Source organism: Watersipora subatra, chromosome 9 (assembly GCF_963576615.1).
Source record: "Watersipora subatra chromosome 9, tzWatSuba1.1, whole genome shotgun sequence".
NCBI lineage: Eukaryota > Metazoa > Bryozoa > Gymnolaemata > Cheilostomatida > Watersiporidae > Watersipora > Watersipora subatra.
In genome coordinates, this window is record NC_088716.1 from 44,090,861 (window position 1) to 44,235,039 (window position 144,179).

Here is a 144,179-nt window from a genome sequence, read left to right on the forward strand (position 1 = left end):
CAGTTCCTTTTCATTTTGAGGTTCTTTCATTTCCGCCACACTCTTGATTTTCATGGGATCAGTCAGTAACCCTTTGTCTGTTACTATGTGGCCTAGAAACTTAATTGATTTCTGACATAACTGTACTTTGTCTGGGTTTAACTTAATTCCTAGATACCCACAGCACTCAAGAAGCAATCTCATTCTTGCATCATGATTTATGCGCGCTTCTACATCGTTTGAGCTGCAGCCTATCTCCACGATGTCATCAGCTACACAGACTACACCATCTACACCTTGCAGTACACGATGAAGTTGTTTCTGAAATATCTCAGAAGAGACTTTCAGACCAAACGGCAGACGTAGCCATTTATAACGACCAAAAGGTTTGTTCATGCATGTCAGTAGAGATGATTCTTTGTCAAGATTCACATGCCAGTATCCAGCCTTCAAGTCTACTACAGAGAACAATCGAGCATTTTTGAACTGTGGAAGTACATCCTCCAATGTGGGCATAAGGTAAGATTTCCTCTGCAACACTTCATTTAATCTCTGTGGGTCTATGCATATCCTCAGCTTGCCATTAGGCTTCTTTGCCACTACAATGTTGCTTTCCCAAGGAGTGGGTGTATCCACAACCTCAATTACCCTTTTCTTCACCATAGCATTTAGCTCAGCTTTAACCTCTGTGTGTATAGCATGTGGCACGCGGCACACTGGTGAGGCATGTGGTCTGACTTCTTCTGCCACTTTCAAGTGCTGAACACCAGGTACAGAATCTAACTTGTCGTCGAAAGCACCTGGAAATTCTTTGAAGATGTCAATCTGATCGCGCGTATTCATAGCATTGATATTTCCTTGGTTAATGGTTATCATGCCCATTGCCACAGAAGCTCTTAAGCCTAAAATGAGTGATCGTTCTTTGTCTACAATATGAAACGTCACTTTGTACTTTTTGTTGTTTTTAGGATTACGAACCATTATCCTAGCGGTACCCAAGACTGTCTGCATATCGTTGGTCCATGAAGTTAGTATTGTTTTGTCTGCTGTGATTGGTACCCCCTGTGGTAACATATCCCGTCTCAAGATATTGACAGTCGAGCCACTGTCTACCTGAAACTTGGCCTCTGCGCCTGAGTCTATCATAACCAAGCGTGCAAAAACCTTTTGAGAGCTGTTTTTTGTTGTGATCTGGTCTATTGATTCATGATCACTAGTCTCCCCTGTTATTGCATGTGTCGATGCATGCGCACCAGCTTTATTTTTAAGACAGACAGCTTCAAAATGATTTTCTGCCTTGCAAAAATTGCAAATCTTGCCAAAAGCTTTGCAAAATTCCTTCCTGGCAGCATGCCGTCTGCCACAGTATTTGCAGTCCACCGACCTAGTTGCCGATTTTGTGTCCTTAAAGGAACGGTGACTTCTCTTTGAGATTTCATTCACATTAACTGCTGCCTCTGCTTGTATCTTTCGAAGATTAGTAGTAGCACGTTCCTCACTCTTACATAGCTTAATTACAGACTCAAGTGTTTGCTCAGTAGAAGCCAACAGTTTTCTTCTTGTGTCATTGTTTTGAATGCCTAACACAAGTCTGTTGCGTAGCATTCTATCCTTCAACTCTTCAAAGTTGCACACTTTTTCCAGACTGCGCAGTCTTGCTAAGAAAGTGTCGAAATCCTCTCCCTCCTTCTGGTCAGCAGTACCAAACACAAAGTCATGGTACAGTTCATTCTTTGTTCCAACACAATGTGACTCAAGAATATCTAGTATTTGTGTAACAGTTGTGTGTTCTTTTCCACTAGATTCTACTAGCTTTACTGCGGTTCACCAACCGTGTATAGTAACAATGCAGAACGGTAGTCCTCGTCTTCCTTGCTTAATTTACTTACTATAGCATATCTCTCCCATTGTTTCTTGAACAACCGAAATGCTTCTTCACGATGTTCATCTAACAACAGTGCATTAGGAGGGTCAAACCTGCGAGCCATAGCTTAGTATAAGTCTTCTAGATCTTCTGTGACTAGATTTTTTATTTATTTTCATTAGCTTAAATTAGCACCGTACTCGTTTGCATCAGGATGGTGGTAGTATATTCAGTGGGCTATTACCAATTCACTTCAGACACCAGGTTGCGTCTTACCTGTTTGAGTTATGTAGAATGTGTATGCAGTAAATGTGTGACTATGAAAATCTTAATGATAAAACCTGGCTAGGCTAAATCCCTAAATAAATACTCTAACTGTCAAGTTGCCATTCTTATCGAGCATGGACTTTTTACGCATGTGCGAAGCAGTCTATATTGGCGTCGGTAGTAGTTCGGCACAACAGTATTTAGCGAGCGCATTATAATTGACGGTTCAACTTTGAATAAACAGCGATAAATTCAGATAACTCTATTACACACGTTAGCAGTCTATAAATACGAGTACCGACTGATAGTGATTTCATTAGTTCCACTCTCCCATCTCAGCTCTCCTCGGGGCCACCATTCCATCAAAAAAGTTCTGTCCTGTAGCGACGATGGTGGGAATTCCGTGTCATAATTACCGCCAACCTTTTTTATTACAATAGATTAAACACTACCTATATACATGATATATGAACAACTAAAGGTTTGACTTGACAATTGCACTGGAATTCGAATCAATTGATTTTACTAATAGATATATGTAGAAAAAATAAATTTATAGTGGAAAGTTACCTACTCTACTATTCAAGAGCCAGCTATGGCCTAAAAATGTTATATTAATAAAAAAAAGAGGATATATACACACACAAACACATTCACACCTACATATACGCTCACATGTATACATACACTCACAGACACACATATATACGCAACAAATTACAAATAGTACACAATAAACACTATACAGGCTCAAAAAACTAGTTTCGGTCTGTTTTAAGGATAATAAACTCATAAAAAAGCAGATCTCCTTTTTCATGGTGTTAATTGAGTTATATTTCAAGGAGTTTCTGTTATATTATTTGTTAATGAAGGGAATAATATAATTTATGTACAGTTAGACCTCACGCTTCTGTGAAAGTTTTGTTGTTCAGTCTTATTGATAATATGGTCATAAAAATAGTGGTGCTGAGTCCGGCTGATATCTTTCCTATCAACTCTATATTAAAGTTAGAATAGGAATTTTACTTTTTGTGTAATTGACATCCGTGACCTGCAAAGCCACTTATGAAACATAAAATCCACATCTGTGACAAATACTAACAAGTTAGCATTTTTGTATGACCATGAATCTATTATGAATTGTGTGGAAAAAGAGGCTATCAGATTGTTCATTAACTACCTGAAATATAAACCTAGTTGTTGACAATAATAAATGGAACTGTAGGTAACAATTTAAGAAATTCTACAAAATAAAATGCATTCGCACAGTTGTTGTATTGTGAAAGATTTTCACTCTTTATTGTGTTGCAGTCTGTTAAAACTTTCATTGTTTTGTGTGTGGTATTTGACCACCCTATGTATGATTCTGTAAAAAACAAAAGGAGATAAGGGACACCAGTCTCCTCACTGAGCCTCATAAAACTGACATACTTGATTTGGATTGAAGACTAGCCAAACTGGGCAAACTAACAAAAACTGGCTAAGCTCACTTAGTCGAAAGGCTGGCCCAGCTGAGTTGAACCAAAGGCTGGCCCAGATGAGTTGAACCAAGGCTGGACTGGTTGATTCAAACTGAAAGCTGACTTGTACTGAAAATTAGCCTGACTGACTATTACAGTGAGCAAGTAACAATGCTTAACAAGTTAAGGTAACAAGCTCTATTTGGCTCCAAACTACAAAGGTGTTCGCATCCTACTAAGAGGCCATGTTTCTACTTTTTTATCGCCATGTTTCTACTTTTTAAGCTAATTTTGTGTGGTTAAGCACTTGTGTGGTTGCGTCTATGGTTATCGCCATGTTTCTACTTTTTAAGCTAATTTTGTGTGGTTAAGCACTTGTGTGGTTAAGCACTTGTGTGGTTACGACTATGGTTTTGCTGCATGATAATATGTATATGTTGCTCATCTTTACAGACTTCTTAATTTTATTTGTCAATCCTTGAAAGCTCATGTGGCTTTTGCTATGAGGCGCTGCCTTATGCCCTGGTTTATAGAGAGTAAACAAAGGAGATACATGTATAAATAATATTTTATACCAATAGCCTACTTTGGTAAATTAGTAGACAATCATGGAATTTTTTTGTCGGACCTAATGCAAAACAATCGCAGTCTGTTCAAAATATCAAATTTGTATAGGCCTCATACACACAAACAGATCCATATTAGAAATTTAAATGATTGGTTAAAACAAATATGTCTAATCCACCGCTATGACTGGTTAAATAGGCTTTACAAAGTTAACACAATAAGGACAAGATGCATAGATTCATCAATCCTGTTTCACCTCAAATATGATACCCACAAATATTTGCCTTTTCTACTTACACAAATAACAACACTAGTGCAATTGTGTCGTTATGACCTATAAACACCACACACCTTTCTTCTCTGCTCTTCACTGACAACCATGGTGCTCTACTGTGTGGATTATTCGCATTAGACGAGCAGTCTCCACGACTTGAACAAGCATGAGCATGTCCACTGCCGACGAGTGTGCTATTCTCAGTACAGAGCCCAGTTTTCTTCACAAAAGGCGCTGAAGGAGCAAAAGCGGGACCACGGAAAAGCTGTAGCATGTCAAACTGAGGCCCTTTGTAGTTGTGACCATCTCCACTAAAAGATGCACAGATGCTGCTCCAACATGACAGCAGAAAGAGCGGTGTTTGCCCCTTTCCCAGATAAAATTCCCAAAGTTTTTATATATCAAGCTTGGTAATATTTAAACACTTGTAATCTCAGGCTAAACTTTAAAGGTATATGAAAAACAACTAATACTCAAGTACGTTATGAAAATTCTTTATGTAATATCAATAATTAGCATTTAATAATTTTAATATAACCGTAGTGGGCATTTATTAAACAAAATAATTTTTTTTTCTAATACTGCTGCAACTATTGTTATATTACCGAAGCATTCAAATTTAATGCATTATAATGCTAAACAGTTTTCACTGTTTTAAAACTATTTGATCACATTATTTTTTCATAGCTTTAAGCGTAGTTCCCATATACGTCGCAAAGCACGGGCGACAGCACCGCAGGCTATTAGCGGTGAAATGGGAACCTACGTGCCGAGGACCGCCGGTAGTTGCCGGCGGCATCGCAATAGTTTCGCACTGCTCAAATTTCGCAAAAGACCGCAGGCAAAACCTTCCCGAAATGCACTGTACGGGTAAAGGTCACCATTATAGGAACAGCATGGCGAGCGAACATTTTATTTGATTACGCAATTATGTTTACGATATTATTAACGATGTGGCTTTATGTGAACAGATGCCGCCGAGCCTAGTGTCGCAAGCGTTTTGCTGCGCATGTTACCGCCGGAGTCTCGCAATCGATATGGGAACCAGGCTTTAGATGACTGATTCTACTTTTTGTTTGGAATTTTTTGTTTCCGATATTAGTGAGACAGATAGGTTAATGATTATGCAACATTTCTTTCTGGTTTTTGGATTTTTTGATCAATTGTAGCAAATATTCGTAAAATGTGATATGTTTAAAGTGTAGCCATTATGATTGTTACTCAGGCAGATAGTTTCATATTACCAGTTTAGTTTTTTTATGATACGGCTAAATTAAATAGAGCATTGTTTTAAAGAAATGTAAACTTTTGCACACGGATGTAACAATAGCTAAATAGCAGTTACACACATTCATAAGCCGAATTTCATCATATTGGACTTGATAATTATATTTGCATTGCGTTATGTGTAACCATTAATTTTCAATATGCCAACTTATGATTTAATGATCTACTAGGTTGTATCCTACTCATACAAGTACTCGACAAGTACAAGTTTCACTATTATTTCTCAGCTCTATATCAAACACGCATATTTGCTTATGAATATATCTTTGCTTGGTGAACCATGTATGGTCAGTAAATATGGATATGATCATAATGAACAAAGAAGTTATATTTTATGGGCTACTGACTACCGGTATTTTTCACACATGAATTTACTTTGTCCAGCTTCGTTTTCCTACAGGCTAAGATTGTAGGTCATTGTCTATTCTCGCAATCAAATTGAAGTCTATTGATAATGACATCAAGCGCTACATACATTTTCGAAGAATTCCTTTCAGTTTATTTCCTTCATCTTGTGTCTTAGGAGACGTCATGCAGAGGCAACTCCCATTAAGAGTTTTTTCACTACGGCGGGCATTCTGCTATCGACAACTATTCACTTACCCCAAACACTCTTCAGTGTTTTGTGAAAGTTTTAATAAAGCTTCTGCGTCTCAGAGTCTGCTAGTATTCCCACCTCACTGCTCCAGTAGTGGATTTTCCACATCTTCAACGCAATTTAGACGCTCAAGTAAAGGTTAGTATCCATGTTTAGATCTTTCATACACCTCTATCGAATACATCCATGAAATCATTAAAAAGTTTTGCAGTTGTCTTGTTTCAGCTTGCTAAATCCCTCTTTAGCAATTGTATTTTCATGTTAGATCACTTGCTGTAGATTAAGAAGGCCTTGCTCGAAAATTGATGTTTTTTTTATTAAGATACAAAAGTAGTTGGACGATAATATTTAATTCAAGAATATCATGTATTCCTACTTTAATAAAGCTGACTAATTTCTCCATTATATTAACTTGTCAAATTGGAAAGCACTTTATTGGGGCGTCATAAATATACAGTCATAGAACCTTTGAAAAATCGGCAAACAAAATGATTGTACAACCCATCCTTGAACATAGTTATGGGATTTTCTTGACGGTTAAATATTCGCATGTTAAAATATTCGCATGTCCAACCAAATATTTGTGTACGTATACACCGTATTATATTTAATGTTTCCCAGCTCAGAAACTTGATGATAAATATATAAATCAGGTAAATATATATAACATTAAATAAAATGCATTATATAAATGCACTGCACTAATTGTGGAAATTAAATGTAAAAAACTAGGTCATTTGTAAGAAACTAAACTAATACAGTAATAACTACTAAAAATTGATTATTAATTTCACTTTGTTATTAAGCTGAAGACTGTATCCATTGATTCATGATAATAATACACCTAGAATCTCAGAAGCAATGGTCCTTTGCTTCTAGCAAAGTAAATTTTGCTAAAAGTGGAATATTTCATGTAAAATCTTTTTGTAATCTAATTGGCCATTTTCAAGTCTTTTAGCTAACCTTTTTAATTGATTTTATTTTGTAAGAATGCTTTCTACATGTCTGAACTCAATATATTAATAGATAGGATTATGCACTGTTTTGCTGGAACATTATGGGCTCTCTTTTAATCAAACGCTTTATAACTGTTTACCCTTTTGTGAGTTGTATTACGTTTATCTAGTCGTTTTCATATGTCTATCAATTTGTAAAGGAAGGGGAATATGCCAAAAATACAAAGCCAGTCTCTATTTGAACGCCGCCTTTAATTAACCGCCACTATAGAGGAAGGGTTGAAAAATAGAGCGCCATGGCATTCAGTTAGAGGTTTTACAGTATATAGATTCACTCATATTACGTAGAAGTAGAAGGATTAGGAAAATAAGAATGTAAAACAATAATACTAGGATAATGTAGAAACCACGTTTATTTCCAGGCCTGAAGTATATATCAATCTGTTGTTTCAGTTCTTATAAAGTTATTGTGTTATTATGACCATACTGATGTTTAAACTTGCATCATCCTGTTCTTCATTGGGGGTTAAGCTTCTGGTTTTTATTGTTTGCCAACAGGAAATGAAAGAGTCACAGGTCAAGATGGTGGGGATGAACACGAATCTGATGATCCTCCTGATGGGGAAGATGATGACAACGATGGGGAGGTGGTAGAAGAATCCAATCAGAATGTAGCCACTGGACCTTCTTTCACTGTCGCCCTTTCTCCTATGACTGTACCTGATAATCTCCCCGTTCTACCTCTTATAGCGATAAGGAGGAACCCAGTTTTTCCTAAGTTTATAAAGATGTTGGAGGTAGGCGCTAAAATAGCTAAACACATACTGTTGATCGTATTTTTATTATCCTGAGAATGTGAAGGAGATATTATCCTAATAATGTGAGGGACATATTATCCTGACAATTGGAGTATTGCTGAAAGTTATCTTTTATCCTAACCTTGACTTTTGGGTACAGAAAGACGACGAGCAGACAGTACCGCTCTTTTTATAGTAAAAAACATTTTTTTGCTTCATTGTAGACGTACAAAATATTTGTTATTAGTTTTACTTTGCAGAATAGACCGCTGTTTAAAAAAAATAAGCAAATCGTTGTAAATGACCGTCAAAAATATGCACTCCAATAACTTATTGTAAAAATATCGCAATCATGAACCATACAGCGAGTGAAAGTTATTAGAATAAGGAAAAAGGTGTTGATGCAAACCAATAATACTGCAGTTACGGTACATCCAGAAAAATTGAAGTCAAGTGAATTCAAGTCAGTGAGTTTGGAAAGATCTTGGTATGGATTAGGCAGTTTACATGTATTTTACTGTTCTTATAACGTAAACTCCCTATAATGTAAACGTTTTTGGAACGGATTATTTACGTTGTAGGAGCGCCTACTGTATTATCCTGATAATGTTAAGGACATATTATCCTGATAAATTGATGGACATATTACCCTGATAATATGAAGTACATTATTTTGATAATGTCAAGGGCATATTATTCTGATAATGTTAAGAACATATCTTGATAATGTTAAGGACATATTATCTTGATAATGCTAAGGACATATTATCGTGATAATGTGAGGAACATATTATCGTGATAATGTGAGTAACATATTATCCTGATTATGTTCAGGGCATATCATGACAATGTGAGGGAAACGCATGCCGCACATCGAGAAGTTGACCGTTATTTATCCGAATGAAATTTTAGATTCTTTTCAAGTCCCTCAGTTTACTAAAGAGGTTATATACTACAGGGTTGTTAGCCAATCTTACTGTGGTTGTATGATGTCACTAGCTCCACAAACGACAATTTGTCGCCTTGACGATGATGGTCGTGTAATTTTGGTGTCTTCTATCTAGTGCTAAATAACTTACATGTGCGGTTAAATCTTCATTTTAGTTAATAATATGTCCTTAACATTATCAGTATATTATGTCCTTTATATTATCAGGGTAAAATGACTTTCAAATTATCAGGATAATATGTCCTTAACATTATCAGAATGATACAGTAGGCGCTCCTACAACGTAAGTAATCCGTCCCAGGAATGTTTACGTTATAGGGATTTTACCTTATAAGAACAGTAAAATACATGTAAATTGTCTAATCCATACCAAGATCTTTTCAAACTCACCCTTTTAGCCATATAAGAAAGAAAAGCTGGACTTGGCTTTTCAATTTTTTTGGCTGTACCGTAACTACAATATTATTGGTTTGCATTGACACGTTTCTCCTTTTTTTTAATAACTTGCACCCGTTTTATGGTTTATGATTGCGGTACTTTTACAATAAGTTGATTGGGGTGCATATCTCCAACGTATATAGGATGGGGAGGTTATCGTGATAATTTGAGAAACATTATCCTGATAATGCGAAGGATATATTATTCTGATAATGTGAAGGACAAGTTATCTTGATGTGAAGGACATCCTGACAATGTGAGGGAAACGCATGCCACACATTGAGATGTTGACCATTATTTATCTGAGTGAAATTTTAGATTCTTTTGAAGTTGCTCATTTCACTAAAGAGGTTATATACTGCAGTGTTGATGTCACTGGCTTGACAACCCAGAATTTGTTGCCTCGACGATGGTGGTCGTGTAATTTTGGTGTCTTTTATCTAGTGCTAAATAACTTACATGTGCCGATAAATCTTCATTTTAGTTAATAACTTTGATCGGATGTTGAAAAATTGTTTTTGGCAATTGAGTATGCATTAAGTAAAGATTTGAAAGACAGCGTTGGGAGTGTTTTATAATCTTATTGTTCTTTTCAGATTCATGACACGGGACTTCAGCAGTTATTAAAGAAACGGGTTGATTTGGGATTGGGTTATGCCGCTGTGTTCATGAAGAAAGATGACAAGTAAGTGTTCACTGCAAAGAGGTAGTTCTCACCAGAGTCGATCTTATTTTTTATATACAATTTTGTTTTGCTTTAAAGGTTAACACACTAGCATTGCACTTGCATGGATAGTGACCTTAGAATTTTGAATGGAATTGAGTGAATATTTGTTTTCATCATATGTCGTATCAATTTATGTAGTCTATGTGAAGGGTAAGTCTACAGTGGATTTGAAGAGTTCATGCCAATAAGGTTGAGTAGGCAAAAAGACAGCAATACAGTAGATCAGTAAGTCTTGTTAGACTTGACCGGCTTAGTGTACTTACCTTTTTCACTTTTCCTAGTTCGTATCATCAACTTCCTCATAGTACATAATGACTTGAAATGTTCAGTACTTCTTAATTCTTGATGTACACACGATTATTATAAAATATTTTGCACAGATTTCTTTACATTTCCAGACTTCTATTTATATGTTAATCTTTCTTTAAGTGAGAATGAAAAATTAATGAAAGATAACTGTAAAAATCTCATCATAGCGTATGCACGTGTTGATTGGTGTTTGTTTGCTGCCAGTTTCCTTGAATGTTTCCAAGTTATACGATGCCTCCATAGTTGTAATGGGTGAGAATGTTGTTTTACTTAGAGGTATTAACTGGGGAATTATCTTCCCTGATTTTACTACAAATTGACATAAGTTTGAACTGTTATGTTTGTTGTTAGAAAAAACGTACTATTGTACTAGTTCTAACTAGGACTACTTATTATAAGCCTTTGACTCATAAGAGACATGAAGAAATCAAGGAGACACTGTTAATGCTATCTGGCATTTTGACAAGCACTTTTATCGCTTCCTGCGTTAGAATGTCTGGAAAGATTTCAGCCTCAGATATGTCATCTAGCAGAAAAATAAAACAGTCACGATTTTCCTAGCATTTTGGCTAAGGGTTTTTGTTCAATTGACATGTTTGCAAGTATACATCGTATTCTAGATTAACCATATTAAATTCATCGATTATTGTAGTAGTTAGCAAAGTTGTATTTTAGTCGAAAACGACATTGAAATTTGCCAGCATAAAAAGAATTGCATAATTACATCACAGTGTGGGAACTGATAAAAGTCGGCATGAGTAGTCTTTATATTCAACACTTTCTCTTTGCTTGCGTGGCTCCTGTACCTACCAAGATAGGTAAAAATAGTTTTGAAATTTTATATTACTACATTTTCGCAAACCTTCTTCAATATCTTTACCTTCCTATTAAAAGGGCCAAATGTAAAATTAAAGCAGTGCAAAGCATTTGAATTAATGATAGTAAAAGGCACATCCACAGCAGTTTGTGAAATAAACTGGACCACATTGTTAGAAAACTAAAATTATCTTTTACAGTATTGTTACTCATTGCAAAAACTATTACATAGTATTACTATTACACTGTTACCTATTACAATAATCATGAATTATATTCTAAATTAATCCTCATTTTGTCATCAACATTGCTACTAATTGTGAATTTAGTTAATAGCTGTATATTATATATTAAATTAACCATCGTTTTGTCCTGATTTCAAATACTTAAACCAAACATGTGTAAACTAATGTTTTTGAATGCTTACGTAGGCTAAACTCTGATATTTCCTTTTTTTAATGGTTCAAGATAACATTCCGTACAGATATGATCACAGCATATACACTTTTATTTGCTTATTCTAAGTCATGTACAGGTATATGACTTGAAATAACAATGTAGTTATTATTAATGTAAAATGTTAACACATTCGCTTCGGTTACATGCCAGTCCACCCATTTTATTGTTCAATGTCTGACTCGTAGTTAGTTGGTGGTATCTGTTGGTGAACCAATGAATCATAGGTCAGCTACAAATATAGTAAAGACTGTGTAAAATGGCTAGGATAGAAAGTTTGATAAACAGACAACAAAAGCCTTTCGTACTGGTTGATATTCTGGTACCCTAGTCAGTCTACCTATCCAGTGTTACTTACATATGACTAGTCAGTAAATTTGGCATTTTCCAATATCTCTTTCAATCAGATAGCCCGCAGGTAGGTGTTTAAGCGGTTGTTTTTTCAGGGACCAGACAGAATTTTGAAACCAAATATTTTAGTGACCTGTCGGAAGGTACCGAAACATACGTGTTTGAAGTTTGAATTAAATCGATCAAAAAATGTGAAACGCATTGCATTTATGCGGACTAACAGACAGACATCCACACAAAGACTTGGGATTTATCAAAATAGATAGTATCAATATTAATGTCTGTGTTTGTTATTAATCTTCATTGAAAGCCAAATGCTGCAAGGAACTTAGGATGTCACAATGTGCCTGTAGATGCTGTCATAAACCAAGGTTTTCAAATGTCATGACATTTTAGTCACTTGTATGATAGTCACTTGTGATCGAAAGGTCAATCTTATTTAAGCTCATCAATGATGGTTAGGCCTCTTGGGGAGTTCAACTTCAAAGTTTCCAGTGTTCCGCAGTAATTTATGTATAAATAGCAGGTTTTATTGTGGAGTTAATAATAGTTTGATGAATCCTTAAGAGGAGTTCATACTGTTGCCACTCGCTTGTTAAAGATGTATAATATTGAGGGAAATACATGGCGTATGCAAACCTTTCAGGTTGTACCGTATTTCTTTTATATGTTATCGTAGACCAATATGAGCCAGACTGCAGTGAAGTCTAGGTTAGGGAACTTAATTGCTGTCATTTAATAAAGCCTGGTTCTCATATCGATTGCAAGACCCCGACATTGATCTTGCGCAGCAAAACACTTGCGACGGTAGGCTCGGCGGCTTCTGTTCACATAAAGCTGCATCGCTGATAATCGCATAAAAATGTTTGCTCACCATGCCGTTTCGATAATGCTGACCTTCACCCGTACAGTGCATTTCAGGAAGGTTTTACCTGTGGCTCTTCACGAAATTTGAACAGTGCTAAACTCTTGTGTTGACTGCCGGACACTCGGCGCGTAGGTTCACATTTCACTGCTGATAGCCTGTGGTGCTATCGCCAGTGCTTGCGGGGCATATGGAAACCAGGCTTAAGCCGCAGATCTTGGACAAAACTGTTTTCATGGATATACATGTAGATCATATCGTTTTTTAGTTATTTAGTCATGCATAATGACTATTGTGAGCCAGGCTTACAAGATTATAATGCATGTTGCAGGATAACTCGCAAACCTTTTCTTGCAGCAATCAAGATGAGGTGGTTAACTCTATGGATGATATTTACTCTGTTGGAACATTTGTAAAGATACACGAGCTGCAGATGATTGAAAATAACAAGATGATGATGATAGTTATGGGGCATCGCAGGTCAGTCCGTGAGTCTAGGTGTGCGCATCTAGGTGTGCGTGTTTAGGTGTGCGTGTTTAGGTGTGTATGTCTAGGTGTGAGTGTCTAGGTGCGCGTGTCTAGACTTCCGTGTCTAGGTGTGCGTGTCTAGGTGTGCGTGTCTAGGTGTGCGTGTCTAGGTGTGCGTGGCTAGGGGTGTGTGTGTTTAGGTGTGCGTGTCTAGGTGTGTGTGTCTAGGTGTGTGCGTGTTTAGGTGTGCTTTTCTAGCTGTGCGTGTCTCAGTGTGCGTGTCTCAGTGTGCTTGTCTAGGTGTGTGCTTGTCTAGGTGTGTGTGTCTAGGCGAGTGTCTAGGTGGTTGCAGGTGAGTACAGGTGAATGCAGGTGGGTGTAGGAGTGTGCAAGTTTAGGTGATCGAATGTAGGTGAAATAACATAGGTGCAGGGAAGTGTGCAAGTGAGTGTGTAGATGTAGGAGAGTCTGTAAGTTTATGTGTGAGTTTAGGTACGTGCATGAATGTAGGTAAGTATATGATGCAAGGCTTGTCTTACTTGGCAAGGAGCCCATATTACAAAACATTTCTATGAGCAGGTTTTCCATTTGCCTTCACATTGGAATGTTAAACTTGGATTGCGAGAGATTTTGCAGTGCTGTTTAGACATTATTGATTACGATTTCCTACATTTTAGTTGTTGTGGTGAATTGTAGATGTAAAAAAAACTTTCCTTCTTTGACAGACATTCATTTTATTACTTGTAACTCTCTTGGAAGACAGCCTTAAGTGTTCCTATAGAGTTTTCATTAGCATTACTTGGTCGGTATTTCAGGGTAGAAATAACAGATCTGGTAACAGAAGCAGAAGGGAAAGCTTATGAAGAGCTGACCAAGATACAGGCATTGGAGGAAACAGAAGGAGGCACAGAGTCATCCTCTTCAAGTGTTCAACCAGGTAGAGCGTCTGCCAACAACCTCTTCGCTGTAGCAGAATGCATGTCTATATAATGGAATTTTGTATCCTTTCAATTGATAAAGGTTTTATTTACAAATAAGTGATTACAATATGTCTAATGCTTTGGGAGTTGTTTACTGGTTGCCATAGTGATGCTAGTTCTAGACCTCGGCACATTTCAACCATGTTTCAGTCCTGTCTGCAATTAGCGGTGGTTTTACCTGTAGTCTGTGTATTCAAGTCTTCTTGCAGGTATAGAAGTTTGGTGAAATTTTTAGTATGTTCTAATTCTCATGAAAAAGCTCAGCAACATTAAACCTGCACTGCGTTTACTCTCTACTGGTCTCCTTGAGAAGATTCCCACAATGGGAAGATTCATAGTTAAAATAACTATTGTCAAAATTGTTATCATTTAACTAGTAAATATAATAAATCAATGTGTGCTCTAGGCATTGCTTGGTTAAGTGAATTCCTAATGTAAAGTTTTGTGGGGCTTATAGAATTGTGAGTTCAACTGCAAGTTATTTTAAGGCTCCTTTGCTGACAATTTGTCTACAGAAAAATTTCCACTGAATCGTGCGTTCTAGATTCTGATGCCAATGGCTTTAATTACTTTTGCAAAACTTCATTACAAAACAGACGCTCTGTTATTTTGCGGAAAGCATTTGTACTTGGCACTTTGGCATGATTAGGCAGGGATTTGTGAGCGTCAGCAAATGGTTGCAAGTGACTGCAGGTGTCATTAAGTACATGTGCGTACCAGCACGTCGTCGTCCGCGCCAACATAACTAATGTGTTAAAAATGCGTTGTTTGACGACGTCACACCAACTGTCACTCTACTGTCAAAAACCAAATATTTTTCCCAGCTAAGCCCTTAGACTCATCGCAAAATCTCCTATGTAGCTCACTACTTGTGATAGGCTTATTAGGTTGAGGAAAGATTCAAACCTGAGTTGTTGCTAGTGATGTGTGAAATAAACTCGATCTCTTCATCGAAAAACTAAAATTCTGTAAATCAATTGTTATTTCTAGTTTCTTGATAACAAGAAGTTTCGGTGTAAGTTAATAACTTTATTTAAACCATAACTGCCACGAACAACTTTTATCGTGTTTACTAGGTAAATCAGACACGGTAATTCCGATTTTGTACTCAAAATAAAGATTAGTCCACTAACCTTCAAAGTCATTTAGGCTTTTTTAAAGCGTTTCAATATCCCTTTCGAAAACAACACAATCGGCATTACAAGCTCCGTCCATAAATATGTGACGAAACCTAGCTTTTTCAGGAACGGAAGTTAAGGAATGTTTAGTCCGATTTAGAATAATAGAGATGGGTGTCTTAAAACCCATTATTATCTAAATCCAGCCTGTAAAATAATTTCAGTTTTTTATGAAAGGTACATAAACTATTTAAAATTGCTCGTAGCTTGTTACATGACATTTAAATGGGCTGGACGTCGAGAAAAATTAGCCCAAAAAGCGCGGTTTTATCACAAGCTAGCGTTGTTATCGCGCTTTTTTAAATATGCAATGTTAAATAGCTCATCTACCTTTCAGAAAAGACTGATATTATTTTTAAGGCTGAATTTAGATATTAATGGATTTTAAAACACCCATCTCTATTATTCTAAATCGGTCTAAACATCCCTACGTAACTTCTGTTCCTAAAAAACTAGGTTACGCCACGTATTTATGGGCGGAGCTTGTTATGCCGATCGTGTTGTTTTCGAGACCGATATTAAAACGCTGTAAAAAAGCCTTCATTACTCTGAAAGTTAGTGGACTAATCTTTATTTTGAGTACAAAATTGGAATCAGCGTGTCTGATTTACGTAGTAAATACGATAAAAGTTGTTCGTGACAGTTATGGTTTAAATTAGAATAGGCCCAGTATGTTTAACAGAAATGAGGAAATGCTTTCTAATAGTTTATTTTCTGTGAATCCAGACTCTGAAACGGCTCTACAGGAAGACGCTGCTACAGATATAAAAGAGATACTACTCGCTGACTCTGTTGAAGCCTCTGACCCTAAACTTATTGCCATTACAAGAAATATAAAACACCTTCCTTTTAAGCACACTTCAGAGGTCAAGGTAAAAATCATACTGCTTCATGCTGTAATAGTCACAAACCTCCAAAGGTTTTTCCATCACAGAACACCAAAATAGAGATTCTAAAACCATGATTTTGGTGTCCATGTAGATGTCAAACACCCCATGCAGTTGACAAGTATTACAGGTGGCAGTCTAAAATGAAGGCTGTAGGCTAAAAAGTGAGACCTTAGTAATGAAACAAACATATAGTATATAGTAGTTATTCTTACATCGTATTAGACTCACTAGCTTCAATTTAATAATAAGGTTTTCAACATTGATGAACTTATGTGCATGTAGTAAATAATAAGAACCCATATGATGTGTGTGGTTCCATAAGTTGCTCGGACAGTTGAGTGAGAACTGTGTCTCTGCTATCAACATAACACCACACTTTTATAATGCTAGGACAGTTGAGTGAGAACTGTGTCTCTACTATCAACATAACATCACACTTTTATAATGCTAGGACAGTTGAGTGAGAACTGTGTCTCTACTATCAACATAACATCACACTTTTATAATGCTAGGACAATTGAGTGAGAACTGTGTCTCTGCTATCAACATAACATCACACTTTTATAATGCTAGGACAGTTGAGTGAGAACTGTGTCTCTACTATCAACATAACATCACACTTTTATAATGCTAGGACAGTTGAGTGAGAACTGTGTCTCTACTATCAACATAACATCACACTTTATTGCTGATTCCAGGCTTTGACTGCTGAGCTAGTCAAAACTATAAGGGACATCATAACACTTAATCCGCTATACAAGGAGTCAGTTGCACAGCTCATGCAGAGTGGACAGAGGGCCATAGACAACCCTGCTTACCTCTCTGACTTGGGTATGCTCTATTATTATTCTCCCTTGTCTTTGCTTGCTGTTCTATGTTATATACTGTTGTGTTACAGCTCTACGTTTATGCATATGAATGTACTATAGCTATTTAAGTTTAATCTATGTTGAAACTGTATCTGTGTTTTAAGTTGTCTTGATGATATATTATTCTTGTTAGTATGCAAACTATTCTTTCCAATGCCATGTAGCCTTCGAGCCAACACTTTGATGTGTTCCAAGATAACTTGCTATCCATTTGTAATGGTTTAAATTTAGCTTAAGACTATGTGTCTATGGTTAGGAATGGAAATAAGAGAGGTATGTCACAAACCCTTGTAGCACTTCCTCTGGTCCTTAGTTGCCTCTCCCTGTATCAGTATATGTAGACTGTGTATCATTGGTTTGAATATTGAGTAAATGTGTTTGGAGTGTTTAAGTTACAGCATTTCATTTGTTAATTCTTTCTCATGAAGAATTCTATATTGATCATGAGACTCAAGATGGTCTTGGGCCCTCAATGACTTTCAGCAATTTACAGAAATCTGCTTTAGAATTGACCAGCGTGTAATTTGTTTTTTCTCAGTTTACTTGTATCTTTATCCAATGGAGCAAGCATTTAGTCCTGTGTGATAGTTTTTAGTTAATCTTCAATAGTTTCTCAGCTGAAAGTTTATTAAAACTAGTTTTGGCGTAAGAGCTGCTATCGAATATCTATATATAAAAATCTCAGTGTCTGTCCACCTACGATTTGGTCTGTGCAGCTATAGCTATTAAAATCTTGCAATGAAGACGTCGTATCGCAGAAGATTTGATCTTAGAACCTCCCCTTCTCCAGACGACTAGCTAACCAATTATGCTACGTGAGATGCATGGATCCATTGGGCGAAATAAGTCGCTATAAAGGTTAAAATCTGCATAGCGACTGCGTTACGGCACAATGTCTCTAAAGCTTGCTCTCACTGCTCTTATTAGTAAGTTTAGCAATACGGATACTAGCTTGCTCAAATTAGCCATTAGCAATGTGCCAGACTAATGGCAAGTGGCATGCAACTGCATTGCACGCCACTGTTTATAAGCTGTTTTTAATACCCGTGCAACGCCAGATATTCCGCTAGTATAGATATAATAACGAATAATGCAAATAACGAGATGTGAATCCAGATTCTTTAAACAGCAAATAAATTGAATTTAGGTGTTGTTTTCTCAAGCACATGTAGAAATCACTTCACAATGCTCTTTTAATTGCTTCACATCCAAGCAGCTGCCAATGAGCAGTATGTAGCTATGTAGACATAGAGACATGATGTCTCATGCTATAAATTTTTAGGACTCCCTTTCCGACCTTCTAGTCCAACTACTGCTAGAAAACATGAATTAGTTTCAGCACGAGCCCATTAGATGTTATACCATGGAACGATTGGTCTGTTCTAAGCTTTCTCTCACATTCATTTGCAGGTGCGGCATTAAGCTCAGGCGACAGCCCCGAGTTGCAGGAAGTCCTTGAGGAACGAGACATTCCAAACCGTCTCATGTTGAGTCTCTCTCTTCTCAAAAAAGAATACGAGTTGAGCAAGCTGCAGCAGAAGATTGGCAAGGAGGTAGAACAGAAGGTGCAAAAGCAGCACAGGAAGTACATGCTGCAGGAGCAGCTCAAGGTTATTAAAAAGGAGCTCGGAATCGAAAAGGATGATAAGCAAACTATCGAAGAGAAGCTAAAAAAGCGACTTGTGGTATGATTGATGTCTTTTTAGAGTTTAAGCTTAATATATTAAGCTTAAATCAGTAGGTGGATGATGAGCACTAAAATCATGGATTTTGGCTTGAGAAGGGAACTGTATGATACACTGTATCATAATGTATACAGATTTGATGATAGAGTGTGAGATACTGTACCAGAAGGTATACAGATGTGATGATAGAGTGTGAGATACTTTACCATAAGGTATACAGATATGTGGATAGAGTGTGAGGTACTGTACCATAAGGTACACAGATATGTGGGTAGAGTGTGAGGTACTGTACCATAAGGTACACAGATATGTGGATATAGAGTGAGGTACTGTACCATAAGGTATACAGATATGTGGATAGAGTGTGAGATACTGTACCATAGGTATACAGATATGTGGGGAGAGTGTGAGGTACTGTACCATAGGTATACATATATAAAGTAAATGATGGAAAGTTGTAGATTAATGGTTTAGTTGCTAGTAGAGATCTGATGAGTGCCCTGACTGGTGAGTGTAGTAGACTAGGAAGATAAAATATCTAAACTCTGATGTGTTGTCGACAGACTACGCTCTTCTTTCAGGACAAAACCTTGCCTCCTCACGCACAGGAAGTGATTGATGAAGAGTTTAATAAATTGAGTTTCCTTGATCCTCAGTCATCTGAATTTAAGTAAGTTGAAGTGTTGTACAAGCTCTGTGTTCTTATTTCAAGTATAACACAAGCTCTGTGTTCTTAGTTCAATTGTGACACAAGCTCTGTGTTTGTATTCCAATTATATATATACCACTCAAGCAATTAGAGAGCAAAGTACAACTACATTGTACATGTATGCAAAACTAAATGGGAAAATCTAAAATATACGTCTATATATATATATATATATTTATATAAATCTTAAACTCTGTCATTCGGTGTGTCCAGCTACAGCTATTAAAATCTAGGAATGGAATATACGCTTTGTGCTGGATTTGATCTCAGAACCTCCCATTCACCAGGCGATAACCTAACCAATTAAGCTACGCAAGACACCATGAATTCATTAGGCGATATGAATCGTTACGTCTCTTGAAATACGCATAGCACTCTACGTTACGCAACATCACTAAAGCTTGCTCTCATGGCTCTTATTAGTAAGTTTAGCAATAGGGAACTAGCTTACTCAAGTTAGCCATTGGCAACTACATTACCTGCCGCTGTTTATAAGCTGTTTTTGATACCTGAGCAACGCCGGGCATACAGCTAGTAATAAACCAAATTATCAATGCAATAATTGATAAGGCTTTGTTGTTACTGGTCTATCAAAGACAAGCGAATGGAGGTGTAACCTTAGGCTACATAAACTTTAAATTAGCACCACTTGTTTCTATTTTTTTATTTCCATATTCAATGTTTTTTAAACTTTGTTTTCAGTAATCCTGTCCATTGTCACCCATTTCAGCGTTTGTGTTTTCACAGAACATTTACTTCTTTCCTCGAGATCACTGCAAGGAAGATTTCGATACACGTATTTTATAAAGAATCTATCTAAATGTGTTCGCTCATGTTTTTTATGACTTGTTCTAATTCTAAGGAAAGCATTGCTTTTTTTCATCACTACTTTTACTTGCTCTAGTTTTCATGGAATCTATGATGTAAAAATGATAAAAGGAAGGTTAAAAGAACTGCATTACCAAATTATGTGAAGAAAACCTGTAGTAATGTGTACATATGTTAATACGTACATATTGTACATATTAACCGACTTACAAAGCTGTAACGTTTTAAGAATATTTAACTGTCATAGATTGGAACTTACTATGTATGTCACAAAATATATGCTGCAGTTTTCATCGTACACTAAAAAATTTGTACGTCAAGATGTGACTGTAGTGAAATAACAAGATTACCTAAAGGTCCATTTACACTAGGAAAACTTATCGGAGTTGCCTCCACGCCGACAAAGTGGGTTAGATGTAAAACAAAAAAACCGTTGTGAATTGGCTTTATCCCAGTCTCTGACACAAGATCAGTGAAATTCTGCAATGGGAAATGTTTGCGATTTTGATGGCCGTCATTGACGGAGTACAACATGGATTTAATCATGTTATCTCAAAATAGCGTCGGAAATACAACGGCGGTTTATTCTGTTTTCTCATAGGATCAGCTGAAAATAGCATTAGGTGCTTTTACACCAGAAATATTTAAAATCAATACTAATTAGATATTACTATAATTATTATGCATACATCTATACGGCATGTAACAACTGATTGACTCTCTTTTGTGTTTGTGCTGATAAGCGTATTTCATTGGTGAAAAAGGGTGACACACTTTGTATAGTCGCATTTTAAGTTGGTTTAGTGTAAAGTTTTTGTAAAACCCCATTTTAAATCATAAACTGACTAGAAGCCTTTTTAACTCCTACTCTGTCGGAGGAAACACAACTACAACTCTCTCGGTGGAAACACAACTCCTTCAAGTTGTCCTGGTATAAACGCACCATTAGTGTGGTGGGAAACAGCCCAGGATAGACGGATATGAGATGTCTAGCTTTTGTCATAAGAATAGCTCAGTTGCTCATATGGCTTCCTTGAAATTTAATAGTGGTTCGCTTCTCACAAGATTTACTTAATTAGTGGATCGGCCAGAGATCTAGTCGTGCACCCAATAGTTTTTCATGTAACCACAATACCTGTTACATTTCGTCACATTTTGTTCAAGTGAATAAGTTGTCATATATGCACCTGTATTACAGCGTCACACGTAATTACCTTGACTGGTTGACCATTTTGCCCTGGGGAGTCTACAGTGAGGACAGCTTCGACCTCTCATCTGCCAAGGCCATACTAGACGAAGACCACTACGGCATGTTGGATGTGAAAAAAAGGGTGCTGGTAAGGTTTATTTTCATTTTGAAAACATGTCTGCTTACGGACAAGAAACAAAGAACAAATTTGACTCGATGATGTTTCAAAGTTGTCAATGGCAACAATGAGGTCTAGAGAATAATTGTTAGGTGGTGTCATGAGTGGTAGTTAGTATGAGCATAAGCCTGTGCGTTGGGTGAGACAACTCCAGAGTAGTAGGGTGTATCCTGTTGCATGCCTGCAACACAGTGCCATTCGTCATACAAGAGTAGGAATTGTGATAACTTATGGTATATATATTATGTAGAGATATATACAGTAGACGCTCCTGTAACGTATACCTCCTATAACGTAAATTCCAGATAACGTAAAAAATTTATTTGAAGTTTTTGCTTCCTACTACGTAAAAAATTCCATATAATGTAAAGTGTCAAGTCGTCAAGTTTTCAAAATCGATTTGAATGTTAGTTTAATTTGTCGCACTTGCGGAAGAAAAAACGCCGTGTGTTTAGCGTTGAATTTATTATATATAACTTTTGTGACATTCTAGTTCGTCGTGATAGATCGTTAAATGTGTCGACTAAAAGGTGAAAAGGATAGCTGCGCAATTGTTCATAAATACAAAGGCAATTGGTTGGTGCAGGCGTTACACCGTTGGTCTACCAATCTAAATGCCACGAGTTGGTGTGTCATCGAAAATTATTTTTATCCTAACTTTTACCACTAAATAGTGACAAACGACGAAAAGGTAGAACTGCTTTTTATAGTAAAAAGATTTTGTTGTTTTGCCTTTATGTAGACGTACAAAATATTTGTTATTAGCTTTACTTTGCAGAATAACCTTTGTTGTTTTGAAAAATAAGCAAATCGTTGTAAATGAACGTCGAAAATGTGCAGTCCCTATCAACTTGTTGTAAATTTACCGCAATCATGGTCTGTAAAACCAGTGAGATTGATCATAAAAAGGAGAAAAGTTAACGATGCAAACCAATAATTCTGCAGTTACTATACAGCCCACAAATTAAAAGAGTCAAGTTAAGTTTTTCCTTTTTGCATGGCCAAAGGGGTGAGTTTGGAAAGATCTTGGAACGGATTAGGCAATTTACATGTATTTTACTGTTCTTATAACGTAAATTCCCTACAACGTAAACACTCCTGGAACCGGTTATTTACGTTATAGGAGCGTCTACTGTATATATAACTCAGCGGAGAGTAAGTAGGTCTGCTGAGATATCTAATAAATGTTGAGTGTAGTTTTCTCTTTGTATTCAGTTGTTTATAGTCTTTTGATTGGCTAGAATTGAGACCCAATAAGGAACCAGGCAAAAACCTAGTATGTGTATACTATGTGTATCAGGCTAGTGAGAGCGGTTTAGTCATCACACACTCGGTCAAATGTTAGATTAATAGTTGGTAAAGATGTGTCCAGAGCGTTGAGAAAAGGAAATTAGCAGACTTTCCTTGCCAATGTTTAGGTATCAGCTCATTCATAAACCTGAATATTCGGGTCTGAACACCAGGTAGAAAAGTGGAATAATATTTGTGAGACTGACTGTACTAGCCTTTTAGCTACTCAAGACATTGTTAGATTGTTCGATGCAAGTAGTTTGTGATTGGTGGAACTTCGTTTTAAAGGTAGGAAAGGTATTTGACAAACTTCAAATGATGTTTATGATTTATGCTCCAATATATCATCAATAACTTATTAAAAAATGTACCACTGAATATTGCTGTCATCATCATTTATGTCTCAAATCAGTATCAAAGAATATTTGTAGGATTACGTTTTTCTTTTTATGAATCAAACTTTTGGAAATACCGTACAAAAGTTAATTACTTTATGTACTCCAAGCGTGTTATATGTGATCATTATAAGAAAATTAAAATCAAAGATGGCTTTAAACTGTGATTGGTTGAGCTCACCTGGCTGCATGTTTGTGTATGGCTGTGATTGGTTGGGCTGGTAAGCATGCTGCATCATTGCCTGCACATTTCTCATCCGCTGTATTGACTGCTGATAAGCAGCTTGTACGCCATCTACTCCTGTCATAGGCTGGTAGTTGTCCGCTCTTTGCACTTCAAAATGTGGACAGACAACTTTGATACATGTGTACTTGTTTTGCAGTCTTTCAAAGTTAGCGATTAATGAGGACAAATTTCTGTTGAATCATTTTAATAATAATTTTAATAACTTTAATAATTTTATCGGTATCTTGTTCACTAAAGTTCTTTAATTTAAAACATTTTATGAAGAAAAGTCTTTTGATGACAAGTCATAAAAGGGCAACGACACTTATAGAATCAGCTTTTTTGTTTATGAAAAGTTGGCATGACTAATTGGCTGCTCTAACTCCGGTAAACATCTTGTCACTCAAACTCGGTTGATTGAAATACCAATAGAGCATTTGCGCATCATACCTTGTGTTTGCATTCTTTGGTTGTTTTTATTCTCTCGTGTGTAACCTCTAGCAGCTATCTGCTCTGGGCTTTGATTGGCTGGATATTGAGCCATGACATTACCTAAGGCTTGTTGATAAGCTTTCATCTGCTGCAGGTACTGCGCCATGTGGGGGTCATTTGTATAGTTCTCGTGTCCTACAACATATTCTTATCTTTGTGCTGTCAGTTGATCAAAAAATGTTGAAAAAAACTCTGTACATTATGTGTGAATTAAAGATGTGATTGCGTCAAACTTTAGTTGGTTTTAACAGAAAGTATTGATTTTTTCTATCAGTTGATATATCGTTTGTTGTTTTAGGCAGTCTCGTTGTCAGAATATTTGAAAATTAAGATTGACCAAAATTGATCGCGGTAAAAGAGCTCAGTAAAAATGATGTGCCCGCCCAGACTTGCCCAAAATGATGTATATGGGCATGTCCACATATAAAAATTTGATATTTAGAGTTTTTTGTTGCCAAATACCCATGCACATTTGCTCCCATTATAAAATTATTTGAATTAATTGATGCAATATTTTTTTGGCTTTCAGATAATATAAAATTTACTGCTTTCAAAATAGTAGTTCCGGAGCAATGAAGTGCAACTTGCGTAAATGATGGGACATTTGTGATGTCCCATCATTTACGCAAGTTGCGCTTTATATCTTCCGAACTACTATTTTGAAAGCAGTAAATTTTATATTATCTGAAAGCCAAGAAAATACTGCATCAATTAATTCAAATAATTTTTTAATGGGAGCAAATGTGCATATGTAGTTGGCATCAAATAACCCTAAACGGCAAATTATTATTTATGGACATGCACATATAGTAAAACAGGCTGTCTCTCTATCTCTCGTATTCGCATGACCAAGTTGCATGGAAGTGCCAGAATTGACTTCAACGTTGCTTATCCGCTCTATTTATATTCAAAGACACATTATTGGGCCACTTATGGTTGCAGGTTTGGTTTTGTACATTGATGGAGATTCATATCCAAACATAAAAAATATGTTAGGAGTTATTCGATGCTTATAAATTTGATAAGGTTGTCTATACCTTACAAATGCTTTATCAGGAGTAGAAAACCCCAAATTCGTGTAGTCTTTTAGTGCAAACGATGTAAATATCATTATTTAGACTTGCCTGTAGGACTGTTGTACAACTGTGCATTATTATTTCTGTGGGCTCTGCGGTGGGTCTTACTGCTTGTCGACTCGGATGTCTTCATCGTGCTCTGAGCTGTTCTGGCAGCGCAGCTGGCTGTCATGTCTACGCATGCCAGGGCTCTGTCGGTGTTTGTGCTGCATTTGTTGGTCATCAGACTTTCTGAGGTCATCGTTGGGTCAAAGCTTTTGTAGTCCTCTCCAAATACCCCTACAGAGCAACTGAGTATTAAGAGTATCAAGTGGTGTCGGGCATTACATATATAACAGGTGAGAGTTGAATGCCTGTTGCAGCAAATTGTTATGGGATTAATACAAGACCAAAGAACCGTACATTATTTAGTGCCAAGGTTATTTTAAAAAGCGCGCGTGAACACGTTATTATCAAATCCAATTGATGTTCAAAAAAATGTTTTTTATTCTATTAGTTAGTCAATGCCCAAAAAATTTATTTATCGTAAAATGCCTCTTTTTTGTTGATGAAATGGTTATTGGAAAATATCAGTAATGGGTAGCTAAATACTCCAACCTACTGTAAAACCCTCTGAGTGTTATGGTGCTGTATTTTTCAACCCTTCGCATATAGTGGCTTTCTATTAGAGGCGGCATTCAAATAAAGGTGACGCTCAATTAGAGGTTTTGCAGTATGTGAAAGTACAATGCGTAAGCACATGGAACTCTAATATTGTTTGTAATTGTCTCTGAAATTCTCAAATTAAAACCTTTCAAACTTGTCAAAGTTATAAAAAGGAAAACACTTGTTCTTATTGCATTCACGTATGCTCAGGTCTCCAAAAGTGTGCTCACTTTATGCATTTGTGACCTTTAATGATCAGGAATTGGCCATGCAAGTTAGTGAGCCGTTCTATGATTTGTAACGGATGACAAGTTTAACCGTAGCCTTTGTTAATTAGTATAGTGATGGAGCAGACACTCATAATGTAGAAGCGATGCTTGACGCATACATTTCCTGTTAATAACGAATTATTAACTAGCCTAGTTGCACCCAAACTAGGTTTTCACGACAGTTACACTAAGAAATCAAAGAGTATCGGGATCTGCTATTGGTCAATTGCCAGCACACAATCTCGGTCACAGGCTAATTAAAATTGCACATGTGTCACAAAATTTTTTATCGAGATGGGCAAGAAGTTAGCTTTGTTAGAACTCCTTTGGACAGCGCTCTGTTTATACAGTGATTCCTGATAGACTCGCTGAATGTGGAAATTGGCACTAGACCTGTAATCAGGTTTGACTTTTGGTGTTGTAACTAGGTGTTGGTGCTTTGGGTCGGCATCTCACTAACCATTATTCATTATTTGCACACCTATAGCGACTGGCAATAAAAAAAGAGCATGCAAAACAAGCGATAGAAACAAACTATTGAAAGCTTATTACTGCTTGAGCCTCAAACCTAGCCATACCTATTTATCTTCCTTTCTCTTTGCGTTGTCTCTCAGGTTTTAGCGCTACATTTGCCCTTGCCAAAGTCGTATTCTGTTGTTAAAATGGCAGCAGTCATGTCACATCACTGAAGTATTATTAATGGCCGAATGGTGCTCACTCCTTAGATATTACCTTATTCTCCATAAAAACAATCATGCTATTATGATCACAACGCTTACTATTAGCCTATCCTACAATCTCAGGCTATTCAGTTTGAAGGAAGCCTTTTCAGGGGCCATCAAAATAAATGAGTTTTGTTGTATTGGGCAGACTTGTATGGCTTGTATGGCTTGCTTTATGGCAGATGTGTCGTTCTATATCAAAATTTAGAAACTTTTTAATGTTTTTGAAATGTTATACACTTTAGCCTACTTCCTATCGTTCAATAGCTTATGTCCTATCTATAGACCAGCTCCATGGTGCATCCTTTCTCGTATTCATCACATTAGAGTCAATCAATTTCCTCTTAATGTCTATGTGGAAATCATTTTTCACAACTGCCAATGAACTACTGCACCCTATTCATATCAGTGGGAAGTTATGAAGGCTTGTTGATTAAATAAAGGCGCATACCAGAGGTAATCTGGTTTTTAAAGTGATACTAGTAAAAGTCATTTTTCTGTATATTTTGCATTAAAAGAGACTTACACTATTGTTTTTGCTAACCAAATGCTTCTAGCTGATTGCAAAACGCTTGGTAGGGTGGATTGCTAAATGCTTGCTAGGGTGGATTGCTAAATGCTTGCTAGGGTGGATTGCTAAATGCTTGCTAGGGTGGATTGCTAAATGCTTGCTAGGGTGGATTGCTAAATGTTTGCTACAGGTGAATTGCTAATTGCTTGCTACAGATGAATCGATAATTGCTTACTGCTCAGGGAGTATTTCAAAAATATGACTCCATCAACAAATTTATGATTTATTAAAGATTTGTTAGAATCGTCTACTTATTCCGAAAACACTGAATTATTCTATGGACTAAAAGTAATTTTGATAGTTTGCAGCTATTGTATTTAGTTGTCAGCTAAAGCTTTAAAAATCAAGTGTATGTCTAACATTTCGTTCAGAAGCTGTTTTATGAAAACAACCACTACTCGATATCGATAAAAGAATGCTTGCTGGCCGCGGGTACTCGGTAGTTCTACCAATACGCATTATTTTACTTTACTAATATTTATGTTATTTTTGTCTCATGGTCTAATTTTCTTCAAAAAGCATTGACTGTTGACAATCAAGTTCATATCTACCAACCTTGATAGTTCTGTATAGCCCTGTTTGTCTTGCTGCCACAGCATGGGCATGTACTCGGCTGCTCTCCGTTTGCATTCAAGTTGGAGTTGTATGTCTTGTAATAGTCTGTGATACTATCGGCATCGCTGCTGGTATTGCTGTCTGTTGTGCTGTGACTGATATCGGTGTTGGCTGTGCGGGGGCGGGTAGGCTTGTTGCATGGGCCTGTAGCGGGCAAACCTTGAGGTGGTATACATGCGGGATACAGCGTGTCCAAGTTGTAGTGTGGCCATGGCGCCACCCCTCCTTGGTACTGGAATGGAGTTTGGTTTTGAGGCCAAATTATATTTGGCGTAGTTCCCAATGGAGGATTGGTGTCCCAGGGATTGGCCTGCACATGAAATTTAGCAGTTGTAGCCTTAGAACCATATACAGTACTCTGAAGGTACCGATAAGGTGATTTTAAAAATATCAGAATGAATTAGATGCTAAATGTCAACATTTATGTAAACCTATTACCTAAACCTAAAAAAGCTGTTTGGCTGACAATTAACCTTGAAATATAAGAGCTTAAGTATAATAAATATTGTCATCTTCAAAAATGATACAATATTTCAATATTTTCAGTTACCGTAAAACCTCTAATTGAATGCCAGTGCGCTCTATTTTTTCAAATCTCTCGTAGTGGCGGTCAAATAGAGGTGGCGCTCAAGTAGAGGTGGCGCTCAAATAGAGGTGGCGCTCAAATAGAGGTGGCGGTCAAATAGAGGTGGCGGTCAATTAGAATTTTTACGGTATGTAGATTGTGGGTAGAAACAGTCGTGTTGTCATTATATCTATCATTTAGTTCGCTAGTTGGACAATAAATTGCGTCTTAAATATTTTTGAAGGGGATTCGGACATGATTACACAAAGTGACATGTCATTGTGATGATACTCGACTATAGACTACCACCTAGGTGTAACTCTACTGAACGATGAATGACGTAAAATTGTTCTTAGCGATGCCCCATGTAAAATTGGGATTTTTAATCACACCTTCAAAGGCTTTTATTGTTCATTACATTTATGTTAACGTCAATCGTTTTTTTAGCTAGGCTGTCTAAAAATTGTATATGAAAATCTTCATGACACGGAGCATGCTTTAATGAGATAATTTCTGAGATTAACTAACATTTGATGACAATTTGTTAAATGTTGAAGTTGTGTGGAGGATAATTTCTCGCCAGCACACTCCACAAGATGATAGGTACAAGCCATTGTATTAGACTACTCGGGATGACGAAAACATTTATTGTAATTTTTAAGCAGTTCAGCAGTGCATAAGGCACTGATAAGACTAACCTATGAGATTTGAGCAATGCAAATTTGCTCCAAACAAACACTAGCGCTCTAGAGTTTGAGCTCATACATATACCATGAAAGATATGCAATAAAAACGTTACCACTTACATCTGCGCTTGGGGAAAACTTGGCTCGAGGAAAACTTGGCTCGAGATAGCTGCATCTTATTTCATACGACTACAGTATCTGCTTCAGTGCAAGTGTTATATACCCGCTATCGGCCAACTGACATTTTAAAAAACTTTGTCTCTTATAAGTTTTACTATAGTTTTACTGTAATAGTTTCATCTTGTTAAATACCATTCTTAACCTATATAGTACTGCAAATGATGTAAAATTACAAAACAGCATGAGAGGATAGTTTGAGTGTCAGGGAACCAGTTATGTAAATGAAGTGGTAACACCTGCTCCTACCTGCCATGTTCCTGAAGGCATGTAGTGGTACGCAGGGATACCTGGGTAACTAGCCATCTCTTGGCTCCAATCAAATTTGGCTTAACACTGTCGTTTAGTGCAAGTACTACAATGGCATATTTCAAACAGTTGGCATAGTTTAATTGGCTGACTGCCTTTTAAGCCCGATTTCTTTTAGAAATCTCTGCAATTATTCTATTAATACTCTATTGACTTGGCAGGTTCTCTGGTATCCATGTAGTTTCAACGATTTTTGCTAATAAAAACCTTTGATCGTTTTTGGCATTTTCTCAACCTCTGGCATTTTCTCAACCTCATTTTCTCAATTTTCTCAACAGAGGGCTGCTGTCAATTTTTATGTCAATGGCCTTTGCCATTCATTCAACTCTGGCATTAAGCACATTGAGAAATTGACGTGTGCTGATCTGTTGGCTATGTTAAGATGTCTATTAGTCTTGTTAAGACGTCTGTGCCATGTTAGGACGTCTGTTAGACATGTTAAGGCGTCTGTTAGCCAAGTTAAGACATCTGGGCCATGTTAGGGCGTCTGCGCCATGTTAAGATGTCTACTGACCATGTTGAAACGTCCATAAGTCACGTAGGGACGTCTACAGGCCACTGGACGGACTATTGTTGAAATAACATCAAAACTAGGATTTTTCAATCACGTTCACCTCTCCTTGTATCAATGAGTATTGCATTTTTGCAGGAGTTTATAGCTGTCAGCAAACTCAAAGATCACACACACGGAAAGATCTTATGTTTTTATGGACCTCCTGGCACGGGAAAGACTTCGATAGCCAAGTCTATAGCCAAGGCACTCAATAGAGAGTATTTCCGTTTCAGTGTTGGTGGTATGACGGATGTGGCTGAGATTAAAGGTGGGTTCCTTAAAAAATTCAAAGTTCTTAAATTCCTTACTGAAGGAGTGTTTTCAGGCAAGTTTGGAGATCAGATATGATGGCCGAGTTTAACATGAACCAAAAGAACAACTACTGTATTATACTGATTGGCACTTTCTCTGATTACGAAATTTCCGGATGTTTTACACCATCCATTGCGTAATTATTGCACATTAAATTTATGTCAAATATATTTCTTCCTAATTTTACTTTCACTCATACTCAACTTTTTACAAGAGGAAATTATATTTGCTTAATTTGTATAATATTTACTATAATAAGAGCCGTGTCCGTTTGTCTGAAGCTGCAGGTGAATAATGAAAAAAGATTGTTTCACACAAGATTTGAACACATGACATTCAGATTTACCACAAGGCGCACTATCACCCACACCAATCATTCGTCTTCCAGGAGTTTAGAATTATTGTGCACATAGTTATTCTCTGTGCTTTATTGGCAAGCATGATGTTCTCTCGCAGCACCCCGCACCGCTAGGGTACTAATCTTTACTATAATAAGACTCGTGTCCATCTGAAGACATGGTTGGAGGTTGTAAAAAGGAGTTCATCATCAAGGATTCGAACTCATGACATCCAGCTTCCTATATCGACACTAACACCTGCACCAATCGACACCTTCACACATATAGGAATACTTATGCTGATACTTGTTACACTTGACAATCTCTCACAGCGCAACGGACTGTCAGGGTACTAATTTAACATAATTGCTATAGTTTTATAACTATCGACGATGATATACGTTGTACACAATATATTATATTAGCTTTTTTACCAAAACCTGAAGATGAAAAAGTATCCAAAGCTCTTTGCAGACATGTGATTCTGTTATAACTATGTTTAGGGAAGCTGCAATATTAAGCAGTTAATCATGTGTGTCTGTCTGCATCATGCTTAGTGGCATGCCATCCCCAGTGTGTATAAGATTGCAAAACTTTCCTATCTTGAGTTGAGTGATAATTATAATAGTGTGTGGAAGCGCTGTTCATCTGAGGTCATGCAGGCTTGGCGGCGTGGCGTCAAGGAAAACTGTGATTTTATAGGTTTCCTTAGCATAGAGCCAAAAACTGCATTCACTTTACATATGCAATGGGTGTCTTCCCTTGCCATCGGTTTCACACCTGTCGTTCTCATTTATTTGTAAAAATAACGTATATGGTGCTGGTTTAAGTGATTTCTTCTCATACTTTTTTATAGCCTTTTTTATAGACTCACATTTTATGGATAAGTAAGAATAAGGCTTGCTACCAATACACAGCTACTCAGCTAGTAGCTCAGAAGTAACATTATGTCAAATGTGTGTGTAACTGGGATTTGACCTACCTTTACTATATTATTACTAGTGCGCTGACAGTCCCGTGCACAGTCAGAGATCATTCTGTGTAATAAGTATGTGTACAATTATTCTGCAATGCAGCAAAGTACCCTAGTGGTGTATGTAGCTGGTAAGGTGCCTGGCTGCAAAGCCAAATTTTTGAGTTTGATTTCCACACGATGCACTTCTTTCTAGCCTCTAAGCATGGCTTCAGACAGGCGGACACGGCCCTTATTATAGTAAAGTTTAACCATCTTCATTTATTTACGCTAATAATTTGGAAAGCTTGTGTCATGAGAGTATTGATCTCAGCCAGGGTTGTTGATTGTAACCAATAGAACTGAACTTTATTCAACTGTTCACCAATTTCAATTGAGAAGTTAACACTTTCAAGCCTTTTTTGTAATTTTCATTTATTTCACATTTTATTTTTACAGTTTTGTTGTTTGTGTTGTTGTTTTTGACGTACAAAAGTACAATGAACAACTCAAGATTTTTGATTCTCAACAATTATGTGCAGACAAAATCAATACAATAATAAAGCCAGCACACACTGCGTTCTGCAGAAATCTTCTTTTCAAAAGGTATTGAGTGTTTAGTAAGATGATATATATTATTAGTATCTGCTTGTCGACTCCTCAAAGTAATGCAATGCATCGGTATCTTTGTGGTACAGGAGCGGAAAGAATTTGACAGCGTTTTAGTTAGAGATCTGACTAGTTTAACCTTGAATTGTTCGGTCAAGGTCGTGTGTCTATGGAGGGTTGTTTGCAGGTCATCGGAGGACATATGTAGGGGCGATGCCTGGTAAGGTGCTTCAATGCTTAAAGAAAACCAAGACTGAGAACCCACTAATTCTCATTGATGAGGTGAGCGTAGCCTGAGTTACTGATTTTTACATTTTGGTTACTGTTAATCATTCGTTTGAATTCTCTGATAATTGTTGACAGGATGTTGTGTTAGGTATATCAATAACTAGAAGTATGCCCGACAATGCCCAGGATTTCTTTTTTTCCGATAATCAGATAACTTGCAGGTGGATGGTTAAGAGTCTGGTTCTCAGGAACTAGATAAAGTTTTAAAATGAAATATTTTTAACAACCTGGCGGAAGACACAGAGCGAATGCCTGTGAAGTTTAAATAAAATCAGCCATAAAACGTAGAAACACAAAGTGGTTACACAGACACACACAGACACACAATGACAAAGAGATTTATTGATAGACATTCATGAGCCAAACTGCAACTTGGCTATTTATAATGGCTTTTGTATCTCCAATATTTGACAGTGTGTACATTGGTGCAGAACTTTGAGTATGGCATGTTTTTCTGCATAGCAAACTTGTCTAAGGTTACTTTGCAGAAAAACTATGTCTTTAGGTCTATGAAAAGAGCATCTGTACAGTATAGCATGCCAAGGGGTTGACTCAGTTAAAATCCATAAAACTTCACTCTGAATCAACTCACGGTTGACTCGGGGAAGTTATTATGCATTTTATCAAAGAGATAAGAGTTTCTGTCATCAGCGAGTAGCAACTAAGGACAATAAGATTCGGAACCACAGATTCTGAACCATAGATTCTGGAACCACAAAACGTGTCTTTTTGTGCTTTGTGTGAGACTTCTACAAATGAGCTACAATTAGTCAGTCATAGTTTAGTATATATATATATATATATATATATATATATATATATATATATATATACATGTATATATATATATATATATAGTTTTATTTGAATACTTCAGTATATGTATTTATTATAATAATTAATTGGGCACCGTACGATAGTCACAACCCATTCATCTCTGGCAGAATAGGACAGGCGTTATTAACTAAGGCTCAATATATTGCTATTGTCATATGTATTGGTCAGGCATCGGTATATGATTTCACTCTAAACACATCCTCCCGTCTATCAGTTTTAAAGCATCAGATTAATGTCTTAACTCTTTGTTGATTTATGGCGTTTTCCCTGTTAGTTATGGTGAGTTACAAAACAAAATTTTGCTGACCAGTTTACATATTTTTACTAGCTAATGCAAAAGGACCCGGGATCAATCCTTGTGCAACGCTATTCATTTTTTCCTAACTGAGCGCAGTTGCAGCTATTTGTACTGTAACACACTACTTATACCAACTGCTGTCTATGCTTTAGTTATCTTCTCTTGCAGGTCGATAAGCTGGGTAAAGGGTACCAAGGCGACCCCGCTTCCGCTCTTCTCGAGTTACTAGACCCTGAACAAAATGTCAACTTCCTTGATCATTACCTCGATATTCCGCTAGATCTAAGCAAGGTATGGGTCAATAGTTCTGCTTCAATTCGATTGATTTTTTCTTATTTGATAGGCTAGTAGGTGTTGGTAGTCGGTGCTTTGTTGGTGTTGTAGGTTCTGTTTATATGTACAGCAAATGTGATAGACCATATACCTGACCCTCTTCGTGATAGAATGGAGATGATAGAGATCTCAGGCTATATAGAAGATGAGAAGATGAATATTGCTTCCGTAAGATCTATCGAATTTAAGAACCTCTTTATGTAAAGATAAATGCTTGTGAGGATAAAATGAAATGCGAGATAGCTGCAAGGGTGAGGTGTTTTTGTACATGGTAAATCTTGTCACAGGTGTAAGTGAATAACAAAAAACCTTTGTTGTTCATCAAAAAAATGTAATGTTGCGTTTTGCATATGATCTATAACGCCTCACAAAACCGCTGGATGTCTCACTGAAACCGTTTTCCTTGACACTAAACTAAGAAAGTTGGTAGTTGCACCGTGCTTGTGGCGTTATGTCCAAAAGTGCTCTTGTGTAAAAGAGAGTATATCTACTTGTTTTGAATATCCACACAGAGGCACCTTATGAAGAATATATCCATAGCGAGTGGCATGGAGGATAAGGTGGAGCTGGATGAGGCGGCCCTGAGGAGGTTGATTAGAGCTTACTGCAGGGAGAGTGGAGTGAGGAATCTACAAAAACACATAGAGAAGGTAAGTCACTCTGCTATACATTTACTGTAAAACCTCTATTTGGGCGCCACCTTTATTTGAAAGCCACCTCTAATAGAATGGGACTATTATAGAAGGGTTGAAAAATAGAGGTTTTACGGTAGTTTATGATATTGTATCTGCCTTGTTTGCCAGCATCCCCCTATTGTTCATGGTCTATCAGCCTTCTATTATAGACATGAATTAGTTACATGAGTAAATTAGCTCATTGATAAATTGACTCTAAATTAAAAAGTAATTGAATTTCATTTTTGAACACGGCCTACTGTTTTACTACATACGCCGGTGGCCTATTGCCACCTCATACAGCCTAAAAGCTAGTCCAGTACTTGTGGCAATTATATGTAGTATTTTTCATTTGTGGTACAGTTCTCTCTGGTTAGGTGAGCTAGTAAAATATTTCTGTCTGGCTGATTGCATTAAACTGGTCATCATGTGCCTCTCTCCAAGTACACACTTCGCTATCATATAAATTGTGCATAATCTAGCAGAGTTGTTAGTGTTCATCATTCTTTTGTCCACTAGATATACAGGAAGTCGGCGTACAAGATAGTAAGTGAATCGTGTGAGAAAGTAAGCATATCTGAAGACAACCTGTCTGATTTTGTCGGCAAACCACTGTTCATAAAAGATAGGCTGTATGAGGCAACACCACCTGGTGTCGTATGCGGACTGGCGTGGACATCTATGGGTTAGTTGTTTTTTTTTTCCTGCTTTATTTTGATGTTGTTTCTCTCTTAAGGAGCTTGAGCGACACCTTCGTATTGTTAGTAGCTGTTTGCTTCATTTCTTCAAATAGCCCGACTTAACTAACAAATAACTTGCTACGGACACTTCTGCAACATAAATAATCTGTTCCTGTAATGTTTATGCTATATGGATTTCATGTGTTACGAACAGTAAAATACATGTAAATTACCTAATCAGTTACTAGATCTTTCCAAACTCAACCCTATTATCGTCTACATAAAAAAAAATTAGACTTGATGTTTTAATTTATAGCTGTACAGTAACTCATTTTCCTTATCACTTTCACTCAGTTAATGGTGCGTGTTTATGGTAGCTTCTCTATAAGGTAAAGGGAGTGCACACTTTCCATGTCACTTTACATTGAGATTTTCACCATTTTTCTTCTAGACAATGTCTATCCTTTAAAGGAAAAATAATAAAAACTTATGATATGTGTAAAATAAATCCAAACAAAAATATATTTTTGTTTGGATTTATAAAAGATACCGCTCGATGAGCCTCCAACTCGTAACATTTAGCTTTGTAGACTGAAACTCTAGGGCCTGCACCAATCAATCGCCTTCAAGTTTTTCTGAATATTTGCTCGGTCACTTATCAACATATCTGATGATCTCTCATGGCACGCTAGGTTGCCAAGGTATTATGATATATACCTAATAGAGATAACCCTGTACGTCGTTTTCTCTCGCAAGAGAGAAAGGGATTTTTAGACCTAACTACGAGATTATCGTTGTTCAAATCGCATTTGAGAGTTTTCACCGGCTTGCCACTTTACATTACAGTGAATTTTTTTGTAGTACTAAGCAAAAACTAAACATCGATTATTTGCGTTAAGTGGAATTTATGTTGTAGCGAGTCGTACGTTGTAGGAGTGTCTACTGTACTAATAAATATTGGTGGTTATTTAACTTATTTCAAAGTTTGTCTGATGACTTCACAGATGCATGAGATTATGTAAGTTGCTGTCGTTTAGATTTGCTCTACGTCTATGTGCTCTACGTCTATGTGCTCTAGAATGTACTGATACGGTTAGGTGTTCCGCATAACTGACTCTTCTGTCGATTTTCAAACTGTAAGGCTGAGATTACCACTTGGGTAACTTAGTTCTGTAAAAAAAATTTCTTGATGGTAATTGTGACTTGATCGTGGTTGTGTATCAGCTAATTCGCTTTTAGGATTGTCGTTGCCCTGCGTAAAGCATAAATAAGATCACTTTGGCAGTTTTTAAATATAAAAGATACTTTATTTTCAGCATTACGGAAGTGAAGTTGATAGAAAGCACATGAATAGCTCTGTAGACTTGGAGGCTCACTGTTATCAATTAGCAACGTTTCTGAATCATCTACTTATACCGGTTATCAACCTATCCGCTCATCTTATGTGTATGCATACAGTCCTTCAGGTTTAGTAAGTCTGCCTTTGTTCTGATGATGCATGCTCTGTTGCTGGCTTTCATGCTGCCTTGCAGAACTTTAGAGGATAGAACATTCTGGAAGCGCTTAGTTATAGTTACAATCAGCTGGAGAGACTTCAAACTCAAACACCTCATTTGTACAACTGTCTTATCAAGTTAAGCATTGATCGTGGCTCTTGTTTAAAGCGCTGTAGTCGGCCTTTGTTACTTTGATTATTCTTTCAGGTGGCTCAACTCTATACATTGAGACAACCTTGAAACATCCCGTAGTGGCAAGTAAGGCATCTGATGATTCTGAGGCTAATAAAGGTTCTTTTCAGGTTTGTCAGTTTTAATTTGTATATACTCGTCTCAGACTTATGTTGTGTATGGATCAGAGGCTATGCAGCATTACGACTTTGTCTATGAACTTTGGTTAGTCAAGAGGTGGTTGACTGAATGTGGGTGAGGTTAGTTGTTTTGTATTTTAGTTGAAAAAAAATTTTAACAATTCAAGTTTAGCTTTTGTATGTGATAATCTTATATATTGAATCAACAGAAATGTTATTCTTGTTCGATGGCATTAAACTTGACTTCATCTCCCTGCTCACTCGTTTGTGAAACCTTACTGTAAGTTTTCCTCTTCATCATATTCTCGTTTAAAAAATCGTAACAGTCTATTTGTTCAAAATTGCGCCAACTTCTACTTTATCACTTAATTTGGGTTGTTAACAGTTGGCTTGAGGGGATAGCCCAGGTTCCTAAGAGTTTGTCAGTGTACCGCCGGTTGTTTTGCCAGGTGACAGGAAATCTTGGAGATGTGATGAAAGAATCAACACAAATAGCCTTGACCTTCGCTAAGTCATTTCTCTCACGAGTGCAAAAAGATAATACAGTACTGAGTGATGGTCATCTCCACTTGCATGTGCCTGAGGTATGTCTCTCCCTCCCTCTCTCTCTCTTTCTCTCTCTCTTTCCCTCTCTCTCTCCCTCTTTCCCTTTCGCTCTCTCTCATCTCTCCTCTCTGTATTTTACTACCCGGCTTATTTTAGTGGGTAAATTAGTCAGCACAAAGAAGGACCAAGAAAAGTGATTGTTTCATGTTGCTTGGTAGGATAATATATTTGATACCTGGTAGGTTTTCGTGTACGTTATGCATTATTTTAAATTATGTGTTATACATATCATATCTCGTATGTATATATTTTTCAACACTCTGGTTGTGTTTGTTTATATTTTCCAATGCATAGCTGTTTACTATGGGTAGCTGTTTACTACGGATAGCACCACGGCGTAGTGCTATCCGTAGTAAGGCGTGGTCACACGAGCACCGAACCGAACTAAATGACGCAAAACGATGTCGCTCTCAGCTGTAAAAAGTTCGGCCAAAGACACTTCTAGCCGAAACGAACCATTTCGGTACTGCTCGAAATTTCGTGGCCGAACCCTTGCTCTTATTGGCTGGGTAAAATTCTAGAATTCTAGCGAGCACGCGTCACATTTCTCCTTACGTGCGTGTGAGTAAAGTTAAAAAAAATGGGACGATACTTTTATTTCGTTAAATAAACAACATGAAGCAATTTACGACAAGGTTCACCCAGACTTGTGATTGTGTTGCATAAATGTAAGATGTTGCACTTAAGTTTTGCATAAATGTAAAAGAATGGTTGTGATTTTTTTGTGTAGAATATAAGTAATGTGTCATATTCATCCTGATGAAGTATCGTTGACTGATTTATTTATGTAAAACCACAGTACTATTATAAAGACTGTTTTTGTTTGTTATGTACTCAGCTTGATGGGTAGGGTTGGCAAAATATTTGTATCGAGTGATTTATTTTGAGCAGCTGAACGATCTTCTGATAAATCTGCTGTGTAATTATAATTTATAATTGTTTCTCAAAGTTTTTTGTTTACAATAGAAATATTTAACTCAAATACATAACGGCTACTAATGAAACCGTGTCCTGTCTATATACGTATGGTATCTAAGAAGCGAAGTGACTTCAGATGCCGTGTGACATGTGCCACGAACCGAACCAGCCTCCGAACCGATCCTACGTCGGTTCGGTGCTCGTGTGACCACGCCTTTATCATACATTGTATATATATAAAATATATGAATACTAGGTGAATGCCTGGCGTCATCTGGCTAATAAACAAATTTTTGTACAGTAGATTTATTTGTATTTAACATATAATAACAGTTACCATTCTAACTTCCAAACTTTGTACCATGGAAAAAGTGTTTTGTGCAGTTCAAATAAATAAAGAGAAAAAATAGAACAACTGTAAAGGTTTTTAAACTTTTTCAAGCAACTGTAACTTTTCAACTTCATTCCATAGAAAAAGGGTTTGTGCAATCGATATAAAATAAGAGAAAAAAAAAACAATTGCAAAGGTGTTTAAATGTAAATGTGAAATAATTAGCAAGAAGCTAAATAAAGTCTGTTTTGCTACGATTACAATCGAAAATGATTCGGTAATGATACAAATTAATACAAACTGACAAATAGAATAAAAATCCTGAATTTGTTGATTGAATACTAACAATTAGCTCTTAGAAGTGTATGTATAAAAACAGTTACTATACAGTAACTTTAGTATATTTATTGATTATGATGGATTATGATTATTATGTATTACAAACAGTACGTAACATAGAGAGTTCTTACCTTCGAGACAGACGTATAACATAAAGCCTGGTTTCCATATGACAGCGCAAGGCGCGCAACAAAGCGCACGACGTCGTGCGTGGGCCAGTTGTGATATGGAAACGTCAACGCACGACGATCGTGTGACGTGCGTATGCTGATCGCAAGGATCCAACAGAATGGATCCTTGCGAAAGGTGCGCGCGATGATGTATCCCACAATACACCGCTAGACCTTTTCAACCTATCCCACAATTCAAACAGAGGGCTGTGTTCTGAAGAAATCGGTCTCCCGTACGAAAGAGTAAGCCTGGTTTTCATATGACAGCGCAATTTCGCAACGGAGGGCTGTTTTTCCGAAGAAATATGTCTCTCCTACGAAAAAGTAAGGAAATTATCCACCCTGTCCAATGCAAGCATGGCGCTTATGCGCGATGTGGAAACACTGCATCGCGGCCCAAGAAATGCATTGCGCACGACCATTGCGCTGTCATATGGAAACCAGGCTTAAATGTTAAATTGATCTTAAACAAATTTAGCTTACTTAAATACTAGAACCTAAAGCTAAGTTTTAGTATTTATGTTGCTAAATTTCAACATTGTCATCAGCTAAAATTTTATCAGCTATCTGTTTTCAGTTTCCGTTTCACTATAACGAATAACGCTGAAATGAGAGAGAGCATCGTATGTCTTTCAGGCGTTGTGAGAGAAATTTCGGTGAATAGCATACCGGCATTTTCGTTATTTCGACGTAATCAGTACACTGACTGCCAAATTTTAATTTCAAAAGGAATTTTTGTTTATATTATATGGCAGAAAAAAGTCAAAAAGATTTTTTCCTCGTATGGCAAATACGGAAAAACATTGTGTTCCATATTGTAAGACAAAAAATGGCACAACAGGGCATCGTAACTTAAGAGCGCACTGTACTAATTAAAAATTTGTAGTATGCAATCGCGAAAAGGATATACGGTATATGATTAGAGCAAAGAATTTTATAGGAACGGCTTGGCCTTGTGGTTACGCTCGTGCTTGTTTGCAAGCTTGCAGTCGCAATCTTCGTGAGTTTAAATCCAGTTTGATGCACAATTTTCATTTCTAAAACTTTATCGCTATAACTGGACAGACGAAAAACAAACTTTGAGATTCATATGGATCCATATATACTATTACACTATGTGTTTAGATACGTTTAGATATGTCTAAAGAGCATAGTCGTTACGCGTAGTCGTTACGCGTAGTCGTTACGCGTAGTCGTTACGCGTAGTCGTTACGCGTAGTCGTTACGCGTAGTCGTTACGCGTAGTCGTTACGCGTAGTCGTTACGCGTAGTCGTTACGCGTAGTCGTTACGCGTAGTCGTTACGCGTAGTCGTTACGCGTAGTCGTTATATAATCTGTCTGTTGATATAATCACGCTTTAAGCGCTTGCAAAAATGCTATTGGTTACTACTAACACGCTTGAAAATTGATTGTTTGGGAGATTATAACGCATAACTTACCAATTATCAGCTGGCTTCATGGCTCTTATTATCGTTAATATTTAGACAAGCTTAAGTTACTAGCTTAAGTTACTCATATTAGCCAATTTTTTAATTTTGCCGTTGACTAATTACTGTAGCCTACTTAGTCAATGGCAACTACCCTACCTGCCACTGTTTATAAGCTGTTTTTTTATTAATCGGGCAACTCTGGGCAAACAGCTAGTATATATATATATAATTAGTTTTATGGATAGCGTTTACTTAACTTTCATACCAAACACCGTCTGGTTAGATATACATACGGTTAGATATATAATATATACATAAAATTGTTTTCTCATCCCTGTTAATCCAAATGGGGCGTAATGGTTACTCAAGCTCGGGTCTTCTTCCAAAGACCTCGGGAGTTTGCTCATTCACCTCAAGATTGGAGTTGTTCCCACACACTTTTCTGCGACTGATTTGTGTTGATTCTTGCCAGTATTTGGCCAAAACCTTTGCCTATATAATGTCTGCCCTCCAAAGATGTGTGCAAAAACTAATGCTCTGCCATCATGGACGTTACTCCGCCTGTAACTGAACCAGGAAATGGCAGCAAAAACTGGGCCACTGGTTCAAAACAGATGAAATGGACTCGCATATGTATATACTACTATACATACTTCTACTATCGTATACTCGTATTACTAAAGTATTGAGAAAGATCAACTTTTACTTGTCTGTGTTGTAAGTTTTTCTGCTGCCATTGTATCTTGAAAAGCCATGAACTTATTTTATGGATTTCCTGTAAATGGTATTTGTTAGGTTGCAGCTTTGTTTTTTAACTGCAGTGAGTGATTTGTAGGCAGCTATAAATTTGATAGTAAATTGTTACAAAGTGTCTTGCATACTACTCTAGTATCGATTAAAATTGGTATGTCATAGTTATTCGTGGTTTTGCCTAGTTTGTCGTTAGCCACAAGCTCGGTTGGTTTGGATTTACATATCAGCCACGGCAACTAATATATTCATAGATATCAGCTCGTGTTGCATTGTTAGTTGATTTATTAAGGACATTACACAATAGTGGCGCCTCTAACCGTAGACTTAATTGAGAGACCTTATTTTTAGGGTGCGACTCCCAAAGATGGTCCTAGCGCGGGTGGTACTATAGTGTCAGCTCTCCTTTCTCTCGCTCTCAACCAGCCTGTCCGACAGAACGTAGCCCTCACGGGGGAGTTGTCTCTCACTGGTAAAATTCTTCCCGTTGGTGGTATCAAAGAAAAGGTGATAGCTGTGAGTGTTCATCTCAAGTATTCCTTTCAACTGCTCACATTGGCTTGCTTAGTTATTGTTGTGAGTGCAAAGTATAAAATTGCAAATATATTCCACATGTACAAATTTGATTAAATCATACTATGGTTACATAACTTGTTGTTACTAGTAACTCTTTTTGGTGACACAATAGGGGTATAGATAGCTGGTTTATAAACATTGCAACCTTATTCTGTCTCCCCTTGAGGATTCAGTCCCATAGACTTGGAAAGTTTTAATTTTTTCCTGCTTTCACATTCTGATTTTATCAAGTCATGTGTAGGTCTGTGACAAAGTGCAACACATTTTATCAAGGTCATGCATTTACTGATAATTGACTATGTTGACCTAATTATCTCAGTGCCCTTTTTTTGAGATACATCTGCCTTGCATTCAGTGCACCGTGTCATTGCAGGCAAAGAGAGCTGGTATTAACTGTGTGCTGCTTCCGGAGGAGAATCGTACAGACTTCGTCGAACTTGACGATAATATTAAGGAGCAACTCGAAGTACATTTTGTCTCTAAATACGAGGATGTGTTCAAGGTGCTTTTTCCTGATGTTTACATAGGCTCCTCCTGACATGAGAAGCACAGCAATCCGCTGGTAAGGTGCTATTTTGCTGACTGAAAAGCATATAAGAGGGGAGATTAGTTACTTATTTCAAGAGGAAATAACTCTTCTAGCTTTTATCACTGCCGATAGGTTATTCCACAAGACTCGCTCACTCGCATCAACGGAAATACAATTCTTTCTGCTGTGTGGTAGTTGTGCACCCTCCTTGATATTATTATTAAAATATATTGTAGTTCAAAATCAGAAAATACTTTGCAAGAAGAAACTCTGATTACAAAAATATAAGATACAAAACATAAGCACAAAACATAAGCAATGCAAAAAGTTGAGCAACTTCGTACTTTGAAATAAATTAGCTCTGATGTATAAACATCTATGTTGGCCAAACAGTCATTGAGCGCTTAGAGAAAAATGATTGTTCCTGTAGAATGGATAGTTACTGGGACCCGATAGGGCATTGGCCTCTCTCTGGAGTACATCCTTTCCACTTGGGGCATAACTGTAAGTAAAGGTTTATTACACGGTTATTTACTGTAGAAGAGGATATGAAATGCATATTAAATATGCTATGAAAACGCAAGAACCAGACTGGGCCACCAAAAATTGTACAATAGCCATTATTGAATACAGTGCTTGCAGTCTGAGTAAACCAAAGGACGGAAATGATTTTTTTCTTGATATGCGTAATTTGTTATCATTATCTTCTATATATAATTTCACAATAAATATAAATGTTATTATTAAAGCATATGGCTTGCAAAACTTGGAAGTTTGTCAAAAATGACGTGTCGTTATATTTTTGTTGTATCCCTGTTGTTCAATAATCAATATATGTTTGAACAGTTGGAAGAAGACCTGATACAAAGGCCATTTACTCTCATGGTCACTTATATTCTTTAAATACTGATCCAGATTTTAGCTGAAACCACAAATACATTCAAAACCACCAACTTGCCGTTGCGGTGCGGTGCGCATCGTAGCACTACGATACGTAGATGATTGGCAAATGATAGCCTAACATACTATTAACTTTGTATGCTGTGGCTTGTTCAGCATGGGCAGGATAATTAGCTCCACCACACGTAAATGGCAAGATGATGGAGGGGTGCACCATGATTAGATGGTATTTAAATATAAGTTGTTTTTAGAGCGCCCAAATCGGTGTCATTTATCAAGGTTTCACGAAATCTCACAATGAGTTGATCAACCTGTGTTTGATTTGTTTAAGTCTTTCTAAGATTACTCCATATTAATCCTTAGTCAAACCAACTAATCTAGCTACTCAATGAAATTGGCCATGTATCCGCCTAAATATCTAGTCAAACCAACCTGTCTGGTCAATGAGCCACCCAGATATCATATTGACCTACCAGTTTAGTGAGACAGCCAGATATCATATTGACCTACCAGTTTAGTGAGACACCCAGATATCATATTGACCTACCAGGTCAGTGAGCCACCCAAATATCATATTGACCTACCAGTTTAGTGAGACACTCAGATATCATATTGACCTACCAGTTTAATGAGACAGAGACCGATTGGCTTGAAAAGCACATATAAAATGAGGATCCAGAGTGGACTAAGCAGGACCAGGGTAGATGAATAGAACACAACACTGAAGAGCAGAAGAAAGTCATTGCAGTAAAATCCAGAGCACGTGTCACCAGGTGTCCCGGGGTTACATGGTCGCCCCAGCCAAATACCGTAGGCCCTGCTACAACCTGCAGCACAAAATTCAAATTGACTTGAAACATGTGGCTGTTTTAAGGTGACGAAGGAAAACCAATGATGTTTGTCTCTAGCACAAGATCCTGGTCCAAAACTACCAAACGAAGGAGCAAGCCAACTTAGCATGATACAAATTAGTGATATTATAAATATACTATACAGAATAAATGTTATTAGTTTTATAGCGTTGTTAGATATATCAAAATCTATTTTTATCTATCTGTCAATACATTAATCATCAATTACATCATTCATTACAACAATTATCTTACATCCTTAGAATAATGTATTAAATCTCATTTCTCTCTTTTAAATAAAAATATAATTGGAATGTTAAAAGCACTCAGTGTGTTGGCACTAAATTATCTGCATGAACACAATAGAATTCTGTAGCGCTCTTGCGAGTAGGAAATGCTGACTACGTAGGATAGATGGTTAACGAATAACTATGGGAAAGACAATGAAACTCTAAAGAAACTAGAGTTTATGACAAAGACATGCCTTAACATTCTGAATTAGGAAGTTTCATGCCTGCCATTTCTGATAGTTTACTTCTTCTACCAAGCAGTCGGCTATTAGTTAGGAAAAGGATATAAAAGATTTACTCACCTAAAAAGTACAAAATGATAAGAATAAATGGAAAAATGCCGAAGAGAAGTGGTTTGTGTTTGTGAGATTCGTTGCCTCGGTGCCTGCAGTAGTAGAAGAGACCAACAAGGGCCGTATATAAGAAACCTCCCCAGCCTGAGATCTTCATGATAGCTGTTAAGGAGCTATTAGCTGGACAGCTCGACCCAAAAACAGATGCTGCAACAAAAAAGTTCGTACAATGACATCTAGATGTCATGGCGATATTTCTTATACATCAATCTCTAGATATCATAAGAGTGTTTCTTACACAATGAGCTTAAGGTATCATATGGATTTTCTTTCCACAATGAGCTCTACATATGAAGTTCTTCAACGATGGACCTCATTTGCCGCTGATATTGATGGTGAGTATTGCAAACGCTCTTCAAATTATTCAAAATCTTTGTTTTATTTGAAAAAACACTCAAAAAACCTTATGGATCTCCTTTTACTAGTAAGTATAAATTGGATTGATTTTCGCTGATTACAAGAACGTTGGTTTATTGCTCTGAGATAAGAACTACAACTTTACAATGATAATGCAAGGCATATGGCCATAAACACTTTTGAGCAAATATTAATTCCATTATAACTAGCAAAGAATCGCTGAAATGAAAAAATTAAACTTCCCTGAGTTCAATTTAGAGTAAGTTGAGTTCCATGTCACCATCTCTGCTTTTATCTTCAAACCTATGCATCACCTAATCTAGACATCCATTCGTATGTCCACAACATTCAGAAATAATAAACTTCAATTGATTTATCAATTTATTTTTGTACATCTTATTTAGTTTTTTTCAATTTTTTGTCCTTCCAAGCGTGCGGCTTTTTCTTATGCAATGACTTATACAAACAAACTAGGCAAACATTCTATAAATTGCATTTCCTACAGTATAACTGTCTCTATTTAAACAACTTGCTGGCTAAAACATTAATGCTTTCTGACTTTTATTGAAAACAAATTAAGCTATATTTTGATCATATTAGTAGTTACAATTCCTCATGTTGTTTGAATAAAATATAGCATTACTACAAAAGATACAAGCACAGATTAAATTAAACGCAATTATAAAAGAATTTTTGGCATGTAGGCTACAAAGGAAATGCACTTGGTAAAGTATTTTCGCTTATTTCGAAGCCCTGTGCAAGGTCACCTCTAACATTACATTTTTGAATTCCATGGTCGAAGACGCACGAGGAGAGTATATTATAAGATTCAATAGCAGCTACATTGCATTACCTGACACGGTAGGTTTTATTCAACCTAGTGAGATGAGTACATACAAAGAAGTAAAACGAGATGACTAGATACAAGTTATACAAGTTTCAGAGCCGTCGCCCATAAAGAACACACTCCATACACTACAATTTACTAGTCAATGAAATCTACTACATTCCCTTTGGTACGAAATGAATAATGCCCATTAAAATTTGCTAAGTTGTCTATGAAAGCTTTTGTTCAGTTGAATAGTAATTGCTGAGCAAATCAGTGACCAGTGAGTTGGATAAATCAATTCACTGGTATATTCACGGGCGCAACGTACCAACAGTTGTGAGAGCCACACATCCAATGGCGGAGCAAATGAGGACAACCAACCTTACGACCTCTGCAAACAATAGAAAGTACAGCATTAAATCTATAACAATATTTAAGTATAATATACTGTGAACCAGATCAAGCGATGGTAAATTACACAATTCTAGTGATAAGAACGGAGAAGCCTTATTCAAATGACAAACTATAATAAGGTCATATAATCACCCTCTGCTAGCCTAGGTTAAGCGATATTGATCAACACAACACATAGGCGATGAACTATTCCTTCGTTATTAATATTTGCTACCACTAGACTAGCAGGTAAAGCGGACATAACTTTGGACAGCTCGACACAACTCAAGGGTATTTGCATTATATTTCCATTTTTAACTGTTGTTAAGCGGATGAGCTGACATGTCTGCAGCAATATTGATTGATGGATTGGTACGTTGTCAAAACACGTTAATAATCTTCCTTGCATTTTATACTTGTCCTGCTTAGACATTGTATGCTTCCAATTCTTATGCTTTTAATAAATTTCATGGCAGCAAAAATTGATTATGTTAGCTAACCAAAACGCATACACAAACGTCAACCGCTTATATAGTTTACGGAAAGGATTGTCAATGTTGTTTTTAAGAGGGTGTCTTCTAAACAACAATGATTTGTCCACTTGCACTTCTCACTGATTATTATCTTTGGTTGCAAATAACAATAGATGCATTCTTGAACAAGAGATACATTTCATTCTATTTATATACATTCCATATACAGTATATACATTCTATATATATGCTGCATATACGGTGACAGTTGAACTTAAAGATGTTTTCATGTGATGTCAAGAGTAAAAAGACACAGTTTACAAATTACCAGCTGGCTAAACTTTTAAGGTTGAAAACTACAAATATTTCAGATTGTAATATCCATATTGTAGAAGTTGTGCAATGTACAAGACATATTGTTTTGTATATAAACCATGCTAGGTAAAACATATATTTACGAAGAGCCCTATCGTATAACAAACATCCATTTTGTAAAAGTTTACTTTGTATGAAACTCAGTCTCTGTGCAGGAAAGTATCTTATGTACAAACATAGTTCTGTATGTTTTTACATACTTTTTATGTACTCATTGAATACAAAATATCCACACTGTATTTAGGGTCGAGCGTATAAGACCTATTAATGGTACTTGTAGATCTCATATAATTGAAGAATTAGCGGAGACAACAGCCTTAAAATGACCATTAATAAAAATGTTAAGTGTGGCTGAATCTCATGGAATTTCCTCACAGTTGCTATGATACAAGCACAAGCTATTTTGGCTCCACATTTGGCATGAAGACAAAGAAATAATCCGAACGGATACGGACTATGTCAATTATGAATATGTACATGAGAAAAGGCATCTTGTGATATGCTAATACGAGTATAAAGTTATAGTTGTATCTTTATTTTATAGACAGACACTGATCAAATCAGGATTGTTTTTGCTTTGTTAAGGTGTCTAAGTTCACTTACTTTCACGGCACTCTGATTGAAAATAGGAACACGAATGAGACTGAGTCCTAGCATTCTCAGCGGAGGAAGATCCTATCGATGATGTCGTGGTTGCAGAGTCAGCATCTACAGTAGCCTGAGATGCTGCTGCCACTTTTGGAGCCCTAACTCCAAAGATCTCATCATAACTTGGAGGATCTGAAATTTGACATTGTATTTATTGAAATGTGTGCCTTTATTCAGCTGCCCAACAATAAAACAGCAGCAGTGAGATTTTTTTTCTGTGTATCAATAACTTATTTATTCAATAACATAATTACAAGCTGTTCTGTAAAATAAACCAAAAATTTATTCTGATTAATGCCCTAGCCATGCTGGGCAAATCTTGATTGATGTTTAGCGCAGTTTCACCGAGTGTGAGATTTCATAGTAAGCATATAATACTCACGCCATAGTCCCCTTCGAGAGTTATTAGTAGAGGAATGAACGGGTATATCTGGTATGTGTCGTTGAGGCAATTCGAAGATTGGAGGGGGTGGAGGTACAACGTTGTGTGTAGCCCCAGGAAGTTCTATCGTATAAACACTTGAATTGACAACATCGTTGTAACCCGGTGGAGAGGGTGTGTCGCGTGATGCATTCTCTATCATTCTAAGCTCATCGATAAACTTTGTATCTTTAAAATAAAAATATATTACATACAGTAATTCTAAACATCCAAAGCAAGGTTTCTCAGTTAATATTAAGTTAACTTGATAGAAAAATTTTTAACTTTGAGTGCTTGAAACAGTTGTTCGCTCAATTTTAGAGACAAAGAATTAGAGACCAGAAGTTTAATGTGGTAGTTAAAATCATAGCATTGAAAATGCATAATACACTCAAAAGCTAAATAGCTAAGTCAAAAGCTAAAATAAATACCAAGTCAAGTAACCAGTTTGTGTTTCCAAATTTATTTTCTTTGTTGCTACTGTTATTCTCCACGTTATGTAGTCAATCCATGCTCTAATGCAGTCTTCTTTGGCTATACAAAACTATATTTTATGTTACAAACAAAATAAATGAGAGATAAGAATTAGTCACTTGCGTAAAAAAACATTCAATCACTACTTTCTTTCCATCATGTTGTTAATGCTTCAGAAACAAGAACATTTAAATGTATATGTTTGTGAATTTGTAGCATATTCGAATTACGTAGCTGACACCTACGAATATTGATACACAGTATGTGTTTGCACCATTAAACAACACAAGTTACTGGTTTAGATAGAATATCACTATATCAGCCCAAAATATACTATCAATTAATATCTTATAACTATTACAGTGAGAAGGTACCAACACTTACTTTGTTTTATTAGCTAGCAGTGTGAAGACGGTAACATCGTTCCAGGAACAATGTTCCCTGTCACTTCTGGGGATGTTTCTATCGAACTGAAAAATATTGTGCACCACGGAACTTTATCGATAGTGCTTTAGCGCGACTATATGTTGCCGAGTCATCGCTTCGCTACGTACAAACACCACCAATTGATATCTTCTCTACATCAGTATAGTCGTCACAATGGTTCGATCAAAGCTATTCGGGATATCATGATTTTACAAGCAGCAGAAATACGCTCGCTAAAACACACACGATCAATTGCATCAACTTGGAGTTGTCTTACATAAAACTTTGTTTAGCTTAATAGAGTAGACAACTCAATTTTACATAAAATATTGGTAGCTCTAAAATCTAAATGAAAGCCTGTTTTTCATTATTACATATTTAAAAACTTTCGATTAGCTCTTTGATTACATGCAAAGTTTCAAGTTACATAAAATAGTATTTAGCATAGAAATATGCAATTGAAAACTAACTTTTCTCATTAATGCATAACTTGTTGATATTGAGCTCACCCATGACTATGAGTATCGCTGCTGCCTTTTATCATATTTTGAGAAACATATAGTTTTAATTTTATTTTTGGCTTGTTGATCAAATAGTAAATATGCAGTGATGCAAAAAAATTGTATTACTGATTACAGCTAAAATCTTGTCATAGAAAAAATAAATCGTTTTGAACAAAAATCTATGTAGAGACAATTACAATCTATGAATATTTAAAGATGGGCAGTTATTGAAATTTACTCTTTAAACAGTAGAAGTATATTATAAGGGTATAAAACTAGTAAACAAGGGCTAGTTATATGTGATGGAATCAAAAGTGAGATATAAACAATACATCAGGGCTTGAAATGCCATATTAAAACAAAGGTGTGAGTTTGGAAAGTTTAAACCATGATGAGGTGACAAGATGGATGCTCAGTTAGTATGCGATAATATGATGATAAGTTTATAATGATGCTGAATTTTACTTTGTCAAAAAGTTAAAACTGTGAAAGTGGAGTCAGTCAATGTTGATAAATTTTTTCAATGGTCCATCAAAACTCTACAAAGTACTGGCATCAACAAATGTTAAAGCACAAAATCCTGGTCCAAAACCACGAGACGAGGCAGCAAGCCTCCCCAGCATGATACAATTTAGTGATACAATAAAAATACTATACGGAATGAATGCTATTAGTTTTATAGCATTAATAGATATATTAAAATCTATTTTGATTTATCAGCCAATACATTAATATCAATTACATCTTACATTACAATAGTTATCTTATATCTTTAGAATAATATATGACATCTCGTCTTGCCAGCAATAAGTGGTTATACAGTAGTTATTCAATTACTTACTAGATAGTAGTAGGTATTTTGTTATCCAAATACAGAATCAGTGTGTCTGGCTGCATATGACTTTATTACAGGAACAGTAACAAGATTCATTCGACCATAATATAGACAGAGAGTATAGCTTGACAAGTAATGCCTTCAAACTAATAATAATATATTTCTATATTTCGGCATTTATGTTCAGCTTTTTAAACAGTTCAAACGAAACAACAGCAAAAAATCTAATAATTAATCTCACTAGTTTTTATTTGGTTTATTTTTGTTGGATATGCAAGTGTCTTTGGCAATGCTAGAATCACATCTAAGCAAAAAGTATCTTAATGAACCTTTGTACCTCCACAGATTTTTAGAAAGTACAACTGACCTGCCGTGAGTTGCATTCATAAACTTCATGAGTGGGCACCTCAAGGGTTGCCTGCTGTTGGGGCTGCCGTATGCATTAGAAGGTAATATGAATCATAGGTTTTCTTTGCCAAGGAAGTCATAATGTTGCCATGTATATTAGTATCGCCAGTCTAGCCTATCCTAGGCAACTGGTTCAGCAACTGTTTCAAGGTGTAGCCTGTGAAAGGAGTTGCTGCCAATCATCCTGCACCTTAACACAAGCAGTCGGCATGGCAACGAAGCTTTATTCAATTGAATACGGCATGTTGACGCAGCATCAAATAGATATGAAATGAAGTCCTAGAGTTAAAAGAAGAATTGACGAAATGGAGCTGCTGTGTTTGTTTTTGTTGCTCTATAACAAAATAGCCTCAAGAAAGTAAACATTACTTTCGCATTAGCATATTTATAATGGCAAATAACAATTTCTAAGGACTTTTCTGCTTATAAATTATATAATTTGGAGTTGTTGTCTCTTTGCCTCAAAGCGCAAATCATCTGCTCATATTGATCAATGTTCCACAAATACAACAGCACTTTGCATTATGAAATATCACAACCTAGACAAATTAAAATTGATATATTATGCTATTATTCGAACCACTAAAAAAAATATTTTTATCTCTAAAAGTTTTTCGATCTGGTGAAGCTATTCCTAGTTCCTAGACATTCTGTGGGGAATACACCGGGTGCATATCAGTTTATTCTCCTTATGCTCTGTGATCAGATGAAAGGTCGTACTGTTGCTATGACAACGGCTGATGCAAATGCTAATAGAATATGTAAGCAAGTCTGTTGTTTCCTACGTAGACATTTAGCCAGGGTGTGCAGTGAAGGACAAACTGTTATATGCTATCTGACTAGAGGGCAAGACATAACACTGAAGATTAGCTACACAGATATTGTAACAACAACTAAACAGCTCGAAGTGCAAGCTCCGGTAAGCCACTTAGAGAACTATTAAAACAATGACGCTCTTTGAATGCTGGAAGAATTCTGCTGCTGATAATTAGAAGTTCAATTTTTCACATAAGGTAAGTAAATTGAGAGTTAGAACGGGTGAGAGAGTTATTCTCATCTGTTTAGACTATGAGAGTAGACATGCGCTTTATTTAACACCAACCTGTGTGCAGAGTAAAAGACAGCTATGGCCTAACAGCCTGAGGTCGCAATGTTTGAAAACAACTAGCAGGTGAAATCTTGCAAACATTGATTGCAAGTGTTTGGAAATGCATTGATTCAAAAATGCTCCTGAGATACAATAACACAAGTAGCATGGCACATTACCGATATGTTGAGTGCACCTTCTTTACCTCTAATGATATTAATAGTTAAAAGTGTACAAAAATATGTGAATATTTCTGATGCTGTCGAAATAGTGCATTTTTGATGCTTTGACAATCTTAGACATTTTTGTTTTTGTTAGAACATTTTGTTATTTAAAATGGGAAATCAAAAGTCTGTATGCTTGCTAACCAAATTAAAAGAAAAATACAAAATAACCTCGGGAAGTTATAGCCATATTTCTAATGATTGGATTTTGTTGTTATGTTATTCAAGCCACTCTCTGTTGACTTGTGAAAGGAGTTCAATAGCAGGTATAACGTTTAGTTTTTCGTGGTAGACACAAGACAACTTTCGCTCTGAAATAGGTAGTGCCGGTACTGGGTGAAAGGTCCATCCTTGATGTAGGAGACTCGTGGTTCAGATTCAAGTGATACCAAGACAAAAAAACATTTTCTTTTGCAGCTGGAATGCGATCTTGCAATTCATTTCGGAGACAACTGACCAAGCTCATAGGAGTGTAAGGTGCAATTAATTATAGTCGTCATTATGTGCTATCTTTGCTTTAGGTGAGTGAAAAATGAGCCAAAATCTTGTATCCGCTAATAGAACGATCAAAACTATTCAATTGCAAAATTTTGTCCAGAAAGAGATTTTATCATTTGAGAGACAAGCGTACAAAAATTCACATACCAAATATATTTTCACTGTTCTGTTACGCTTGAGTCATACATGGCCATCAACTTTAAGAGTTTTTGAAATAGATGGAGATCGGTTTTATAGACTACTTCTAGAAACACGCCACTCAATATACGGACTCACTGATACCAGTATATCAAAGAATTCTTCTAACATCACGCATTTCCGAAAAAGAAACTTTTGTACTTGTTAGGCTAATCTCTCTACTGCAATATCCTCAAGGGTTACTAAGACTGGACTATCAACTTGTTTAGCAACCAAGTGCCAAGTTATAAATAATGATAGCGAAAATCATTAGCCAATGAATTATTTAAAAAACTATTAAGTTATTAAAATTCCATTTTCTTTTATTACAAACTATGATTAGCAACTATATGGTTTTTGCGATGAAAAAAATAAATGGATGAGTCAGAATTGCAATAGATAACCAGAGTGAAAAACATCTCTGGAGGACCAATAAGAAGTGTGGATTATTGAGCAATTTAAAAACAATTAACTTACTGCTGATAGTATTCGTGAACCATGTGAGGCAGGGTTTAATGAGCGAGCAGGCTTGATCTACAGCACGCTGACAGATTATATAGACCAGTGAATTATGCTCTCAAGATGTAAAACGAACAATTAATTTAGAGCGTGTACATAAAGTGTAATATGATATGGCAACCACTAATAGTAATTCAACAAATGTATTCTGCAGCTATAACTTAATGGTTGTTCCATATGTTGTTTTTCTCCAGAATGACTCTATTTTTCTTAGTTTCAGCATGTCTCAGAATGTTTCAGCGTGTTTCAGCGAAGGTCAGAAAGTTTTTACACGTTTCAGAATATTTCAACATGTTTAATAATGTTTCAGCATGTTCTTTCTCTCTTTCAGGCGCTATATTTATGTAGAAAACATTTAACCTCCAGATCTCCAGATAATCTTCTCTTTGAAGCCATTCAATTGCAGGAAAAGCTGAGGAATATGGTTCATTTCATAACGGCCATTTCCTATTCTACTACATAAGGTCAATTTTCACTTGCATCAGCGAACATAAGTCAGTTGTCTGGGACTCGATCATCGTACAAGTGCATCCTCGTGGTGAGGAAGGGTGTGTTACTGCAGGCCAACCATCTCAGGTAGCTCACTACTGAACAGTAATGTAGTCTATTCCGTGAAAAACCTATTTTATTCAAAGTACTCTGACGAAACTTGAGGTTTTTGCTCAAATTCAGTTTTTTTATTACAAGATAAGCAGATAATTTCCAAACCCTACCATGAAGGAGTTGTGGCACCTTTATATTGTTGTTCTCTATGGTGCACAAATGATGATGTTAGGTGCAGCACTTAGTGCTGGTGGCATGGGGTCAAAAACTTGTTATTAAAAACCAAAAATACACTCAATCTTCCACGTATGAAGTTCATCCATGCCGATGCTTGCTTCATATTTCAAAATATCCATATATTGAAACAATTATTCTTATATGATTACATTTTATTTGGTATAATTTGTTCCAAAAAAGGATGATGAATATTTCAAGTAGGTGTATATATGTAACATTTGAACAAATGCATTGCATTTGTTCAAATGTTACATTTGAAAAAAAACTAAATATATAAAAAACTATATAAAAACCTATATCTTAAAAGCAGGTTAAACTAATAAAGCAATAATCAGTAAAAATATATATTTATTGTTTTTTCCTTAAAAGCATCTGAACAGAATTGTAGGCTAGGCAATGAGCTTAATAGGTTACAGATAGTAACAAAACTGCGCGTTATAACTTATTCCAAATTACACTAAAAATTAACTTGTTTGTTTTTAATATTTTTAGAGTTCATTCTTAATTTCAACCAGCTAATTTTACTTTCACTAACAAAACTGAACTGTTTCAAAATGTTTCGATGTTTTATGCTGGAAATTACTTCATATAATGTGACAAGTCTCATCTTTTATGCTGCGAGCCAGAAAATCTTTCTCCAAACCTGAAAAATTGCTACAGATCAAAAGTCGAAGTTTGACCATGAAACTAAAAATACCAAAAATACTGTGATACATGGACTATAATTGGTTTTAAATCAAGCATGATTAAGCTTAATCTCTGGGCTAGGCACAGATTGGGGGAGTAGCGTAAACGCCTTAATAAGTAATTACAATCTCGACTAAAGCTAATCACCAGAGGCGGATGAAATAAGACCGGCGCAAATTAAATTTAATGAACCAGTTTCAGAAACCCTCAAACAGAGAGTTCCATCACATCCTGTTGTTCAGCAAACTAATAGCAAAGCAATGAGATATCAAGGAGAAAAATGACAAACTTGAAGCTATTGGTGACTTCAGACTATCGTTGCGTGGGAGGTGTTTGTAAGGGTTACGCGTCTAGTGTTCAAATTCCAACTGCATATACTTCTCACAGTTACACAAAAACTACAGCTTTTGTGATTATTAGAGTACAGAATGGTGTGTGAAAACATAGTCATAGAGGCCTTAAAATGGTGGTTATGCATAGCCTCTCTGGAGAAATGTTACAAATTGACCCGAGTTTTGTGTCAAAATTTAAAGCTTATAAGCTACGGTAACTGGCTGCTTGCGGTATAACAAACGCGTTTACTGAATGTTACAAGGAGATTAGTTGCTTATTTCAAGAGGAAATAACTCTAGCTTTTATGAGTGATCTTCATGTTCTGTTATCACAGCTGGTAGGTTATTCCACAAGACTTACTCCCTCGCATCAAAGGAAATACAATTCTTTTTGCTGTGTGGTAGTTGTGCATCCTCTTTGATATTATTATTATTAAATTATATTGTAGTTCAAAGAGCATCAGAAAATATTTTGCAAGAAGAAACTCTGATTACAAAAATATAAGATACGTGCACAAAACATAAGCAATGCAAAAAGTTGAGCAACTTCGTTCTTTGAAATAAATTAGCTCTAATGTACAAACATCTGTGTTGGCCAAACAGTCATTGAGCGCTTGGAGAAAAACGATTGTTCCTGTGGAATGGATAGCTAAAATAACGTGGTAGGACATTGGCGTACATATTCTGGAGTACATCCTTTCCAATTGGGGCATAACTGTAAGTAAAGGTTTATTACACGGTTAATTACTGTAGTAGAGATGAAATCTTTTGAATAACTGCTCTAAGAAATGATTATCCTACAGTGGCTGCCATTTGATTGTAAGACTGAATGTATAGCAAAGTCAAGTCAATAGACATACTTCCTTCACGCTACCATCAAAAGTATAGGTAAACTTGTTAGCATATAGGACGAGTCACACATCTACATCTATGGCTGACATTGCATTTACACAGATAGACAACAGTACAATGAGTAAACTCGCATTCACTGAAATAAAATATGCCATCCATTTCGCTTAATAATTGCAGCAAATACGATCTATGCAAACGCAAGAACCAGACTGGGCTACCAAAAATTGTACAATAGCCATTATTGAATACAGTGCTTGCAGTCTGAGTAAACCAAAGAACGGAAACAATTTTTATCTTGATATGCGTAATTTGTTATCATCATCTTCTATATATAATTTCACAATAAATATAAATGATATTATTAAAGCATATGGCTTGCAAAACTTGGAAGTTTGTCAAAAATGACATGTCGTTATATTTGTTTTGTATCCCTGCTGTTTAATAATATTGAACAGATTTTAGCTGAAACCACAAATACATTCAAAATCAGCAACTTGCCGGGCCGCACTACGATATGTAGATGATTGGCAAATGATAGCCTAACATACTATTAACTTTGTATGCTGTGGCTTGTTCAGCATGGGCTGGATAATTAGCTCCACCACACGTAAATGGCAAGATGATGGAGGTGTGCACCTTGATTAGATGGTATTTAAATATAAGTTGTTTTTAGAGCGCCCAAATCGGTGTCATTTATCAAGGTTTCACGAAATCTCACAATGAGTTGATCAACCTGCGTTTGATTTATTTAGGTCTTTCTAAGATTACCTCATATCAATACTTAGTCAAACCAACTAATCTAGCTACTCGATGAAATTGGCCATGTATCCGCCTAAATATCGAGTCAAACCAACCTGTCTGGTCAATGAGCCACCCAGATATCATATTGACCTACCAGTTTAGTGAGCCACCCAGATATCATATTGACCTACCAGTTTAGTGAGACACCCAGATATCATATTGATCTACCAGTTTAGTGAGCCACTCAGATATTATATTGACCTACCAGTTTAGTGAGCCACTCAGATATCATATTTACCTACCAGTTCAGTGAGCCACCCAGATATCATATTTACCTACCAGTTTAGAGAGCCACCCAGATATTATATTGACCTACCAGTTTAGTGAGACACCCAGATATCATATTGGCCTACCAGTTTAGTGAGCCACCCAGATATCATATTGACCTACCAGTTTAGTGAGCCACCCAGATATCATATTGACCTACCAGTTTAGTGAGACACCCAGATATTATATTGACCTACCAGTTTAGTGAGCCACCCAGATATCATATTGACTTACCAGTTTAGTGAGCCACTCAGATATCATATTTACCTACCAGTTCAGTGAGCCACCCAGATATCATATTTACCTACCAGTTTAGAGAGCCACCCAGATATTATATTGACCTACCAGTTTAGTGAGACACCCAGATATCATATTGACTTACCAGTTTAGTGAGACACCCAGATATTATATTGACCTACCAGTTTAGTGAGCCACCCAGATATCATATTGACCTACCAGTTTAGTGAGCCACCCAGATATTATATTGACCTACCAGTTTAGTGAGACACCCAGATATTATATTGACCTACCAGTTTAGTGAGCCACCCAGATATCATATTGACTTACCAGTTTAGTGAGCCACTCAGATATCATATTTACCTACCAGTTCAGTGAGCCACCCAGATATCATATTTACCTACCAGTTTAGAGAGCCACCCAGATATTATATTGACCTACCAGTTTAGTGAGACACCCAGATATTATATTGACCTACCAGTTTAGTGAGACACCCAGATATCATATTGACCTACCAGTTTAGTGAGACACCCAGATATCATATTGACCTACCAGTTTAGTGAGCCACTCAGATATCATATTGACTTACCAGTTTAGTGAGCCACCCAGATATTATATTGACCTACCAGTTTAGTGAGACACCCAGATATCATATTGACCTACCAGTTTAGTGAGCCACCCAGATATCATATTGACCTACCAGTTTAGTGAGCCACCCAGATATCATATTGACCTACCAGTTTAGTGAGCCACCCAGATATTATATTGACCTACCAGTTTAGTGAGCCACCCAGATATCATATTGACCTACCAGTTTAGTGAGCCACTCAGATATCATATTGACTTACCAGTTTAGTGAGCCACCCAGATATCATATTGACCTACCAGTTTAGTGAGCCACCCAGATATCATATTGACCTACCAGTTTAGTGAGCCACTCAGATATCATATTGACCTACCAGTTTAGTGAGCCACTCAGATATCATATTGACCTACCAGTTTAGTGAGCCACTCAGATATCATATTGACTTACCAGTTTAGTGAGACACCCAGATATTATATTGACCTACCAGTTTAGTGAGACACCCAGATATCATATTGACTTACCAGTTTAGTGAGATACCCAGATATTATATTGACCTACCAGTTTAGTGAGCCACCCAGATATCATATTGACCTACCAGTTTAGTGAGACACCCAGATATCATATTGACTTACCAGTTTAGTGAGATACCCAGATATTATATTGACCTACCAGTTTAGTGAGCCACCCAGATATCATATTGACCTACCAGTTTAGTGAGACACCCAAATATCATATTGACTTACCAGTTTAGTGAGATACCCAGATATTATATTGACCTACCAGTTTAGTGAGCCACCCAGATATCATATTGACCTACCAGTTTAGTGAGACACCCAAATATCATATTGACTTACCAGTTTAGTGAGATACCCAGATATTATATTGACCTACCAGTTTAGTGAGCCACCCAGATATAATATTGACCTACCAGTTTAGTGAGACACCCAGATATCATATTGACCTACCAGTTTAGTGAGACACCCAGATATCATATTGACCTACCAGTTTAGTGAGACACCCAGATATCATATTGACTTACCAGTTTAGTGAGCCACCCAGATATCTTATTGACCTACCAGTTTAGTGAGACACCCAGATATTATATTGACTTACCAGTTTAGTGAGACACCCAGATATTATATTGACTTACCAGTTTAGTGAGGCACTCAGATATCATATTTACCTACCAGTTTAGTGAGACACCCAGATATTATATTGACCTACCAGTTTAGTGAGACACCCAGATATCATATTGACCTACCAGTTTAGTGAGACACCCAAATATCATATTGACTTACCAGTTTAGTGAGATACCCAGATATTATATTGACCTACCAGTTTAGTGAGCCACCCAGATATCATATTGACCTACCAGTTTAGTGAGACACCCAAATATCATATTGACTTACCAGTTTAGTGAGATACCCAGATATTATATTGACCTACCAGTTTAGTGAGACACCCAGATATCATATTGATCTACCAGTTTAGTGAGCCACTCAGATATTATATTGACCTACCAGTTTAGTGAGCCACTCAGATATCATATTTACCTACCAGTTCAGTGAGCCACCCAGATATCATATTTACCTACCAGTTTAGAGAGCCACCCAGATATTATATTGACCTACCAGTTTAGTGAGACACCCAGATATCATATTGGCCTACCAGTTTAGTGAGCCACCCAGATATCATATTGACCTACCAGTTTAGTGAGCCACCCAGATATCATATTGACCTACCAGTTTAGTGAGACACCCAGATATTATATTGACCTACCAGTTTAGTGAGCCACCCAGATATCATATTGACTTACCAGTTTAGTGAGCCACTCAGATATCATATTTACCTACCAGTTCAGTGAGCCACCCAGATATCATATTTACCTACCAGTTTAGAGAGCCACCCAGATATTATATTGACCTACCAGTTTAGTGAGACACCCAGATATCATATTGACCTACCAGTTTAGTGAGCCACCCAGATATCATATTGACCTACCAGTTTAGTGAGACACCCAGATATCATATTGATCTACCAGTTTAGTGAGCCACTCAGATATTATATTGACCTACCAGTTTAGTGAGCCACTCAGATATCATATTTACCTACCAGTTCAGTGAGCCACCCAGATATCATATTTACCTACCAGTTTAGAGAGCCACCCAGATATTATATTGACCTACCAGTTTAGTGAGACACCCAGATATCATATTGGCCTACCAGTTTAGTGAGCCACCCAGATATCATATTGACCTACTAGTTTAGTGAGCCACCCAGATATCATATTGACCTACCAGTTTAGTGAGACACCCAGATATTATATTGACCTACCAGTTTAGTGAGCCACCCAGATATCATATTGACTTACCAGTTTAGTGAGCCACTCAGATATCATATTTACCTACCAGTTCAGTGAGCCACCCAGATATCATATTTACCTACCAGTTTAGAGAGCCACCCAGATATTATATTGACCTACCAGTTTAGTGAGACACCCAGATATCATATTGACTTACCAGTTTAGTGAGACACCCAGATATTATATTGACCTACCAGTTTAGTGAGCCACCCAGATATCATATTGACCTACCAGTTTAGTGAGCCACCCAGATATTATATTGACCTACCAGTTTAGTGAGACACCCAGATATTATATTGACCTACCAGTTTAGTGAGCCACCCAGATATCATATTGACTTACCAGTTTAGTGAGCCACTCAGATATCATATTTACCTACCAGTTCAGTGAGCCACCCAGATATCATATTTACCTACCAGTTTAGAGAGCCACCCAGATATTATATTGACCTACCAGTTTAGTGAGACACCCAGATATTATATTGACCTACCAGTTTAGTGAGACACCCAGATATCATATTGACCTACCAGTTTAGTGAGACACCCAGATATCATATTGACCTACCAGTTTAGTGAGCCACTCAGATATCATATTGACTTACCAGTTTAGTGAGCCACCCAGATATTATATTGACCTACCAGTTTAGTGAGACACCCAGATATCATATTGACCTACCAGTTTAGTGAGCCACCCAGATATCATATTGACCTACCAGTTTAGTGAGCCACCCAGATATCATATTGACCTACCAGTTTAGTGAGCCACCCAGATATTATATTGACCTACCAGTTTAGTGAGCCACCCAGATATCATATTGACCTACCAGTTTAGTGAGCCACTCAGATATCATATTGACTTACCAGTTTAGTGAGCCACCCAGATATCATATTGACCTACCAGTTTAGTGAGCCACCCAGATATCATATTGACCTACCAGTTTAGTGAGCCACTCAGATATCATATTGACCTACCAGTTTAGTGAGCCACTCAGATATCATATTGACCTACCAGTTTAGTGAGCCACTCAGATATCATATTGACTTACCAGTTTAGTGAGACACCCAGATATTATATTGACCTACCAGTTTAGTGAGACACCCAGATATCATATTGACTTACCAGTTTAGTGAGATACCCAGATATTATATTGACCTACCAGTTTAGTGAGCCACCCAGATATCATATTGACCTACCAGTTTAGTGAGACACCCAGATATCATATTGACTTACCAGTTTAGTGAGATACCCAGATATTATATTGACCTACCAGTTTAGTGAGCCACCCAGATATCATATTGACCTACCAGTTTAGTGAGACACCCAAATATCATATTGACTTACCAGTTTAGTGAGATACCCAGATATTATATTGACCTACCAGTTTAGTGAGCCACCCAGATATCATATTGACCTACCAGTTTAGTGAGACACCCAAATATCATATTGACTTACCAGTTTAGTGAGATACCCAGATATTATATTGACCTACCAGTTTAGTGAGCCACCCAGATATAATATTGACCTACCAGTTTAGTGAGACACCCAGATATCATATTGACCTACCAGTTTAGTGAGACACCCAGATATCATATTGACCTACCAGTTTAGTGAGACACCCAGATATCATATTGACTTACCAGTTTAGTGAGCCACCCAGATATCTTATTGACCTACCAGTTTAGTGAGACACCCAGATATTATATTGACTTACCAGTTTAGTGAGACACCCAGATATTATATTGACTTACCAGTTTAGTGAGGCACTCAGATATCATATTTACCTACCAGTTTAGTGAGACACCCAGATATTATATTGACCTACCAGTTTAGTGAGACACCCAGATATCATATTGACCTACCAGTTTAGTGAGACACCCAAATATCATATTGACTTACCAGTTTAGTGAGATACCCAGATATTATATTGACCTACCAGTTTAGTGAGCCACCCAGATATCATATTGACCTACCAGTTTAGTGAGACACCCAAATATCATATTGACTTACCAGTTTAGTGAGATACCCAGATATTATATTGACCTACCAGTTTAGTGAGCCACCCAGATATCATATTGACCTACCAGTTTAGTGAGACACCCAAATATCATATTGACTTACCAGTTTAGTGAGATACCCAGATATTATATTGACCTACCAGTTTAGTTAGCCACCCAGATATAATATTGACCTACCAGTTTAGTGAGACACCCAGATATCATATTGACCTACCAGTTTAGTGAGACACCCAGATATCATATTGACCTACCAGTTTAGTGAGACACCCAGATATCATATTGACTTACCAGTTTAGTGAGCCACCCAGATATCTTATTGACCTACCAGTTTAGTGAGACACCCAGATATTATATTGACTTACCAGTTTAGTGAGACACCCAGATATTATATTGACTTACCAGTTTAGTGAGGCACTCAGATATCATATTTACCTACCAGTTTAGTGAGACACCCAGATATTATATTGACCTACCAGTTTAGTGAGACACCCAGATATTATATTGACCTACCAGTTTAGTGAGCCACCCAGATATCATATTGACCTACCAGTTTAGTGAGCCACCCAGATATTATATTGACCTACCAGTTTAGTGAGATGCCCAGATATCATATTGACCTACCAGTTTAGTGAACCACCCAGATATCATATTGACCTACCAGTTTAGCGAGACACCCAGATATCATATTGACTTACCAGTTTAGTGAGACACCCAGATATCATATTGACTTACCAGTTTAGTGAGACACCCAGATATCATATTGACCTACCAGTTTAGTGAGACACCCAGATATCATATTGACTTACCAGTTTAGTGAGATGCCCAGATATCATATTGACCTACCAGTTTAGTGAACCACCCAGATATCATATTGACCTACCAGTTTAGTGAGCCACCCAGATATCATATTGACCTACCAGTTTAGTGAGACACCCAGATATCATATTGACCTACCAGTTTAGTGAGACACCCAGATATCATATTGACTTACCAGTTTAGTGAGATGCCCAGATATCATATTGACCTACCAGTTTAGTGAACCACCCGGATATCATATTGACCTACCAGTTTAGTGAGCCACCCAGATATCATATTGACTTACCAGTTTAGTGAGACACTCAGATATCATATTGACCTACCAGTTTAGTGAGATGGAGACCTATTGGCTTGAAAAGCACATATAAAATGAGGAGCCAGAGTGGACTAAGCAGGACCAGGGTAGATGAATAGAACACAACACTAAAGAGCAGAAGAAAGTCATCGCAGTAAAATCCAGAGCACGTGTCACCAGGTGTCCCGGGGTTACATGGTCGCCTCAGCCAAAGGCTGTAGGCACTGCTACAACCTACCAGCACAAAATTCAAGTTGACTTGAAACATGTGGCAGTTTTAAGGTGACAAAGGAGAACCAATGATAATGTTTGTCTCTAGCACAAAACCCTGGTCCAAAGCTACCAGACTAGGAAGCAAGCCAACTTAGCATGATACAAATTAGTGATATAATAAAAATACTATACAAAATGAATGCTATTAATTTTATAGTACTGATAGATATATCAAAATTTGTTTTTATCTATATGTCAATACATTAATTATCAATTACATCATACATTACAACAATTATCGAACATCCTTAGAATAATGTATTAAATCTCATTTCTCTCCTTTAAATAAAAATATAATTGGAATGTTAGACGCTCTCAGTGTATTAGCACTAAATTACCTGCATGAACACAATAGAATTCTGTAGCGCTCTTGCGAGTAGGAAATGCTGACTACGTAGGATAGATGGTTAATAAATAACTATGGAAAAGCCAGTGAAACTCTAAAAGAAGCTAGAGTTTATGGCAAGGACATGCCTTAACAACCTGAATTAGGAAGTTTCATGCCTGCCATTTCTGATAGTTTACTTCTTTTACCAAGCAGTCAGCTATTAGTTAGGAAAAGGATATAAAAGATTTACTCACCTAAAAAGTACAAAATGATAAGAATAAATGGAAAAATGCCGAAGAGAAGTGGTTTGTGTTTGTGAGATTCGTTGCCTCGGTGCCTGCAGTAGTAGAAGAGACCAACAAGGGCCGTATATAAGAAACCGCCCCAGCCTGAGCTCTTCATGATGGATGGTAAGAAGCCATTAGCTGGACAGTTCGACCCAAAAACAGTTGCTGCAACAAAACAGTTTGTACAATGACATCTAGATGTCATGGCGATATTTCTTATACAATAATCTCCAGATATCCTAAGAGTGTTTCTTACACAATGAGCTTTAGGTATCATATGGATGCTCTTTCTGCCGTGAGCTCTACATATGAAGTTCTTCAACGATGGACTTCATATGTTGTTGATAATGATCGTGAGCATTGCAAACGCTCTTCAAATTATTCAAAATCTTTGTTTTACTTGGGAAAGCCCTCAAAAAACCTTATGGATCTCCTTTTACTAGTAAGTATAAATTTTATTGATTTTCGCTGATTATAAGAATGTTGGTTTATTGCTCTAAAACAAGAACCACAACATCACAATGGCAAGGCATATGGCCATAAACGCTTTTGAGCAAATATTAATTCCATTATAAGTAGCAAAGAATTGCTGAAATGAAAAAGTTAAACTTGGCTGAGTTCAATTTAGAGTAAGTTGAGCCCCATGTCACTATCTTTATCTTCAAACCTATGCATCACCTAGTCTATACATCCATTCGTATGTCCACAACATTCAGAAATAATAAACTTCAATTGATTTTTTTTACATCTTATTTAGTTTTTTTCAATTTTTTGTGTTTCCAAGCATGCGGCTTTTTCTTATGCAATGAGCTCTACAAACAAACTAGGCAAACATTCTATAAAGTGAATTTCCTACAGTATAACTATCTCTATTTAAACAACTTGCTGGCTAAAACATTAATGCGTTCTGACCTTTATTAAAAACAAATTAAGCTAAATTTTTACATTTTGATCATATTAGTAGGGACAATTCCTCATGTTGTTTGAATAAAATAAAGCATTACTACAAAAGATACCAGCACAGATTAAATTAAATACAATTAGAAAATAATGTTTGGCATGTAGGCTACAAAGGAAATGCACTTGGTAAAGCATTTTCGCTTATTTCGAAGCCCTGTACAAGGTCGCCCCTAACACTACATTTTTGCATTCCTTGATCAGAGAGGCATGAGAGTATTATAAGATCTAATAGGAGCTACATTGCATTACCTGACAGGGTAGGCTTTATTCAACCTAGAGAGTTGAGTACATACAAGGAAGTAAAACGAGGTGACCAGACTAATACAAGTTTTAAAGCCATTGCCCATGAAGAGCGCACTCCATACACTACAATAGTATTCGATGAAATGAGTAAGAAAAGGTAAGATGTGATGTAATGAGGTAAGAAATGAAAGTTTGTCCATAAAAGTCCGTGAATTTGTCTATGAAAGTTTTTGGTCAGTTGTACAATAATTGCTGAGCAAATCAGTGTACAGTGAGTTGGATAAATCAATTCACTGTACATTAGCGGGTGCAACGTACCAACAGTTGTGAGAGCCACACATCCTACAGCGGAGCAAATGAGGACAACCAGCCTTATGACCTCTGCAAACAATAGAAAGTACAGCGTTAAATCTATAAAAATGTTTATTTACTGTGAACCAGGTCAAGCGATCGTAAATTACACAATTCCAGTGATAAGAGCGGGGAAGCCTTATTCAAATGACAAACTATAATAAGGTCATATAATCATCCTCTTCTAGCCTAGGTTAAAGTTGTCTACCCTAAAACACTTATGTATTCGCGTCATCTAACTTTCTCATTTTCGCGGAGTCATCCTCTCACGAAAATTTCATGAGCGAAACTAAACTATCACAACGAACGAGTGAAAACGCGAAGTTAAATAGCTTTGTTCATTGATATCCACAATAAAATCATCATATTAGAAATGCAGGCAATTTTTGCCTGTGGTTGGGCTCAATGGGAAATTTCTGGTAAACTCATTATAGCTAATACACCGACTGAGCAGCATGGCAAAGCAAATTAAGATGATATCAGTTTAGTCACTGAATTTGTAACTGATGAGGATGAAAGTCTAAAAGAGAGAATCAAAAAGTTCGGGAGCACTCAGCAATGCCCCGATAGTTACTGAGATGCTGAATTAGGGCGTTAAGCTAGGCTAGCGGCGACCATTTCTAAAACAGCAATTGGACAGTCTCAAATTAATAGGGACTTTGGGACAAGTTTTGAGAAACCATAAGGTGAGTTGGGCAATACATGACTTGAAACTTGGAATATTTTGACATGATGGGTGGCTCTGTCGATGGCTTAGTTTTTGTGTGTGCTGCTCATCGGATTGGTGAGATATTTGTGTGGATACTTTTGATTTTGCTCATAACTACGTGGACCTGTGTTGTTTTTTTGTGTGTGTAGACTACAGCCCGGTCTCGGCTTCGGCAATATCCCGCTAAAAAACACCTGTGGTATTTTTTTCAAGTTCAATCTCTACCGAGAACATTTTCGTTACATATTTTATTTTGCCAACATTTTAACCAATATTGCTATGCAAAAATTCAATGTATGCGGATAAGACTTGTGTGCGGTGATAAAGCTATGTAAAGCTACGATCGATCCGAAGCTAAAATGATCCTCCACAATGTTCCTTACTCTTACAAAACTATTACTTTCACCACTGTCAGAGACAGTGCTGCTACTTTAATTATCTGTATAATCAGGAAAATCTAAATCTTAATTGGCTATAATGTCATCAACAACTAATTACCTGTTTTATGACTCGCACGCGGTAGTTAATGAACTCACAGAAAAATGTACGTTTTTAGATTAGAAATTCTCAAACAAAAGTTTAAAATTTCTTCGTTGTTTTAGGCTGATTTTATAGAGAAATCTTTGGACAACACAGTCAATTTCATAAAACTCTTTAAGACCGTGGGTTATGTGGTCAACGAATAATAAAATCAGGTTACCACGCAATTGCTGAGAAAGTCCAAAAATGCGTTTATGGCAGTGGCCCCTAGAAAACGCATAAATGCGTTTATGGCAGCGAACGGGTTATACAGTTTTGGTTGTGAAGTTGGTTGTTACCTATCTACTTTCTTCTTCTTGAGATTTGAGTGTGAAAGTCGCGGCAGGAGGGACCTAGACGTCATTGATAGTCCAAGAAACAAATGGCAGCAAGTGATCAAGTTGAATTATCGATCTCACCCACACATTTTAACCTGCGGTTTACAAATACGAACTAGTCCCAAATTGAATTTTTTTTCTTATTAGCGAACTGGACCTGAGGAATGTAATCTGTTTTTTCCACTGCATTCATTGTCATATCACAATATTTTCGCACTCATCAGAGCCGCGAAATTAAGTTGCAGCGAAATTTTACTATGTGTGCTACTCACGAAACTAAATACTAGCGAAATAAAAGTGTCCTAGGCTATGAAAGCTTTTGTTCAGTTGTACAGTAATTGCTAAGCAAATCAGTGTACAGTGAGTTGGATAAATCAATTCACTGGTATATTCACGGGTGCAACGTACCAACAGTTGTGAGAGCCACACATCCTATGGCGGAGCGTATGAGGACAACCAGCCTTATGACCTCTGCAAACAATAGAAAGTACAGCGCTAAATCTATAAAAATGTTTAAGCGATATTGATTAACACAGCACATAGGCGATGAACTATCCCTGCGTTATTAATATTTGCTACCACTAGACTAGCAGGTAAAGCGGACATAACTTTGGACAGCTCGACACAACTAAAGGATATTTGCATTATATTTCCACTTTTAACTGTTGTGTTAAGCGGATGAGCTGACATGCCTGCAGCAATATTGATTGATGGATTGGCATGTTGTCAAAAAAACGTTAATAATCTTCCTTGCATTTTATACTTGTCCTGCTTGGACATTGTATGCTTCCAATTCTTAAGCTTTTAATAAATTTCATGGTGGCAAAGTTTGATTATGTCAGCTAACCAAAAAGCATACACAAATGTCAACCGCTTATATAGTTTACGGAAAGGATTGTCAATGTTGTTTACGAGGGGGTCTTCTAAACAACAATGATTTTTCCACTGGCACTTCTGACTGATTATTATCTTTGGTTGCAAATAACAATAGATGCATTCTTGAGTAAGAGATACGTTTCATTCTATTTATATACATTCCATATATATACATCTATATATATATATTTCTCAAAGTATGTTCGTGTGTCGTATGTCGTGTATCGTATATCTGTCGGTTTTCCGATAGATATACGATCTATACGATTTATCTATACGGCTATAGATCTTAAAATCTTGATTATCCGCAATCTGATGGATTTGAACTCACGTCCACATTGTATTTAGGGTCCAGCATATAAGACCTATTAATAGTACATCTAGACCTCGTTATATAGTTAAAGAATTAGAGGAGACAACAGCCTTAGAACAACTATTAATAACAGTGTTCAGTGTGGCTGAATCTCATGGAATTTCCTCACAGTTACTATGGAAACAGATACAAGCACAAGCCATTTTGGCTCCAAATATTCCAAACGGATACAGACTATGTCAACTATGAATAGGTATATGAATAAATGCATCTTGTGATATACTAATACGAGTATACAGTTATAGTTGTATTTTTATTTTATAGACAGACACTGATCAAATCAGATTGATTTTACTTTGTTAAAGTGTGCAAATTCACTTACTTTCATGGCACTCTGATTGAAAATGGGAACACGACTGAGACTGAGTCCTAGCACTCTCAGCGGAGGTCGAACCTACCGATGATATCGTGGTTGCAGAGTCAGCGTCCGTAGTAGCCTGAGATGCTGCTACCACTTCCAGGGCTCTAATGCCAAGGATCTCATCATAACTTGGAGGATCTGAAAGTTAACACTTATTGAAATTTGTGTCTCTATTCAGCTGATTAACGATAAAACAGCAGTAGTAAGATTTTGTTTCTGCGTATCAATAACTTATTTATTCAATAATATAATTACAGGCTGTCCTGTAATATAAAAAAATTATTCTAATCAATTCCCTAGCCATTCTGGGCAAATATTCATTGATGTTTAGCGCAGTTTCACTGAGGGTGAGATTTCATAGGTAGCATATAATACTCACGCCATAGTTCCCCTCGAGAGTTATTTGTAGGGGAATGAACGGGTATATCTGCCCTGTGTTGTTGAGGTAATTCAAAGATGGGAGGGGGTGGAGGTACAACGTTGTGTGTAGCCCCAGGAAGTTCTATTATATAAACACTTGAATTGACAACATCGTTGTAGTCCGGTGGAGAGGATGTGTCGCGTGATGCATTCTCTATCATTCTAAGCTCATCAATAAACTTTGTATCTTTAAAATAAAAAAATATTACATACAGTAATTCTAACACATGTCCAAAGCAAGGTTTTTCATTGAACATTAAGTTAATTTGATAGAAAATTTTCAATTTTGATGGCTTAAAACAGCCGTTCGCTCGTTTTTGTTAGACAAAGAATTAAAGACCAAAATATTAATCTGTTATTTAAAATCATAACATTTAAAATGCATAATACACTCAAAAGCAAAATAGCTAAATCAAAGGTGGTATAAATATCAAACCAAGTAACTAATCACTGGGAGTTTCGAAATTTATTTTCTATATTGTTAGTGCTTTTTCCACATTATGTAGTCATTTCATGCTCTAATGCAATCTTCTTTAGTTATACAAAGCATATTTTAGGTTATAAACAAAATAAATTAGAGATAAGAATTAGTAACTATCATGAAGACATTCGATCATTACTTTCTTTCCCTCATGTTGTTAATGTTGTAGAAACAAGAAAATGTAAATGCATATGCTTGTGCATTTGTAGCATATTCGCATTACGTAGCCGACACCTACGAATATTGATGCAAGGTGGGTGTTTGCACCATTAAACAACACTAGTTACTGGTTTAGGTAGAAAATCAACCCAAAATATACCGGTAATATCAATTACATGTAATTGTTTCCCACTATCGCAGTAAAAAGCAACAACACTTACTTTGTTTTATTAGCAAACAAGGTGAAAACGGTAACAATGTTTCCTGTCACCTCTTGAATGTTTCAATCGATACTAGAAAATATTTGTCCACCTCAAGGCTTTATCGATGGTGCTTTAGCGCGACTAAATGTTGCCGAGTCATTGCTTCGCTACATACAAACACCAACAGTTGATATCTTTCTTAGATCAGTATAGTTGTAAGAAGGATTCAATCAAAATTATTCTAGATATCATGCTTTCAAAAGCAGAATAAAATGCGCTCGCTAAAATACTCACGCTCAACTTTACTAATTTGGAGTTGTCTTACATGGAACATTGTTTAGCTCACGAGAGCAGACAACTCAATTTTTTCATAAATTGTTATTAGCTCTAAATTAAAGCATGTTTTTAATTATTACACATTTAAAAAACTTTGATTAGAGCTTTACAGACTAAATTTAAAGTTACAAAAATAATATTTAGCATAGTAACGTGCAATTGAAAACTGGCAAAACTAGTTGTTCTCATTAGTGCGTAACTTGTTGATATTGGTCTCAACCATAACTATGAGTAGTACAGCTGTTGTTTCTTAATAGTTGTTGAGCAAATATATTCCTAATTTTATTTGTGGTTTGTTGGTCATATAGTAAATATACAGTGAAGCAAAAATTGTGTTACTAAATACAGCTAAAATCTTGTGATAGAGAAAATAATTTGTTTCTAAAAAAATCTCAGTTAGAGCTGTGACGCTACATCATTGATTGTTTTCTATTTGCTATATATTTTATATATTGTTATAAAGTATCTTACTTTGCTGATATATCCTACAGTAAGACACAAAATTTAGAAGGTTGTAGAGATAATTACTCTTTACGAATATTTCAACAGGCGTTTATTGAAATTTACTCTTTAAACAGTAGAGGTATATTATAAGGGTATAGAACTAGTAAACAAGGGCTAGTTATATGTGATGGAATCAAAAGTGAGATATAAACAATACATCAGGGCTTGAAATGCCGTATTAAAACAAAGGTGTGAGTTTGGAGAGTTTAAACCATGATGAGGTGACAAGATCGATGCTCAGTTAGTATGCGATAATATGATGATAAGTTTATAATGATGCTGAATGTTACTTTGTCAAAAAGTTAAAACTGTGAAAGTGGAGTCAGTTGATAAATTTTTTCAATGGTCCATCAAAACTGTACAAAGTGTTGGCATCAACAAATTTTAAAACATAAAATCCTGGTCCAAAACTACCAGACTAGGGAGCAAGCCACTTTAGAATGATACAAATAAGTGATATTATAATTATACTATACAAAATGAATGCTATTAATTTTATAGCATTGTTAGATATATCAAAATCTATTGTGATTTATCTGTCAATACATGTACATTAATTATCAATTACATCATACATTACAACAATTATTTTATATCCTTAGAATAATGTATTACAGCTTGCCTGACTCTCGCCAAAAGATTATGGTTAACCAGTAGTTATTCAATTACTTACTAGATAGCAATAGGTATTCTGTTATCCAAATGCAGAATCAGTGTGTCTGACTGCATATGACTTTATTACAAGAACGGTAACAAGATTCATTGACTATAATATAGACAGAGAGTAGAGCTTGACAGGTAATGCCTTCAAACTAATAGTAATATATTTCTATATTTCAGCATTTAAGTTCATCGTTTCAAACAGTTCAAATGAAATAACAGCATGAAATCTCATAGTTAATCTTACAAGTTTTTACTTGGTTCATTTTTGTTGGATATACAAGTGTCTTTAGCAAGCTCTCATCAAACAATGATTTTGGCAATGCAAGAATCACACCTAAGCAAAAGGTACCTTAATGAACCTTTGTACATCCACAAATTTTTAAAAAGTACAACTGACCTGCCGTGAATTGCATTCATAAGCTTCATGAGTGAGCACTTCAAGGGTTGCCTGTTGTTGGGGCTGCCGTATGCGTTAGAAGATAATATGCATCAAGGCCTTTTTTGCCAAGGAAGTCATAATGTTGCCATGTATATTAGTATAGCCAGCCTAGCCTATCCTATCCTAGGCAACTGGTTCAGCAACTGTTTCAAGGTGTAGCCTGTGAAAGGAGTTGCTGCCAATCATCCTGCACATAAACACAAGCAGCCGGCATGGCAACGAAGCTTTATTCAATTGAATACGGAATGTTGACGCAGCATCAAATAGATATGAAATGAAGTCCTAGAGTTAAAAGAAGAATTCACAACATAGAGCTGCGGTAATTTGTTTTTGTTGCTCTATAACAAAAACAGCCTCGAATATGTAAAAATTACCTTTGCATTAGCATATTTATAATGGCAAATAACAGTTTGCAAGGATTTGCTGCTCGTAAACTATATAATTTGAAGTTGTTGTCTCTTTGCCTCAAAGCGCAAATCATCTGCTCATATTGATCAATGTTCTACAAATACAACAGCACTTTGCATTGTGAAATATCACAACTTAGAAAAAAATTAAAGTTGATATATTATGATATTATTCGAACTAACAAAAAGTTTTTATCCCCAAACAATTTTCGGTCTGGTGAATCCATTCCTAGACATTCTGTGGCGAATACACCGGGTGCATATCAGTTTATTCTCCTTATGCTCTGTGATCAGATGAAAGGTCGTACTGTTGCCATGACAACGGCTGATGCAAATGCTAATAGAATATGTAAGCAAGTCTGTTGTTTCCTACGTAGCCATTTAGCGAACGTGTGCAGTGAAGGACAAACTGTTATATGCTATCTGACTAGTGGACAAGACAGAACACTGAAGATTAGTTACGCAGATCTTGTAACAACAACTAAACAGCTCGAAGTGCATACTCCGGCAAGCCACTTAGAGAAATATTAAAACAATGACAATGACGCTCTATTCGAGTGCTGGAAGAATTCTGGTGCTGATGATAGCAGTTCAATTTTTCATATCAGGTAAGTAAGCGTGAGAGAGATATTTATGTCAGTTTAGACTATGAGAGTAGACACGCTTTATTTCAAACCTACCTTTGTGCAGAGTAAAAGACAGCTATGGTCTAACAGCCTGAGGTCGCAATGTTTGAAAACAATCAGCAGGTAAAGTCTTGCAAACATTGATTGCAAGCGTTTGAAAGTACATTTATTCCAAAATGCTCCTGAGATACATTAACACAAGTAGCATGACACATTACCGATATGTTGAGTGCACCTTCTTTACCTCTAATGATATTAATAGTTAAAAGTGTCCAAAAGTATGTGAATATTTCTAATGCTGTCGAAATAGTGCATTTTAGATGCTTCAATAAAACAAGCTCAAATATCAGTTTGCCCGTATCTTTGTTTTTTGTTAGAACATTTTGTAAACTTCCGACTGGTAATTTGATACTTGAAGTGTAAAATCAAAGGTCAGGATGTATGTTTGCTAACCAAATTTAATAAAAAACATTAAAATAAAAAGTAACCTCGGAAAGTTATAACCATATTTCTAATGATTGGATTGGGCTGTTATTTTATTCAAGTCACTCTCTGTTGACTTGTAAAAGGAGTTCAATAGTGGGTATAACATTTAGTCTTTCACTATAGACACAAGACAACTTTCGCTCTGAAATAGGTAGTGCGGGTACTGGATAAAAAGTCCATCCTTGGTGTAGAGTGATCCAAATCCAAGTGATACCAAGCCAAACAAACATTTTCTTTGGCAGCTGGAACGCGCTCTTGCAATTCATTTCAGAAACAACCAACCAAGCTCATAGGAGTGAATGGTGCAATATAGTCGTCATTATGTGCTATCTTTGCTATAGTTGAGTGAAAAATGTGCTTAAAATTTGTCATTCGCTAATAGAACGATTAAACTATTCAATTGCGAAATTTTGTCCAGACAAAGATGTTATCATTTGAGAGACAGGCGAACAAAAATTCACATACCGAATATATTTTCACTGTTCTCTTACGCTTGAGTCATACATGGCCATCAATTTTAAGAGTTTTTGAAATACATGTAGATGGAGATCGGTTTCACAGACTACTTCCTGAGACACACCACTCAATATACTGACTCACTGATAACAATACATCAAAGAATTCCTCTAACATCACGCAGATCCGAAAAAAAGCTTTTGTACTTGTTAGGCTAATCTCGCTACTGCAATATCCTCAAGGGTTACTAAGACTGGACCATCAACTTGTTTAGCAACCAAGTGCCAAGTAGTTATAAATAATGGTAGCAAAAATCATTAGCCAATGAAATATTAAAAAAAATGTTACCGTATGTTATTAAAATTACATTTTCTTTTATCTCAAACTATGATTAGCAACTCTATGGTTTTTGCTATGAAAAAAATAAATGGATGAGTCAGAATTGCAATAGATAACCACAGTAAAAAACATCTATGTGAGGACCAATAAGAAGTGAGGATTAATGGGCAATTTAAAAACAATTAAATTACTGCTGATAATATCCGTGAACCATGTGAGGCAGGGTTTAATGAGGGAGCAGGCTTGATCTACAGCACGCAGACAGATTATATGTAAAAGATAAGATGCAAAACAAGCAATCAATTTAGAGTGTGTACATATAGTGTAATATGATATGGCAACCACTAATAGCTCTTCAACAAATGTATTCTGCAGCTATAACTTACTGGATGTTCCATATGTTATTTTTCTCCAGAATGACTTTATTTGTCTTAGTTTCAGTATAAGCTTTGCGTACTACGCAGGGTGATTGCGTAATGTGAGACAAATAGCTCTCATTAGTAAGCTTACTAAAATTTTCCATCGACAATGTGCCAGGCTAAGAGCAAGTGGCAGGCAACTCTTATTACTTCTCATTGTTAATATGCTGATGTTTAAGACCCGGGCAACGCTGGAAAGCACAGCTACCTTCAACATATTTTAAAGTGTTTCAGAATGTTTCGCATGTTTCAGAATGCTTCAACATGTTTCAGCATGTTCAAGTGTGTTTCAGCATATTTCAGCATATTTCAGAGTGTTTCAGAATGTTTTAGCATGTTTCAGCATGTTTCAGCATGTTTCAGAATACTTCAGCATGTTTCAGAATGCTTCAGCCTGTTTTAGAATATTTCCGCATGCGTCAGCATGTTTTAGAATGTTTCAGCGTGTTAATGAAAGTCTCAAAATGTTTTGGCGTGTTTCAGCATATCTTGGCATGTTTCATCGTAGGTCAAAAAGTTTCAACATGTTTTATTGTGTTTCAGCATGATTCAAGATGTTTCAAGATGTTTCAGCATGTTCTCTCTTTTAGGCGCTATATTAATGTAGAAAACTTTTTACCTCCCGATAATCAACAGAATTGTAACTAATATTCACTTTTAAGCCATTCAATTGCAGGAAAAGCTGAGGAATACAGTTCATTTCATAACAGTCATCCCCCTTTCTACTACATAAGGTCAAGGTTCACTTGCATCAGCGAACATAAGTCAGTTGTTTGGGACTCGATCATCGTGCAAGTACATCCTCGTGGTGAAGAAGGGTGTGTTACTGCAGTCCAACCATCTCAGGTAGCGTACTACTGAACAGTAATGTAGTCCAACCAGTGAAAATTTTACTTCATTCAGAGTACTCTGACGAAACTTGAGGTTTTGGCTCTTTGCTCAAATCCAATTTTTTATTATAAGATAAGCAGATAATTTCTACAACCTACCATGAAAGAGTTGTGGCACCTTTATATTGTTGTTCTCTATGGTGTAAAAGTAAGGATTAGTGCTGGCGGCTTGGGGTCAAAAACATGTTATTAAAATCCAAAAGTACAATCAAATTTCTACATATGAAATTAAGCCATGCCGATGTTTGCTTCATATCTCAAAATTTTCATATACGCTATTGAAATTTGTTATTGGCAAATATGCAATATGCAACATTGCATTTGGTATAATTTGTTAAAAACAGAATTATCAATATTTCAAGTAGATATATATCAACATTAAAACAAATGTATTGCATAAATCTATATAAAAAACTAAATATAAAAACCTATATCTTGAAAGAAGATTAAACTAATAAAGCAATAATCAGTAAAAATAGGTTTTTATTGTTTTTTTAGAAGCATCTGAACAGAATTGTAGGCTCGGCAATGAGTTGATTTAGTTACAGAGAGTAATAAAACTGTCTGTTTTAACTTATTCCAAATTACTCTAGAAGTACCTTAAATTAACTTGTTTGTTTTTTAATATTTTTAGGTTTCATTCTTAATTTTAACCAGCTAATTTCACTTTCACTAACAAAACTTAACTGTTTCAAAACTTTTTGATGTTTTCTGCTGGAAATTATTTCATATATTGTGACAAATCTCATCTTTTATGCCGCAAGCCAGAAGATTTTTCTACAAACTCGAACAATCGCTACAGATCAAATGGCGAGGTATGACTATGAAACTAAAAATACAAAAAATATTTTTATGCATGGACTATAATTGGTTTTAAATCAGGCATGATTAAGCTTAATGATAAAACCGCCATATAAGAAAAAAAACAATATTTTTATTGGGTTTGGTTTTTAGCATGACGATCATAAAAGGAATTCACTTCACAGTTAATGTTGGCAATCCATTGTGTTTAAATAGTTTTAAAAAGAGGCAGTACAAAGAATCGTTCGCTCATTCACAAGCCTCAGACCAATGAATCACACAGAACAAATATGGATGTTGAAACAGTGCGAGTTCCCTAACGATTTGCTGCAGGATACCTTTCTGGACTTTTCACCACAAAATCAACCATTTTAGTTAGTCTACTTTTAAACATTGGCTCGAGGAGTAAAATATAAGAGCAAATCTTTAACATTACCAGTGGGAAAATCTTACAAAAGTTATAAGAAATAGCAAAAAGTAAAAACTTGTGTTTTTATGTTGCTTTGTAATGACGTAACCATGGCTGAGATATATGTAAAAAAATTATTTTTTCGCCCCTTTTAGCCTAAGTTAGTGGTGATGTTTACTTAAAATCGAGTCTCCTAACCGAGTTTTCTAACCATCTACAATCTTTATGCTGACTGCGGGTGGGGGGGGGAGGGAAATGCTCTGCCATCTCGAATGTCATCCAGTCAAACAAGGTCTGTGCTGCCTGTAGCTGAACCAGGACAAGGCACTGACAAATAGGCTACTGGTTTAAAATTGATGAAAAGGAGTTCAACTGATATATACATATACTCGGTTAGTAGTAACAGCACAAAAATGCTCACTAAAGAGAACTATACACCGTAAAACGAATTTTCGTAAAGTGAAATAATTTGGGTAAAAGAGAAAATATTTGCTTCGAGTTACTAAAAATTTGTTTTCCACAACCACGCTCTTCAAGTGAAAAGTGGCGATGATCTATATACATGTATATATACGAATACATGTCAAGTATAGTTAAGATCGCCCTAAATGGCGCTGAGAAGGCTATCTGGTCTAAACTATCTGCGCTCTATATTAAGTACGTAATTGGTAGTTGATTACCTACAGTCAAACTGTAAATGCGGTGTTGCTAACCTGTAGTTGCTGTCTTCGACATTGTAAGATTGTTGCAACAGTCAGTAAGAGTGTAGACATCCTTGGCTATATCACAAAGTTTTTCTACTAACCATATATGGTGCTTATAAGCCGGCAAATAACATAATCCGTTTAAGTCAGCTTAGATAATGACGTGCTTATCATTAATCTCTAGGCTAGGCACAGATTGGGGGTAGGGTAAACGGCTTGATAAGTAATTACAATCTTGACTAAAGCTAATGACCAGAGGTGGATGAAATGGTATCAAAGACCGGCGCAAATTAAATTTAATGAGCCAGTTTCAGAAACCCTCAAACAGAGAGTTCCATCATATCCTGTTGATCAGCAAACTAATAGTAGAGCGATCAGATATCAAGGAGCAGAATGACAAACTTGAAGCTATTGGTGACTTCAGACTATCGTTGCGTGGGAGGTGTTTGTAAGGGTTACGCGTCTAGTGTTCAAATTCCAATTGCATATACTTCTCACAGTTACAGAAAAACTACAGCTTTTGTGATTATTAGAGTACAGAATGGTGTGTGAAAACATAGTCATAGAGACCTTGAAAATGGTGGTTATGCATAGCCTCTTTAGAGAAATGTTACAAATTGACCCGAGTTTTGTGTCAAAATTTAAAGGTTATAAGCTACGATAACCGGCTGCTTGCAGTATAACAAACGCATTTACTGAACGTAACCAATGATATACAGCCCCCTGTACATCAATGATATACAACCCCCTGTATATCATTGATGTAACAATGTTATTAAGCAGGCATCCTCCAACCAATAGAGCGATTACCATGAAATCGATGTGAAAAAGACAACTTCATGTGTATGAGTAGGTGTAAGCACTCCATTGGTCCATTGCATACCCGATACCAAGATATAATTTCATGTTTATCTCAAAGAGGTACTCTTAGGGACTTTCAGCGCACACGAGGGTGCACACACACTAACTAGATTAAAAGCTACAGTTCAGAGAAACAGTCAAAGCAACTGATGCATGAAAGTGTGCTTTGGTCATGCGCGATTTGCCTCGACCAGGTGTGAGTGGAGCTCTTGTTTTGTTGGCAGAGTTTTTATTAACAAACGCAATATTTACTTTAATTTTCCACGAATAATTATGACAATCGGTGATTCAGATCATAAATTGTAGTAGCGAATCATATGAAGTTACGCTTTCTGAGTTTAGCTTTCACCCGTCTGGTCTCTCCTTATGAACTTCGGTTGCCGGCATATGAGCAGTTATGAGCTATTAGCAGTAAGTCCGGAGATACCCAAAAAATTTTTTTTTCAAACATTTAGTCCACAGGTTGGTATTTAAAAGGCTTGTTCTCAAGAACCAGACTGACTTTTGAAATCAGATATTTTACCAACCTGGTAGAAAGTGCAGAGCATAGGCATGTCAAGTTTAGATGAGATCAACCAAAAAAATTTAAAATGTGTAGCGTTTATAAAGACTAACAGACAGACACAATGATAAAATCTGACTTATTACTATACTGGTAGATGTTGTTCAGAAGGCGGGTGTGACTGTGTGTTGTATACATCATATCATATCATACATCCTATATAATAGGATATATATATAATATAATAGCGCAACGGCTTTACAACTATAATTTCTATTTTATGTTGTTTTTAATCTGCTCTGTACTCACAATATAAGCTCCATTTTGAGGTATAACATATAACTGTATATATAAAAACACAATTTTGTTCACAAACCGCGCAAAATAAACCTTTGTCGACACGTTTGTTATACAAAACATTTTTGTGAATTCATTGTCATTCAGGTTTACCTATTGAAAGAAGATATGATGTTCTGATTATAATGCAGTATATTGTATTCAAAATATCATATGATATAATGTATTTTATATTATAATAACATTGCATTAATAACATTATAACGTGTGTTACATAACACGATAGCCACAGCTCTTAATCTGAAACAAGAACAATGGCAATAGGGTTAAATCCTCTTGCGGCGCTGAAAATGTCTTGTTGACCAGACGGTTTCGACACACTTTTGACCTCTAGCAAGGTAAAGAGGAGCAACAGAAGATCCTATTGGAAGAAGCTATTAGCTATAGCCATTGTGTGATCCAGTGGTTGACTTAGCTTACAAAAAGCAATCAACAGGAATTCTTGCTTTTCATAAAACAATGGAATCAAGAAATAAAAGCTCATGAACTGTATTGATTGTAAGAAGGTTTATAATAATGAAAGCACTCCTCAGACATAAGTAGCTGTGTTATGGAGTTGTGTTACCATTACTAACTGATAGATAAACTCAATCTCCATCACTCAAGACCTGTGTTTAACCGAAAGATACAAAACTTTAGTATAAAATTTCTTTTTGCATACAGAAAGGTTTTGCAAAAATGACTATTTAACAAGACTCGATGAATTCACGTAACAGCTCACGTTTTTAGCACGTGTGTCCACACTACGCTTTTAAACAAACACTCCAGTAAATTCCATATTAAATCTTCTTATATTTCTGTTTGCCAGTAAAAATATTTTTGTCTGATGTGTGACAGTTTTCCTTTGCTCCGGCGTCAGATATTTCATTCTCTGCATTGCTAATTCATCATCTTCAAAAATATTTTCAGATTCCCTACAAAACATTTGGCAAATAAATTGTTACTGATAAATGAAGCATTGCTAACATCTGCTAGCCAGAAACTGTGCTCTTCATTCTTGCAACAAAACACTCTAACCAAATTTGTCCATTTTTTCTGCCATAAAATAGTTTATTTTCAAATTAATCGATCCAACAGGAAGCAAGACATCGTTCGTCGTTCACTAAATATTAAAAAGCAACTAATACTGGTGCCAGGGATGTTGAGGAAATAGCTAGCCAGCACTTTGACAACAAATGGGACTTCCTTTTATATCATAGTATTTTAGCGGCAAGTGTAATTGTCCCGCAGAGCTATGTGGCTGATGTCATTGAACATGAGAGATAATGCTGTGTAGAGGTTAAAGTGAACATGCCTTGTTAGAGTTGTGAACATACCTTGACAGGGTAGTAAACATAACTTGTTGGGTAGTGAACATATTTTGTTAGGATAGTAAACAGGCTTTGCTGGGGTAGCGAGCATACCTTATTACAATGATGAACATACCTTACTAGGGTAGTAAACATACCTTTTATGATGGTGAACACACCTTGTTGAGGTTGCAAACATGCCGTGTTAGGGGAGTAAATATACCTTATTATGGTAGCAAACATACCTTATTAGGGTAGTGAACATGCGTTGTTATGGTAGCAAACGTGTCTTGTTAGGGCAGTGTTATAGTACATACCATGTTATGGTAGTGAACATTTCTTGCTAGGTTATTGAACATACCTCGTTAGCGTAGTAAACATACCTTGTTGTAGTAGCAAATCTACCTTATTAGCGTGCAAACTTACCTTGTTAGAGTAACCCAGTATGCATCGAGCTACACCTGCAGAGAAGGGACATACCATGCTTCAGTTCCCTTTAGTACTTCTAATCCACACCTATCCAACCTTTTAGTATAATCCTTTTGATCAAATGGCTTGTTCTTAGCATAGCTAAACCAACTAAGAAGAAAATCTTAGTGAAATCAGTCTATTTAACTCACAGATGACAAACATATAAAAAAGGCATGAAAGATGGCTGAGCATCAATGAAGTCGTGATACTGTAATAGAATGTCTGCAAAATCTTTCCTTTTCATCTTTTATTTGTAACAAAAATGCTGAAGTAATCATTACAAGTTGTATTCTTTAAGCAGAACTTTGCAATTAGTAAATTTTAGTTTTGTGTAGTTTTTTATCTGTAGAAATTTATAACATTTTAGCCGACGCAAAAATTGAAAAGAAAAATTAGATCAATTTCAGTGGCTGTTATATACTAGTAGCCTGACAGTCTCATGTACCGTGAGATATCGTCGGGTGTAATAGCTGTACATACAACTATACTGAACTAGTAGTGGCTGTTCAATTAGCATAGTTGTTAAAGTGTCTGTGTGCCATTCTCAAAGATGCGAGTTGAAATTCTCAAAGTTACAGTCCTTTTTTCAACCTTCAACTGGGACATTTATGCTAAAGATCATTTTTACATTCAATATTAGTAATGGCTTGCTACAGCTCTACTCAGTGAAGTTATAGCACTTTACAGTACTAACTTACCTTGGAAGCAGGTTGAAGCAATTTGACACATTTAATCTGCAGATCATCGAAAAACAACCTTTGTTACATGGATGTATAACCTCAACATCAAAACGTTAGTTTGAAGTTCAAATACAAATAAATGTTAAAACTGTTGAATAGCTGAGTACCCAAAGGACAGAAGTTGCATTCTTCAAAAAACTGATTATATAATTTTAACATTGTAGACTGAGTAGAATTTTCATACCAATTTCTCATGTTAGAAATTCTTAGTTGACTCAGCATTTTTAATATAAAAATCTGTGTCAGAAATGTGCTCAGCCATACCTGAGATAGTGCACCGAGAGAGTGCACCGAGAGAGTGCACCGAGACAGTGCACCGAAATTGTGCACCGAGATAGTGCACCGCGATAGTGCACTGAGATAGCACACCAAGATAGTGCACCGAGGCAGTGGTCTGAGATGGTGCTATTTTATAACTTGACCTTCTCAGAAATATGTCTTGGGCCTTCAGGGAACTTGATACTTCTACTTATAGAACTCGTCTGAATAGCTTGCTTGCTATAATAGTACTATCTGTTGCTGTAGTGCTTGTTATATAGGCACTTCATGTTACTATAGTGCTTGCTATAAAGGTACTATTTGTTACTATAGTGCTTGCTATAAAGGTACTAGCTGTTACTATAGCACTTGGCACTTGCTATAAAGGTACTCATTGTTGCTATAACATGTATATTTCAGGATCCTAATCTCTGGAAAGCAATAAACAATTGCATAAATGATGGTCTGACAGGATTAGATGAGGAATGCTCGGAAGATCAAGAATATGGCATCGTCTTTCAGATAAATAACACCAAGCTGACATCAAACCCGAACATCACCTTTCCGTGCATTGCTGGTTCAGAACAACCTGAAATCATTGCTATACGTCTCATATATTCCTGTGAAAGTAAGTCATGTCCTATGTGATAACAAACCATCCTTTTACAGTTTATACGTGTCCGTGAAATAACTTGTGTCCTATAAATGTTCACCTATTGCATAACTGAAAGAATGCCATACCATATCCACAACAAAATGTCTGTCATCCTCAGTGATATCACCTACTGTTATGCACAAAATTTATTTATATTTAACCATCTTCAAAAGGCATGTTTGGCTCATGAGCAATCACCTGTTAGACATGCCAAAACTTAGAGTGAGTGCAGACACTTTATGTGGTGAGCCTATTATAGGCTCCCCATATGGCAGTAAGCCTATGTGGTATTGCTGATCATCTATACTAGATGATCAGCAATGCCACCTCATCAAGGATGTGAAAGTGATTGTCCAGGCTTTAGCTGAAAAAATAAGCTCTATATGTATGGTAAAATAGATGACTCCGTATATGTAATAGGCATCATGTATTCTAAAAATGTCTGAGTGACTGGCCGTAAACACGGTAAAGAACTACACCAGAGAGGCAGATATAGCCATTGTTAACACTAATAAAAGTAAGTGTAAAAGGGAAGGATAAAAACCCTGAAAAAAACTGAAGTATTGGAAGCCATTATACTGCTTCTTTGCATTTATAATCAATACAAAAGCGTAAAACTCAGTCAGAAAAGGAAGTAGAAAATACGTTTTGATTTAATTGTCATGTATGATACCCAAATGTGAATCTAAGAGAATGGCTCGTTCATCACCTAGAACAATACAAGTGGTGACAGGTTCCTGATAGATTTTGAACTTCTGGTCATTGTTTTTTTTGTGTTTGCGATATCAACAAGTGATGAATGCATCCTAAAACAATGAATATGTCAGTAAGAGTTAGTGTCCATGAATTTCTGGTAATGATGTAGACATTCAGGATGTTACTCAGCGAGTCATGAAAGGAACTCTAATCAAATCATTCCAATACTCTCCTACATTGCACCTTATTTAGGTCCCATCGACGACAGCGATTGTGGAAAACAAAATTGAACTTACGTGAAACGCAGACGGTTTTACTGGGGTCACACTTGGCACTAGTGGCACTAGAGATTCAACAGGTGGCCAAGATTGATGGTCGTTAGTCTTTCCTTGACAGATTCGTTTTTCTGTTGAAGCCTTACACATAGGGCTTCAAGTTTAATCTTCTAGTGTAGTAGTGTAAAGCAGAACATTTAATCGACATCTCCCTTGCTCAATACCCAATTATGTCCTTGATTACAGGGCAAGTTCATGACTATTAATGTATGAGCCACTTCAATATAATGTCTGTCATCTGTAGGTCGCTTTGTGATGATTTCAGAGTGAGGTAAAAACCCATTTAAAAAGAATTTGCAACTTAAATCAATGTCAGGTGACTGTAGACCACGATGAGAGTCGTTTATTCTAAACATAATAGACAAATATACAATGTATATCTCTCACTCTCTTGCAGCCAGTCATATTGACAGTTACTGTTTTATAGCTTAAGCTTTGTCATTGCCTTCTATGCAGCTCTGTTTTCCACCTTCTCTTACCATCTGTTTGAGTTTAATTACCTCAACTCCGTGTTACGCTTGCTACACCTATATATAAATCTCAGTGTTCTCTGTTTGTTGGTCTTTCATTTGTGTGTCCAGTTATAGGAATAAAATCTAGCAACAACCACTTCTGCCAACAGGCGAGCCAATAACTACGCTACGCTGTCTTTGCCATACTATACAATAATTTTACACATACTTGAGCAGCGTTCACGAGAATGCTATTGGTTACTACTAGCATGCTCAAAGATCATGATTGCGTGAGAGATCATGGCACGTAACGTAACAATTATAAGCGAATTATAAGCATAACCTGGCTTCAGATTAGGCTCTTATTATAGAAAATATTTAGAATAGCTTAAGTTACTAGCTTAAGTTACTAACTTATGTTACTAGCTTAAGTTACTAGCTTATGTTACTAGCTTAAGTTACTAGTTTAAGTTAGTAGCTTGATTTTCTAGCTTAAGTTACTAGCTTAAGTTACTCAAATTCATTGGGTAAAGAAACATAGCCGATAGCAACTATGTTACCTGCCAATGTGTCTAAGCTGTGTTTTACCTTGAGCGAATGTGTAGCATAAAAAAGTAAGAATGCTGATTAAAAATAAGTTTTCTGTGCGAAAACCTTTTCTTACCCAACAACGCCGAGCATTCAGGTAGCCTTTCTATATAATACAATGTATATACCCTACTCTTAACAGTATAAATGTGATAATGGTAATCCAAAACCAGTCAGCTGAATCACATGAAAAACTTGCTTATCTAACACCTTCTTATGACGGATGAAGGCCTCATACCACACGGAATGTGGATGAAATGTTGCTCCATACTCATAAATAATTAGAGAATGAGGTTTATGCTAACTTTCATAGGAATGTCTCTCCTTCCTAATCTCTTAATGACAACCACAATCTGACTCATTTAGCCATAAGCAAAAAGGAAATAAGCAATCTCTGTACGTATGCCAAGTGTAGATGCTGCGTGATGTGATCCTAGTATAATACTGGGAGCACATTTGATGGAGTTGGCCTGATCACCCTTGAGATAGACATAACAGGGAAGCAACCTGTCAGAAGGTTTTATTAACTGACTGGAGCACTGTTGATGTAGTTGGCAGGGCCACCCATGGAGTTGGCAGGGCCACCCTTAGAATAGACAATACAGGGAATCTGGCTTTGGTTAAATGATTATGCCTAATTTAGATATAGATTATCTTGTTTGGCATAAGACATGAAAACTACAATTTCACCATCTGTACTAATGATGCACTTTAAAAAGATCGTTGGAAAACTTCAATGCAATTTACAAGCACTAACTAGCATGGTTTTTGCTTTATATAATATACATGTATGTACTTGAGCTTTGAACAATTGTCTCAAATGGTTTTTAGCGGTTTTGTGTCCTGGTTGACTAGATCCATAACTGGCCATTATTAAATGATAAATGCCTGAACAAAGGAAAAGCTTAAAAAATTAAAGAACACATTTCATATTAGTGTGAGATGTTAAATGTAAACAAACAACTCTACAGACAACTCATTAGCATAACACATTAACATAATAATTATTCATGCAAATGGAGAAATTAGAGGAGGTTAAATTTTTGCCTCCTTAATGGCAAGAATGCGGTTTATCAAAAAGTTTTGAAATCTCATACTTGGTGTAAGATAATTAAATGGGCAGGTTTAGCTATTGCAAAAGTTTGATAACCGTTACTAATGATATTAACGCTCAAAAACAGGGCAAAAAATTCATTTGTTTGAAAACTTAATAATTATTGTAAACCCACGTAGGCCTATATTTCTTTTTAAAACCCAATTAAGATGTACGGCATAAAAATATTTTATTTCAAAACCACATATAGAGTTGTCTCTCTCTAATCACCTTCTACACAATGAAGAGTTGAAACTCTGCTGACTACACACTTTTACTGCTGCCAGTGCAATATTTTATATACTCATAAGGTAAATTGAAAAATTAGTTGTTTTTATATGTTTAAGCGGCTCAAATTAGGTTGGCATTATTCTGTAGAATTTAATTAAACTTAATAAAAACATAATGAAAAGTCAGGTAACAATAAAGTTTGCTGACTTTCAAACTATTGCAACAATAATACGGCACTGTTTTTAATGACAGACATTGGTCAATATAACAATAATACGGCACTGTTTTTAATGACAGACATTGGTCAATATAACAATAATACGGCACTGTTTTTAATGACAGACATTGGTCAATATAACAATAATACGGCACTGTTTTTAATGACAGACATTGGTCAATATAACAATAATACGGCACTGTTTTTAATGACAGACATTGGTCAATATAACAATAATACGGCACTGTTTTTAATGACAGACATTGGTCAATATAACAATAATACGGCACTGTTTTTAATGACAGACATTGGTCAATATAACAATAATACGGCACTGTTTTTAATGACAGACATTGGTCAATATAACAATAATACGGCACTGTTTTTAATGACAGACATTGGTCAATATAACAATAATACAGCACTGTTTTTAATGACAGACATTGGTCAATATAACAATAATACGGCACTGTTTTTAATGACAGACATTGGTCAATATAACAATAATACGGCACTGTTTTTAATGACAGACATTGGTCAATATAACAATAATACAGCACTGTTTTTAATGACAGACATTGGTCAATATAACAATAATACAGCACTGTTTTTAATGACAGACATTGGTCAATATAACAATAATACGGCACTGTTTTTAATGACAGACATTGGTCAATATAACAATAATACAGCACTGTTTTTAATGACAGACATTGGTCAATATAACAATAATACGGCACTGTTTTTAATGACAGACATTGGTCAATATAACAATAATACGGCACTGTTTTTAATGACAGACATTGGTCAATATAACAATAATACAGCACTGTTTTTAATGACAGACATTGGTCAATATAACAATAATACGGCACTGTTTTTAATGACAGACATTGGTCAATATAACAATAATACAGCACTGTTTTTAATGACAGACATTGGTCAATATAACAATAATACAGCACTGTTTTTAATGACAGACATTGGTCAATATAATAGACTCAAGTTTTTTAACCTGATGTATTTAAAAGTTAGATCTACTATTCCTTACTATAATAATAGCCGTGGGAGTTGGTTTTTCAAAATGTTGGAGGTTGCAAAAAAGGTTCCATCAAGCGAGTAATAGACTGACGCTCTGACAACTGTGCCATTCTAGTGATATTACTGTAATGAGTCTGTCTGAAACCATAGTTGGAAAAAATATTGCATCATACTGGAGTTGAACTCACAACCTTTGGTGTGGTAGATCGACAATCTGCCAACTGCGCCAAATTAGCCCACCAACGGAATTATTTTGCATATAGTTATTACACCTGATGATCTCTCAAGGCACACTAAACTGCCAGGGTACCCAGTAATAACAATCATAATAATGTACTCATAATTATATTCTAATAGGCTTTGCTTTCATTACAAATATAAAGCTACCGTATTCTAAACAGAGTTGTACGAAGATGGTATCAGAGGTATCAAATAGAAACAATCCTCCCATAATAATGCACTGTCCATAGTATCAAGGGTGTCAGTTGGCCCAGTTCAGATGATTGGCTACATAATCTCAATGACAATAGTTAGAACGTTTGCTACTCTTGCGCAAGCATGCCTTACGATCATACATTAGCTCACAGAAAATTATTCCTGCCTCAGATCACGTTTTCTGCCTCCTAAAATTTTTTGTTCGTGTCACACCGATATGCGTAAAAGAAATTTGGTTGGCTCATTATAACTAAATCTTTGTCACAACATTCATCACTGAAAGCATGTTCTAATTTCTAAACATAATGTTACGCGTAGATCTTGCAAAGTGTCATTAAAAGTTTTATTAGTTGAGGATGAGCTGGTAATCTTGTCAAATGCTGCAATAAGTTAATTCTTTTTGAAGTTAAAATTTTGCCCATCATTAGTACCAAAGTAAAAAAATGTAGCTAAACTAAAACCACACTTTGTTACCATTTTCCAACTACTGGTATTTTTAGAAACTGCAAAAAAATTTTAATTTGGAAAAATTAAAAAATTCTAAAAATATTTTTAAATAATAAAAGGAAAAAAGGTTTTCACTTTATTTTGGTTAAGTTGGTAAATAAAATTGGTAAATTCCAAAAAGAAACCAACAGTTAAAATACTTTTGTTTGGAATTTAGTGTCCATTTGCCTCGGTACGTGTACGTTGCCTCGGTGCTAACGGTTGTCTGTGACCAAACAGAGGGAATGCAATACCTACGCTACCTTGCATGTGTACGTATAGTGTCTTATTTGTAGCTGGTCAAGATGGAAGTCCTCACCCAGACGATGACATTATGACCCTCCCACCATCGCTTCCTCCGATTCCCCCCAACTCACCCTCACACAGCACATCAATTCCACCCCCACCTTCACCACCCGAGCCCACCATGGTTGTAGACCACACAGACCTAAACACACCAGGTCACGGTCATATCATTGGTCAGTACTAATGTTTGCTATAAGAAAAAAAGTGTTCAGCGATGGCTCGCGTCATATCATTCAGTAACATCAAAACAACTTGTTAAACGCGGTCGTAAATAACAACTTAAATCCTGTTTTCTATTGTGCTAGAAGTCAAGAATCTGTCTGGAGTTCACCAGTACAGCATTTAAAAAACTTAACAGGTTATCGAGTTGAACTAGCGATGAAGTAATAAAACATTTCCATAATCCTTAGATCAAATCAGACAAAAAGGAATCACAGATTTTCTGACTATTTGGCCCACCCACTTTGCGGTTCTACCAAATTGTATTTAGTAACGCCTTGAAGATTTGGCCTGGAGCCACGCCACCACCTGTGACTCAGTCATCAAAGAAACAACTAAGCAACACGTATGGAGGCTCCAAACCTTTCTGGCTCGGTTAAATAAACATCCGACAGTTACCAGACGTTCGTCAGGAAGGCCAGTTACTGCTCCATTAGCGATATATGGAGTGGGTGTGTAGAACGAGCTTGTCTGAGAAATTCCATTAATTCTACGTCTCTTTCTCAGTTACTGTGGAAACTTGTCTTAATTATCATCGAAGAAAAATGTAAATTAGCTACTAAGCTCGTCTGTATCAAACGGCTAACATAGGCTTTTTAGGTAGCTTTAGATACCCTAAGTAGAGCCTTACTACTTGTAGACCTTACTACTTGAAAGGTGGAAACTTATGACCTTATTATTGACTGTATATATAAAATAATTGCATTTAAAATCTCACACTTCTCACATTTGCATAAGGATTCATGAACATCCAAGTCAAAGCTTTAGTTGATCAAGTCTGTCAGAATTACAAAGGCTTGAAAACAAACTTATTAATTTGTCAGTAACGGCAGAGAATGTAGGAGTTAATTCTAAAAATAAAAGCAAGGTCCGCATACAGAGCTATTCACAGTTTTACTATTATGTTATTGATAATAATTTCATTTCAAACAGAAATTTTTTTCAACATTATGCTATGCAAGAATCTTAAAAAGGGCAACCTTTAGTCAGAAAAATCAAATAAATGGTTTGCCACCTAGTGTTTAATTATCTTGTTCTGCTAAGAGAAAGGTATTTAAAAGATATTCAAGTATCTTGAAGGTATTTAAGGTATATTAGGAGTAATTATTTAAGTACATGCACTGTTTAATATTGTAAAATTTTCATTACAGTACAACATATATTTTACACAAAGCTTGTATTCTTACACAACTATGGTTTAAATTAGTACCATATAGTCTCATACATATACATAAATATGCTAAATCTGAAATTTTGGTTCACTTGGAAATCTTTTAAAATATGTAAAACAACGAGTATATCAACTGGATTATTTTACAAATGTCGAAAGCAAATCATGAACTGTAAAATTAAGATAAATAAAATAAAAATTAAGCATGTAAGTTTTAGATGTACTTTGGTATATTCAAGCAGCACTGTGTACCTTATTGAATAATTGTTTTATAAATTTAAATAATTGCTTTAATAAATGGCTTATATGCAATGATAGTGTTGATAGTCAAATCTTGACTGATGATCGTATGGCTCATGACATACGACTTCAAATTAGAGCAAATATATGTATTGATATAAAAATGTTCAACACAATGCACCAAAACTTTCACAAGACTACAGGGTTATAAGTTGGTAGAAAAGTTGGTAGAAATTAGATATAAAATATGAAAATAGTAAAAGGGATATAAATTAATTTAAACTACATCTCGTGTATGTTAGAGTAAGGTATGTCATGGGTTAGATAGATAATAACTTTAATTACACAGATCTGTGCCATTTTGAGCAAATTAGACCATGAGTCAAAAAACAATCTATATAGCTCTTTCTGTAGCTCACTCTATATTGACCTAATTTTTGCAGAGCCTCCACTTCCATTCACTTGTCTTTAAGGCAGTCAAATCTCTCTTTACTGATGATTATTGTATGGCTGTCGTTTACACTCACAATTAAGTTCTTACATAATTCTGTTACAGTTTCATATAATATATTATCAGTGTTTCATTTAGTTACCTGACACATTTATCATTGTTTTTTGGCCTCTGGAGTAACATAATCATAATAAAACTTTTATGCAACTACTAGCTGAATACCCGGCATTGCACAAATAATAAAAAAGTTTTACAAAAAAGAAGACAAAAAGACAAGCACAGAGATTTGTATACTGTATACAGTCAAACATGGATAACTCGCCCTCGGATAGCTCGAACACATGGTTAACTCGAACGGTTTCTTTGGTCTATTCAGTAATGATAAATTGCTTTAGATAACTCGACCTCAACTCTGTTAACTCGAACAGTTTTTTGCCCAACACCTACCGAGACGGTTGTTATCGCTTTAGAAAATCACTTTATTCCAAGCCATAGAGAAAAACCTCAACTTTTCATAATTCATAGGCGTCGTTATTACTACCATCGACAAAATATTTTTCTCAACGACTTTTCTAAAGGTTTGGTGAAATTTGATTCGACCAAACATCCGCTTAGCGATGGCCCTTCGGAAGCGAGGAAAAGTGAGGTAACCTTCGCATAAACTTCAAGAAAAATCGGCAAAATTGATCTTGGTTGAAGCGCTTAAAAAAAAGATGTATTTTCTTCTGAGCATTTCAACAACGATCAAGTTTTGCCAATTTTAATCTAAAAAACGTCCTGGCAATAACATCACCTCAAACAACAAACCACTCTCAAGTGATAGAAAAATCTCTATACTTTTTGATAAAAAAGTTTTAAACTTTACATTAAAAGCATTTAATTTGAAACAAGCCATTTATGCTTTTGATTTATATTATAGTTTGTATATGTACATGTATCTACTAATAAATAAATAAATACATGGACTTGTGACAGTGCTCTGATAACTTGAACGCTCTGATAACTCGAACACTTTCGCTCGGTCCCGTGAAGTTCGAGTTATCCATGTTTGACTGTATATATATATATATATATATATATACTATATATATATATTCACGTCAATGTATAACTGTATGACATATAAATCAAATATCCAATCAACTAACTCTGTATGTTGAGGTTTCATTGTATGAATAATTGAAGGCATCTAGTGCTTTCATCCTACAAGCCTATTTTCCAAGGCTAAAAAGGCATTTAGGTTGCTAAAAGTATTATCAATCAAATCTTCTTTCAACAGTGACTGAAGCCGAGACTACACCCATCGCTGTCACTACTGCTAAAGCAACTAAGACCACCACTACTCCTGAACTAAAGGCTGACAAAACCATAGACAACACTCAGACCAAAGAATCTGCATCAAACCCTATAACTTACCATCGTAAGTATTTGAAACAGTGATGACCAGTTTTAAAATGCATAAAAAATTTCAACTCAAAATTTTCAGTCGTTCAACTCAAATTTTTTTTGAGTTAAACGGCTGAAAATGAGTGCCAAATAGCGTATGCCATGTTGCCCATAAGTTGCAAATTCCAATCATTCTTTTACTGCCTTGAAAAGATTTTCAAGCTGATAAAAACTGGTTGTTATTATGATGCGCATCGGCTGGCCAATCAGGCATGCTAAATACATTGAGTTGTGGGGTTTTGTAGTTGATGGAAAGTTTTATTGGGTTTAAAGTAGCTACAAATAGGAGTTTACTGTTGAATCGAATCAGATAAAATTCAAAACTCAAGGCAAGAGGAAATGGCTTTAGATGTTAATCAGTGCTTTTAGATACTCCATACACATTGCAATGGTGCTTCTTGACCTGTAATCAGTGATGTAGTGCTACCCTAACTCTCCCTAAGTTATGGTTAAAAAATTGGTGTGTTTTTAAGTATAACTTTAGTTAGGGTTGAACAATTTTAGATTGCCAATTCTAAAGGTATATTATAGCTCTATTTCATTGATTCAAGTACACTAATGTCATTATAGTTGACATTCAATGGCCATTCAATATAAAAGCGGCATACAGTCCAATACAGTGATGTAATGTTCATGTAACATGACAAGATTGTGACCCTAATTGGTTGTCTACAACAAAGGCTAAGATCAGATTACAGCAAACCAATGGCAGTCAACATTTGTACTCAAGGACTATCAGATACATGATTTTAAAGCTCTGTAGACTTTGGCTGCTCCACTGGGGAGCTTACAGCGCCCCCAGCTGCTCTAACGCGACTCCACCGCCACTACGTGGCGGTGGAGTCGCGTTGGAGGTGTAGGTGAGCTCGAGTAGGTGTAGCTCAATGTAGGTGAGCAAGAGTCGCATTGAGACTCTTGCTCACTACATTCACTTATCTCAACTTCACAGTTATGGTTAAAAAAAGGTTAGCACTATATCACTGCCTGTAATGTAACATATATATGATTTATTGGGCTATATCATTACTCAATACAAAAAATAAAGTTTTTCTTCCTAATCTATGCTTATGAGAACTACATTTAACAGTTATGGCCACTATTTACTTAAAATATCAGTAAGATGCAAAAAGCATTAGTGAATGGTAGGATAAAACAGTGGTAGAGGAAATCAAATTGATATGCCCAGAGAGACAGGTGAAGAAGTACAAAGGACATGATGAGAACCCAAGCGATCAATGTGAGGGAAAAAAAAGAAAAGATATTTAAAAAAAATTATGCGGAATCAAGAACTTCGCGATGATCTAAGTAGTGATTAATTGGTAGCCATTGGCACAAGCCATGCGAATTCCATCTGAATGCAGCAATGCTAAGCTACTGATTAATATTCATTTAAGGTAACCTATGGTATGCAGCACACAGGCTCAGACTTCAACCTTGACAGGTATTTGGTGCTAAGTCAGAGATCTCACCTCGGCATGCCAGCAACCTATCACAGGTTTGCGGTACTGATATAATGATGGATTAAACTCCTAAAGTGCAGTTAGTTCGATGCACATGTCGAGACAAGTTATGTTAAACATAGAACAAGTGTATAACCACGCAATTTATATTTGATAAGCTGTAGTCAGAGAGGTGTCGAAAAGTTTTTAAACATATTGCATATATCCTTGTACACTTCAAGTGCTAGCCTATCAGATAGAATAAAAAGTAGATTGTTGAATGTGTGGATACGAGTAACATTTGTTATTCAAATATTACATCAACAAAATATTTTATAGATTCAAATCAACTATTTCACTCTTTTTGTTTATGCAAACAGTCAACTAAGAAAACAAATTTCATTGCGAGTTTAAGGTTAGCCTACTATCACAGGTGAGCCTATTATTAAACTAACCTGTGATAATAGGTTAGCCTATGATAATGTACTATTCTACATTGTACCAGTCTTACATCATTATGAGATCTGAATTAAATCACTTATTAGACAGAATATTATGTGATTGCAACTGCTGAACTACCCTACACATGAAATTTGCCCAAAAAGACAACATAACATTAATTTTTAAATTTTAATTTCATTATCAAGTTTTATTCTTTCTCTGCTGTAAGTATGGCACTTTATTCCAAAGCAGACTTTTCCTGGACAAAATATACTGTGACCATCTATGCATGGAATTTGGCACAGGAGTAATTGTGGCTAGATGCCCTTTCTAACAGTACTAATGGTCCTTCTGTGATTTGAACCACTGGCCTACTGGTTATATGCCAGCGAACTAACCACTGAACCACGACTGCTGTCTCATAGAATTTTGTTGTTGTTAGATTTGCTGGTGAATAAAACATCCTTATGATAACCATGGTTGTTGCATGTGTTTTAGAGTTGGCAATAATAGTTGGACCATCTGTGGCAACTATAGGTGTTATACTCATCGTTCTCCTTGTGGTGGTTGTCTGTCTAAAACGAAAAGGTCTCAAAGTCCCAAGTGATCTTCAAGGAGAAAGCCTGTTTTATTCCCGAAGATTTAGCACAGCTTCACAACTCTCGGATATATCTGTCACCGGACAACAGATGCGAGCAGTTCCTTGAAGCGTCCCGCTCATCGCTTTTTTACAGAACAATATTTCAAGTTATCATTCGTCCATCGTTGCGACATCCATCAAACCATTTAAGTACAACTGAGTGTCGAGGCAAAGATGAGTGCATCATGATTAGCTATCAATAAGCATCACAAGCTCAGTGGTCTGCGAACTTCACAGTTGACAGATAATACATATATTAGCTTCGGTAAGAGCCTTTTTTGTGCATCGTCACTGGCTCCAGCTGACAACAAACAGTTCAGATAAACGTGGTTATTATGAGACCTTGGCAACATTGTTATGTTGGTGAAAAAAAAACTTTACTGAACATGCATTAATATCTTTGAGATGTTGAAAAAAGATGTATAGTGAGATATCTTTATATAATTTTTTGTTTACTGTCTTTTATCTTATAATTGAATGTATACAGGATAATTGATGAGCAGGGTGAAAGCCCAAAAATTTGATATCACTCATTTGATTTGTTCTTTTCTATATAATGCACATTGGTTAAATTTTCAAACCTCAGCTTCTACTTTGTGAGGTTGATTTAGAACATACACTAATCGCCACCGCGACTGATTTATAAACACAACAAATTAATCAACACTGGAGAAAAAAAACTAATAATGATGGTATAAATATACCGATATTATGAGAATTGCATCAGTCAGTGCCACTATATTTATAGATCCATTAGTTCCTTAGGTTAATCACCGGCATATTCCATTAAAAATAGTTTGTCTAGTATGTCTGACAGGCGATGGTGAAGAGATAAACATTCTTAAGGATTTTCTCTATGGTAGATCAACAATTTATGCTCTAATATCTACATAATTATAGCTAATGGTAAGAAGAAGCTTCAGAGGCTGTCTACAGCTTTGTAAAACGCAACGAATGTGAAGCTTGGTTTTGTTATCACAAGAAAAACTTTCTGAAATTGCATCATAAACTGACCTCCTAAACTTCAGAAGTTTGCGTAGTCTGCAGGAATGAGGGTAAATGTTTATATAGTTTTTATATCTACTATATAAACGGCAATCGTTGTCTATCTATCTGTGTATCTGTCTGTCCGCCTTATAGAGCGATCTTTTCTTTTATCGTCGTACGAATTTCGGTCGTACGAAGCGAACTGAATTAATATGTGTAGTAACGGTAAATAAATTATAGAGCGGTCTTTCTTTTTCCATTCGGTCGAACGAAGCCAACCGAATTAATATGAGTACTAATTATCGTAATTTCGTAATATGGACTATTAGCCGCTACTTTTCTCCGACGATTTGAGCCAAGAGGCTTATATAAAGGTGTGGCGATTCTGTTGTTTTTCTTTCACCGCTCGAGCGCATTAACCGAAATCCCCGGTTAGCACGCTTTTTAAACGGCAAATTTTCTGCCGTGTTAAAAAGCACCTTTCCTGAGTTCTGCGGCCTATACAAAGGTGTCTATACAGCTATACAAATGTACTATTCATTAAATAAAATAAATTAACGAGTAGTTATTTACATGCAATTAATATTTACTGCCAACGTGTACCGAGAAGGTCACGTAAACGTTTGTTTCTTGGAGCCACTGGAAAAAACGCATTTCTCACCTACTAAATTTCCACATCAAAAAGGTAAGTGTTTCTTATTCGATGTTGTATTGTCTATGAATTGCCACATCTCCACTACTTAATAACGTTGGATTTGCCGCTGTTCGTGATAGTGGGTCATGTTCATTTCCTTCAGCAGCCGAGTTACTAATTTTTTTCCAGCTACGAGTAGGCCTACTGTAACTTACTATTACAGAACTTTCACGAGTAGTCCGAGGGTTGCGATACGCTATTGTGAAAAGAAAGAGAGCAGCTGCTATCGACTTACTGTCACCCTGCATCAGCCATGACCAGCTATACGTCGCCTGCTCAAAAGTAGGCACACGCCGAAAACCGTTTCTTCATACGCCCGACAGAAAAACCAAAAATGTTGTCTATCCGCATGTGTTGCGTTGAACTAAGGGAGAGAGAGAGGGAGAGAGAAAGGGAGAGAGAGAGAGCGAGGAGAAGAGGGGGGGAGAGAGAGAGGGAGAGAAGGGGAGAGAGAGGGAGAGCGAGGAGGAGAGGGGGGAAAGAGAGAGGGAGAGAGAGAGGGGGAAGAGGGAGGGAGAGAGACGGAGAGAGGGGAAAGAGGGAGAGGAGAGAGAGAGAGGAGGAGAGGGGGGGGGGAGAGAGAGAGAGAGAGGGAGAGAGAGAGGGAGAGAAAGAGTCAGAAGAGGGAGGGAGAGAGAAGGGAGAGAGGGGAGAGACGGAGAGAGGGAGATGTAACTGCATAGTTGGCGTTGTTTTACAGTATGAAAGACAACTCTCAATAAACCTCTTGCTGTACAAGAATCTGATCCCGTTGACGGGTAATGCAGCTAGTTTACATATATATGCCAAATGCAGCAGCTAAATGTCTTCATAATTCTGCCCAAAAGAAACTCCGAAATATTTAAAAATGTTTTTGCAGTTGTACATAATTTGGCTAACCATATAAGCAAACTGTTTGTTAACATCAATAGTTGAACAATCCACAGTTCACCCAATGTCCTACATGTTACATGCATTGTTAGCTAATGTGACAAAAATCGATTAGCAATCAGAATTATAAACCATGATAAAAAATGGCATCACGATGCAGACAGCTATCAGGTTTCCATGATAGACTAAGTTGGCTTCTTGAAAATAATATTTTTACAAATGTTTCTGAGTATAATTAGTTTTAAATTAACAATGGGTATATTTTATAGATCTCCACAACAATACCATTGTAGATTAAGAGTAGTTGAATAATGTGAATCCTACGAAGAGTTGTCTGCTCATAAGATAAATCAATCACTTTTTTATGTCTGGAGGTCTTAAGAAAATAAAGTGCAAACGCAAGCAGGGCAAATTAGTTTTTGTAATTCATTCGAGGCTTGTTAGTCTCGTGCTATAACTGCAAACAAGTTGTTTAATTGGTTTCCAAATATATATTGTTTAATATTATGTACAGTATGCATTACCAGAATGAATAATTTTTATAATTCAAAGATGAATGCAAAACGTTATTAATACAACTGGCCGACTATATATCCAAAAATGACTAGCAATCTGTATACCCTTTCAGTCCGATCAGACACTTATAACAAAGAGCTTGAATACTATGAGTACAAAAACAAATATGAACAAAACAGTTGAGAATTTTTATCAGCACCAACACAAATGTTAATTTATTTAAAAAAAATAGTAATAATCAAGTGTTTGTTAAACAGAATTCTCCAAATCCACCGACCTGTCAGAACGCGGCCAACTGCCATTGTCGGTCTTTATTTCGTTATCAGAGGTTTCAATTGGAAAGTTAGTTTCACTATCGTTGCTTTTAGATCCTACATTCTTTTCCTCCGTATGAGTCTGCATGTGTTTGGTTAAAGCTTCATTTCGTGTGAACTCTTTATCACATTTATTACAAGAGAATGGTTTCCGTGATGCATGTTTTGATCTGGCATGCCGTAGCAAAGCACTGTTTCTACTAAATTTATCTCCACATTGTGGACAAGTAAACGGCTTTGTCTTTGATTCAACAGAGCCTGGTGCAGAGACATCCAAGTTGTCCACTCTATTTTTTATTGAAGTCTTGTGCTTCTTTCTCATGTGTCGAAGTAAGTAGGGTCGGCGCTCAAACGTTTTGCTGCAGAGCAAGCATCGATGAATAGAATTTTGAGCCTTACAGTTCTGTTGGTGAGTAGTGAGTGCAGCTGAAGTGACAAAATCTGCACTACACTTGGAGCAAGAGTAAGTCATGGTTTGAGGAATGCTATTAACTGGAGGACCATCGTTACGGTTTCCCATGGGGCTTTTATGATTCATCTCTTGATCACCAATTTTCCCAGATTCCATTAGTTCTGCCTGTGTTTGGTTTCGATTATGAACCAAATTTGGTGGATCTAGAACATTCCGTTCAGACTGTGGAAGAAGCTCTGCGCGTGCATGGTGTACCTTAATGTGAGCTTTAAGTTTGTCCGATCTATTAAAGGCTCGTTCACAGCTAGAGCATTGAAAAGGAAGCAAAGCAGAATGCTGTGTTTTGACATGTCGTCGGAAACTTGAATTTCGAATAAACCTTTCATCGCATTCTTCACATGAAAATATCTTGACCTCAGGATGTTCGGCTTCTGTGTGCGCGCAAACTTGTGTGCGATCAGCAAAGCCAAACGAGCAATACATACAATACAAGGCTTTTTTGGTTTCATGCTTCTCAAACATGTGAATTGTTAAATCATCTCTTATCTTGGCTGTAAAACCACAGAGACTGCAGCAAAAATCAATGTTTCCATGCATACTTTGAACATGTTTATTAAGTAGTGTTGACCGGTTAGTTTCAAAGCTGCAATTTTCACACTTGTATGTCGTCGGAGTGTGAATCTTCAGATGCTCATTTAAACTATATTTTCTTTTGAAGGAGCGATCACAGGTAGGACAGGTGAATGAAGGTGAATCACCAGTGTGCAACAGCATATGCCGCTTTAAGCCAACACCATGGGAAAAAGTTTTGTCACACACTTTACATTGTATCTTGAAACTTTCTACCGCTTCATCAACAACCAAGACACTTGTAGTATCTTCAGCATCGGCATGAGCTTCTGTGATATGTGTTGCAACAGCTTCACGGCCTGATGTGGTGCTAAACTCACAGGCTGAACATTTGAACTTATATGTCTTTGTACGATGAACAGATGCCATATGGTGATTCATAGATTTTTGAGATCGACAGGTGAATTCACAAAGCTGACAAGACAAAGCTTCTGTCTCTTCATGAAGCTTCATATGGTCCCGCAAAGTACTGACACGTCGAAACTCTTTATCACACTTTTCACACTTGAAAGCCCTGATATCAGTGTGTGTCAACATATGACGTTGAAGAGCTGACTTGCTAGCAAAGCGATAGTTGCATGTCTGGCAGACATTTGCAATCTCCGGATGGATCTTTTCCATATGAAATGCGAGACTAGGTTTACTAGAGAACCCAAAAAGGCAAAGATGACAAATAATGCCTCTGCCAGTACTATGTGAGCCAATGAGATGGCTAATCATGTCTGATCTAACAATACTTGAGAACTCACATTCACTGCAGCGATAAACAGTTCCTCGCGCATGTATCTTTTGATGCAAAATAACACTTTTCTGGCATCGACTCTTATAGTCGCAACGATCACAGTGAAATGGTTTTATTCCCTTGTGGATGAGCATATGAGCTTTCAGAGTCTCATTTCGAGTAAACTTTGCCTCACACACAGTGCAATGATATGGCTTCTCCCCAGTGTGGATCTGTTGATGCCTAAGCAAAACTTTTTTGCTTTTGAAAAACTTGTTGCATACTTCACAATGAAAAGTTTGAGAATCTGCATGTGATGAGTTGTTATTTGTGCCCTCACCAATTGCAGTGGATAGTTTAGAATGTTCTGTAGCATTATTCAATTTCTTAGCATCTCCATTCAACTCCAAGCACCCACCAGATTCTTCAAATTCTGCATCAGAACTGAGAGTACTTTTCTCTGATTCTCCATCAGAAGAACAAGATCCTATATAAACAAACAGTAAAATGCTACTTTAGAAACGATTTAGCGAAAAGCCAAAAGGGTACTTCGAAAGGTCCCCAATTTAAGTCCCACTATTGCTGACAACACAGACAATAATCACCTTGACTAGAAGATGAACTGGAAGTTGTCTCTTGGTCATCAAGAGATGTACCACTCCACATGATGAAGGGCTATGCTAAAACAGAAATTATTTATAGATTAAAGTGTCTCGGTATATTTTAACTTTCCTGCAAGCATGGTGAGCCAAACTTACAGAAACGGATTAGTATAATTTGTGTAAGGACTTTTACACATAAAACTCACAATTACAAAGCACTAATGATAGACAATAAATTATTGTCTCAAATGAATATAGTTACATATTAGTCAGATAATCTTAAATGTACTGCTCATTTTCTTACCTGAGTTCTCAACCTAAGAAGACTAGGTAGTTAGCTTGTAGTTCGACTCTCATCACTTTAATAAAGCATGAGATCTACCATTTCTCTATGGACAATATAACATCTACAAATAACTAGCATTTGTTAACAATGTAACGCTAAAGATTATAATAAGAATGACAGCGAGTCATGGTGCTACCTGCCACCAATAACTAACAAAAACATAATCCCAGATAAGCAGCTTAGATCTACTAATTGATAAACACCACAAACCATCATCAAAGCAAGAGACATTTGACCATTTGAATTTGCTTAAAATAGTTGCTATTTATACCATAGTAACTGCACCATGGATGGAGATAATTTGAACATGTTGATCTATAGCTATTTGTAATTGAGCTAATCACAATTTGTTGCTTTGCAATATTATTTCAGGCGTGATAAATCTGATGAAAATATTTAAATACTTTCGTTAATGCACCCAATGAAAGAGCGTTTATAATTTAAATAATTAATAGCATAATATCAGCATGACAATAAATATGGTAAGCAAATAATTGAAATCTTTCAATTAGAAATATGTTCTACTCTTCGATTTTTAAAAAAATGGAAGACATACAAATTAAAAATGCTTAGCATTAAATAAGTAATAGAAACAGTCATTATTAAGACAAGAAAGCAATCGTTCACAACGGTGTAAGATCACACTTGCCAAACATGATAATGAAAATAAATTATCTCCTCATTTGATCTTAGAGTTCAGTTTCTGTCTAGGCCAACTCTAGTGTATCACCAACGCTAGTGTATCACCAAATACATAGAAAACTTTGGAAGATATTGAAACTAAGGATTTAGCTATCTGATTACAAAAATTATTGTAGGAAACACATTTGAACTTCTGCAATGCATTATTAGAACATTACTAGAATAATAAGTGCACTGTGTATTTTATGTAATATTGTGTACATGCATACTTTGTTTATTAATATTATTGTTATTGGTTACTGACAAGTGCATGCGATCATCATCTTGGAAAACCGTGTCACATGCATCATACACCCGCTATAAAAAAGCTTGTAAAATGGCCTTTTGAATGTTGAACATTTGAATAGCAAATATCTTGCTATAAACCTTCCTGAATGATTTGACTATGTGCTGTTATACTGGCTACTGAAATGGACATATGGTCATGGCTAAAACCTGACGAAAGTTGTTTCAAGCCTGAGCAGTGAAATCTGCCAATCAACATCCTCAAAATACTGCCTTTAAATATGTACTGCCTAAAATACTGCTAAAACAAATGATTTCGTGTTAATATATCCCACTTTATCATTGTACCTTAGACGCGCTTATTATGTAGAAAGACATGTCATCCTTAGAGTTCTGCACCAATGTACACACTATTAAATATTGCAGATACAAAAGCCTTATAAATGGCCAAGTTGCAGTTTGGCTCATGAATCTATATCAATAAATCCCACTTTGTCATTGTGTATGTGTGTTAATCTGTGCAAACACTATGTATTTCTACATTTTGCTTGATTTCATCCAAACTTCCCATACGGTATGCTCCTTGAAATTTGCTATATTGCAAAAGCTTTGGGTTACAAAACTCGGTCTGACTCCTAAGAGAGCCAGCCGCTTAGAGACTCATCTGATTGAAAACTCAAGAATGCTCGATCACATGCACCAAGGCCAATCGCATCCCCCACTGAATGCAAAAGAACATAGATTGGCGTTGAGAAAGCTGTGTATCAACTTATGTTGAAAATCTACATGCCTGCTACAGGCTTTCTGATGAAAGAGAGAAATCCTAATGCTAGCGTTAATACTGTCAAACAACTCACCACTTGTACATATTTGTAAAAGCAGCTGCATCTATGTCATCTGATTCTAAGCAAAAATCTTTCCAGCGAGTCCCACCTGAATTATTTATTACAACTGTTATGCTGCTGACCATAAATCATTCCCAGTCTTATTTGAAATTTTGCAGTTAGAAGGAGCGCATGACTCCATTTGATAACTCAGTAGTTGAACCCATTATCAATTACTTTTTCCGGCAATGACTGTACAATATCTGTAACTGTTCTAAACATCCTATCTTCAGAATGAAATATTTTTAGCAAATAGCTGATATTAAAGCTGGTAAATGATCATTATTGGCTTGGCAGTACAATGAAATACAAAAAGTAGCCCCTGTTGTATCGTAACATTAATAAAAAGGGAAGGCTCAAGGCTTCTGTACAAAAATAGTCAACAGATTGTGGGCTTCGGTAGCTTTTTGGATGTGATCCCAGACCAACCTTCGCTGCTGTGGTTGGTGTCTAAGAAATATAGTAGCTAGGCTTCCAGAACTCTAGTTTCTGGCAATTGAATTACTTTTTTGCTTTTATTTACATTATTTTACGTCAATTTAGGGATTTTATAAAATATTTTCATGACAAAAACATGTATTACATTATACTGATGTGCTGTACAACATACTGTAAGCTTCCTCACCAATGATGATTTGGTGTACTTGGATACTTGGTACCTCATTGCTAAAGATGTATATGTTTTGTATAATTACATGTAAATAAATTGTTAATGTTTCAATTAATGATGCTAGAAATATTTCTACTGTTTTCAAATACTTGTTATCGAGTGATGGCATATTTCTCGGCATGTGGGAATATTCAAAATCGAACCACTGCGAAAATGATTAGTTACACAATGAAACATATACTGTATATTTAAAAAAAAACTTCTTAGGGGTGATACTAAACTAAACACCCAAAATGAAAGTGAGATATTGGACTTGTTAGAAACTGGACTACCTACCCAATTTGTGGAAGTAGTAACTAATAGCGTGGAATTGCAAACTTGTCTATTATTGACATGTTGTAATATATTGCACGCTTAGCATAAGAGCAGATCAACACTTTTCGTATTGTGCGCAGCTACATCAGTCAAGGATGTATTCGGGAGTTTATTTTTAGAGCTGTTATGTACAAAGAGCTAGTCTATGAAAATTCATCATGATGAACAGCAAAAAAGTAATTTGGAAAAGCATTCTCATAGACCAACAGCTGCTTTTAGTGAAGTTGTATTCTATGTTGCATCTATGTGCAATGAACTGTCGCTGTTCTTCAATAAGACAAATGCTTAAAGTTTAATGAAAAATGGACTACCTGCTCAACACAGAGTAGTACAACATTAAGAACAGAACATTGGTTACTATCAAAGTTGCATTGGGAAATAATCGAGCACATGCCAGCCAATAGTGATGTACCTAGACAGTATCAGCTTAATTCTAATATTTTGTTCTAAAGATAGTTTCCAGTGTTCCAAAATATGTCACAAAAAAGGACAAGACACTGCCCAGGAAGTATTACCTACAACTATAATCAACAATAGCATATCTTCAACGGTAAAAATGTATTCAATGGTGAACTTAAGGTAGATCTTTGATGTAGTAGTTTTTCTGCAAAACATATTTTTGTTTCAAGTGAATCAGTTATCGCATGAGACATATTATAATTTATGTTTATTCTTATGCAATTAAAGTCGATAAATCTCAACATAATTACTTTCATGTATAACTATTTGCCACTATAAAACCTATAAGAAACATTTAGTTTACCGCGTCAAACTAAGTCTGATTCAGTGGAGTTACTATCACTTGATTTTGCGAACACAACTCCAAAATCCATTTACGCCACAGAAAGGAGAAAGCAACTTTAAACACACATTTGAATAACAAATTGATATATTGTATACTTTTTGTTCCAACCGGGGAAAGAATCCTGAGGTTCAAACCTAGTTGAACAATTGCCACTAGTGAAAGAATGCATTATATACTGCTTATTCTATTAAGACAAAAACAAACAGCTCTCCTATTAGTAACAGCGGAGCCATTAGGCATCACAAGACCATTAAAATAGAAATCGTAACAAAAAATCTCTACGACTGATCGCAAACGCTTATGAGATTCTGAAATCATAATTTTTGGCATAAAGCAGATTAGAAAATTATTTGGACATAACTTGTACCCTAAAGAAAAATTGGAGGTTAGCTCTATTTGCGGATAGTTCTCATTGAGTTCACTCAATTAAAATAACGAGCAGGCTGTGGGAACCTTAGTGGCTTTTTTCTTTTAGAGTGTCTAAAACTAATCCATCAAGTGTATCTCCGATGCTGCGCATTTATATAGAAAGAATTACATGGCATCATCTCTAGCATGCTCACCTCCTATAGATTTTAATTAGAGGTTGGTCTGTCCTAAATTTAGCTCTACAATTACAAGTTGTCAGTAATATTTGCATTCTAATGTTCGTTGACTTAACCAAATTTAATATGACACTTGAACCAGTAAATTTTCAATGTTCACTTGAACTAACAAACATGACGTTGTCCTTACATGCAACTTATTCAAGCACATTTCACCCATCCTCCCATCTATGTAGTATTTCTATATTTCACTCTACATTGCTTAAAGGTTGACTTGTGAACAAAATTCACATTACAGTTATTTGGTATCAAAAGATTCACCATGTCTTACTAGTTGTGTTGTAGGTGCAAAATATGTGGAAATGTGATTACAAGCTCTTAAAGCTAAAAAAACGAAAAGTTGATCGCAGCCACTCGAGACCACCGTAGTTTGGATTCTCTTTCCAAAACGGTTCAAATGTGACGTAGTTGTAGGAGATGGTTTCTGTTTACAGTTTTATGCAACCTCATTCATCGAAATATTTTCACAAATATACTTCAAGCATTCAATAAAACCATGTCTATTGCTTTTACGCGTCTATTTTATCGTTATTGTAATGCTGTCACTTTTAGCACTGATATCTTATAACTTACTGTAAAAAATCGTTAAACTTTTTAACCTTACCTCGAAGGAGTATATATCATTGTCTAGTGCAACGAGAACTAGTGCAACAAGAAGTTTTATATTGAGCCTTTTATTGGCCTTTCAATTCATGTGAGAACATCACGTGACAAAACAATAACCAAATGTAATGACAACGTCAGAGAAATAAACTGATTCCAATCTACGGCGGCTTTTCGTTTTTGAGCTTTTAAGGGCTTGTAATCACATTTCCACATATTTGGCGTCTACAACACAGCAGCGTAAGACATGATGAATCTTTTGATACCAAATAACTGTATTGTGAATTTTGTTGCAAGTCAACCTTTAACTAAACACTGTCAACAGACCGAAATAATATCTGATTTGAGACCTATGGCTACACTGCATGTGTTTATGGAGAGTAAAGGAAAAAAGAATTGAAAACAAATCTTAGCTCAACTTCTAATAAGATTTGCTGAAGCTAACAAACACACTTTTAAAACAAATTTCTGTTGCCTTTCTTGCAAAATAAAATTGAGAAATGAATTTAAGGACCATAAATGTCACTTTTTAATCATTATGTTCACAAGCTCACATATCAGGTGAACAGTCTATAAAAATAATATCGAAAACAGCTATAAACCAATGCCCATACCATGAACGAAAATACTGTCAAGGTAATGAAGTATAGTGAATGAATGGCGAGGTGGTGACATAATTACTCTTTGGAGTATAACCGTTCTAAAGCTACTACCCAAAAAACTGACCATACGATTATAAATTACACTAAAATACAAAATAAAAAACAGATAAAACAAAATACATGTATAGACAAAGCAATACTGTTAACCGTGTTAATAGTCAAGACATTTTAGAAGAGAGGTATTTTCATAGTAGACTACATGTTGAAGGCCTGTGAAGCAAATGGAGATTCGCTAAAGGAGAACAGTTATTGCTAGGTTCTAATATAAAACAATTATAGGACAGTTATTAGGGACTCTATGCCTATTTATAGAAGGAATTTGCTAGAAAAAAGGAAATACCAATAGGCAGCAAGACTTTTCAACCAAACTTGAAAAAAATGCTACAGTAGATGTTTCAGCAGAAAAGATCAGATCAAACTAATGCCTAACGCAATTGATTAAGTAACATAGCCGACAAACTAACAGTCAAGCATTGCAAAACTCATAATAACTGCAGAAAATGTGATAACATAAATAATGTTTTTATCTGATAGAATAAAACAAAAGATAGAAATACTTTTGAATTGATGAATAAAAATCTCCAGTTTGTACCAAAGAAATTTTAAAATCTCAATCAGCCTCAAAATTTCACGATCCTGTCAAGGAGAAGGTGACAATAAGTAGAATTTCAGAACCTTGCAGTAACAACAGAATCTTCGCACTTTAAAACTACTCACCGATGTAGACAATCAGTAGGCTAGATTTATCTACACTATCTTCAATCTACACTTATTGACATATGTTAAGAATGGGTTTTGACAACTTTTTTTTACAAGGAAATTAAACCAGCAGCGGTTGGTAGTGTTTTCATAGATTTATAGATTATTATTGCTTGATAATAACTTGCAATTTATTTTTTTTAAGAAATGCTTGTCACCTCTAAATCAGCATTATCAACTATATTCTAAATATTCTAGAGTCACGGATCTCTGAACGTAAATCATCACCTAGCAGACACTATGATAACTTGGGTATACGAGAACAAAATATATACATTCTTAGCTTGACCATATTCTTAGCTTCAGTCAGAGTACAAATGAAAACTTAACATGCAGAAAGATTTTAGACTCGAACCAATAATAACTTGATCTGTTATGTTTACTTGTATATGCTAAATTCTGCAACCAAAAAATCAAAATTGTACCGTGGCATCAAAAAATCTTAAAGCAGAGCTGCAAAATATAGTGGGATGACAGATGTCAGAGAAGTCAGGAGTCAATTGGTAAATAAGTTATGTTACTCAACAGCATCGCAGGAACATCAATTAAAATCTCACAATAAATTCCCAAATAATCTATTTCATTCGCTCAGTTACTAGATCATAGCGCATTATCGCTGCAGGGATGACTCCCGTTTAACATTCTAGTATAATACTATCGACCACCTATGGAGAGGACTGTGAATGAGGCTAACCAGATCAGATTAAATCAGAAATTTTCCCACTAAAATCCTCAAAATGAGGCCGCAGCGTGGGAACTCTTTGCAAAAATTCTGCACAATGTTTTAATTTTATTTTTGTTAGTGGTTATATTTATTTTTAATATTTCTAATACGTAACGATATATGCATGTACTTTGTCCATCATGGTGATAACGATGTATGTTTTTTTCTTTTAAAATACGGTTTTAACACGTACTACATAACTATACATATATATACATATATTTTGTCCACCATGATAATTTAGTACTAATTAGTATTTATGCTAGTAATATTTTGCAGTTTAGATTAAAAGACAGTGCAGAAAATAAACAAAATACACCTGCAAGTACCTCATTCATCTACAACTCTACTTGGTTTGTCGCAAATGTATCTGGTTGTTCTTGGCCAGAAAGACTTCAATAATGCAGTGGTTTTTAATGTTGGCACAAACAAGGCCTTTTTTGACTTGTATTGAGTGAGCGTTTAAAAAAAATCAAACGAGTCTTCTATGACATTGTTTGCTTTCACCTTTACAAAGAAATTTAGCCTTTGATCTTGTCTTCGACAATGAAGGAAAATTTGTGTCAGCTCACAGCTTAGTAAAATTAACTGTGTTTTTCAAACAAAGAATAAAACGAAGAGCTGAATTTTGAATTTTTTCTAACTTTACATGTCATTTTTCAGGTATGGATCTCAAACCTGACACCCGTATTTAAAAATTGGTCAAAAAAGAGTCTCGTAAGCTACTTTTCTAGTTTTGATGTCTGCATCTTTTGAAACTCTTTTAAGCATTCCATGAAGTCTAAAAGCTTTTGGAAGAAACGTTATTAATATGTTGTTCCTATTTGAGATTATTACCCAACTCAATACCTAAGTAGGGATGAGAATTTGACTACAGAATTGACATTCTGGAGCTGCTCTCCACTAAGAAATAACCTTCGTTGTGAGTCCATTTACCCCACTGAAAGTAGTGTGCACCTTTTAGCATTAAAAGATAGTTGCCATGTTTTGGCACAAAGCTCTAGTTTGGGCCCAAAGCCCAAGTTTAGTAAGGTCAATTTGTAGCCTGTTACTTTTTTTTCGACTATTATAAAGCAAAGCATCATCTGCAAATAGTCCACATTTAAATGTAATACCTGAAGGTAGATCGTTTATGTAAATTAAAAATAACAAGGGTCCTAACACAGAACCCTGTGGTACCCTTGACAAGACTTCACAACATGATGACTCCTGGCTATCGACTACAACTGCCCGTTTTCGATCACAAGGAAAGTTTTCACCCAATTTACAATTGCAGGGCTTACTCTGATCTTAGCCAATTTAAATAAGAGCTTTCGGTTGCTCACTGAATCGACTGTCTTGGAAAAATCCAAAATTATTAAATCTGTAATTAATCCGTGTTCTAGATTTAGGCCCTACAGCTAGATCATTTTAAACGTATAAAGTAGTTGTGTCTCACATGGCCGATCACTTCTAAAATCATGTTGAGATTCGGTTAAGATGTCATTTTGATAAAAAAGAATGAATGTTTTGCTAAAATATGCTCTAGAAGTTTACAAGTTATGTAGGTAAGAGAAACAGGTCTGTAGTTGTTTGGCTGGCATCTGCTATCTCCTTTGTAAATAGGTTTTACTCGAACCATTTTCCATGTTTTTGTTAGTACGCCTGTACTAAGAGTATATTTAAATATTTCTGTTAATGTATGAGTAATACACAAAGAAACAGTTTTTAGAAGTACACCAGTGATGTTATCAAGACAACATGATTTAGATGTGTTAATGCCCTCCATCAGAGTCAACTATTAGGTTAGACGGGTCTGAGGTGAAAGAAGCAAATCCTCCGTGAGTTTTGATCCATCATCAGTTACAAAAACGGACTGGAAAAAATCATTAAACACGGAAGCTTTTTCTTTAGGCAATTTTGCTATTTCCCCATTAAAAGACAAGTCTGAGATAACATCACTGCCATTTGCCTTATTTTTCTGATATATCTGTAAAAAGGTTTGATATCACCTGAGAGGAGTAGTTTATAAAGCTTTACAGAAAGATGACTTTTTTGGCTTGTTTTATAAGATGTTTGTCAAGCTTCCTAACTATGTGGAATCTGCTGCTATTATAGCAAATGAGAAAAATTTTCATAGTTGAATACAACTGCTTCTGTTTTTTCAATGCATTCTTTAATTTTTTACTAAACCAGCAAGGCTGATCCCTGGAAGTTTTGACTTATGTAGGAACACACTTTTTCTTTCAGCCCAGCATCCCCTTTACAAATAACCAACCTTGAAAACATGTTTAAATACTTGAAGCCAAAACTTTCTTGTACTAATTACTTGAAAGAATTAATCGGTGTGTTAGTAGAGAAAAAAACTACAAATGCGAACACTTACGACTAATAAATTCTAGTAAGGAACGGAACGATCATATGCCACATTTGCGGGACCAAGGTCATATCATCAGGTCATTGTATTAACCAATTGTAACACTTAATGTGAGTCGAGAACCAATCAAGCGCAACTGTCGCCTCCTAAATGTTGCATACGGCATGTTTTAATTGGTGTTTTCATTTGGTTTTCGCCAAATGTTGTTATTTGGTTAGCATTAGGAAATAGCGACTCGCTTTGTGATAGAGACTAGCACAAGTCACGTAGTCGCGTTGTATTAGTATGGACAATGTAAATGGCTTGTCCACAAACCCTAAGGTTTAATGCGTGTAATGAATTTATGCATAAAACCCACCCATCTCATTACCTGAGTAGTTTACCAAAAGGTGTTCTAGAGCTAATAGTCTATTATCGCTGGTGTAACATAACATTTAGCTGTAAGTTTGTATATTGTAAGCATACTGGCAACTTAACCGAAGTTATATACGACACTGAGAAAATAATAACGATTACCGGTACACTAGAAAAGCATTAACGATGGTTGAGGTAAAAATAATGGGACGTTTAAAGGAAAAAAGACATGCATATAAAATATTATAAAAGCATATTGTTGAATAGGAAAAATTTACTATTTTATTATGCTAGCTTATGCCCCTTTTTGGAATTTTTAGATACTCTCGATGAGAGTTATCATATTTGAGTAGCCCCATACTGCAAGCAGCTCCATGCTAGGCTAATTCTGTCCTTTGTTTGGAAAATGATTGCTTGAAGCAAATTTTACTAGACAAGGATATACGACTCAACTCAAGAGAGACTTCATGCAGACTCGATGATGAGTCAATAAACGTACTCGTGGGTGAGCCGATAAACAGACTCGAGAGTGAGCCGATAAACAGACTCAAGAGTGAGCCGATAAACAGACTCAAGTGTGAGCCGATAAACAGACTCGATGGTGAGCATATAAATAGGCTCGTGGGTGAGCTAATAAACAGACTCGAGGGTGAGCCGATAAACAGACTCGACGGTGCGCTGATAAATAGACTCGTAGGCGAGCCGATAAACAAACTCCTGGGTTAGCCGATAAACATACTCAAGGGCGAGCCGATAAACAAGCTCGTGGGTGAGCCGATAAATAAACTCATGGGTGAGCCGATAAACAGACTCAAGAGTGAGTCGATAAACAGACTCCTGAGTGAGCCGATAAACAGACTCGAGGGTGAGCCGGATAAACATACTCAAGGGCGAGCCGATAAACAGACTCGATGGTGCTTTTTCCCAACTTTTACACCCTAGTAAGACAATCGCAATAATTCTTGATGTTCGGTCAATAGCACTTATAGTGAATGCAGCTATGATACGCTGGCTAATATCACATTGCTAAAGTCAGAAACAGTGACAAGAATTTTATACACTTAAAGTAGTACTCGCTAATGATGCCACACCCGACCGTCGAGATTATACGGGAGCTACCCTAAGTCTGACTAAGCTGGACCGAAGACTGGCCCTGACGAATTTGGACCGAACACAGGCCCGTAGAATCAGACCGAATACTGGCCTCGTAGGATTAGACCGAAGACTGGCCTCGTAGGATCAGACCGAATACTGGCCTCGTAGGATCAGACCGAATACTGGCCTCGTAGGATCAGGCCGAATACTGGCCTCGTAGGATCAGACCGAATACTGGCCTCGTAGGATCAGACCGAATACTGGCCTCGTAGGATCAGACCGAATACTGGCCTCGTAGGATCAGACCGAATACTGGCCTCATAGGATCAGACCGAATACTGGCCTCGTAGGATCAGACCGAATACTGGCCTCGTAACCTGGTTACCGGTATACCCCAACACTGTAACTCACTGAACAAAACTCTTGGAAGTTAGGGTTACCCGGCTTCAGGCATGAAATTATCCAACTATCATTACACGTCTAGTTCCTATTAGTTGGCAGAACACTTGTCTGGCTGAGGTGGTGCACTAGCGTGGGTGCAGCTGTGGTTCACTGTCTAATACCACGTGCCTACGCACAGCGTTACAGACTCGCCAAATCTGTCTGTCGTCCCTCGAAGCCTTGTGTGGCTGCAGCTATGAAACGCAGTCTTAAGCCACGGCTTATGAGGAGAAGACAGAACAAATAAAGCTAGTGCTCCCTACTAGATAGTCTGCTATGAATCAATTAACACACTTTGAGAAAGTGTAAAAGTTTATTCACAAATATCAGCACAAAGCACAACACGAGCAGACCGCTCTAACAACACGATTGCGTGTTCTTATATACACACAAAAATGGCAAAAACTAAGATAATTGGTTAAAATAATATAGGTCAATTTCACTGACTGTAATTGGTTACACACATGGATAAGACAGCAAAACGATAAGATCCAGTCAAATCTTACCACAAAAGTTAGCGCAAAACAAACAAAACGAGTGTCTATTACCTCCGCTTTACAAGTCCTCTCTCCGATACGCCCGCCTATTACCCATAAATACCGTAAGCTAGTTCTAACACACATCAGCCGCAACCACGGCGCTCTACCGCACAGAATGCTCCTCCAAAGCGAGTAGTCTTCGCGATCTGACCTGACCCTCGTAATCGACTCGGACTATAGCCTATAGTTCCGAGCTGATTTTCTCCCAAAGGGCCCTTTTCAGGGCCACCACCTTGTACAAGAGTGTTGTTCATCTGGCTACGAGCGTTTACTTCATTACCCCCGACAAGAACTGAATTCTGTCCCAAAATAGCTACTTCTTTGTCAACCAGAAACATCTCCTGAGCCTTACACAGGTCCAAGTGGAACTCATCTAGGTATCTGGGTCGATGAGACTTCCTCTTTCCTCGGGGTGACTTCCACACCTGCTGTCTCTGAACGGCACTTGCGACCTGGCGGCCTATGTCATGGCTTTCTTGGGTGTCTTCATTTGTATCTGATTGAGCTGGAGTTTCCTCCATTTGCGATTGTTCCCCTCCCTGCCATAGCCGGATACGTCCTTCGTGTTGAACGGATAGCTTGCCATTTCGGCTCATTTCGTAACTCTGATATGGAAGCACTGCCGTAATGTGATATGGACCAATGTATTTGGGCTGAAGTTTGTGGCCCCTCCCAGTAGGTTTATAGAAGGATTTCAACCACACCTTATCCCCAACCATATATTTTGATGGTTCTTCACTATCTGAGACTCGAGGTATTAGCTGTTCCCATCGTAGTTTTTCTCCAGCTATTTGTAAACGCTCCTGGAGTTGCTGGGCATAATCTTCCTGCAGCACGGATTCCTCCCGTCCTTCATGGAGTAGATCAGGTGGTAGTCGCGTTTCTCTTCCGAGCATCAAATAATTAGGTGTTTCTTCTGTCATCCGGTGGGGCGTGGCACGTAGGGTTCTCATAATTTGTGGCAAAAGCTCATCCCATTCTCGATGCTCTGAATCACGCAATAGGGCACGCAGGGAATTCCCTACCGTTCGGTTTAATCTTTCTACCACCGAGTTCCCTTGTGGGTGATAGGGTGCCGTCTTGGTTTTCTTACAGTTCCAGAGCTTGCAGCATTCCGCTAGCAGCTGGGACTGAAATTGCGCACCCTGGTCGCTGTGTAATGTTTTAGGAATGCCGAAATATGAGAACACCCGCTCATCCAGTATTTTATCCACGGTGGAAGCTTTGCCATCTTCAATCGGAATGGCATCATACTATCTGGTAAAATGGTCTGCCAGCACTAATATTTGCGTATTTCCCGCTTCTGTCTCAGGGAGCGGTCCGCACAAATCTACAGCAACCACTTGCCAAGGCCGGCCTGCCGTTAGATGATTCTTGGGGTGGAAGTGGCGATGGCGAGCTACCTTGGCTTGTTGACACGCTGTACATGCCGCCACGAATCTTCGGATGTCTCCAGTCATACCAGGCCAATACCATTGTCGACGAATAGCTAGTAGGGTTTTGTTGACTCCCAGGTGTGCCTGGTTATGATTTTCAGTCATGATTGGCAACCGCCGTTCCTGAGGGCACACAGTTTGGTAACTTCTGTGGCGCCCATCTGGCAATTGGATCCGGAGAGCCCCGTTTGGGCCTATCTCCAAAAATTCTTTTCTTGACCACAATTTGAGAGTTTCTGCCGATGCATGCTTTTCATCAATAGCACCTGCTGATTTCACGGCCTGTAGGACTGGTCCAATGTGTGGGTCAGCCAATTGTTCAGAGGTTATTTTTGACTCTTGAATCTCTGGGTTGTCTAAGGCACTCAACTTAATCTCCCCTGTCAACCTAGCACATTGCTTGCAGTCTTGACACTCTTGTCGACTCAATCCATCAGCGTTGTTGTGCTTGCGACCGGAACGATGAGCCAATGTAAAGTCGAATTCTGACAGTGTTTCCATCCAACGTGCAAGTTGACCAGTTGGAACAGAGGTTCGTAAAAGCCAGAGAAGTGAGGCATGGTCCGTCCGTACCTCAAACTTCCTGCCGTATAGTTGTGGCCGGAAATGGTTTACTGCCTTGACTATGGCCAGAAGCTCCTTGCGGGTGACACAATAGTTCATTTCTTCCGGGGAAAACATTTTGGAGTAGTAGGCGACAACCTTCTCACCTTCCTTTTGCTTTTGGGAGAGAACAGCTGCAGTTCCCACCTGACTGGCATCTGTGTCCAAAATGAAGGGCAAAGTGTAATCTGGGTAAGCTAAAATAGGAGCTGATGTCAGCTTCTCTTTGAGTATATCAAATGCTCTTTGACAATTTTCATCCCAACGGAACTTTGCCTCCCGTTTACAAAGTTGACTGAGTGGCCTTTGGAGTTCGGAGAACCCGGCAATAAACCGACGATAGTACCCGCAAGTTCCCAGGAAAGCCCGCACATCAGTCTTGTGCTGCGGTACTGGCCAATTTCTAACAGCTGCAACCTTCTCTTGGTCTGTTGCCACCCCATCTGCACTGTCAACATGTCCCAGGTAGTTTACTTGTTTTGCAAAAAGCGTACATTTGCTTGGCTTCAATTTCAGCCCCGCAGCCTTCAGTCGGGTGAATACTTCTTCCAACCTACTGAGATGGCTGTCCAAATCTTTGGAAAACACGATTATATCATCCAGATATATAAGCAGAGTTCGCCAGTGTAGCCCTCGCAGTACTCGTTCCATTAGTCTTTCCAATGTCGATGGAGCTGAGGTTAGACCAAAGGGGAGGACTTGCCATTCCCACAAACCAGAACGTGTGGCGAAGGCTGCCTTCTCTCGAGCTCCCTTAGCTAGCCCCACCTGCCAATATCCGGATGTCAAGTCCAAAGTGCTAAACAAGCGGCTCCCGCCAAGAGCATCCAGACTGTCGTCTATACGCGGGAGGGGGTAAGCATCTTTTTGTGTGACCTCATTTAGCTTACGATAGTCGACGCAAAAACGCCAACTGCCATTTCTTTTTTTTTACCGGCACCACGGGAGAGCTCCATGCACCATGACCTTCCTTGACCAGGCCATGTGCTTTTAGTTCTTCGACTTGCTTTTCAATCTCTTCCTCTTGCACGGGCCCATGTCTATACGGTCTTTGTTTGATCGGCCTAGCTCCAGTGTTGAGATTTATGTCATGTTGTACAACATCTGTTCGACCCAGATCAAATTTCTCTCTGCTAAATACTGCGTGATGTTTGCTGAGCAGATTCCTTGCTTTTACGGATCCTTCTTGATCCAGACCTTCACACCATCTGCAGACGATATCCTCCCAGTTTTTGTCTGGTATGGCTGGGGTGGCCATGTCTAGGCTTTCTATTGCTTGTACTGCTGTACAAACCGCAATCCGTTTGCCCAGAGGAATGGTCACTGGATGATCGCTATAGTTCATCACCCGTATGAGTAAGAGCTGCCCATTAGGGCGGTGCAACGAGCTAGCCACTACCACTCCTGGGGCTGCTTGAGTGGTTTCAATACACCCAGCCCCATGTACCCAGACACGATTTAGTCGGGCCTGTATGACCAGTTCGGTTTGCGGAGGAATCCTGCTTGCGTGTCTGTACTATTCAAATTTGACTGAATTGCGCCAACGTAATATAGATCCATTGAGTCAGCAATTTGAAGCTGCCGGATTATAGGCTTGGAAAATACGTCACCAACTCTCTTATGCATGCTGGCAGTCTTTAAATACTGGTACACACTGATTGACATTTCATTCGCTTTTACAAGCATGAAGCACTCGTATACTTTTTACGACTTTTTTTGTAACAAGGAGCGTGACCTACAGAGGCATGCTTGTGTACACAGACACCGCTGCTTTTCCTGTGATGAAGTGTTCACGACCCAGCCTCTCCTGCAAGCGCACACCTCTGCTGAGCGCCGGAGAACACAGTCTACCCAGCTGAAGCTCAGAAACCAATAGCGTGTTTACCCCGTCGCCATCACTGAGAGCAACGCTACACAAGGCCACGACAAGACCGGCGGCCGTACTGGAGGCCAGGCCGTAACGCTAGCCCTACTCTATGGCATGAAGTGGAGCCCAAGATAGTTCACCCGCCGGTAGACCCTATCGGGGACGACAGTTACCCTCTTGGGCTACTGAACTCACCAGTAAAAATCGACTTCTAAGTGTTAGTAGTCCCACCAACCACCTTGGCCCTTTTCAGGGCCACTATTTTCATTTCAAGGATTTTGCTCTGCGATGACAAAGGTGGAAGCTCAGTGTCATACTTATTGTCCACTTGTTTTATTACATGCGCATCACTATACAAGTAGCTGTAAGCTCCCCAGTTGATGTCATGACAAGACAGAAGTTTTAATTCTGTTTGTACTTCTCAATAGGCATCTTGTTTACATTCGAAAGTATTTGTAATAATCACTACTTTAGACATCTATTTTTCACTCTAATATGTTAGCAATCCGAATGAGGCTGTACAACATAATTCTTTTTTCCAGACCAACAGAATAAATGTGCTTATTAAAGGTAGTTTCACCACAATCAAACTCCTTTTATTCACTTGACAATTTAATTGTCTTCACAAGCTGCAATTCACCTTCAGACCCTTTGTCTTTTTGCTGTTACTAGTCTAAACCATTGTGGGCAAACTTTTTGATTTGTAGGCCATAATGGGATCTAAAATTTGACAGAGAGGCCGGACCTAAAGCAGATAATGGAATGTTTCGGTAATCCGATCTCGCCGGCGAAAAAAGTACATATAGTATGTGAAGAAATCAAGCTTCACATGAAAACAAAGAAAAGCAACACGACAGAGTATCTGTCATTGACATCCCACAGTATTTGACTATTTATTGAAAAACGGTGGTAAAATACTGAAAATTAAATTAATAAAATTATTTTTGAATAATGATTTTTATTTTAAAGCACTGAAAGTTCTGTTATCTGTCAGAATATCGCCATCTTTCCCTTCCCGCCATTTTAAAAAAAATGGTAGGAGATGTAGCAGATGTACTTCTCCAGCTCCTTTGAGTCAATTTGTTTCACCAATGCCAAAAATCTACAAAGACCAGTCTAAGAACTCGACAGTGGCAGTAAGCCCAGTCTGTGTAGTGTGTTATATATAATATGTGTGAATCGTTTCCTTTGAGAACGCACACTTGTAAATCGCTTGTGTACACTCCATAACAGCACAAACATGTAACATATAAGGCTAATTAAACTTTTACTGCTACTACCAATTTTAACGACAGTGTCGGAGCATGACAGGAAACAGACTAAGAGCCTAATTGTTATGGATTCAGCCAAATAACCTTGTATCGAAAAGTGACCGAGATTTGGTTCTAAAGATCTGATTAACTGATTGAGCTAATTGCACATGGCTTAAGAACAATTTACTTTTTGTATTTCCAATAAACTTTTCAATGAGTATTTACTCCCAGCTAACCAACTAGGAATGGTAGAGTACTGAATTAATAATAACAGGGTTAGAAGGATGCGGAACATGGTGAGTTACCATAGAAGCCATTTCTTGTGATCTGTTGACACAATAATGGGGTGTGGCAAATGTACTAGCAGGCTGGATTAAAACATTTTACAGGCTAAATGTGCCCTCACCCGGGCTGTAGTTTGCTCATGCCTGGTCTAAACACTGTTTTGCTGAGAAAAAATGTCGACTGACCTTTTATTACTCAGTGATGTTAGTTTTGCTTACTATGTCTGCCATGACAGAAGCACTTTATCCGTATCAATGGCAAACGGAATAGTATCACACTTGTGATTTGGTACGGCTTAGGCCTATACGTGTATAGCTATCCTTGATAAAAAAACTGGCCTACTACAGGAGACCTTTCACCATCTTTAACTAATCCATATCTTGATTAAGTTTTTAGTGTCCAATCTCATCCTCCCATCATTATGGTTACTTATATATTGTATTAGCGGAATGCCCGGCAGTTGCACGGGTATTAAAAATCAGCTTATAAACAGTGACAGGTAATGTAGTTGCTTGCTATTAGCCTGGCACATTGGCAATGGCTAATTTGACTAAGCTAGTTTGTTACTAACAAACTAGCAGTAACAGTTTGTTACTCACAGCTGTTATTAGTTAACTTATTAATAAGAGCTGTGAGAGCAAGCTTTTAATGTATTGCGTAACGCAGCATGGTATGCATATTTTCACCGACATATATCGCCCAATGAATCCGTCAATCTCGTGTAGCTTAATCGATAAGATACGGTAAGATATTTGCCTGGCGAACAGGAGGTTTCGAGATCAAATTCAGCATAAAATGGATATTTCATTCCTAAACTTTAATAGTTATAGCTGATCACACAGAATCACACACAAACTTGGAGATATATATATACATATATATATATATATATATATAGAGAGAGAGAGAGAGATAGTTGTTAGATGAGACCTCAATTGAAGCACCAATGTTTTTCTTATTCTTTTATGCATAGTTCTGTAATAAGTGACTCTGCAATATTTTGACCACTTTTAATATTTGATCAGCATTCCATTTATTGTCAACCTTGATGGGAATTATGAAGAACTTTCAATCTCTTCTGTATGTTCTACCATGTTCTGCATCGGTAATCATATAATATAACCATTATATCCAAGTAATATCCTAATCTAAATCTGTTGGTCAAAATACTTACCATTATCACCGCAAATCTTTTTTCGTCTCTTTTTCTTACCACCCTAACGGCTCACTTGTTATGTTGTCTTGTTCTTCATTCATATTTTAACAGTTTTCTCAAAACTTAAATATATATAACTCTCTTGACCAATAAACTAAAACGTTTATTTTTCGAACCCTTAGCTGCAACCCTGAACCCTTAGCTGCAACCCTGAACCCTTAGCTGCAACCCTGAACCCTTAGCTGCAACCCTGAACCCTTAGCTGCAACCCTGAACCCTTAGCTGCAACCCTGAACCCTTAGCTGCAACCCTGAACCCTTAGCTGCAACCCTGAACCCTTAGCTGCAACCCTGAACCCTTAGCTGCAACTATTTTGAAAATAGAAAATTTGGACATCTGCTCAAATTCTCTTCCTTTGAGATTATTTAACCATTTTTATCTAATGCTATTTTGATTGTCAGATGGTATTTTTTGGGCTTGTTGTGGAATATACGGCAAAAATGATTTTTATGTAAGCAAATTTTTACCACTCCATTTTTGACCATCGTTGGTAGTGAAGTAAGCTCCACACAAATACTCTAGCATATGTGTACCGCACATCGTTTTATGAACTAACCATTTTAAGCGACTCTGCAGTGAGTATAGGTTTATCACCACATATTTTTGACGCCTTCTATTTGTTGACGTTTTATACTGATATCTGGCAAAGCCTTGTGGTGTTAATAATAAAATGCTCATTGCTGTTTTCGTTCATCCTCTCCACCCTATTAATACTCCCCAATTTATTTAGTGTTATGTTGGCTTTTTATATACAAGCTAATCTTGTAACCTTACATATTTTTGATGCCTTCTATTTGTTGATGTTTTATACTGATGTCTGGCAAAGCCTTTCAAGGTATTAATTGTTTGCTGGATCAGTTAAGATAAAAGGAAGAAAGGCAGATAATAAACACTATTTGTTCATTTCAATTTTTTCAATTTCAATTTTGGGAAGTTGAAACAATCTAACAGTATTTTTATTTTTGCTCTTTGAAGGCCTGTTTGACTAAACCTTCAAGTAACTATTTGGCTGTTTTTTTAATAAATTTCCACTGTTATTGTTATAAATAAGTGTTCTGAACAGGTTAATACTTACTGTGTTCAGTTTCATATAGTGTAGCAGTTGCCATCTCTATGCTACCAGCATTCCTTTTATAAATCAACTGAGATGACCATTTTACTAAGTGTTAGTATCCAGGTAAATCAACTATCAGTCACATATTTGTTAATAGCACGCAGCTGAATGACATTTTTCAATAAATATTTTATTCAATAATAGATATATGTTACAGGTTTTTTGCAATGTTCTATACTACGGATTATGAGAAATTCATCTTCAACAATTATTAAAATTTTAATATTTTTATCGATATAACAGTATAATAATAAAAATACACCTATTATATAGCATTAATCAACGATTCACTCACGAAAATGCTAAAGTATTTAACACAGCTAAACTCTGGTGGTACAAAGTATAAAAATTGAACTTTTAAATATGCTTCATAGCCTAATTTAAGTAGCTGAAAAGATTTCTATAAATTCATAAAAAGAGACAAGGAAACTATTTGGTGCCTGACATGCCTCATGGAAAAATCCATTTAGCACTTGTAAATAAAAACTGAGAACTAGATCACAACCACTGATCTCCAAAGTCATTTACAACCGCATTGTGTAGGCTGTTGTTCAACAGTAATCAACAGTGACTAAGCATAAATAAGATGAAGTATACAATTCAAAGCTACAAAGGACTCTACACTACTAACAATAACTGTAGTAGTTGTTTAGACTAAACCTTATCTGGAAAGTCGAATTTTCCTTCCCTACAAATCTGTTTCGCTGTGTCACTCGTTGGGTGTTTTTGTTTTTAAAAAAATACTCCAGAATATTTTGTTTTTTAAAAAAACACCTGATGAGCAACATCACGAAAAAAATTCAACTTTCTAGATAAGTTTTAGTTTATACATGTACATATATAAAAAATCATATTTGTATATATTACTTAGATGCCATGAGATGTGAAATTTCGCTAATTTTTATACTATTGTTTGGTATTCTAGGGCTGAGCACCAAATGGCTAATTCTACTGCGAAGGTGTTCACCAATAGTTGGAAAATGACAAACTTTCAAATATTGATGCTAAGCTCTCAGAAATGGATACAAAGTTCTCTAGGTATGCAGATACGAACACTCAAAGCCACAGTTTCACCAGCGTTTGCAAATAATCAAAAAGAAGGAATGATGATTGACAAGCAAGCGGGCGAGGTTGTTAGCCAACATGAACATAAACGTTGGGTCGAGTTCAACCCGTCTGGTTCAACAGTTGCTGCCGATTGGATGTCATTTTTGTCGCAGAAGATTGATTGGTCTACATTCATTGATGACAAATTAGCAGAACGGCAGCTTGAGAAGCTAAGAACTATGCAAGCGTAGGTATTGTTTTTGTTTGTATAAAATTCAAAATGTTAATTGGTTCAAATCACTTTTTGATTGTACTGTATGTTTATATTGTCCTGTATTATAAGGTAGTCATACACAACTCTAATCAATATGAAAGTCATATTTGCTTTATGAAAACCCCTATTGCTCTTACAAATCTATATACATGTACATATTGCTCAAAGTTGGTCGTATGTCATCTGTAGGTGCATCCAGCTATAGTGCACGCTGATTATTTTACCGATGCGGCCACGCTTTACGATGCCCCTGTTAAGAAATGTTTTTCGTAAGGTTCGATTACTATATCTGGGGTCAAGGCCAATTCTTCTCACGCAGACAATTATATTGTCTCCGTATCATCGTATTTAAACTTTTGATGTATAGCTTCTGGTGGAACAGTAACCTTATACACACACACACACACTTCTATCCAAGATATGTTATTATTAATTCATAGTAATAATTCATTCATATAATTAATTAGTAATTATGTATGTAGAGACGATAGTTTATTTGGTCTGAATAGTTCTTAGGATTCCATATAACAGCACTCTATATGCCTAGCCTATGTTCTGTATGACTAAGTAAGGGCAGAACCTAGTTGGTCCCTAAAATAGCATTCTATGTATCTAGGCTATGGTCTAAATGATTAAATAAGGACCTAGTTGCTCCCTATTATAACATTCTACATACTTAGCCTATGTTTTATATGACTAAGTAGGGGCTGAACCAATTAGGCCTTTATAATGCTTACTGTAGAATGACTATAACTGCATTCTCTATCTTACATTTTGTCAGCTAGTCAGATGTTCTGTTAACAAATAGTCTCTTTGACAAGTAAACTCAGAGGTCACGAGTAAATTTAGAGGTCAAGAGTAAACTCAGAGGTCTTATTCCATGTTATCCAGGTACTCGTCAGAGCGCAGGAGGGAGTTAGGAGGAGAGTTGGCAGCAGCCAGGTTTGTAGTCGCTATGAATGGAGAAGTGAAACTCCACGATGATAGTCATATATACTCGAGATCTACAGAAAAAGACAAAGGTTTACCCATGGAAAAAACAAGCGGATTGTTCGTCGAAGCCATTGATCTCTCCAAAACTCAACTCATATACGAAGGCATCGAGAATCTCTGTAAGAGTTGCGATGATTGTAGTTTCTTGTGTCTTTTGAGTAAAGCGAAATTACTGAGCTTGAAAATGTCAGCAAGTTTTAGGTTAGTCGCCCCGGTCGAAATGGATCGTCTGAAAAGTCCTTTCAATTCATAGTTTATTCATTCTGTGATGAGTTTCACATGTTAAACTCGGGTCTGAACAAATATTCTTATCGGAATCATTTGTAATTTGTTCAATAAACCTTTCGTAGATCTTTATTAAAAAAATTATTAATGAGCAAAACGTTTTAGTATTTACAAAGGGCTATATAGTACACGAGCAGTAATTCAGTGGCACCACTGCTCGTGTATTATATTCAGGGTGATACCCAGATTTCTTTCATTATCAACAGATAGCCTGCAGGTGGGTGTTTGAGTAGCCGGTTCTCAGGAATCAGATGGAGTTTGAAATAAAATATTTTAGCGACCTGGCGGAAGGCACGGAGCAGATGCGTGTGAAGTTGGGAGGAAGTCAGTGAAACATGTGAAAATAGCATTTATGCGAACGCATACATATTGACAAACTGAGATTTATTAATACAGTGCGCCCTCTGGTTACGATGACCCTGTTATACAATTTTTTCGCCCTACAATGTGGAACACAATGTTTTTTCCCGCCCTCGTTATACAAAGTTTTTTCGCCATACGATATCAAGAAAAAACTTTTCTCAAAGTTCAAATTTGGCAGTCGGTGTGCTAACTAAATACGTCGGAATAATGAAGATGTCGATATGGTATTCACCGAAATTTCCCCTACAATGCGTGAAAAAGATACAATGCTCGCGCTCTCTCAGTTCAGCGTTATTCATTATAAGTTATAGTAAAAATGAAACTGGAAACAGATAAGTGATAAAATATTAGCCGATGACAAAGTTGAAGTTTAGTAAAATACATATTAAAACTTAACTTTAAGTGTGTGTTTAGTAAGCTAAATTCATTTAAGTTAAATTCAACGTTTATGTTGCACATCTGTCTCGAAGGTAGGAACTCCCTACGGTATGTACTGCACATAATGTAGTACATTTTATTGCAGATCATAATCACTAAGTACACCAAAGTTACTGGAGATAACTATAGTTGTTAAGGTTAATATACTATTTCGCTACTAATTTTTAAATGTACAGTACATAAATAAAAATTGGATGATTTTTAGTAGGGAATGTTTGCATTAGATAAATAGTATGGTTTTTTATACCTCTCTATACAACATTTTCACCTTATAATGTGAACAATGGAACGAATTAAAATCGTATGGCGAGGGTCCATTGTATAGATTTGCAAATGTATTATATAACGCTTTAATGTATTATATAACACTTTAATGTATTATATAACACTTTAATGTATTATATAACGCTTTAATGTATCATATAACACTTTGCAAGCAAGTAAAGTAATAAAACAATACTAATGTTTTTATTGATACCTAAAAATACCTTAGAGAGACCCTGTGATGTCTAGGTTTGGAAGTGAAAGTGTGATAGAGATATGCTGTGTATTGCACTGTAACAGGGAAGCTAAAACTAATTCAAGTAATACATATCTTTTACATTTGCTCTTCACTTTTCATCAGCCTCCTCACTTCCATTTACTAAACCGTGGCGTTTCAATAAACTTCAAGCACAATATGTCGTATTACATTGGGTAGAGAGTCAAATATTGCGGGAATGTTATTTTATTTGTCAAAAATGTTCATATTTCAATATTTGTATTGCAGACAAAGAGTTTTGACATCAAACTCTGTAACTGTGCCCATTTACACTAAGCATGGGCAGTCAAATTTGTTAACAGATTGTGTATAGATATTTGCTTATTTATACCAAAAACTTGCTTACCTGAGATACGGTTTAGTTATATTCCCAATTTCTCATGAAATAGAAGATGATGTTGAAAAGTTAATAGGTAATGACATAGTTTTGCTGAAAGTGGATTCCTACCAGTAAAATATATAGTATGCATTTGTTGCGGTTACTAGGGACTAGTAAACCCAGCAAATTGTATTAATAAATCTCAGTTTGTCAATATGTATGCGTTCGCATAAATGCTATTTTCACATGTTTTACTGACTTTATCCCAACTTCACACGCATCTGCTCCGTGCCTTCCGCCAGGTCGCCAAAATATTTTATTTCAAACTCCATCTGATTCCCGAGAACCAGCTACTCAAGCACCCACCTGCTGGCTATCTGATTCCCGAGAACCAGCTACTCAAACACCCACCTGCTGACTATCTGATTCCTGAGAACCAGCTACTCAAACACCCACCTGCTGACTATCTGATTCAGAAGTAGAAACCAATAAACTCATATCTTATAATTTGACTTTTCATTAATCGTAAGAATTGTCCTCTCTTTCTTAAGCTCATTAGACAATTTTTGAGGGCTAAGGACGGTTAAGAGACATAAATTAAAAGGATTAAAGGATGTCGCAAGCACTTTGTATTTTTACACTGCCCACAACGCAATAGGAACACAGTGAGCCGCGTTGACTGCTATCACTATGATGCTCGCAGCGGAATCTCACTAAACTATAGCATTATTTTTATTTTTTAATTATTATTATTTTACCACATAAAGTATTGAAGCAGCGAATGCTGAACCACGAGGGATCACAGTACCGGAAACAGAAAAAAAGGTGGGCTAATAAATAAGATATTTAATTGCTAAAAGATTATCTCGTGTTGCTATAAATCAATTTAATCAAAATAGAGGACTGCTAATGACCATAAGAGGTATACGTCAAAATGGATTTATAGCTGCAAAAAATATTCACAAAATCATCTTCAAGTATTTGTATTTATGAACGGCGTAATGCTTGGTCATTAATATAAGTTGAAATAGGCTATACGTACTTGTAGGTTTAGATGTACTGTAAGTATGTACAGTAATGCTAAGTATTGTTTGTTGAGATAAATGGTTAGTTTATTATTTCTGCTAACAATGTCTGATTACATCAATATACAATGGCAGCTTGCCAGAAAACCTTTATAACTGCCAGTAGCATTAATAGCTATACGTACTTGTAGGTTTAGATGTACTGTAAGTATGTACAGTAATGCTAGGTATTGTTTGTTGAGATAAATGGTTAGTTTATTATTTCTGCTAACAATGTCTGATTACATCAATATACAATGGCAGCTTGCCAGAAAACCTTTATAACTGCCAGTAGCATTAATAGCGCTGCATCACTATTCAAGTACTGTTTTGTTGTGCCAATTATGAAATGACAGATGTGAAGCTAGGTGACTTTTGATTTCGTTGACTTTGAATTTTTGACAAGTTCGCTCATTGATCCTACTATTTGATCATGAAATTTAAAGCAAACTATTTTTTTATCAAATTACGCCTCATGTTTTCAAACAAATGCGATATTTGTAGGTGAAAAAATGATTCTTCTTGTAACAAGCTGTCACTTATTATTTATTATCCTAACTTTGTGACATCTCTCTTTTATATGGAGTGAGCATTGTCAATTTTAATCAATGGATTATGGACGAGTTTTATCATGGAATTGGTATTGAAAGTATTTGATGTTTTTGATTATTGTATATTATTGCTTTCATAGGGAGCCCTTATGTTTAGGCTATGTATCAAATAACTTTCAGCTGTCAATGATTTCCTGTTTATTTACAGTTCAAATGGAAAAACTTGTGCATCTTAGCCTTAGCTCTTGTTCTCGTCTGGATGAGTGGAGCATATCAAGGCTGGCGATGATACCATCTTTGGTCAGTCTTGACCTCAGTGATAACCCTTTCATTACGGAAAGATCTCTCATTCCTCTACAGCATTTGCCGTAAGTTTGATCTATCTGTTTCCAAGAGCAAATAGTTGCTATTTACTTTTGTCACTCTTTATTTCTAGGCAGCATTTGACATGGATATCTAAAAAAATTGGACCTTGTCTACATTTTAATAAGTTATGTATATTAACCAGTCAACGGTATCATACTCTTTGGAGTTGTTTCCTCTAGCAAAAACGTGCGAAAGAGTAACTCTTATAATATTTTGCTAAAAAATTGTAATTGCCAAGCTAGTTGGAGTTTGCTGAAGTTAAGGCTGATTAAAATGGTAGAGCCAAGGCTAATGTCTTCGTCAGCAAAGCTAGTTTCATATCTCAGTTTAGCGCAGTGTTGATTCTATACGAAGAAAGACAACCTTGACCGATAGGCTTGACTTGACTGTCGCGAGAGATGACACAAGCGAAGCGGTGTGTGGGCATGAGCTTCCCGTCAGAGTGTTGTACTGTAATTTTCATTGATTATTATTACTGTTATTAATATTATACAGTAGGCTATTGCATGCATAACCATATTTTACTCTCTCATGTAAACTGTATATGTATACTGTACCATGTTGTAGGCCTAAGAGTATGTGTATGAGACAATATAGACTGTTTAGTGTACAGTACTCAATTATCGATGTCCGGACATGACCCAGCCTGTATTAGTCCAGACAAATGAGAGTCGACTGTCTGTATTGAAAAACAGAAACAGCAGCTATGGAAAATTTCTTTAACAAACCTACGAAGCCATCTAGTAGCTATCTTGAAAAAGAAGGTGAAAGTGATTTGAAGATAAAAATCTAGAAAGGAATAAAAGTGGAAAGGCTTGAAGTGATATTTTAAAATATAACAATAAAAGAGAGCAAATAAAATAAACTAAGCTGTTCTAGAGCTCAGGGATCTCTACCTATTTGATTAGCACTGTAACTCTAGCACTGTTTCTCCCTCCACGCCGTCTGTCTCTCGTATCTCTACGACTACAACTAAGTTTGCCTGTTTTTGTTATCAATTCTTACTGTGTTAATTCACTTTTTCTATATCTAACCTTTTACACAGTTTTATATTACCGTGTAATATAAAACTATGTAGAGCGGATTTCAATCTATATATAGTACTATATTAACAGTATAACTGGAACAAAAAAAATGAGAGTTGTCTCCCTCCGCTAGTGTTCTGGCATCCAATACCATTAATTTTACAAAAGTTAAAATACATTATTTACAAAAGACTTGCTAGCTACTCATTGACTAAATGTAGACATTCCAATATTTTTGCTTTTATTTTCCCTCTTAAAACAGCATAATACTCCAACAAATAGAGTTTTAATGATGTAAAAGTCATCAATACGAACTTGTTATTGGATAATACTCTTTATGGTGAACACTATACTTGGTGAAAAATAATGCTGATCCTGAAATTTTGTTGCAATTTTATACGTAGTGTAAAAATCTACGTATAAATCTTTACTATAATAAGAGCGATGTCCGTGCGTCTGTCCTAAACCATGCCAAGAGCGTTAGGTAAAAAGATTGCCCCGCATAAGAATCGAACCGCAGCTTCAGATTCAAAAGCAAGCGCACTACCACTACACCGCTCAGTCGCCTTACCACTTTACGGGATAATTACACGTGTACTGAGACTTATTACAATCTCTCACAGTGCATGAGACTGGCAAGCGTACTAGTATATATAATTAAGTTTTTAAACGAAATACACCGTATTTATCTAAGAATATTTTCTCCTTTTGTAAACAATGAATTTGTCATGCAAAGCGAATCTCGTAAAAAGTTAATTTTGTATGTAAAGGTTTGGTTGAACATTGCTGCTTTATAGAACAAAAGAGTGGAGGCATACTTAGAGAGTTGGAAGTGCTTATGGAAGATTTCAATTGTTGATACCTTGTTTCTACTTGTTACTTATTTCCATCCAGAAGAGACAGATGCTTTACTTTCGCTTGTACTTCAACAGGACCCGAGATAACTCGTGGAATCGTTTTCTACCTGATCCTACAACCGATAACTTGATTGCGTAGTTGTGGTTTGTTTTGCCGTACTTTCGATTTATGTAGGATTATGAAATATTGGTTCTTTGGTGCGTAATACCTTTTCAGTATGATTCCCAAGTATCAAGTTCATTGATATGTTCGCTCTTAAAATATCGCTGAAATACCGAGGGCACTTCTAACTGACTGAAAAATGAAAAATGGCTGCTGATAGAACATTAGTTTCTAATGACACACTGATTTAAATTCTTGTCTATATATTGCTTACAAATTGTATATAGTATATGGTATATATATATTATATATACAGTATATATATTTATCTTACATGTATATCTATAAATCTCAATGTTGTACGTCTGCCCTGCTAAAGCGATAAAGTTTTAAAAATGAAAAACCTGCTGCGAACTGAATTTAGACTCACAACCTCTCGTTTCAAGTCTCAAGTTTCAAGTCAATTGACTTTTAGTTCTTCAGATATCACCAAAATAGCGGCAGCATTTCTTACTGACCGAGAAATAAAAAATGGCTGCTGACAGTACATTAGTTTCTAATGACATACTGATTAGAATTCTTTGTAATGAAGGATCAAAAATAGATAAAACTACAAAGGTTCTTTTCAGCAACAAAACTATTAATAAAACTATTTGTTTTTCTATTCATAACAAATGTACAAAATCTATCAGACTCGGTGTACTGCAATCATTATGTTCCTTCAGTTATCTCTTAAACATCACTTCTTTGAGAGTGGCATAAAAAACTATTTACTCTATTTGATTTCTGTTTTTTCATTGGGTTCTACAAGCTTTTAGCTGCAAAATTATATTCAGTATTCAGTTCAAAAGGAATTTTGTTATTCTAAGTGTTTTTTCAGTCTGTGGTTGATAATACATTCTAGGATTTTGGGACTTGCTTGTAAATAGGAGACTTCAAAGGTTAGCGTTACCGATATCCTTTGGAATGTCTTTTAAGGCTTTGAGTTCATCACTTGGAATATTTCCATGAACATGTAATTTCTCACCTATCCGAGCTTTCAAACACTGTGCGGTTGCTAGCACTCGTACCAGGTTGTCACTTGTTCAAGCGCATGCCTTTATTGTCACTTAGTCTGACATCTGTCAATTTTTATTTATGGTCTGATATAGGTGTCATTTTTTCTTCTGTAGAAAACTCCAGAAAATAGATCTCCGAGGCATCAAGTATTTTACAGATCTTCCTCTGCCTCTTATCTACTTGGAACAAATGCTGCCAAACTGTGTCATTTCAACTGACAGTGACTCATCAGTTTGATGTTTTCATAACCCTGTTGGTATCCGTCGGTCAGTGTGTTCAGTTTTTAACAGTTTGAAATAGCTTGGAAATAGTGGTGAGAAACCAAGGCCTGCACATATAATTGTGCGTCAGCACTTCTGCTATGGTCACTGTTTAATGTGGCCTTCAGCAAAATCTAAAAGAGAGATTTCGGGTTTTGAGTTTATATATAATGAAAACTTTATATATTTTACACTACGTATAAAATTGCAACAAAATTTCAGGATCAGCATTATTTTTCACCAATTATAGTGTTCACCATAAAGAGTATTATCCAATAACAAGTTCGTATTGATGACTTTTACATCATTAAAACTCTATTTGTTGGAGTATTATGCTGGTTTAATTAGGAGGGAAAATAAAAACAAAAATATTGGAATAAATGTCTACATTTAGTCAATGAGTAGCTAGCAAGTCTTTTGTAAATAATGTATTTTAACTTTTGTAAAATGAATGGTATCGGATACCAGAACACTAGCGGAGGGAGACAACTCTCATTTTTTGTGGTTCCAGTTATATTATTAACATATGATAACATTCCGATATAGCTCTTCATTTCCTTTGTGACTAACTGAAGTTTGTATCTACTCCTTGTGTATTAGTTTACGAGTTGCCAGTTGCCTATAAGGCTGTGAATATTCCAGATCTCACCTCTACACGATGTTACCAAAACCTGAGAACTCGTTTGATATCACTAGTTTTCTAGAAGTGGTTTTTAGAACCCTGCCCGCAGTATTCTGTTGTTGTTGCCTGGCTCACAGACTGCAAGCATTCTCAATTTTAGAGGCATACAATTTTCCCATGTCAGAATTTATTAGAGTTTGTTACCTTTTTAAATAGTAATTACTCAATAGAGAAATCTCGCCCCGTCCTCATGGTTTGAGTTTACTAAATTTATTAATTGTTTTTCTAATTTATTTGAACTAAAGCAGGGCCTATCAGCTGTGATAGTCTTCATTTTGTCAGACACCTGTCACAGGTATAATAAACGTATTTAGTTTACAAATAGGGAAATATATCCACCCATAACATTCATTAACGAATAATTGTGTAGTGTCATTACCGTTGCCTTTTGTGATCCGAGTGTTTTTGGAAATGCATCATAATACATGGATTTGATGAAGCGCCTTCCGGTATGAGAAAAATCTAGTTTTTAACATGCCAAAGGCCGACACTTTCAGATGGCAAAAGATGTTTCCTCAAGAGTGGAATGTCTGAACATGTTTTATGACTTTATGGTTAAACTTTTTACAGTGTAATAGAGATATTGACAATTTTACCAGCTAGTACTCAAGATACCTGCAGTTTTCAAAGCTGCATCTTGTTGCTCGCTCTAATCAGGTTATGATAGATGGTGTTTCTTGCTTATCTAAACAAATGGCTCTTGTCTCCTACCACCTGACATACTTGTAAAAATTGAGATTAGACTTGATGAAAAAACTTGACAGATAGAAAATTAGGTGTTTCATGATGATGACTGCATTTGAAGACATGGAATCAGACTCCAGCTCTTCAATTTATTCAGCATTAAAGAATCCAAATGTTTTGCTTATTATATAATATTTTATTATTTTTTATGCCTGTTTAAAAATTGTTCACAGAACTACTAAGTTAGAAAAATTAAATGCTGGTAATATACATGTAAGTAACAGAAACTCTGATGAACTTATTAATAGTCTACTCATGAGAAAATACATATATAGTCTATACATAAATATTGTATATATTATTTGTCTATAATATATACATAAATAAGTATACAATATGACCCTTGTAAATAATATGTATATATTATTTATGTATAATATATACATAAATAAATAAACCATATGACCCTTGTAAATAGTATGTATATATTATTTACAAGGGTCATCTTTGTGTTTATTTATATCGCGTGTTCATCTCTATTTTAGTTCTTTATCAGCTTCTTCGTGTCAACTGTCACAGAAATACACAATTTATGGCCTCGAATAGTTATGTTCTTGTAATAATATACAGTTAAATAGTTATATGTTCTTGTAATAATATACAGTTGGATAGTTATATTTTCTTGTAATAATATATAGCAAAATAATTATATTTGTTGATAAAACTAATAAAGTCTTCAACTAGTTGGCTTTATGTCAATCTTTATTCACCGTTTACAATTTTTTTAGCATTTGGGTTGGCGATCTGCAATGGACTCAAAACACTTTTACCTGTGACCTCGCAATTTTTTGGGTGTTTTAAACTTATTTCATGGATTTTCTCTCATTTCAAATATCCATATTTAGTACGTTTGGTTTACTTCTAGCTTCAGTAATATGGAATTATATGTTTTTGCACCGTTTTTCAAATAATTTTGTAGCTATGCAGTTTTTTTTGGAGTTCTGTTTCTGACAAGGTGCTAACAAGGTTTTCACTTCTCCGAAATACTATGTAAGCAAGAAACAAAAAATTTGTTATAGTTATATATGAAAATTTAAAAGAACCAGCTTGTTTTAAAATACATGTGATATTTATATTTAGAAAAGGAATGAAGCATTTTTCGCAACAAGTTTTGGAAGATATATTCTTCCACAACGTGTAACAAAAAATTGAAATCTTTTATTGCTGCACCAAACACTCAAATGTTTACAAGCGAATACCTCAGCTCTTGGAAAATTCTCCTCGCAACCAGCTGACAACCGACAGACTCGGGTATGCGTGTGGCGGAGACAGATGCAAAACAAGTTCTTAGATATGCAGGTGCTTAAAAACATTATCTTGGAAACGATTTATAGTGATCATACAAGCAATTGGACAGCTGCTCGCGGAATCCCCTACCTCATTGTTATGCGAGCTGTACGTAGATTACGCATTTTATTGCAAAATAATTAAAGTTTGATCAGTGTTCTCAGCGTGTTCTTGTGGAAACATTTGACGCAGGAAGAAGAAATGCATGTATAAGAGGCCAAGATATGCAAAGACTTGATCGATAGGTTTTGAGATGCCGTGTGAAAAATGTAATAGTAGGAAGGATATACTTGCTAGCAACAAAAACATTTGCAGTGTGCTAGGGTCATTGCTAGGGTCATCGCATTTATCCTTTATTTTTGTACAACCACTAATAAAATTAATAGGTAGTTATTACATGAATAATTATTAATCATAATCAACAGAGATATGCATAGAGGATGTGACAGGTGCAGCAGGTGGCAGTCGGAATGGACAGATCACAGGTGAACGTGCTAACGAATCATAACAGCATGATTTGAAAAATGATTCGTACCACGATTAAAAAATTAGTCAAGTTTATATATTTATTAATGTATGTTGATGCTGTCTGTCATAGTTCAGTCGAATGTGAATAAGCTAATAATAAAAACCAACGACATCATTTGTACACAAATTTAGCCAGTTGAAATTTTGCTCTGCAATCATCAAATGCCAATGACAACTTGGTGATAACTGATTGCAATTTTACTTCATATTTTATATGTATGCCTGGATTAAGAGTTGAAATGTTTTTATGCAGGTAACCACATCTATACGTTAAAGAGTTGCACCATTGCTGTGTATACGGAGCTCTTTCAGACATTTGAAGCATTAATGATCTTAAAGCATTTCCTTTCTGATCGATCTGGTTAGACTTATAAGGATATGAAATTACATACTTAGGATTATTGTTATTGCTTGCATGACATAATAGATAAATCGAATAGATTGTATCCGCTATTACTGATTTATCATCCATTTGAATTTTAAATTGTTCTTTGCAAAAGTTTTAAAAACCCCACAAAATTTCTTTGCAAAATTCATTATAAATAAGAATAGAATGTGATTCAAATATGTTTCCTGTGAAACCACTTTGCAGCCACTGGATTTTTTGCCTCAAAACTCCTAACCATTGCTTTCATTGATCTTCTCAACTTGTGAGAGCTGAATGCCACATATCCCACCTCCATAATTACTTGGGCGGCTGGGAGTTCGTCAATAGATCTCCTCATTCGTATTTGTAAGTGTATTATATTATCAATATGTAATAAATTAAAACATTTAATATGATTTAACTTGTCACTCATCTTATCTAGGTCAGCAGGTGATGCTGTTTCAGTCACTGATCAGCAGGTGTACACTTGAGACTGGCGCCATATTCTCTAATCCATGCCAGGGAATCCTGGCATGGACCATACCATCCTCTCCTTGGTATCCGTGCCAAGGAGTGTAAACATTTAAAAGAAGAAACTTGCCAAGCTGTAACATGCGAGTCAGCCGCACAGCTTATTTAAAATTTTATTCCAGTTAAGGTGACATTTTATAAAATGTTTGGCACTCCCGTACTGTGAATAGACTGGTACTATTATGGTACAATGAATGGATTGGTACTATTATGGTACTATGAATGGAGTGGTACTATTATGGTACAATAAATGGACTGGTACTATAAGTATCGGTAATTATGGTACAATGAAAGACCTGGTACATCGCTGGTATTTGCTATCATAGTATTGTAGTGGGGTAACATTATTAGGGTACTATGAAAGTGCTGGTACGATCATGGTACTGTAGAAGGGGTGACTCTATAATGGTACTTTGGAAGGTATGGTATTATTACAGTACTATGAAAGGGGTGGTATTATCGCGGTAGTATAAAAGGGGTGGTATTATCATGGTACTATAAAAGGGGTGGTATTATCATGGTACTATAAAAGGGGTGGTATTATCACGGTACCATAGATTGGGATAGTATTATCACTTCACTACAAAAGGAGTGATATTATCACAGTAATATAAAAGGGGTGGTACTATAAAAGGGGTGGGATTATCACGGTACTAAAAAAGGGTGGTATTATCATGGTACTATGAAAGGTGAGTACTATCATGGTAAAGAAAGAATACTTTTTGCAAGCTTGATTATGTCTAACAAATACGTTACTTCACGTATGTAGTTGTAACAGTGTTATTAACGTTGGAGTTACACACTGCGATTTTACTTGAAATGAAGTTTTATCTTTATGAAAATTGCATTAACTCGCAGTCTGGTTTGATCCTAGCATGGCTATTTATTTTATTCGATTTGCCAAGTTCTGCGGTTTTGTTGATTTTTCTCTTATCCTAGCATGACTATTTCTTTTATTCGATTTGCCAAGTTCTGCGGTCTTGTTGATTTTTCTCTTGTCAAAAATAATTTTTAAAAAGATTGACTCACCATTTAGAATTTCTAAGCATTTTGGGTGCTTGTCATTATATTATATTTTATTAAATTGCTAAATTATTGCCTAAAATCTCCAAACTGCTTTATCTATAGCGGAAGACTACAAATGCAGCTGGTTTTGTTTAAGCTACCATTGTTTTCTGCTGACAGTTGTTCATTTCTTGTCCCAATTACAGTGTGTGATCTGCCTTAGTGCGGTGTTGCATTATGAATAGGAAAAAGGCTTTAATCCTACCTACATCCTTACATGCCAATCAAGATTTGCTAAATTTACATAAAATGATAACTATTACGTAATGATGGCAAGATTCTGAGCAACAACTTCTAGAAAGACTTTTGTCATGAAGAGGAGCTCCTTTATCCAATCAGCCATTTCCGATTCATAATTGCGCAATTATTTATTTTCATGAAATGATGATGGTAAAACAATGATTGATTGGCATTGGATTATTAAAGATTAGCAACCTTTTGGCAAACCTCTTTATCATCGGATAATAATTTGGAAAACCGATAGGAAACCATACACATCCGAGAAATGACTGACATAGATTATACGCCAAAAAGCAGCAAAACAGAATTGGATGAGCAATGGAGCATGCAACTGTAGTTCAGTGTACATATTAATATGCTATCTGGGGAAAAGGGTAAACTTTTGAGATCTTTTTGAAATTGACGGTTGCCTCACAGTATTTACAGAACATCTTGAAAGTATGCAAGCTTGTGAAAGATAGTCATATTTTAATAAAAAATTTAATTTAATAATAATTGAATAAAGTTCTCTGGGTGCTTAAATACCGTAAGTGATACTACCTAATAATTTCATTCATTGTAACAAGATAAACATTGAATTTGACTATTTGTGCTGGAGCGGTTATTCTTTATATAACATTGAAATAATAGTAAAATAACACACTGCACAAAATAAATATATTGACATGGCAGAAGCATTGGTATCTAATGGATGCCAAGGATTCATTAGGCCTAATTTTCACTCATTTTTAGTCACTTGAGCTTAGCTTACTCAAGATCATTTGCATCATTCCTAATGACTAAACATAGTCTATGACTCGCTTGACTTCACATATCTATATTAAAAAATTCAACCTTTTCATTGTCTGTGGTCAATTAGTCAGCATAAACGCTATGCGTTTCCACATTTTGTGACCGATTGGCCAATGTTTATGTACATATACTACTACATGAATGTCCGTCGTTGCACGGGTACTAAAAAGCATTTACCATTTTAGCTTTTAAATGAAGGTGTTTGTTTATCTCTGCGTGTGTCCAGCCAATACAAAATTCAAATACTTGAAAGCTCGAGGCATACCTAAAATAGTTTGTTGAAAAATATTTCTTACTTCTCATGCTACAGACTCGTTCAAGATTTAAAACAATTCAAAGATTGGCAAAGTTTCTTTACCCAATAAATTTGAGTAACTCAAGGTAGTATAAATCTTTACTATAATAAGAGCCGTGTCTGTCCTTCCGTCTGGGCATTAAGAAAAACGATTGCACTTCACAGGAATCGAACTCGTCCATTCTGTGAATGCACGGATGTGAAGCCGAGTGCATGACTTGTAATAATTGTACTTATAATCGTTATGCGTCATGATCTCTCACGCAATTGTGATTTTCAAACCTGCTAGAACTATTCAAGCGCGCTAATTATTTCAGGGTATCGCAAGTAGGTAGTGCGGTGTGGTGGATATCATGCCTGTCTGCAGAACCATTGCCGAGTTCAAAGCCAGTGCGAAGAGGTTATTTCATTCCTAAAACATAATTACTATAACTGGACATACGACAAACAAATACTTGGATATATAAAAAAAATTGTTTCCTCACCCCGGTTAACCCATATAGGTGGTAGTTTTTGCTCTAACTCGGGTCTCCTACCAGACACCTGGGAGTTTGAGCACTCGTCTCAAAATATATATATATAGATTTATAATTATCCATCATTATATATATTAATCATATATCTGTAGTATATACATATTATATATTTATTGCTACTCATTATCATATATTAATTATATACATGTAATATATGCATATACTTATTTATTACTGTTCCTTATCGTATATTAATTATTTATAGGTCGGCCTAGTATGTACATATATTCATTATTATGTATTCATGCTTTATTTTAATATACCATATACATTTATTTATCAACATCAAATGTAAAAGTCGGTTCATTAACAACATGGAATACATTTTAGCGTAGAGACCTACAGATGTCACCATATATTGACCTCTTAAAAATTTCGATGTTGAACACTTATAGAACTTTCAACTTTCGTTAGTTACAGTTACATTCAATACAAACACAAGCATAGCCTAATATGCTTGTTCTTATACAAGTAATGATTCTATAGTCTTTTTTAACTGAATGGTTGAAAGCTGGTCTGACTTGTGTGCGCGTATCTGTACCTGTGTGGGCGTGTGTGTAACCGTGGGTGATCCCTCAAAAATCGAGAATGATGTCTGCTTTCTTTGCTGACAGCAGAGTCTATGTATGTTTTTAAGAGAATGTGCAAACAATGTCTTTGTGATCTTGGCTAGACATGTTCGAGACTGCTGGCATCAAAACCTTGACGACTGGAGACCCGGCCAGTGACAGGCTGCAATTTAAGGTTAGATTTTTGTCATCACAGGTGGCATTTTTTGGGAATTCAACTCTACAATATGTTTCCAGGTCACGTGTTCCAGATCACTCGACTTGGACTAAACTTGGAGTAAAAGAACATTTCAAAAATCTGACAAGATGAAACTTGTTTGGTTTGCATTCAATTCATGCGGATATAGCTTCTGGTCATAATTTCTAGAAGCAAGTTTTATGTTGTCATGCGTAGGATTTTCGGTTAGTCAGAGCAACTAATGAAATGCTATAATCTTTAACGGCTTAATGTATATGCTCTGGTAGCAATATTGCACACACCCATGTACCATTTATTTTTAGCCGAATTTCACATTATTTGAAGAATACCCAAAACTTTTTTGCTTTACAAAAATTCTAAACATTTGTCATAAAATGTCTTGATTAGGTGAAAAGTTGATTAGCCAAAAATTTAACAAAAACAAAAAACTTAAAAAGGCTTGTTAGCTACATGTGATGCCACATGAGAGTTACACATCAGCAAGTAACACAACAAAGTAGAGTAATAAGATCATTTCACTGTTGTATATATGTAGTTAAATAGTAACCAAGTTAACTGCTGTGTAGCCAGCTTCAGTGTAAATATACATTATCACATTTTGGCTACAGATATTTTTCAGGCGCATAAGCAATTAACAATGGGGTAAAATATATGTGACATTCAGATACCATCAGACTTGCAGAGTTGCATGTAGGCTCATTGACAGTGGATAAACACATGTCTGTTGCTGCAGCGTTGCAAGTCTGTAGACGATAACTCCAAATTAATTAGTTCACACAGGCCTAAACCAGTGATCTAGTGCGAACCTTTTTTAACCATAACTGTAAAGTTGAGATAAGTGGATGTAGGCGACCAAGACTCTCAACGCGACTCCACCGCCACCACTGGCGGTTGGAACAGCTGGGGGCGCTGTAAGCCCCCAGTAGGTCCGCCAAAGCCTACAGGGCTTTAAAATCATGTATATGATCTGTCCTTTAGTACAAATGTTGACTGCCATTGGTTTGCTGTAATCTGATCTTAGCCTTTGTTGTAGACAACCAATTAGGATCACAATCTTGTCATGCTACACGAACATTACATCACTGTATTGGACTGTATGCCGATTTTATATTGAATGACCATTGAATGTCAACTATAATGACATTAGTGTACTTGAATCAATGAAATAGAGCTATAATATACCTTGAGAATTGGCAGTCTAAAATTTTTTAACCCTAACTATAGTTATACTTACAAAACACACAAATCTTCTAACCATAACTTAGTTAAGGAGAGTTAGGGTAGCACTACATCACTGGCCTAAACGATTCACTATTGTGTACACCTTCCAGTGATACTTTTCCCTAGATATGTTGTCATAAATGTGAAAAACACAAGTAATCAGGCCTATCACGAGATAGCATTAACAAGTGTTATAATAGAAGATCAGAGAGACGTCTACATCATGTGTAAGCTATTAATTGTTGCGATACCATATAACAAATAATATATGAATACTATCAGAATACCATAAGGGAGCAGCCGTCATTTCCTGATTAGAGCGCTGACTTGTGGTCATTAGATCAGTGGTTCAAGCCAGACGACGAACCATTGGTGGTGTTAGGAAGGGCGTCTAACCGAAATTGCTCCTTCACCAAATTCCATGAGCAACTGGTCACAATAAATCCCATACCAGGAGGAAGAGTATTTGCGGTGGCAACTCTCCATCTGGGAAAAGTGAAAAGAAGACTATCAGATTCTTATGAATAAAATGTAAAACCCAGCGTATTATAAAAATAAATATTTTTGTATTCTGGCAAATGCAGAATGTTTGTTTCTAATGATTGTGGCCATTTTTCATTGTCTTTGTTGATTATTTAACAATTTACAACATGAATAATTTAAAGTTGTGTTGATTTGTTTAGACTATAGAGTTAGCGCCTTTAATTCAGAACGTGTGCTAAATAAGTTTATCATAAATACTGTTATTCTCTTGCATGCTGATATATATATATATATATATATATATATATATATATCAGCATGCAAGAGATATATATCAGTATGCATGCTGATATATATATACAAATTAGAAAATTGAACAGTTTACTTATCTTTTTTCCAGCTACTGACAGTTTCCTGCTAGTGCAATCCTCAGGCTGTAGACTTCAAGAGTTGAAGTCTACAGCCTGAGGAATGCACTAGCAGAAAACTGTCAGTAGCTGGAAAAAAGATAAGTAAACTGTTCAATTTTCTAATTTGTATATATATATATATATAAATATATATATATATATATATATATACATGGCTAAAAACAATTCTTGGTTTGTAAATTTATGTAAAGAGGCTCGACATTAGTTTGACTAGACTGTGTTCCCTAATGAAACAATAATAATGCTATGGTATAAGGTGTATGCGGGTACTTTGTGGTGTATAAGGAAATATAGTTCATAAAAAACTAAAATCATTGAAATTTTATTAGGTTATGAATGACTAGATAAAGTTTATTATAGATCTCTTGTAGTTGTATAAATCACTAGCATTGAGCCTGGTGATACCCAGGATTTATTCACAATCAAATAGCCTGCTGGTGGATGTTTAAGTGGCTGGTTCTCATGAACCAGGTGAAGTTTTAGAACTATTATCAAATACCTGGTGGAAGGCACGGAGCATATGCATGTGAAGTTTGGATAAAATTGGTTGAAAAATGTAGAAATGCATAGCGATTACACAGACAGACAGACACAATGACAATGTGTGATTTATTGATAAAGGTTAACAAATCGGGAATGCCTCTTAAATGGCAAAACTGATTTTCTTGCAAATATTGGCCTTTATAGTTACCCGTGTCTTTGTGTCACTTGTTTGAGATAACATCTGGTTAAACAAAAGTCATCAATAAGCTAAACATGGTCAGCAGAACCCAGCATTTCATGAGATGCTCAATCTGAGCAATCACAATGAGTAAGAGAATCCAGTAAGGTCTTTAAACTGTTAACAAGGCTAGACAATTGAAGTATCATGGCCCATTCGCTTGATGTTTGGTTACCTTCTAAGCATTGTAATATTGATGGGATCTCCAGAACGGCAGCGCTTTTAAATTCCTTGACCATATCGATCTACTTCTGCATCTAAAAACTTTATTCTGGTGCATGTACTAATCAAAACTGCAAACTGCGAGACAGGGCAAAAAATGGCTCTCAATGACTTTTTTATGTTCACCTTTTTCTTAATAGAAACAAATTATGTTGCTCAATAAGATTAACACACACACTTGCTAACAAACACTTTTTATGGAAAAAGTGTGGATCATTCAAAGACAATCAAGGCAGTGAGAATAACTTGCTGATATTCAATAACTTAGATACTCAATAAAGAATAGCTCAATAAACGGGCAACATTGATCACTGAATTATTTTTCATCAACATTCCTTTTGTCGTACTCACACTTTTGTCAAACACTTTCCTGCATATGTTGCACTATTTGTAACTTCTTTGAGGCCTTTTATAGATCTGCAGGTTGTGTTAGTGATATGAATTGGAGCACACAAACAATCCATCCGCTTACAGCTTTTGTTGAATCCAGATTTTGTCTTTGTGATGGCTGCACAAAAAATGCTGTAGGCTAGTATTATTTTAAGTTTGCGCAACAGTCTATCAACGGTCTGTTTTACAAAGGAATCATCTCAGGGTGGAAGAAGCTTAATGATCTCATCTCAACGTGTCATGTTCATACATCTTAATTGCATAAGAATCTGAAAATGAAGAATCGCTGATCGCTAACTAATAATCTTTCCATCAACATGAAGGGCGTTACAAAAAGCAAAAAATGAAAATATAAGCTGGTAACAATGCAACGACGACTAATCATAAAAAATCTTAATCCTGATAATCTGCCTCATTTAGCAGCAAAAATCAAACTTTTCTCCACGGATGAGCTGATGTTTATTGAGGCTGGAACCTCACTCTGTCACTATTATTAGATAAAATATTCAACATGCGCGGCGTTTAATGATCTTTTTGCTGATCGCTTTTGCAGTGGATTGCAGCTCTGGTATGATATTTTAAGGTGTAATGTTGATGAGGTGAAGGAAGAGCACATTACAGCTTTGTAAGTAAATTTATATGTACAATATGTACACAGATAATCACATAATTTAGTACTATAGTCCTTCTTACTTTAACTTTATAATTTTCACATCATAAATTCCGAGAAAACTAGAGTTAGTAGAAGTAATGGTAAAAAAGAGGCAATGCTTTCCTTAGAATAAAAACAAATCATAAAAAACATGGCTGAACATGTTGAGATAAATTATTTATAGAAGATTAGCGGTAAGCTCTGCATTGCCTGAGATTTCTTTGTTTGTCACTCAGTTAGTTTGCGGGTGGGTGTTTAAGGGACTGAGTATCAGGAACCAGATGGAGTTCGAAACCAAATATTTTGGCAATCTGGCAGAAGGCACAGAACATCTGCATGCGAAGTTTTGATAAAACCAGCCAAAAAATATGGAGATGCATGGCATTTACACAGACTATCAGACACAATAACAAAGAAGATTTATTACTAGGGGTATAGATAAGGTAAAGGAAGAAACCTTAAAAAATAAAAGGTATTTTTCATATAAAATGATAAACTTTCTAAAGAGGTTGATAATAAATATGGGAGGGGTTCTGGTCTACATGAAGAGGCCAGTCAGTGGTGAACCTGTTGTTGACAGTCAACTCTTGGAGAAAACTGTGACAGCTCACCAGATGCCTGTGAGAAGTGATGAGCTTTTCAACATAACCTTGTCTAATGATTTTATTTTTTGGCTTTAATAATACTTTAACATATTTTCAAATTGATAGTAGACCTTTACTTTAAAAAAGAAAGCACTGTCTAGTCATGCTTTATGAAGCCTATAGAAATAGACAGAGTGCATTTTTCAATGTTTTCATTCTCACAATAATCAGAAGTGTGGTGAACAAGATAGAAAGACTCGGGATAAGCAGACAAAGGAACCTTATCACAAATAAAATATGGCTCTTTGGTTTTTCCTTCATAGTTTTTACTTATGCTTAACAAGTTAGCCTAACTGGTTTTTTTTTCTAAAAACCATTTATTTTCTTTTAGTATGCTAATTAAGAATTAAAATACTAAATGCCAAACTGGCACAAAGCTTACTATTGTTCTTCTCTTACTCTATAATGTTTGTAGTTAGCATTCATTTGTTTAATGGTTAGTAATGTGGCCCTGCTTGTTAGAGGGCCTTTACCAAAATACCATTCTATTTTTTATCAATAAACTATTGTGTAACTCACTTGGATATTTACAAATATTTATAGAGTTAGTTTCTATGGTAACAGATAGCAGAAATTAAGCTTCTTTTGAAGAAACTATATGTTTTATACATAAAAACCATATTACTGATTTTATAA

At 36.3% G+C, this 144,179-nt stretch overlaps 7 protein-coding genes across 7 annotated transcripts; 3 read left to right on the forward strand and 4 right to left on the reverse strand.

Moving 5' to 3' along the window:
* The first annotated feature begins 6,307 nt into the window (after positions 1-6,307).
* Positions 6,308-43,546, forward strand: LOC137404691 (lon protease homolog, mitochondrial-like). Its single transcript, XM_068090922.1, has 20 exons — positions 6,308-6,434; positions 7,811-8,049; positions 10,033-10,121; positions 13,318-13,440; positions 14,244-14,365; positions 16,313-16,458; positions 17,175-17,307; positions 18,756-19,030; positions 19,612-19,700; positions 21,766-21,904; positions 30,622-30,793; positions 32,924-33,018; positions 34,328-34,450; positions 34,544-34,660; positions 35,005-35,142; positions 35,686-35,851; positions 37,550-37,644; positions 38,103-38,237; positions 42,550-42,714; positions 43,148-43,546. Exons 2-20 carry the CDS (start codon positions 7,963-7,965, stop codon positions 43,310-43,312), a joined length of 2,574 nt encoding a protein of 857 aa, XP_067947023.1. The 5' UTR covers positions 6,308-6,434; positions 7,811-7,962; the 3' UTR covers positions 43,313-43,546.
* On the reverse strand, positions 22,008-27,030 carry LOC137405421 (uncharacterized). The gene is made up of 5 exons (XM_068091675.1): positions 26,906-27,030; positions 25,462-25,692; positions 24,296-24,472; positions 23,801-23,953; positions 22,008-22,115 (listed from the first exon to the last, which is right to left on the reverse strand). Exons 2-5 carry the CDS (start codon positions 25,652-25,654, stop codon positions 22,033-22,035), a joined length of 606 nt encoding a protein of 201 aa, XP_067947776.1. The 5' UTR covers positions 25,655-25,692; positions 26,906-27,030; the 3' UTR covers positions 22,008-22,032.
* A 21-nt stretch (positions 43,547-43,567) lies between the features above and the next one.
* LOC137404690 (uncharacterized) lies at positions 43,568-50,213 on the reverse strand. The gene is made up of 7 exons (XM_068090921.1): positions 50,052-50,213; positions 49,155-49,382; positions 48,728-48,904; positions 47,212-47,274; positions 45,647-45,844; positions 44,825-45,030; positions 43,568-43,805 (listed from the first exon to the last, which is right to left on the reverse strand). Exons 2-7 carry the CDS (start codon positions 49,354-49,356, stop codon positions 43,743-43,745), a joined length of 909 nt encoding a protein of 302 aa, XP_067947022.1. The 5' UTR covers positions 49,357-49,382; positions 50,052-50,213; the 3' UTR covers positions 43,568-43,742.
* A 6,332-nt stretch (positions 50,214-56,545) lies between these two features.
* On the reverse strand, positions 56,546-73,183 carry LOC137404432 (uncharacterized). The gene is made up of 8 exons (XM_068090632.1): positions 73,156-73,183; positions 70,372-70,599; positions 69,954-70,130; positions 68,791-68,853; positions 66,784-66,846; positions 65,230-65,427; positions 64,403-64,608; positions 56,546-56,858 (listed from the first exon to the last, which is right to left on the reverse strand). Exons 1-8 carry the CDS (start codon positions 73,169-73,171, stop codon positions 56,793-56,795), a joined length of 1,017 nt encoding a protein of 338 aa, XP_067946733.1. The 5' UTR covers positions 73,172-73,183; the 3' UTR covers positions 56,546-56,792.
* An 812-nt stretch (positions 73,184-73,995) lies between these two features.
* LOC137404304 (uncharacterized) lies at positions 73,996-96,374 on the forward strand. Its single transcript, XM_068090492.1, has 6 exons — positions 73,996-74,212; positions 76,607-76,776; positions 83,633-83,840; positions 89,738-89,920; positions 93,108-93,248; positions 95,653-96,374. The coding sequence occupies exons 1-6, from the start codon at positions 74,140-74,142 to the stop codon at positions 95,859-95,861; spliced, it is 984 nt and encodes a 327-aa protein (XP_067946593.1). The 5' UTR covers positions 73,996-74,139; the 3' UTR covers positions 95,862-96,374.
* Positions 96,375-98,822: 2,448 nt separating this feature from the next.
* Positions 98,823-111,254, reverse strand: LOC137403933 (zinc finger protein 845-like). The gene is made up of 4 exons (XM_068090055.1): positions 111,206-111,254; positions 101,845-101,947; positions 101,544-101,618; positions 98,823-101,425 (listed from the first exon to the last, which is right to left on the reverse strand). Exons 3-4 carry the CDS (start codon positions 101,602-101,604, stop codon positions 99,111-99,113), a joined length of 2,376 nt encoding a protein of 791 aa, XP_067946156.1. The 5' UTR covers positions 101,605-101,618; positions 101,845-101,947; positions 111,206-111,254; the 3' UTR covers positions 98,823-99,110.
* Positions 111,255-119,519: 8,265 nt separating this feature from the next.
* LOC137404344 (distal membrane-arm assembly complex protein 2-like) lies at positions 119,520-131,485 on the forward strand. Its single transcript, XM_068090538.1, has 5 exons — positions 119,520-119,568; positions 122,325-122,693; positions 123,612-123,832; positions 127,483-127,642; positions 130,798-131,485. Exons 2-5 carry the CDS (start codon positions 122,338-122,340, stop codon positions 130,919-130,921), a joined length of 861 nt encoding a protein of 286 aa, XP_067946639.1. The 5' UTR covers positions 119,520-119,568; positions 122,325-122,337; the 3' UTR covers positions 130,922-131,485.
* Positions 131,486-144,179: the final 12,694 nt, after the last annotated feature.

Coding starts and splice junctions, on each gene's coding strand:
- LOC137404691 (XM_068090922.1), top strand. CDS start 7,963: ATGACTGTACCTGATAATCTCCCCGTTCTACCTCTTATAGCGATAAGG. Junction 10,122..13,317: donor TTCATGAAGAAAGATGACAA/GTAAGTGTTCAC, acceptor CTTTTCTTGCAG/CAATCAAGATGAGGTGGTTA. Junction 35,143..35,685: donor TACAAAAACACATAGAGAAG/GTAAGTCACTCT, acceptor TTTGTCCACTAG/ATATACAGGAAGTCGGCGTA.
- LOC137405421 (XM_068091675.1), bottom strand. CDS start 25,654: ATGACCTCAGAAAGTCTGATGACCAACAAATGCAGCACAAACACCGAC. Junction 24,473..25,461: donor GTTGTACAACAGTCCTACAG/GCAAGTCTAAAT, acceptor AATATGTTGTAG/GACACGAGAACTATACAAAT. Junction 22,116..23,800: donor ATACACAAACATGCAGCCAG/GTGAGCTCAACC, acceptor ACTGTGTTGCAG/GCATGCAACAGGATACACCC.
- LOC137404690 (XM_068090921.1), bottom strand. CDS start 49,356: ATGATAGAGAATGCATCACGCGACACACCCTCTCCACCGGGTTACAAC. Junction 48,905..49,154: donor CTCTCGAAGGGGACTATGGC/GTGAGTATTATA, acceptor GTCAAATTTCAG/ATCCTCCAAGTTATGATGAG. Junction 45,031..45,646: donor TATCATTTTGTACTTTTTAG/GTGAGTAAATCT, acceptor TTTGTGCTGCAG/GTTGTAGCAGGGCCTACGGT.
- LOC137404432 (XM_068090632.1), bottom strand. Junction 68,854..69,953: donor TCAATCAGAGTGCCATGAAA/GTAAGTGAATTT, acceptor TATTGTTTGCAG/AGGTCATAAGGCTGGTTGTC. Junction 66,847..68,790: donor TGTGGCTCTCACAACTGTTG/GTACGTTGCACC, acceptor TATTGTTTGCAG/AGGTCATAAGGCTGGTTGTC.
- LOC137404304 (XM_068090492.1), top strand. CDS start 74,140: ATGACAATGACGCTCTATTCGAGTGCTGGAAGAATTCTGGTGCTGATG. Junction 74,213..76,606: donor AGTTCAATTTTTCATATCAG/GTAAGTAAGCGT, acceptor ATTCAATTGCAG/GAAAAGCTGAGGAATACAGT. Junction 83,841..89,737: donor TCTCATATATTCCTGTGAAA/GTAAGTCATGTC, acceptor TCTTATTTGTAG/CTGGTCAAGATGGAAGTCCT.
- LOC137403933 (XM_068090055.1), bottom strand. CDS start 101,604: ATGTGGAGTGGTACATCTCTTGATGACCAAGAGACAACTTCCAGTTCA. Junction 101,426..101,543: donor CAGTTCATCTTCTAGTCAAG/GTGATTATTGTC, acceptor TTGTTTATATAG/GATCTTGTTCTTCTGATGGA.
- LOC137404344 (XM_068090538.1), top strand. CDS start 122,338: ATGGCTAATTCTACTGCGAAGGTGTTCACCAATAGTTGGAAAATGACA. Junction 122,694..123,611: donor AAGCTAAGAACTATGCAAGC/GTAGGTATTGTT, acceptor CATGTTATCCAG/GTACTCGTCAGAGCGCAGGA. Junction 123,833..127,482: donor CGAAGGCATCGAGAATCTCT/GTAAGAGTTGCG, acceptor GTTTATTTACAG/TTCAAATGGAAAAACTTGTG.